At 48.3% G+C, this 144,179-nt stretch overlaps 1 protein-coding gene and 1 long non-coding RNA gene across 10 annotated transcripts; one reads left to right on the plus strand and one right to left on the minus strand.

Annotated features, from left to right (window-relative positions):
* Window positions 1-38,249: 38,249 nt before the first annotated feature.
* Window positions 38,250-95,114, plus strand: LOC140420843 (uncharacterized). 9 transcript variants are annotated; one of them, XR_011946609.1, is made up of 2 exons: window positions 38,250-38,386; window positions 56,700-57,169. XR_011946609.1 is itself a non-coding variant. In XM_072504918.1 (2 exons), exon 2 carries the CDS (start codon window positions 40,188-40,190, stop codon window positions 41,061-41,063), a length of 876 nt encoding a protein of 291 aa, XP_072361019.1. In that variant the 5' UTR covers window positions 38,256-38,351; window positions 40,097-40,187; the 3' UTR covers window positions 41,064-41,583. The 9 variants fall into 9 exon arrangements, 5 of the variants coding, with proteins under 5 accessions (XP_072361019.1, XP_072361024.1, XP_072361020.1 ...); XM_072504918.1 differs by lacking the exon at window positions 56,700-57,169 and adding an exon at window positions 40,097-41,583 and having other exon boundaries at window positions 38,256-38,351; XR_011946611.1 differs by having other exon boundaries at window positions 38,263-38,351.
* On the minus strand, window positions 60,278-62,614 carry LOC140420844 (uncharacterized). The gene is made up of 2 exons (XR_011946613.1): window positions 62,471-62,614; window positions 60,278-60,545 (listed from the first exon to the last, which is right to left on the minus strand). It is a non-coding gene; the product is annotated as an uncharacterized lncRNA (long non-coding RNA).
* Window positions 95,115-144,179: the final 49,065 nt, after the last annotated feature.

Genomic DNA, 144,179 nt, shown 5'->3' on the forward strand with positions numbered 1-144,179 from the left:
CTAGCTGAAAGAAGACAGAGGGTGGTGGTTGATGGGAAATGTTCAGAATGGAGTTCAGTTACAAGTGGCGTACCACAAGGATCTGTTCTGGGGCCGTTGCTGTTTGTCATTTTTATCAATGACCTAGAGGAGGGCGCAGAAGGGTGGGTGAGTAAATTTGCAGACGACACTAAAGTCGTGGTGTTGTCGACAGTGCGGAAGGATGTTGCAGGTTACAGAGGGACATAGATAAGCTGCAGAGCTGGGCTGAGAGGTGGCAAATGGAGTTTAATGTAGAGAAGTGTGAAGTGATTCACTTTGGAAGGAATAACAGGAATGCGGAATATTTGGCTAATGGTAAAATTCTTGGAAGTGTGGATGAGCAGAGGGATCTCGGCGTCCATGTACATAGATCCCTGAAAGTTGCCACCCAGGTTGATAGGGTTGTGAAGAAGGCCTATCGTGTGTTGGCCTTTATTGGTAGAGGGATTGAGTTCCGGAGTCATGAGGTCATGTTGCAGCTGTACAAAACTCTGGTACGGCAGCATTTGGAGTATTGCGTACAGTTCTGGTCACCTCATTATAGGAAGGACGTGGAAGCTTTGGAACGGGTGCAGAGGAGATTTACCAGGATGTTGCCTGGTATGGAGGGAAAATCTTATGATGAAAGGCTGATGGACTTGAGGTTGTTTTCGTTAGAGAGAAGAAGGTTAAGAGGAGACTTAATAGAGGCATACAAAATGATCAGAGGGTTAGATAGCGTGGACAGTGAGAGCCTTCTCCCGCGGATGGAAGTGGCTGGCATGAGGGGACATAGCCTTAAACTGAGGGATAATAGATATAGGACAGAGGTCAGAGGTAGGTTCGTTACGCAAAGAGTGGTGAGGCCGTGGAATGCCCTACCTGCAACAGTAGTGAACTCGCCAACATTGAGGGCATTTAAAAGTTTATTGCAGGACTTCCGGGTGCGGCGATGTCGCTGAGTCGCACGTTTCGGCAGCTCCCGGTGAAACGGACTTTTGGGCTCTTGATAGGAGCCCCAACGGCAATTTTGACGGCTAAAAACACTGTGCGGTAAACCAGAAGGGAATCTCCCCTGGATACGGATGGAAAAAGGAGGAGAAAGTGGCCGGATTGCAGTGGATCCTTTAGAACAGCGGCAAGGAAGGCAAGCAAAAACCAAGATGGCGTCGGAAGGTGGCAGTTTAACATGGGGCCCTGAACAACAAGAGTTCTTGAAATGCTGTGTGGAAGAGCTCAAAAAGGAAATTAAGAAAGAGCTGTTGGCCCCGATACTACAGGCGATCGAAGGGCTAAAGGAGGAACAAAAGACCCAGGAGCGGGAGCTTCGGGTCGTGAAGGCAAAGGCAGCCGAGAATGAGGACGACATACAGGGCCTGGTGGTGAAGACGGAGATGCATGAGGCACATCAGAAACGATGTGTGGAAAGGTTGGAGGCACTGGAGAACAACGCAAGGAGGAACAACCTGAGGATTCTTGGTCTTCCTGAAGGTGCGGAGGGAGCGGACGTCGGGGCATATGTGAGCACGATGCTGCACTCGTTAATGGGAGCGGAGGCCCCGGCGGGTCCGTTGGAGGTGGAGGGATCATACCGAGTGATGGCGCGAGGACCGAGAGCAGGAGAAATTCCCAGAGCCATAGTGGTGAGATTCCTCCGTTTTAAGGATAGAGAAATGGTCCTTAGATGGGCAAAGAAAACTCGGAGCAGTAAATGGGAGAACGCGGTGATCCGCGTTTATCAAGACTGGAGTGCGGAGGTGGCAAGAAGGAGGGGGAGCTTTAATCGGGCCAAGGCGGTGCTTCATAAAAAGAAGATAAAATTTGGAATGCTGCAACCGGCAAGACTGTGGGTCACATATCGAGGGAGGCACCACTACTTTGAGACGGCGGATGAAGCGTGGACTTTTATTGTGGAAGAAAAACTGGAATGAGCGGGTTATTAAAAAGAACGTTTGAACAAAGTGGTGGGGCGAATGTGGGGGGCGAAGAGGGGGGTTAAAAAGGGGGGAAAGAGGAGTTTTATGTACTAATCCTGCGATGTGGTAACTTTTCTCTCTTCCACAGGTGGTGATGGGGGGAGGAGGGGAGGTGGAGGAGATGGGGATTGGCCATTGGGGGCGGGGCCAAGGGAGAAGCGCGGGCCTGGTTCCCGCGCTATGATAATCATGGCGGGAATAGAGAAGCAGGAAGGAGGGGGCGTCGCACGGTGCGAGCCGAGGTCACGGGGGGAAGCCGAGGTCGGCCAGAGTTTGCTGACTTCTGGGAGCAACATGGGGGGAGTAATTACGCTAGCGGGGGATCTAGCGGGGGGGGGGGGGTGGGAGGGGCGAATTACTGGGTTGCAGCTGCTGGGGAGAGGGGGGAGTTGGTATGGGAGGGGATGGGCTGGGGGGCACTGCCTGGGGGAGATACAGCTGCGTGGGAACTGGGTGAGGAGCTGGAAAAAAGGGATGGCTAATCGACAAGGGGGGGGGGGGGTTAGGAAGCCCCCCAACCCGGCTGATCACGTGGAATGTGAGAGGGCTGAACGGGCCGATAAAGAGGGCACGGGTACTCGCACACCTTAAGAAACTTAAACTACAGGAAACGCACCTGAAACTGATAGACCAGGTTATGCTACGCAAAGGATGGTGTTCCATTCGGGGCTAGATGCGAAAAACAGGGGGGTGGCTATATTAGTGGGGAAGCGGGTAATGTTCGAGGCAAAGACTATAGTGGCGGATAACGGGGGCAGATACGTGATGGTGAGTGGCAAACTACAGGGGGAGACGGTGGTTTTGGTAAACGTATATGCCCCGAACTGGGATGATGCCAATTTTATGAGGCGGATGCTAGGACGCATTCCGGACCTAGAGATGGGAAAGCTGATAATGGGGGGAGATTTTAATAGGGTGTTGGAACCAGGGCTGGATAGGTCGAAGTCCAGGACTGGAAGGAGGACGGCAGCAGCCAAGGTACTTAAAGATTTTATGGAGCAGATGGGAGGTGTAGACCCGTGGAGATTTAGCAGACCTAGGAGTAAGGAGTTCTCGTTTTTCTCCTATGTCCATAAAGTCTCCTCGCGAATAGACTTTTTTGTGCTGGGAAGGGCGTTGATCCCGAAGTTGAGGGGAACGGAGTATACGGCTATAGCCATTTCGGATCACGCTCCACACTGGGTAGACTTGGAGATAGGGGAGGAAACAGGAGGGCGCCCACCCTGGAGAATGGACATGGGACTAATGGCAGATGAGGGAATGTGTCTAAGGGTGAGGGGGTGCATTGAAAAGTACTTGGAACTCAATGATAATGGGGAGGTCCAAGTGGGAGTTGTCTGGGAGGCGCTGAAGGCGGTGGTTAGAGGGGAGCTGATATCAATAAGGGCACATAAAGGGAAGCAGGAGAGTAAGGAACGGGAGCGGTTGCTGCAAGAACTTTTGAGGGTGGACAGACAATATGCGGAAGCACCGGAGGAGGGACTGTACAGGGAAAGGCAAAGGCTACATGTAGAATTTGACTTGCTGACTACGGGCACTGCAGAGGCACAATGGAGGAAGGCACAGGGTGTACAGTACGAATATGGGGAGAAGGCGAGCAGGTTGCTGGCACACCAATTGAGGAAAAGGGGAGCAGCGAGGGAAATAGGGGGAGTGAGGGATGAGGAAGGAGAGATGGAGCGGGGAGCGGAGAGAGTGAATGGAGTGTTCAAGACATTTTATAAAAAATTATATGAAGCTCAACCCCCGGATGGGAGGGAGAGAATGATGGGCTTTTTGGATCGGCTGGAGTTTCCCAAGGCGGAAGAGCAGGAAAGGGTGGGACTGGGAGCACAGATCGAGGTAGAAGAAGTGGTGAAAGGAATTAGGAGCATGCAGGCGGGAAAGGCCCCGGGACCGGATGGATTCCCAGTCGAATTCTATAGAAAATATGTGGACTTGCTCGCCCCGGTATTGACGAGGACCTTTAATGAGGCAAAGGAAAGGGGACAACTGGCCCCGACTATGTCTGAAGCAACGATATCGCTTCTCTGAAAGAAGGAAAAGGACCCGCTACAATGCGGGTCCTATAGACCTATTTCCCTCCTAAATGTAGATGCCAAGATCCTGGCCAAGGTAATGGCAATGAGAATAGAGGAATGTGTCCCGGGGGTGGTCCACGAGGACCAAACTGGGTTTGTGAAGGGGAGACAGCTGAACACGAATATACGGAGGCTGTTAGGGGTAATGATGATGCCCCCACCAGAGGGGGAAAGGGAGATAGTAGTGGCGATGGATGCCGAGAAAGCATTTGATAGAGTGGAGTGGGATTATTTGTGGGAGGTGTTGAGGAGATTTGGTTTTGGAGAGGGGTATGTTAGATGGGTGCAGCTGTTGTATAGGGCCCCGATGGCGAGCGTGGTCACGAATGGACGGGGATCTGCATATTTTCAGCTCCATAGAAGGACAAGGCAGGGATGCCCTCTGTCCCCATTATTGTTTGCACTGGCGATTGAGCCCCTGGCGATAGCGTTGAGGGGTTCCAAGAAGTGGAGGGGAGTACTTAGAGGAGGAGAAGAACACCGGGTATCTTTGTATGCGGACGATTTGTTACTATATGTGGCAGACCCGGCGGAGGGGATGCCAGAAATAATGCGGATACTTGGGGAGTTTGGGGATTTTTCAGGTTATAAATTGAACATGGGGAAAAGTGAGTTGTTTGTGGTGCATCCAGGGGAGCAGAGTAGAGAAATAGAGGACCTACCGTTGAGGAAGGTAACAAGGGACTTTCGTTACCTGGGGATCCAGATAGCCAAGAATTGGGGCACATTGCATAGGTTAAATTTAACGCGGTTGGTGGAACAAATGGAGGAGGATTTCAAGAGATGGGATATGGTATCCCTGTCACTGGCAGGGAGGGTGCAGGCGGTTAAGATGGTGGTCCTCCCGAGATTCCTCTTTGTGTTTCAGTGCCTCCCGGTGGTGATCACGAAGGCTTTTTTTAAAAGGATTGAAAAGAGCATCATGGGTTTGTGTGGGCCGGGAAGACCACGAGAGTGAGGAAGGGATTCTTACAGCGTAGCAGGGATGGGGGGGGCTGGCACTACCGAGCCTAAGTGAGTATTATTGGGCTGCTAATATTTCAATGGTGAGTAAGTGGATGGGAGAGGAGGAGGGAGCGGCGTGGAAGAGATTAGAGAGGGCGTCCTGTAGGGGGACTAGCCTACAGGCTATGGTGACAGCCCCATTGCCGTTCTCACCAAGGAACTACACCACAAGCCCGGTGGTGGTGGCTACACTGAAGATTTGGGGACAGTGGAGATGGCATAGGGGAAAGACTGGAGCCTTGGGGGGGTCCCCGATAAGAAACAACCATAGGTTTGCCCCGGGGGGAATGGATGGGGGATATGGAATGTGGCAAAGAGCAGGAATAACGCAACTGAAAGATCTGTTTGTGGATGGGAAGTTCGCGAGTCTGGGAGCGCTGACCGAGAAATATGGGTTGCCCCAAGGGAATGCATTCAGGTACATGCAACTGAGGGCTTTTGCGAGGCAACAGGTGAGGGAATTCCCGCAGCTCCCGACACAAGAGGTGCAGGACAGAGTGATCTCAAAGACATGGGTGGGGGATGGTAAGGTGTCAGATATATATAGGGAAATGAGGGACGAAGGGGAGACTATGGTAGATGAACTAAAAGGGAAATGGGAAGAAGAGCTGGGGGAGGAGATCGAGGAGGGGCTGTGGGCAGATGCCCTAAGCAGGGTAAACTCGTCGTCCTCGTGTGCCAGGCTAAGCCTGATTCAGTTTAAGGTATTACACTGGGCGCATATGACTGGAGCACGGATCAGTAAATTTTTTGGGGTGGAGGATAGGTGTGCGAGATGCTCGAGAAGCCCAGCGAATCATACCCATATGTTTTGGTCATGCCCGACACTACAGGGGTTTTGGATGGGGGTGACAAAGGTGCTTTCAAAAGTAGTGGGGGTCCGGGTCGAACCAAGCTGGGGGTTGGCTATATTTGGGGTTGCACAAGAGCCGGGAGTGCAGGAGGCGAGAGAGGCCGATGTTTTGGCCTTTGCGTCCCTAGTAGCCCGGCGCAGGATATTGCTAATGTGGAAAGAAGCCAAGCCCCCGGGGGTGGAGACCTGGATAAATGACATGGCAGGGTTTATAAAGCTAGAGCGGATTAAGTTCGTTCTAAGGGGGTCGGCTCAAGGGTTCACCAGGCGGTGGCAACCGTTCGTCGAATACCTCGCAGAAATATAGATGGAATGGAAAAAAGAAGGCAGCAGCAGCCGCCCAGGATCGGGGGGGGGGGGGGGGGGAGTGGGGGGGGAGGAGGAACCAGAAGGACTCTCAGGGTTGTTAATATATACTGTATAATATGTATAGGTCGTTGCTACAGATAATTAGATATTGGACTGTTAAATTATATTTTTGGAGAGTGTTACTTGTGATAAGGCAGTTGCCAATTAGGGTTAGTTTTCATTTGTGTTATTTATTATTTATTCACTTTCTGTTTATAAAATAGGTCATTGTTATTTGTGTTGTTATAATATTGTGTAAAGGATGCACAATGTACTGTGTTGGTTGACCAAAAATTTTCAATAAAATATTTTATTAAAAAAAAGTTTATTGGATAAGCATATGGATGATAATGGCATAGTGTAGGTTAGATGGCTTTTGTTTTTTGACTTCCCATGTCGGTGCAACATCGTGGGCCGAAGGGCCTGTACTGCGCTGTATCGTTCTATGTTCTATGTAAAATCTCCTTTGAGAACTGGAGTCAGAGGAAAATGAAGAGTGAACCAACTGCCCAGAACAGTTATGGCACCTTTCTCTTGTTTAAGATGCTGGAACATTGACTCATGTGGTCAGTGAAATAACTGATCTGCGACATTGAAAGATTCTCGTTATTGCATATCAGAAATTCATATCTGTATCAGCTGTAACCTTGCAACTAATAGACAGGTTTTAGTGAAGAGCTGAATGAAATTAATATTCACAGAGAAATTGTTTTTGGGTAATTAATGGATTGAAGGTGGATAAATCTCCAGGGCCTGATAATCTTCATCCCAGAGTACATATAGAATTTGCCCTAGAAGGAATATTAGTGGTCATTTTCCAAAATTCTTTGGACTCTGGAATGGTCCATACAGATTGGAGGGTAGCTAATACAACCTAGCTATTCAAAAAGGGAGGTAGAGAGTAAACAGGGAACTATAGACCAGTGAGCCTAGCAACAGTAGTAGGGAAGTTGCTAGAGTCCATTATCAAGGATTTCATAGCATAAAATCTGGAAAGCAGTGGTATAATCAGTCAAATCTACTAGAAATCTTTGAAGATGTAACTAGTAGAGTTGATGCCGGAGAACTGGTGAATGTGGTTTATTTAGACTTTCAGAAGGCTTTCGACAAGGTCTCATGCAGAAGAATACTATGTAACGTTAAAGTGCATGGGATTGCTAGTAGTGTCTTGAGATGGATAAAAAGCTGGTTAGCAGACAGGAAGTAAATAGTTGGACTAAATGGGTCTTTTTCTGATCAGCAGGCAGTGACTGATGGGTTACCGCAGGGATCTGTGCTGGGACCCCAAACTGTTCACATTACATATTAATGATTTGGCGAGAGAACTAAATGTATTACTGCCAAATTTGCAGATGATACAAAGTTGATTTTGAGGATGAGCTGTGAGGAGTATGCAGAGATGCTTCAGTGGGATTTCAACAGGGTGAGTGAATGGGCATATGCATGGCAGATGTTTAATGACGTGGATAAATGTGAGGTTATCCGCTTCAGTAGCAAAAATAGGAAGGCAGATTATTATTTGAATGGGTGTAAATTGAGAGAGGTGGATACTCAGCGAGACCTTGGTGTCGCCATGCATCAGTCGCTGAAAGTAAATGCGCAGGTACAGCAAGCAGTAAAGAAGACAAATGGCGGGGCGGCATGTGGCCTAGTGGTTCGCACTGCAGCTTACGGCACTGAGGACCCGGGTTCGAACCCCGGCCCTGGATCACTGTCCGTGTGGAGTTTGCACATTCTCCCCGTGTCTGCATGGGTTTCACCCCCACAACCCAAAGATGTGTAGGTTAGGTGGATTGACCACACTAAATTGCCCCTTAATTGGAAAAAAAAAATTGGGTACTCCAAATTTACTTGAATTTTTAAAAAGGCAAATGGTATTTTGGCCTTTATAACAAAGGGATTTGAGTATAGGAATGTGGATAATTCACTGCAATTGTATAAAGCATTGGTGAGGCCACAACTGGAGTATCATATACAGATTTTGTTTCCTTACCTGAGCAAGGATGATCTTGCTATTGGGGGAGTGCAGCAAAGGTTTACCAGGCTGATCCCTGGGATGGCAGGACTGTCATATGAGGAGAGGCTCTCATATTCATTGAAGTTTAAAAGAGTGAGCGCAAATCTCATTTAAATTAATAACATTCAAACAGGATTAGACAGGGTAGTTTCAGAAAGAATGTTCCCGATGGTGGGGGAGTCCAGAACTAGGGGTTATAGTTTGGGATAACATGTAAACCTTTAAGGACGGGGTTAAGGAGAAATCATTTCACCCAGAGAGTGGTGAATCTGTGGAATTCACGACAACAAAAAGTAAATGAGGCCAACACGTTGTGTAATTTCAAAGAGTTAGATATGGTTCTTGGAGATAAAGGGATATAGGGGGAAGGCTGGATCAGGGTATTGAACTTGATGATCAGCCATGATCATAATAAATGGCGGAGCAGGCTCAAAGGGCCGAATGGCCTCGTCTTACTTCTAATTTCTATCTATTTTTTTTAATGTATCTCTTAACTGCCTTCTGAAATGGCCAAGAAAATTACTCACTTCAAGGGCAAATAGGACTGGTCTTGACAGCAAAACATATATTGTATGAAATAATATTTTTTTAAATGGTCAATGAGATTGTTCAATTTCCTAGTGAATAGGACGACATATATTTGTGGCATGGTAGCACAGTGGTTAGCACTGCTACCTCACAGCGCCAGGATCCCGGGTTCGATTCCCAGCTTGGGTAACTGTCTGTGCGGAGTCTGCACATTCTCGTTGTGTCTGTGTGGGTTTCCTCCGGGAGCTCCGGTTTCCTCCCACAAATTTCGAAAGACGAGCTTGTTAGGTGAATTGGGCATTCTAAATTCCTCCTCAGTGTAGCCGAACAGGGGCATTTCACAGTAACTACATTGCAGTGTTAATGTAAGTCTACTTAAGACTTACATTGATTGCCCTCGATTAGGAGAGCTAAGAGCGGGCATGAACAATCTTTGGCGGGTAGGATCAAGGAAAACCCCAAGGCCTTTTACACATATGTGAGAAATATGAGAATGACTAGAGCGAGGGTAGGTCCGATCAAGGATAGTAGCGGGAGATTGTGTATTGAGTCTGAAGAGATAGGAGAGGTCTTGAATGAGTACTTTTCTTCTGTATTTACAAATGAGAGGGGCGGTATTGTTGGAGAGGACAGTGTGAAACAGATTGGTAAGCTCGAGGAAATACTTGTTAGGAAGGAAGATGTGTTGGGCATTTTGAAAAACTTGAGGATAGACAAGTCCCCCGGGCCTGACGGGATATATCCAAGGATTCTATGGGAAGCAAGAGATGAAATTGCAGAGCCGTTGGCAATTATCTTTTCGTGCTCACTGTCAACAGGGGTGGTACCAGGGGATTGGAGAGTGGCGAATGTCGTGCCCCTGTTCAAAAAAGGAACTAGGGATAACCCTGGGAATTACAGGCCAGTTAGTCTTACTTCGGTGGTAGGCAAAGTAATGGAAAGGGTACTGAAGGATAGGATTTCTGAGCATCTGGAAAGACACTGCTTGATTCGGGATAGTCAGCACGGATTTGTGAGGGGTAGGTCTTGCCTTACAAATCTTATTGAATTCTTTGAGGAGGTGACCAAGCATGTGGATGAAGGTAAAGCAGTGGATGTAGTGTACATGGATTTTAGTAAGGCATTTGATAAAGTTCCCCATGGTAGGCTTCTGCACAAAGTAAGGAGGCATGGGATAGTGGGAAATTTGGCCAGTTGGATAACGAACTGGCTAACCGATAGAAGTCAGAGAGTGGTGGTGGATGGCAAATATTCAGCCTGGATCCCCGTTACCAGTGGTGTACCGCAGGGATCAGTTCTGGGTCCTCTGCTGTTTGTGATTTTCATTAATGACTTGGATGAGGGAGTTGAAGGGTGGGTCAGTAAATTTGCAGACGATACGAAGATTGGTGGAGTTGTGGATAGTAAGGAGGGCTGTTGTCGGCTGCAAAGAGACATAGATAGGATGCAGAGCTGGGCTGAGAAGTGGCAGATGGAGTTTAACCCTGAAAAGTGTGAGGTTGTCCATTTTGGAAGGACAAATATGAATGTGGAATACAGGGTTAACGGTAGAGTTCTTGGCATTGTGGAGGAGCAGAGAGACCTTGGGGTCTATGTTCATACATCTTTGAAAGTTGCCACTCAAGTGGATAGAGCTGTGAAGAAGGCCTATGGTGTGCTCGCGTTCATTAACAGAGGGATTGAATTTAAGAGCCGTGAGGTGATGATGCAGCTGTACAAAACTTTGGTAAGGCCATATTTGGAGTACTGTGTACAGTTCTGGTCGCCTCATTTTAGGAAGGATGTGGAAGCTCTGGAAAAGGTTCAAAGAAGATTTACCAGGATGTTGCCTGGAATGGAGAGTAGGTCTTTCGAGGAAAGGTTGAGGGTGCTAGGCCTTTTCTCATTAGAGCGGAGAAGGATGAGGGGCGACTTGATAGAGGTTTATAAGATGATCAGGGGAATAGATAGAGTAGACAGTCAGAGACTTTTTCCCCAGGTGGAACACACCATTACAAGGGGACATAAATTTAAGGTGAAAGGTGGAAGATATAGGAGGGATATCAGAGGTAGGTTCTTTACCCAGAGAGTAGTGGGGGCATGGAATGCACTGCCTGTGGAAGTAGTTGAGTCGGAAACATTAGGGACCTTCAAGCAGCTGTTGGATAGGTACATGGATTACGGGAAAATGATATAGTGTAGATTTATTTGTTCTTAAGGGCAGCACGGTAGCATTGTGGATAGCACAATTGCTTCACAGATCCATGGTCCCAGGTTCGATTCTGGCTTGGGTCATTGTCTGTGCGGAGTCTGCACGTCCTCCCCGTGTCTGCGTGGGTTTCCTCCGGGTGCTCCGGTTTCCTCCCACAGTCCAAAGATGTGCGGGTTAGGTGAATTGGCCAATGATAAATTGCCCTTAATGTCCAAATTGCCCTTGGTGTTGGGTGGAGGTGTTGAGTTTGGGTAGGGTGCTCTTTCCAAGAGCTGGTGCAGACTCAAAGGGCCGAATGGCCTCCTTCTGCACTGTAAATTCAATGATAATCTATGATTAATCTAGGACAAAGGTTCGGCACAACATCGTGGGCCGAAGGGCCTGTTCTGTGCTGTATTTTCTATGTTCTATGTTCTATGTTAAGACATTAATAAATATTATTATTATTAAAACTGCTGTCCTTTCCATATTTAAACAGGAACCGTTAACTCAGAGAAAGCTGATCCACTGTGACCAAAACACAATATACTGCCGATGCTGGCAATCCGACAACGAAAAGAAAATGTTGGAAACATTCACTGTGACGGAGACAAGGAAAAACAGGGATATTCCATCCCCACACTCTTGAAACACTGCCAGGAGAAAGCACTTGTGAATTTGCTGAATCTCTTTATTAAGAAATGGTGAAGAGTAAAAATTCAATGTTTACATCAATACCATATTCAGTTCACCTTTAATTAACTATTTGTTACCTAAAATCGAGCCTAGGCTGTGATGGTGAAAACATTGACTCTGAACCACTAAACCACCTGGACACTACAATCACCAGCTCAATGTTGCCTTGTCCATCATTCCTTGTGTAAGTTAATCCATCCAGTCTTGCTCTCTGCCACAAACCTTCCCTTTTGTTCGTTTTACCCAGTGCTTCCTGACTTTAAAATCAGAGAGTGCTGGGAATGCTCAGCGGGTCAGAGGGTGCAGAGGGATTTAAGTGTTCTTGTGCATAGGTCTCAGAAAGGTTAGTATGGAGGTGCAGTATATAATCAAGAAGGGAAATGGAATGCTATCTTTTATTCCGAGGTGAATTGAACATAAAAGTAAGGATATTATACTTCAGTTATTCAGGGCAGTTGTAAGACCGCACCTCTCATACTGTGTGCAGTTTGGTTCTCCTCAGTTAAGGAAGGATGTAATTATGTTGGAGGTATTTCAGAGGAGCTTTATTAAATTGATACCTGGAACTAGTGTGTAGTCTCTTGAGGAAAAGTTGGAAAGGCTGGTCTTGTTTCCATTGGGGTTTAGAAGAGTGAGGGGTGACTTTATTGAAGTATATAAGATCCTGAATGGCATTGACAAAGTGGACACCGAAAGGATGTTTCCTCTTGTGGGTGGATTCAGAAATAGGGGGCACTGTTTTCAAATTATGGGAGCTCTTAGAGGACAGAGATAAGGAGTTTTATTTTGTCTCCCAGGGTTGTGCAACTCTCTGCCTCAGAAGGTGATGGAAGTGAGATCACTGAATATTTTTAAAGCAGAGGTGGTTAGATTCTTGTTCGGCAAGGGAAACAAAGTTTATTGGGGTAGTTGGGAATCTGGAACTCAACGCAAACAGCTCAGCCATGATCGTAGTGAATGATGAAGCAGACTCGAGTGGCCGAATGGTCGACTCCTGCTCCTATTCCATATGTTTGCCATTTGAAATTGAGTTGCTGTTTAACTAGGAGCCGTGTAGGTCAGTGAGAACAGGGCAATGGGTGAGTGAATTGGACTCAGTGTTGTTATGCCCCAGGGTTTCGAGAACACCAAAGTACATCATGGAGTTCACCTGACCCACAACTGTTTATAGATTTTGGCTACGAGGAGCACAAGGGCCTACTTTTCAGGTGTTATTTTACAGAGGCCTTAAGCACTTTAAATGAAAAACAAAGTTTATTCTACGAATTCAGTTAACATTTCTATAAACACACAGTAAGCATTTTTATCAACTACAAACATAAATACCCCACACAGCTACAGTTCTATATATATATAAAACCCTTAATAACTTCCCTTTCAACTGTCTCAATTTGATAACATCCACTACCAGAAAAACCCTTTTAACAAAACAGTAGGTTTGAATTCTTTACAGAAAACAGTTATCACTTTTAAATCATCAAGTGATGGGGTGCGGCGATGACCAGCTGAGTCGCACGTTTCGGCAGCTCCCGGTGGAACGGACTTTTGGGCTCTTGATAGGAGCCCCAACGGCAATTTTAACGGCTAAAAACACCGTGCGGTAAACCAGAAGGGTGTTCCCCCTGGACACGGATGGAAAAAGGAGAGGAAAGTGGCCGGATTGCAGCGGATCCTTTGGAACAACGGCAAGGAAGGCAAGCAGAAACCAAGATGGCGTCGGAAGGTGGCAGTTTCATATGGGGCCCTGAACAACAAGAGTTCTTGAAACGCTGCGTGGAGGAGATAAAAAAGGAAATGAAGAAAGAGTTGTTGGCCCCGATATTACAGGCGATTGAAGGGCTGAAAGAGGAACAAAAGACCCAGGAGCAGGAGCTTCGGGTCGTGAAGGCGAAAGCAGCAGAGAATGAGAACGATATACAGGGCCTGGTGGTGAAGTCGGAGATACAGGAGGCACACCAGAAACGATCTGTGGAGAGGTTGGAGGCACTGGAAAACAACGCAAGGAGGAACAACTTGAGGATTCTTGGCCTTCCTGAAGGTGTGGAGGGGGCGGACGTTGGGGCATATGTGAGCACGATGCTGCACTCGTTAATGGGAGCGGAGGCCCCGACGGGTCCGTTGGAGGTGGAGGGAGCATACCGAGTTATGGTGCGAGGATCGAGAGCAGGAGAAACTCCCAGAGCCATAGTGGTGAGATTCCTCCGTTTTAAGGATAGAGAAATGGTCCTTAGATGGGCGAAGAAAACTCGGTGTAGTAAATGGGAGAACGCGGTGATCCGCGTTTATCAAGATTGGAGTGCGGAGGTGGCGAGAAGGAGGGCGAGCTTTAATCGGGCCAAAGCGGTACTTCACAAAAAGAAGATAAAATTTGGAATGCTGCAACCGGCAAGACTGTGGGTCACATATCAAGGGAGGCACCACTACTTTGAAACGGCGGATGAAGCGTGGACTTATATTGTAGAAGAAAAATTGGAATGATTGGATTATGAAAATGAACGTTTGGACAAAGTAGTGGGGCGAATGGGGGGGGGGCGAAGAGGGGTTTTATGTTTTAATCCTGCGGTATGGTAACTTTTCTTTCTCCCACAGGTGGTGATGGGGGGAGGTGGGGAGGGAGAGGAGATGGGGCGTTGGCCATGGGAGGCGGGGCCGAGGGAGAGGCGCGGGCTTGGTTCCCGCGCGATGATAATTATGGCGGGAATAGAGAAGCAGGAAGGAGGGGGCGTCGCACGGTGCGAGCCGTGATCACGGGGGGAAGCCGAGGTCAGCCAGAGTTTGCTGACTTCTGGGAGCAACATGGGGGGAGTAATTACGCTAGCGGGGGGTCTAGCAGGGGGGGGGGGGGAGGGGGGAATTACTGGGTTGCTGCTGCTGGGGAAAGGGGGGAGTGGGTACGGGAAAGGATGGGCGGGGGGGCACCGTCTGGGAGAGATACAGCTGCGTGGGAACTGGGTGAGAAGCTGGAAAAAGATGATGGCTAACCGGCAAGTGGGGGGGGTGGGAAGCCCCCCAACTCGGCTGATCACGTGGAACGTGAGGGGGCTTAACGGGCCGATAAAGAGGGCACGAGTACTCGCACACCTTAAGAAACTTAAAGCAGATGTGGTTATGCTACAGGAAACGCACCTGAAACTGATAGACCAGGTTAGGTTGCGCAAAGGATGGGTGGGGCAGGTGTTCCATTCGGGGCTGGATGCGAAAAACAGGGGGGTGGCTATATTAGTGGGGAAGCGGGTAATGTTCGAGGCGAAGACTATAGTGGCGGATAACGGGGGCAGATACGTGATGGTGAGTGGCAAATTACAGGGAGAGATGGTGGTTTTGGTAAACGTGTATGCCCCGAACTGGGACGATGCCAACTTTATGAGGCGAATGCTAGGACGCATCCCAGACCTAGAGACCGGAAAGCTGATAATGGGGGGAGACTTTAACACGGTGTTGGAACCAAGGCTGGATAGGTCGAAGTCCAGGACTGGTAGGAGGCCGGCAGCAGCCAAGGTGCTTAAGGATTTTATGGAGCAGATGGGAGGGGTGGACCCGTGGAGATTCAGTAGACCTAGGAGTAAGGAGTTCTCGTTTTTATCCTATGTCCATAAAGTCTATTCACGCATAGACTTTTTTGTGTTGGGTAGGGCATTGATCCCGAGGGTGAGGGGAACGGAATATACGGCTATAGCCATTTCGGATCATGCCCCACACTGGGTAGACTTGGAGATAGGGGAGGAAACAAGAGGGCGCCCACCCTGGAGAATGGACATGGGACTAATGGCGGATGAGGGGGTGTGCCTAAGGGTGAGGGGATGCATTGAAAAGTACTTGGAACTCAATGACAATGGGGAGGTTCAGGTGGGAGTGGTCTGGGAGGCGTTGAAGGCGGTGGTTAGGGGGGAGCTGATATCAATAAGGACACATAAAGGGAAGCAGGAGAGTAAGGAACGGGAGCGGTTGCTGCAAGAACTTTTGAGGGTGGATAGACAATATGCGGAAGCACCAGAGGAGGGACTGTACAGGGAAAGGCAAAGGCTGCATGTGGAATTTGACTTGCTGACTACAGGCACTGCAGAGGCACAATGGAGGAAGGCGCAGGGTGTACAGTATGAATATGGAGAGAAGGCGAGCAGATTGCTGGCACACCAATTGAGGAAAAGGGGAGCAGCGAGGGAAATAGGGGGGGTGAGGGACGAGGAAGGAGAGACGGAGCGGGGAGCGGAGAGAGTGAACGAAGTGTTCAAGACATTTTATAAAAAATTGTATGAAGCTCAACCCCCGGATGGGAGGGAGAGAATGATGGATTTTTTGGATCGGCTGGAAATTCCCAAGGTGGAAGAGCAGGAAAGGGTGGGACTGGGAGCACAGATCACGGTAGAAGAAGTGGTGAAAGGAATTAGGAACATACAGACGGGAAAGGCCCCGGGACCGGACGGATTCCCAGTTGAATTTTACAGAAAATATTTGGACTTGCTCGCCCCGCTACTGACGAGGACCTTTAACGAGGCAAAGGAAAGGGGACAACTGCCCCCGACTATGTCAGAAGCAACGATATCGCTTCTTTTAAAGAAGGAAAAGGATCCGCTACAATGCGGGTCCTACAGACCAATTTCCCTCCTCAATGTGGATGCCAAGGTCCTGGCCAAGGTAATGGCAATGAGAATAGAGGAATGTGTCCCGGGGGTGGTTCATGAGGACCAAACTGGGTTTGTGAAGGGGAGACAGCTGAACACGAATATACGGAGGCTGTTAGGGGTAATGATGATGGCCCCACCAGAGGGTGAAACGGAGATAGTAGTGGCGATGGATGCCGAGAAAGCATTTGATAGAGTGGAATGGGATTATCTGTGGGAGGTGTTGAGGAGATTTGGGTTTGGAGAGGGGTATGTTAGATGGGTGCAGCTGTTGCATAGGGCCCCAGTGGCGAGTGTGGTCACGAATGGACGGGGATCGGCATATTTTCGGCTCCATAGAGGGACAAGGCAGGGATGTCCTCTGTCCCCATTACTGTTTGCACTGGCGATTGAGCCCCTGGCGATAGCGCTGAGAGGTTCCAAGAGATGGAGGGGAATACTTAGGGGAGGAGAAGAACACCGGGTATCTTTATATGCGGATGATCTGCTACTATATGTGGCGGATCCAGCGGAGGGGATGCCAGAAATAATGCGGATACTTGGGGAGTTTGGGGATTTTTCAGGGTATAAATTGAACATGGGGAAGAGTGAGCTGTTTGTGGTGCATCCAGGGGAGCAGAGTAGAGAAATAGAAGACCTACCGTTGAGGAAGGTAACAAGAGACTTTCGTTACCTGGGGATCCAGATAGCTAAGAATTGGGGCACATTGCACAGGCTAAATTTGACGCGGTTGGTGGAACAGATGGAGGAAGATTTCAAGAGATGGGATATGGTAGCATTGTCAATGGCAGGGAGGGTGCAGGCGGTTAAGATGGTGGTCCTCCCGAGATTCCTCTTTGTGTTTCAGTGCCTCCCGGTGGTGATCACGAAGGCTTTTTTCAAAAGGATAGAAAAGAGTATCATGGGTTTTGTTTGGGCCGGGAAGACTCCGAGAGTGAGGAAGGGATTCTTACAGCGTAGTAGGGATAGGGGGGGGCTGGCACTACCGAGCCTAAGTGAGTATTATTGGGCCGCTAATATTTCAATGGTGAGTAAGTGGATGGGAGAGGAGGAAGGAGCGGCGTGGAAGAGATTAGAGAGGGCGTCCTGTAGGGGGACCAGCCTGCAGGCTATGGTGACAGCCCCATTGCCGTTCTCACCAAGGAACTATACCACGAGTCCGGTGGTGGTAGCTACACTGAAGATTTGGGGACAGTGGAGACGACATAGGGGAAAGACCGGAGCATTGGGGGGGTCCCCGATAAGAAACAACCATAGGTTTGCCCCGGGGGGAATGGATGGGGGATATGGAATGTGGCAAAGAGCAGGTATAACGCAATTGAAAGATCTATTTGTGGATGGGAAGTTCGCGAGTCTGGGAGTGCTGACTGAGAAATATGGGTTGCCCCAAGGGAATGCATTCAGGTACATGCAATTGAGGGCTTTTGCGAGGCAACAGGTGAGGGAATTCCCGCAGCTCCCGACACAAGAGGTGCAGGACAGAGTCATCTCGAAGAAATGGGTGGGGGACGGTAAGGTGTCGGATATATATAGGGAAATGAGGGATGAAGGGGAGACTATGGTGGACGAACTAAAAGGGAAATGGGAAGAAGAGCTAGGGGAGGAGATCGAGGAGGGGCTGTGGGCAGATGCCCTAAACAGGGTAAACTCGTCGTCCTCGTGCGCCAGGCTAAGCCTGATTCAGTTTAAGGTATTACACAGGGCACATATGACTGGAACACGGCTCAGTAAATTTTTCGGGGTGGAGGATAGGTGTGCGAGGTGCTCGAGAAGCCCAGCGAATCATACCCATATGTTTTGGTCATGCCCGGCACTACAGGGATTTTGGATGGGGGTGACAAAGGTGCTTTCGAAAGTAGTAGGAGTCCGGGTCGAACCAAGCTGGGGGTTGGCTATATTTGGGGTTGCACAAGAGCCGGGAGTGCAGGAGGCGAGAGAGGCCGATGTTTTGGCCTTTGCGTCCCTAGTAGCCCGGCGCAGGATATTGCTAATGTGGAAAGAAGCCAAGCCCCCGGGGGTGGAGACCTGGATAAATGATATGGCGGGGTTCATAAAGTTAGAGCGGATTAAGTTCGTCCTAAGGGGGTCGGCTCAAGGGTTTACCAGGCGGTGGCAACCGTTCGTCGAATATCTTGCGGAAAGATAGATGGGGGAAAAAAGAAGGCAGCAGCAGCAGCCCAGGACTTGGGGGGGGGGGGTGTGGCCTGAGACAAGGCAGTTGCCAATTAGGGCTAGTTTTTATTTTTGTTATTTAATATTTATTTATTTGTTGTTGTTTTCTTTTGTTCTTGTTTAAATAAAAAAGGTCATTATTATCTGTATTGTTATAATGTTGTGTAAAGGATGCACAATGTACTGTGTTGGTTGACCAAAAATTTTCAATAAAATATTATTTAAAAAAAAAAATCATCAAGTGATCTGAACACCTTTTAACAGAGAGAGAGAGAGAGAGAGAGAAAGAGAAGCCTTCTTTGTCTGAATCCAACTTCCAACTGTGTAAACCAAAAGTAAAACTCAGAGCCACAGCCAGCTCCCAGCTCAAAACCAAAGTAAAAGCCAGATCCACAGCCCAGCTCCACCCACACAATGACATCACTGAAGCCATTTGATAAAACACACTTTTCTTGAAGGAACAATCCCATGACAGTGTAAAGGACACAAACAGCAGTGATAATAATAATCTTTATTGTCACAAGTCGGCTTACATTAACACTGCAATGAGGTTTTAAAAAAAATATTTTTATTCTCCTTTTTCCCATTTTCTCCCAAATTTACACCCACCAACAATAAACAATAATCAGTAACAAATGCAATGTCAATCCCAATATCAATGACAACAATCCCATCCTCCCACCAGACCCCCAAACAGCAGCTCTCATGTTAACATAAACAAATAACAAAAAGGAATCAGGAGTCATCCATAGTCACCATTAACACATACAATCCCCCTCCCCCAACTGATGTTCGATGTTATGCAGTTCTTGAAAGTACATGATGAATGACACCCATGAATTGTAAAACCCCCCCATCCTTCCGCTCAATTCAAATTTGACCTTGTCAAGAGTCAAGAATTCCAGAAGGTCCCCCCACTACGCCAGGGCACAGGGTGGAGAGGTTGTTCTCCATCCCAATAGGATCAGCCTTCGCGCGATCAATGAGGCGAAGGCTACAACATCTGCCTCCACAACCGTTTCCACCCCCAGCTGGTCCGACACCCTGAACATGGCCTCCCGAGGGCCCGGGTCCAGTTTCACGTGCACCACTTTAGAGATTACCCTAAAAACCTCGTTCCAGTAATCCTCCAGCTTTGGACAGGACCAAAACATATGAACGTGGTTTGCGGCCCCCCCCCCCGCCCCAAACCCCGCAATGTTCACACACATCTTCTACGCCCTCAAAGAGTCAGCTCATCGTCACCCTGGTGAGGTGCGGTCTATATACCACCTTCAGCCGTATCAGCCCCAACCTTGCGCACGAGGTGGAGGCATTCACTCTCCGGAGCACCTCACACAAGACCCCCTCCTCCATACCCTCTCCCAATTCTTCCTCCCACTTTGCTTTGATCCCTTCCAGCAGCGCCTCCTCCTCTTCCAAAATAGCCCCGTAATCCACCGATACTACCCCCTTCTCCAGGCACCCTGTCATCAGCACCTCCTCCAACAATGCGAGGAGCTGCGAGTCAGAGCGGAGATTTGAAAAGATCGCGGCCTAGTTTTGGGAGCCGTTCAGAGGAGGAGGAGCAGTCTCTGTCAGGGAGAGAACCTGAGAACATCTAAGACACTCAGAAGGTAAGAAGGTAAGTAAGTGATTTTTACTAATTTTTACTTTTCTACCTTTTTCAAATTGTGTGTGTCGGGAGGGAAACTGAAGTGACATCACAGAAAAGCTGTGACCTGAGTGGCTCGTTGGGAATCTACACTAAATTAAAAAAATTAAGCATTGGTAACTAATTAAACATAATTACTTAATTATGGGTATCTAAGCCAGAGATCGGAGAGTACTATATTTAGCTTTCGCATTTATATTAGAAATCTAGTGCTAGGAAACAGATAGTTAACAGTAACTTTTTTTAAAAAAAATTTTTTAATATTAATTTTTTTTAAATAAACTTATAATTTTAATTAATTGATGCAATGTCAGTTAGAGGGGTGCAGTGCTCTGACTGTGAGATGTGGCAGGTCCGGGAGGCTTCCAGCGTCCCGGATGGCTTCATCTGCAGAAAGTGCACCCAACTGGAGCTCCTCACAGACCGCATGGTTCGGTTAGAGCAGCAATTGGATGCACTTAGGAGCATGCAGGTGGCGGGAAGCGTCATAGATGGCAGTTAGAATATAGAACATAGAAAATACAGCACAGAACAGGCCCTTCGGCCCACAATGTTGTGCCGAACCTTTGTCCTAGATTAATCATAGATTATCATTGAATTTACAGTGCAGAACAAAGAACAACAAAGAACAAAGAAATGTACAGCACAGGAACAGGCCCTTCGGCCCTTCAAGCCCGTGCCGACCATGCTGCCCCACTAAACTACAATCTTCTACACTTCCTGGGTCCGTATCCTTCTATTCCCATCCTATTCATATATTTGTCAAGATGCCCCTTAAATGTCCCTATCGTCCCTGCTTCCACTACCTCCTCCGGTAGCGAGTTCCAGGAACCCACTACCCTCTGCGTAAAAAATTTGCCTCGTACATCTACTCTAAACCTTGCCCCTCTCACCTTAAACCTATGCCCCCTAGTAATTGACCCCTCTACCCTCGGGAAAAGCCTCTGACTATCCACTCTGTCTATGCCCCTCATAATTTTATGTACCTCTATTAGGTCTCCCCTCAACCTCCTTCGTTCCAGTGAGAACAAACTGAGTTTATTCAATCGCTCCTCATAGCTAATGCCCTCCATACCAGGCAACATTCTGGTAAATCTCTTCTGCACCCTCTCTAAAGCCTCCACATCCTTCTGGTAGTGTGGCGACCAGAATTGAACACTATACTCCAAGTGTGGCCTAACTAAGGTTCTATACAGCTGCAACATGACTTGCCAATTCTTATACTCAATGCCCCGGCCAATGAAGGCAAGCATGCCGTATGCCTTCTTGACTACCTTCTCCACCTGTGTTGCCCCTTTCAATGACCTGTGGACCTGTACTCCTAGAAGGAGGCCATTCAGCCCTTTGAGTCTGCACCGGCTCTTGGAAATAAATGTGGTCACACCCAAGGTGCAGGCAGAGAAATGGGTGACCACCAGAAAGGGCAGGCAGTCAGTGCAGGAATCCCCTGCGGTTGTCCCCCTCTTGAACAGGTATACCCCTTTGGATACTGTCGGGGGGAATAGCCTATCAGGGGAAAACAGCAGCAGCCAGAACAGTGGCACCACGGCTGGCTCTGATGTTCAGAAGGGAGGGTCAAAGTGCAGAAGAGCAATAATATGGGACTCTATAGTCAGGGGCACAGATAGGCGCTTATGTGGACGTGAAAGAGACTCCAGGATGGTATGTTGCCTCCCTGGTGCCAGGGTCCAGGATGTCTCCGAACGGGTAGAGGGCATCCTGAAGGGGGAGAGCAAACAGGCAGAGGTCGTTGTACATATTGGTACTAACGACATAGGCAGGAAGGGGCATGAGGTCCTGCAGCAGGAGTTCAGGGAGCTAGGCAGAAAGTTAAAAGACAGGACCTCTGGGGTTGTAATCTCGGGATTACTCCCTGTGCCACGTGCCAGTGAGACTAGAAATAGGAAGATAGAGCAGCTAAACACGTGGCTAAACAGCTGGTGTAGGAGGGAGGGTTTCCGTTATCTGGACCACTGGGAGCTCTTCCGGGGCAGGTGTGACCGATATAAGGACGGGTTGCATCTAAACTGGAGAGGCATAAATATCCTGGCCGCGAGGTTTGCTAGTGTCACATGGGAGGGTTTAAACGAGTATGGCAGGGGGGTGGGCACGGGAGCAATAGGTCAGAAGGTGAGAACATTGAGGGAGAACTAGGGAATAGGGACAGTGGGGCTCTGAGGCAGAGCAGACAGGGAGAAGTTGCTGAACACAGTGGGACTGGTGGCCTGAAGTGCATATGTTTTAATGCAAGAAGTATTACGGGTAAGGCAGATGAACTTAGAGCTTGGGTTAGTACTTGGAACTATGATGTTGTTGCCATTACAGAGACCTGGTTGAGGGAAGGGCAGGATTGGCAGCTAAACGTTCCAGGATTTAGATGTTTCAGGCGGGATAGAGGGGGATGTAAAAGGGGTGGCGGAGTTGCGCTACTGGTTAGGGAGAATATCCCAGCCGTACTGCAGGAGGACACCTCAGAGGGCAGTGAGGCTATATGGGTGGAGATCAGGAATAAGAAGGGTGCAGTCACAATGTTGGGGGGTTACTACAGGCCTCCCAACAGCCAGCGGGAGATAGAGGAGCAGATAGGTAGACAGATTTTGGAAAAGAGTAAAAACAACAGGGTTGTGGTGATGGGAGACTTCAACTTCCCCAATATTGACTGGGACTCACTTAGTGCCAGGGGCTTAGACGGGGCGGTGTTTGTAAGGAGCATCAAGGAGGGCTTCTTAAAACAATATGTAGACAGTCCAACTAGGGAAGGGGCGGTACTGGACCTGGTATTGGGGAATGAGCCCGGCCAGGTGGTAGATGTTTCAGTAGGGAAGCATTTCGGGAACAGTGACCACAATTCAGTAAGTTTTAAAGTGCTGGTGGACAAGGATAAGAGTGGTCCTAGGATGAATGTGCTAAATTGGGGAAAGGCTAATTATAACAATATTAGGCGGGAACTGAAGAACATAGATTGGGGGCGGATGTTTGAGGGCAAATCAACATCTGACATGTGGGAGGCTTTCAAGTGTCAGTTGAAAGGAATTCAGGACCGGCATGTTCCTGTGAGGAAGAAGGATAAATACGGCAATTTTCGGGAACCTTGGATAACGAGAGATATTGTAGGCCTCGTCAAAAAGAAAAAGGAGGCATTTGTCAGGGCTAAAAGGCTGGGAACAGACGAAGCCTGTGTGGAATATAAGGAAAGTAGGAAGGAACTTAAGCAAGGAGTCAGGAGGGCTAGAAGGGGTCACGAAAAGTCATTGGCAAATAGGGTTAAGGAAAATCCCAAGGCTTTTTACACGTACATAAAAAGCAAGAGGGTAGCCAGGGAAAGGGTTGGCCCACTGAAGGATAGGCAAGGGAATCTATGTGTGGAGCCAGAGGAAATGGGCGAGGTACTAAATGAATACTTTGCATCAGTATTCACCAAAGAGAAGGAATTGGTAGATGTTGAGTCTGGAGGAGGGTGTGGAGATAGCCTGGGTCACATTGAGATCCAAAAAGACGAGGTGCTGGGCGTCTTAAAAAATATTAAGGTAGATAAGTCCCCAGGGCCTGATGGAATCTACCCCAGAATACTGAAGGAGGCTGGAGAGGAAATTGCTGAGGCCTTGACAGAAATCTTTGGATCCTCACTGTCTTCAGGTGATGTCCCGGAGGACTGGAGAATAGCCAATGTTGTTCCTCTGTTTAAGAAGGGTAGCAAGGATAATCCAGGGAACTACAGGCCGGTGAGCCTTACTTCAGTGGTAGGGAAATTACTGGAGAGAATTCTTTGAGACAGGATCAACTCCCATTTGGAAGCAAATGGACGTATTAGTGAGAGGCAGCATGGTTTTGTGAAGGGGAGGTCGTGTCTCACTAACTTGATAGAGTTTTTCGAGGAGGTCACTAAGATGATTGATGCAGGTAGGGCAGTGGCTGTTGTCTATATGGACTTCAGTAAGGCCTTTGACAAGGTCCCTCATGGTAGACTAGTACAAAAGGTGAAGTCACACGGGATCAGGGGTGAGCTGGCAAGGTGGATACAGAACTGGCTAGGTCATAGAAGGCAGAGAGTAGCAATGGAAGGATGCTTTTCTAATTGGAGGGCTGTGACCAGTGGTGTTCCACAGGGATCAGTGCTGGGACCTTTGCTGTTTGTGGTATATATAAATGATTTGGAGGAAAATGTAACTGGTCTGATTAGTAAGTTTGCAGACGACACAAAGGTTGGTGGAATTGCGGATAGCGATGAGGGCTGTCAGAGGATACAGCAGGATTTAGATTGTTTGGAGACTTGGGCGGAGAGATGGCAGATGGAGTTTAATCCGGACAAATGTGAGGTAATGCATTTTGGAAGGGCTAATGCAGGTAGGGAATATACAGTGAATGGTAGAACCCTCAAGAGTATTGAAAGTCAAAGAGATCTAGGAGTACAGGTCCACAGGTCATTGAAAGGGGCAACACAGGTGGAGAAGGTAGTCAAGAAGGCATACGGCATGCTTGCCTTCATTGGCCGGGGCATTGAGTATAAGAATTGGCAAGTCATGTTGCAGCTGTATAGAACCTTAGTTAGGCCACACTTGGAGTACAGTGTTCAATTCTGGTCACCACACTACCAGAAGGATGTGGAGGCTTTAGAGAGGGTGCAGAAGAGATTTACCAGAATGTTGTCTGGTATGGAGGGCATTAGCTATGAGGAGCGGTTGAATAGACTCGGTTTGTTCTCACTGGAACGAAGGAGGTTGAGGGGAGACCTGATAGAGGTCTACAAAATTGTGAGGGGCATAGACAGAGTGGATAGTCAGAGGCTTTTCCCCGGGGCAGAGGGGTCAATTACTAGGGGGCATAGGTTTAAGGTGAGAGTGGCAATGTTTAGAGTAGATGTACGAGGCAAGCTTTCTACGCAGAGGGTAGTGGGTGCCTGGAACTCGCTACCGGAGGAGGTGGTGGAAGCAGGGATGATAGTGACATTTAGGGGCATCTTGACAAATACATGAATAGGATGGGAATAGAGGGATACGGACCCAGGAAGTGTAGAAGATTGTAGTTTAGTCGGGCAGCATGGTCGACATGGGCTCGGAGGGCCGAAGGGCCTGTTCCTGTGCTGTACATTTCTTTGTTCTTTGTTCAATGTGGAAGCCGGCTCTACTGGGAAGCTCTGTATCTCCTTTCTGGCAAAGTCTCGAACCTGCATATATCTAAATATTTCCCCCTGCTCCAGCCCATACTTCGCTCCCAGCTCCTTCAATCCCGCAAAACGACCCTCAAGAAATAAATCTTTTAGTGTCCTAATTCCTTTCTCCTCCCATCTCCGAAAATTACCATCCCACTTCCCTGGCTCAAATTTATGGTTCCCCCGAATCGGCATTTCCCTTGACCCTGCCCCCAACCCAAAGTGCTGTCGAAACTGCCTCCAAATTCTCAACGAAGCTATTACTGCCGGACTCCCTGAGTATCTCCCCGGGGGCATCGGGAGCGGCGCTGTCACAAGCGCCTTCAATCCCGACCCCCGACACAAACTCTCCTTCATTCTGACCCATTGGTCAGCCCCTCTGACCCAGCTCCGTACCTTCTCCATATTCGCCGCCCAGTAATAATGCATCAGGTTCGGAAGACCCAAACTCGCTGCCTGCCTTCCTCTCTGTAGTAGCACCTTTTTAATTCTGGCCACATTCCCTCTCCATATGAACGAGGAAATCATCCCTTTAATCTCGCTACAAAATGCCTTTGGCAGGAAAATCGGCAGGTATTGAAAAATAAACAGGAATCGCGGCAGCACATTCATTTTAACCGCCTGTACCCGACCCACCAATGACAGAGGGAGACCATCCCACCTTGCCAGATCAGCTTTCACCCTCCCCACCAAACTAGAAATGTTGTACCTCCAGAGCCCCCCCCAATCTCGAGCAACCTGCACCCCCAGGTATCTAAAATGAGTCCCTGCCTTACGCAATGGCAGCCCTCCCCCCCCACCCCTGGCCGAGACACCACAAAATATTCACTCTTGTCTAGATTTAATTTGTACTCTGAGAAAGACCCGAAGCAGCTCCAGTATTCCCCCTATTGACACACTTGGTTCCGACACGTATAATAACAAGTCATCGGCATATAAGGACACCCTATGCTCTACCCTCTCCCCACCCCCCCACCCCCCACCCCGCCGTACTATTCCTTTCCATACCCCTGAACTTCTTAATGCGATGGCGAATGGCTCAATCGTGAGTGCAAACAGCAGGGGGGTTACATAGGACATCCCTGCCTAGTCCCACGGTGGAGAGGAAAGTATTCTGAGCTGATGTTATTTGTGCGGACCCTGGCCCTCGGCTCCTATATAGTAGCTTTACCCAGTCCACAAATCTGGGTCCAATTCCAAAACGCCATCAAGTACCCCCATTCTACCCGGTCAAACGCTTTCTCAGCGTCCAATGCCACAACCGCCTCTGTTTCCTCTGTTTCCTTCCTCTCCGCCAATACCCTCCTAATGTTCGAAAACAGCTGCCTCCCTCTCACAAAACCCATTTGATCTTCACCTATCATCTTAGGGAGGCACTCCTCCAGGCTACTTGCCAGTACCTTGGCCAATATCTTTGCGCCCACGTTTAAAAGTGATATGGGCCCACACGACCCACAGTCCGTCGGATACTTATCTTTCTTAAGTAACAGGGAAATCAATGCCTGCCCCAAAGTTTGTGGTAACACCCCCTTCCCTATCGCCTCCTCAAACATCCCCACCAGCTTATTTTTGAATTTTTAATAATATTACACTGGAAACCAATCCGGCCCTGCCAGCTTCCCCGACTGCATCCTCCCAATCGCATCTTTTATCGCCTGCTCCATTACCGCCCCTTCTAATGTAGCCCTGTCCCCCTCCCCTAACCTCGCGTACTCCAGCCCATCTAGAAATTCCTGCATCTCCCGGCCTCTCCCAGGAGGCTCTGACCTGTACAACCTCTCAAAGAATTCCTGAAAGACCTTGTTAATCTGATCTGGAGCTACCACCTGCTTCCCTGCCCTGCCCCCACCTGGACAATTTCCCTTGCTGCAGTATCCCTATGGAGCTGACCCGCCAATATACATGCTCGTAAACTGCCCCTCTTGCTTCCACTGAACAGTTAACTGGTGTGAACCAGAGTGTGGATGTTGGGCAGAAATTGATTTAGTTCACATTTAATCAGAATATTAATCTCTAGACCAGTTTCAGGGATGATTAAGGTAAGCAGAAACAAACTCCATCTGTCAGAACATGATCCAGTCCTGGATGTGATTAACAGTAGCACTAGCAACAGAATGCAAACCCGGCAGTCAATTGTAAACTAGCTGGTGTCTCAGCAGGTCAGCTGATTGAATGAATCCCTTCCCACACTCAGAGCAGTTGAACAGCCGCTCACTGGTGTGAATTCGCTGGTGGGGCTTCAGCACCTCAGAGAATCCAGTGAATTGTTTCTCACATTCAGGGCAGGTGAACCGTCTCTCTCCAGTGTGAACCTGCTGATATGTCAGTCGGACGGCTGACTGCGTGAATCCCTTCCCACATTCGGAGCACATGAACTGTCTCTCTCCACTGTGAACTCGCTGGTGTGTCAGCAGATTGGATGACTGAGTGAATTCTTCCCACACTTTGAGCAGATGAATGGTTTCTCCCTAGTGTGTACACAATGGTGTATCAGCAGGTGTGATAGCCGAGTGAATCCCTTCCCACACTCGGTACAGGTGAATGGTTTCTCCCTGGTGTGAATTCGCTGGTGTGTCAGCAAGTGGGATGACTGTGTGAATCCCTTCCCACACTCGGAGCAGGTGATCGGTCTCTCGCCAGTGTGAATTCTCTGGTGTACAGCAAGGTTGAACGTAGACCTGCATCTCTTTCCACAGGAAGTACAGCTGAATGGCCTCTCCTCAGTGTGAATTCGCTGGTGTGTCAGCAGGTCAGAGGATCCAGTGAATCCTTTCCCACATACAAGGCAGGTGAATGGTCTATCTCCAGTGTGGACTCGCTGGTGTCTCAACAGGTAAGCAGACTGAATGAATCCCTTCCCACACTCGGAGCAGGTGAATAGCCTCTCTCCAGTATGAGTGCGCCGATGAATTTCCAGTAGTGATGGGTAATTGAATCCTTTCCCACAATCCCCACATTGCCAAGGTTTCTCCATGGTACGGTGAACTTGTATCTCTCCAGATTGGATACTGAGTAAAAGCCTTGCGCACACAACACGTGAACAGTTAAACCCCCACTGTGAATGGTGTGATTTTATTTCAGGTGGTGTAACTGGTTAAAGCTCTTCCCATGGTCAGTTCACTAAAACACTCGCACTGTGTCTTGGTGCTTTTCCAGTCACATTAGTGTTTTCAATCTTTGCACAAAAGCAGAACAAACATTTCTACTTCCAGACTCAAAGGCTGATGAAATTCAGGTCCTGACGTAACAAATGACTGTCAGGTTTTGATGTGATGTTTAGTTTGAGTTTTCCACCTGCAAATCCTCCACTTTTAACTCTCTGTAATAGGAGTTTCCAAAAGTCATGGCTGCCAGTACAGAACAGAACTTCAGAACAAGAAATTCTAGTCCCTATGCACCATTTTCTTTCCTCTCTTGTTCCCCTGAAGCTGCAAATCCCTGTCCCCACTCTCCCTGTGGTGAAATCCAAATAAAGTATTGACAATTCTTTGTGTATCTTTTTCACAATTTTGTACAACTAGAGATAACAATATGTTTGATCATTCACTTCTGACTTGAAGACAGTTTTCAGTCCCTGCTAAAATCCCCACTGACTAGATCCCAACTCCGCCCCTGTCTCAAGGAACTCTCTGAGATGAAATCACTATGATCACAATCGAGCCATTGCACCCACGAAACCGCTCACTTGCTCAGTCCCTATAAAGATGGCCGCCGCATATGCGCTCTCGCTCATTGCCCCCGATAAACATGGCTACCCCACACGCCCTCGTTTGCTCATCTGCTCTAAAGATGGCTACATTTAACTCGGGCCTGTTTCTGGGGAAAATCCTCAGTCGTCACCCCACTTTGTCAAACGGGGGACCGATTGCTTCTTATTGAGCGTTAGGGGATGACAGCGTGAGTTTATGAAGCCTCACAACCCACTCGCCCGCTTTGTATCTTTTCAGGAGTTTATTTTCGGCTCCCAGATCCGCACTTGGTCTTTTAAATCCGCACTTTGAATCCGCTCACTTCGGCTCTCACCGCCTGTATGCATGGAGTACGCATGCTTTCGCTCATAATGATAGACGGCAGCTCCGAACCAATAGGAAGAGGAGAGGGTAAGATTTAAGAGGACCGAGTGGGAGAGTCTGGTCCTCCACCCATTTGAAGTGAAAGCGGGGCAGGGCTGGTGGACCGAGTGGGCCAGTCTGGTCCTCCACCCATTTGAAGGGAACGCGGGGCGGGGCTGGAGGACCGAGTAGGCGAGTCTGGTCCTCCAACCATTTGGAGTGATCGGGGCCTAAGGACAGAGGACAGAGCGGTCGCGGCTGGTCATCCAACGAATGAGAGTGAATGAGGGGCGGGGCTGAGCCTGGATCTTCCTCACAGGCTGCATCTCTGCATCTTTCGCAAAGCTGATTGGTGTGAAACTCCTGGAGAAAAGTGGACCTTTGTGTTTGTGACTTTAAACCGATGAAACCCTGTGGATGAGGAACAAATATTTCAACATTTGTTACTGAAATGTGGCAACATGATGGAGCAATGTAAACGTAAAGTCCCATAGGCCTTTGGGGTGGGAGAAAAGCTGACTGGTGGTGATTTAATCTGAAGATCACAGGCAAGGGGCAAGGTTGAGAAGGTTGGGCCTTCATGAATAACCTCCTTCAGTCTGGAAATTGAACCCTCGCTCTGCATCACAAACCAGCAGTCTAAACGACTGAGCTAAACCGGCCGGATAGGGCAATCTGACTGGGCAGACAGGGAAAGTCCCCATTTGAACAAAGTTTCAATAAATGAACCAGCAGAAGGGTTAGGACAGGTTAGGGAGAAGGTTCATACTGTCAGCACGTTGTGCATTGTTGATCTGAGGAATCGGATGATCTCCTACAGGACTGCTTAGAGTCAGTGGACTGGTCAGTATTTTAAAACTCTGCGACCAGCCTGAACGAGTACGCCACTACAGTAACTGACTTCATTTGTAAGTGTGTAGAAGACTGTGTGCCAAAGAAGCAAATCCACGTGTTTCCCAACCGGAAACCCTGGATGAACAGGGATATCAACTGCTTGCTGAAGTCTAGGTCTGAGGTGTTCAAGTCAGGCGACCCTGACCTCTACAAGAAAGCCAGGTATAATCTAAAGAAATCCATCAAAGATGCCAAAAGACAGTACCAGACCAAGCTCGAGTCCCAGGCGAGACACACGAACCCCCGCCGTCTATGGCAAGGTCTGCAAGACATAACAGGCTACAAGGTGAAGGCTTGTAAAATCGTCGGCTCCAACGCACCCCTCCCTGATGAGCTCAACACATTCTGTGCCCGCTTTTAGCAAGAGGTCAGCGAGAGCGAGCCCTCCACCCCAGAAGCCACAGATGAATTTGTATCTGAGATCACCACTGCAGACGTCAGAGCAGCCTTCTCGAAGGTCAACCCACAGAATGCCACTGGCCCGGATGGGGTACCCGGACTCAGGTCTTGCGCGGATCAGCTGGCGGGGGTATTCGCAGACATCTTCAACCTCTCTTGACAACAATCCGAGGTTCCTATCTGCTTCAAGAAGACGACCATCATCCCTGTACCAAAAAAAAGTCAAGCAGCGTACCTTAATGACTATCGTCCAGTGGCTCGGACATCCATCTTCATGAAGTGCTTCGAAAGGTTAGTCATGGCACGAATCTACTCCAGCCTCCCAGATTGCCTTGATCCACTACAGTTTGCCTCCCGCTGCAACAGGTCCACAGCAGACGCCATCTCCATGGCCCTGCACTCTGCCCTGGAACACCTAGATAACAAAGACACCTATGTCAGACTCCTATTTATCGACTACAGCTCAGCCTGCAACACCATCATTCCTACGAAACTCATCTCCAAACTCCGTGGCCTTGGCCTCGGCTCCTCCCTCTGTGACTGGATCCTGAACTTTCTAACCCACAGACCACAATCAGTAAAGATAGGCAACAACACCTCCTCCACGATCATCCTCAACACCGGTGCCCCACAAGGCTGTGTCCTCAGCCCCCTACTATACTCCTTATACACCTATGACTGTGTGGCCAAATTCCCCTCCAACTCGATCTTCAAATTTGCTGATGACACCACCGGAGTGGGTCGGATTTCGAACAATGACGAGACAGAGTACAGGAATGAGATAGAGAATCTGGTGAACTCGTGCGACGACAATAATCTCTCCCTCAATGTCAACAAAACGAAGGAGATTATCATCGACTTTAGGAAGCGTAGTGGAGAACATGCCCCTGTCTACATCAATGGGAATGAAGTAGAAAGGGTCGAGAGCTTCAAGTTTTTAGGTGTACAGATCACCAGCAGCCTGACCTGGACCCCCATGCCGACACTATAGTTAAGAAAGCCCACCAACGACTCTACTTTCTCAGAAGACTGAGGAAATTTGGCATGTCAGCTACGACCCTCACCAACTTCTACAGGTGCACCATAGAAAGCATTCTTTCTGGTTGTATCACAGCTTGGTATGATTCCTGCTCCACCCAAGACCGCAGGAAACTACAAAAGGTCGAGAATGTAGCCCAGTCCATCATGCAAACCAGCCTCCCATCCATTGACTCTATCTATAATTCCCGCTGCCTCAGAAAGGCAGCCAGCATAATTAAGGACCCCACTCACCCCAGACATACTCTCTTCCACCTCCTTCCGTCAGGAAAAAGATACCAAAGTTTGAGGTCACGTACCAACCGACTCAAGAACAGCTTCTTCCCTACTGCCATCAGACTTTTGAATGGACCTACCTCGAATTAAGTTGGTCCTTTCTCTACACCTTGCTATAACTGTAACATTATATTCTGCAGTCTCTCCTTCCTTCCTTATGTACGGTATGCCTTGTTTGTACAGCATGCAAGAAACAATACTTTTCACTGTATACTAATACATGTGACAATAATAAATCAAATCAAATCAAAGCATTCAGTACAACAGATGAAACCCAGAGGCTGAGAATGGGGGGTCCACCACAGACAGCTTGAGAAGGGTAAGTTTACCATGTCTCAGTCACTGAGAATGTCATTTGTGCCTGTGATCAGAGCAGTGACAGAAACCTGATGGTGGCATGGGGGAATACAAACATGGAGATCTGTAAAAATGTTTGGGAAGTGAGATTAGAGATGTGACGCTACTTTTCAATACTAGGGTAATGAAAGGCTGGTTTATTTGAGGACAGAGTTAAAGTAGAGAGGGAGAGTACCTGAAGGGAGAAATCATTAACAATATCAGCAAACATGGGGAAATTGGCTGAGCAGCTTAGTTGGAATAGGGTTAAGGGAGCAGATGATGCATGCAGGCATGAGGAGAGATGGGAAAAAACTGGAGAAAGTTCAGGTTTCAGATAAAGCAGAATGTTAGAAACAGTTTTTCCCGGTTGGTAGTGGAAGAGGGGGAACCAGGAGAGGCAGCTGATTGGATTGTCTCAATCTTAGTGACAAGAAGCTCCATGAGCTCCTCACACTTGTTAGATGTGACGATGGAGGAAACCGAGGAGACCTCTTCAAAAGGAACTAATTAGTGTCCGAGATATTGAAAACATTTAACACACTTTGTTCCACACTGGTTCATTTGGCATTTGTCCAAAATATACAACCGAGCTGGAGTGTATTCACATAATCAGGAACAAGTCCAATGAACATGGTCCAGATATCAATGTTATCAGCAACAATATCAAACCCCTGCTGTTACGTGTGACTTGCTGGTGTTTAACAGGTTTAATGAGTCAGTCAATCCCTTCTCACAAGGTGCGGTGAACAGTCTGTTCAGAGTATGAATCCATTGGTATCTCCGTCGGACAGATGAATCAGTAAATCTCTTGTCATACTGAGTAATTGAACAGGCTCTCCCCAGTGTGAATGCCTTGGTGTGTCAGCAGAGGATATAATGGTGTAAATCCCTTCCCATTCTCCGAGTAGGTCAACAGCCTCTCCGTGTGAACCTGCTGGTGTCGGAAAGTGGCGACTGGGACTTTTCACAGTAATGTCATTGCAGTGTTAATGTAAGCCTACTTGTGACAATAAAGATTATTATTATTATAAATCACAAAGGCAGGTTGGGAGATTGACCTGAATGTAACCACAAAGGAAATTTGTGGGTACCTTCAGAACCATCCTGTTATATCACTACAAACCTGGTGTCTCTTTTTAATTCATACGGTAACCCCAACATCAGCAGCTATCATTCCAAAGATCCCGAACCCGGTTACGGCACCCTCGGCTCAAGAGTGATCAATTCCAGTCCCCTTGACCCAGAGTCACAACACCATTGAATCAACCAATAATTCTTAGTGGCTGCCCAATAACTACAGTGACCAGGTTTGTAAATTTAAACACAATTACTCTTTTATTGATAACAAGAACTATAATGAAATATGCAGCAAAAACAACTGGTTAACTATTATCTAATTCCTAATCCCCACTTTAACTATGTACGCATATGATATTCAAACACAAAGGGGACAAAAGGAGTGTAAAAATAATAAAGAAAGGGATAACATTTGTTTCAGATGGTTGTCTTACAGCACACCTTCCTTGAATTTAGGCTTTCAGTTAGGGGTGATCTCTGTAGATTCAGCAATACAGCAGCTCATGGCATTTCTAGAGAGAAGAGAAGGAAAGCAGGCACTCGCAGCTCCTTCTTCCTTGAGCGTCCAGGACCAACTCTGCTTTCCTTGGTCTCTGCAAATCATCCCACTCTGGCAGGATCCAAACACCACCTGTTACAGGGCAGAATATGGCCTTGAACTATGTTGTGAAAAACTTTGGGTTTTTGTTGTTTGGGCTTCTTTCTTCTTTTCCGTTTGGGGTTAGGCAAGTTTACAGTGCTTTGTTCAGCAATGAGGGGTGGGTCTCTGTGTTCAGACCTTTGGAGGGATTGTTTGTTTGTTTTTACTTTTTGCCTTTGTTTTGACTGCATGGGGAGAGGGGAATCAGTGGGGGGCTAGGATGCGAGGCGCCATGGGCGGGGGCTGCCAGGCTAGCTGGGCAAGCTATTCACGGAAGCAAAGTGGGTGGTGAGCTGAAGATCGATGTGGGGGGGAGGGGGATGGGAGGGGGAGTGGGGATGGGGGGGGGTTATACTGCTGACAGGGAGGGGACTTTCAAAGTGGAGGTGGAGGAGGATTGATGACGGTAATTGCCCGAAGTTGGGCCTGGAGAGGTGCGGGTCATGGGCCGTAGACTGGCCAAGGAGAAGTTATGGTTGATCAGCAGGGGAGGGGGGCAGGGTTCCCGCCGATCAGGATGTTCACGTGGAACGTTCGGGGACTGAATGGGCCAGTCAAAAGGGCCCGTGTGTTGCGCGCTGGAGGCAACTGAAGGGGGACATGGCTATGTTGCAGGAGACACATCTGAAGGTGGTGGATCAGATTAGGTTAAGGAAGGGATGGGTTGGACAGGTGTTCCATTAGGGGTTAGACTTTAAAACGAACGGGGTGGCGATCTTGGTTAATCGGCGGGTGGCCCCGAGGGTGAAGAAGGTCCTACTTGAGCAGGGGCGCGGGGAGGGAGGCTTGGCTCTTCCGAACATTTATTAATTACTACTGGGCGGCTAATATATCGATGGTTAGCAAACGGGTAGTGGAGGAGGGGTCAGTGTGGGAGCGAGTGGAGGCGGCATCTTGCAAGGGCATGAGTCTGAAGGCTTTGTTAGCTGCACCTCTGTTGTTCTCGCCGGCTCGGTACTCCACACGCCCAGTGGTAGTGGCAGAGAGTGTGGGGGCAATGGAGGCAGCACATGAGACTGGAAGGGGTGTGTCGGTGTGACAATCACCAGTTCATTCCAGGGGGGCTGGACGGGGGCTTCAGGGGGTGGCAGCGGGCAAGGATTGAGAGATTTAGGAATCTCTTCATTGAGGAGGGTTTCCTGAGCCTGGAGGAGCTAGAGGAGGAGTTTGAGCTGCCAGGTGGGAATGGGTTCCGATACCTGCAGGTATGGGATTTTGTTCGGAGGCAGGTCCCGAGCTTCACTCGCCTCCCACTAGGGGGGCTACAGGATAAGGTGGTGTCAAAAGCAGGGGCTCGGGAGGGTGTCGGAAATATATAAGGAACTGATGGAGTGGGACGGGGTTCCAATTGGGGAGGTGAAGAGGAAGTGGGAGTAAGATTTGGGAGGCTTGTTGAGTGTTCGGCAGGTGGGGATGGGAGCGCTGCCGTAGCGAGGGCCTGGAGCGTCATCCCTGTATAGGAGCTGTCCTCCATCTTTCCCCATTCTATTTATGGTTCTCTCACCCATCCTCTCAAACCTTTTGCAGTGGCTACGCAGTCAGTGGTAGCTCACATAGGTTTGCGAGGGCGTTTCTTTTTGTTTGTAGGACCATTTTTGGCATCCTTGGTTCTTTCCCCTCTACACAAACGCCATAATTATTTTGTTGACAGAGTTAAAGAAGGCCTTGGGGATGCAGACCAGGGAAAGCAGGAGTGTGTCCCATCTCTGAAGGTCCTTTGTAACTTCCTCCACCAGACTGGCCAGGTTCCACTTGTGGTCGTGGGCAATCTGGATCCCCAGATAGAAGAATTTGCTTTGGGCTAGTTTGAATGGTAGTCCTGCCAGCTCTGCCCCTCCACCTTTCAGATTCACAGAGAAGGCTTCACTCTTGCTCAGGTTGATCTTGTAGCCCAAGAAGGTTCCAAACACTCTCAGGAGTTTCATAATCCTTTCCATGCCGCATTGCGGGTCTGAGATGAAGAGTAGGTCATCCGCGTAGAGTGAGACTCTGTGTTCTCTGTCGCCTCTTCAGATTCCTTTCCAGCATCTCACCACTCTGAGGGCTCAATGAAGTAATTGAGGGCTGAAGTAAGGTGCTCTTTCCAAGGGCTGGTGCAGATTTGATGGGCCGAATGGTCTCCTTCTGCACTGTAGGCATTCTATGAATTGTCTGGGCGAATAGGAGGGGGGACAGCAGGTCATTGGGTGGGGCTGCTTCCCTCACATTGGAAACTCTGACCAAGGTGATGTTGGGGAGTTAGAGAGGCTGTTTGCCAACATAAGGAGGTGTTGCAGAGGGAGATGATGACTGCGATGAAAGAGTGTGTGGAGGAGATGATTGCCCTAGTAAAGGCAGCCGTGATGAAGACGTTGTTTGAGGTGCAGGATCAAGGAGGGGAGTGGCAGGGGATGGAGGAGGCATTGTCGCAATATAGTGACCAGTTCACCTTGATGGGTGAGGAGCTGCGGAGGGTGGCAGAAGCCAACAAAGGCTCAGAGCTAAGGTGGAGGACCTCGAGAACAGGTCAGAGGCAAAATCTGTGGATCGTGGGCCTGCCCAAGTGATGGAGGGCCCTCGGCCGACCGAGTACTTTGCAAAGGTGTTGGCGGAGTTGACGGGAGAGGGGGTAGAACCCTCCCACTACAAGTTGGGCAAGGCACATAGGCCATGAGCCACCAAGGGCGGTTATAATCTGCTTTCATAAGTTCCACGTGAAGGAGAAGCTCTTGAGCTGGGTGAAGCAGAGACAAGAGATAACGTGGGAAGAGGTTAGTATACGAATATCTGATCGCGGAGCAGGCAGAAGGTGGGCGGCCTTTGGAAGGGTGAAGATAGCATTGTCTATCAGCGGAGTGAGTGCATAGCTCGGGGGATTTTTGTTTTGAGATGGTGGAGGCGGCGGAGGCGTTCGAGAAGGCAGAAGGACTGGGATTGAGATGAGAGTTGGGACTTGGACTTGGTTTGTGGGGACGGGGATGGTGGTTTTTCTTATGGAGGGTTTTCTATTTAACTGGGGTTTTGTGTCTCTTGAATGAGGGAGGGTTGTTTACATTTGTTGACATGAATTGGTTGTTAATTTTATTTCTTTTTTCTGTGGGCACGATTTTGTATTGTTCTTTAATATGAGGGAGGTGGGGAATTGTTGGGGTATGTGGGATCGGATTACGGAGGAGGGGGATGGGAGGAGGGGGTAGCTGGCAGGGCTTATCGCACAAGCAGACAATGGTCACAGAATGTGGTGAGGGACCAACAAGAGGGAAAAACATACTTGACCTCGTCCTCAACAATCTGCCTGCTGCAGATGCATCTGGCCAGCAGCACGGTTGAATTCCCGCACCAGCCTCCCTGAACAGGCGCCGGAATGTGGTGACTAGGGGCTTTTCACAGTAACTTCATTTGAAACCTACTTGTGACAATAAGCGATTTTCATTTCATTTCATTTCAAAAGGTGTGCAGGGTAGGTGAATTGGCCACGCTAGATTGCCCCTTAATTGGAACAAAATTGGGTACTCTAAATCTTTTATTTTTTAAAGGCTCCAATTGACCCTCTGCATCCACAGCCTTTTGGGGGAAAAGGGTTCCACATTTCTACTCCATTTTGTGTGAGTGTTAAAGCTCTAACTTTAAGATGATGCCACTTTGTTCTCGATTCCCCACGAGAGGAACTAGTTTCGCTGTGTCTATCCAGTTGGCACATCAAACAATTTTTTGTTGATTCTCTTTAATCCAGACACCAGAAATGGGCGGGCTGTTTTATGATGTCAATTTGGGGTTGTATGCCCTGGAACTCAGAAGAATAAGAGTAATAATGTCAGAGTTTTACATTACTCCGCCCATCATGTCTCTGCCGGCCCTCAAACACCTATCTATTCTACTCCCATTTTCCAGCACCTGGCCCAATGTTATGGCATTAATCATGCTGAAAGGCCTTGACAAGATGGAAGTAGAGAGGCTAGTTCCTCTTGTTGGAGAATCAAGAACGAGGGTCACCGTTTAAAAATAAAGTGTCGTCCGTTTAAGGCAGAGAAGAGGACATTATTTTTCTCTCAGGAGTCATTGAAACTCTTCAAAAGCCACTTAATTCGGATATTTGTATGGGTTCCCCTACCATAAACTTTACTTCTTCATAAATAGTCTAAATAATTTTATATCTTTAGCGCCAACCGTAATCGGATCACAGAATAAGATATTGAATTCATCAATGGCGGTGCGGTTATCCAGCATTCATGGAGTCCAGAAATATGCTCTGTCCTCACTGCAGGAGATCCTCGGGCATGCGCAGTGCCAGGCAGCCATTGGGGCAGACGCGGTCCGGATGCTAGAAGAATAGATAGGGTCGTTTCGGATCAGCGGGAGCAGAAAAGGAACCAAGGCAGCGTGTGGGTGAGAGAGATTGGAACCTGACAGTGGGCGGGAAGGTATCGTAAACATTTTCTGTCAGGTTAAAAATACGAATACGAAGATTCTGCTCCATATTTGAATCGAGTTGGCGGCTGCGGCCTTTTCGCGCTTGAAAACGAAAATTAATGACCGCCATCTTTATAGGGGTCAGTAAACGGCAGTGCGCATGTGCATCCGCCACCTTTATGGGGGCAATGTGCAGCAATTGTGACCAAAGGTGGCAAAATTAAAATTGGGAATTGTCAGAAATCCGGAATTAGAGGAAGTGATATCTCAGAGGATTGTGAGGCAGGAGGAGATTACAGAGATAGGGAGGACAGAATGATTTGAAAGTCTGAGAAATGTAAAAAAATATGCTTCTTTACCTGCAGGTCAGTGAGCACAAGGGTGATGGATCAAGACTAGTGATGCACTAAGCGTAGTACAATACACAGTATTACAGGGCCACGTTACACACAACTATTATATACTATGTACAATGGTAGGGGAGTACATAAGAACATACATAAGAACTAGGAGCAGGAGTAGGCCATCTGGCCCCTCGAGCCTGCTCCACCATTCAATGAGATCATGGCTGATCTTTTGCGGAGTCAGCTCCACTTTCCGGCCCGAACACCATAACCCTTAATCCCTTTATTCTTCAAAAAACTATCTATCTTTATCTTAAAAACATTTAATGAAGGAGCCTCTACTGCTTCACTGGGCAAGGAATTCCATAGATTCACAACCCTTTGGGTGAAGAAGTTCCTCTTAAACTCAGTCCTAAATCTACTTCCCCTTATTTTGAGGCTACAGTGGTGTATCACCACAACTAGGGAGTGAGTAAACACACGGGCAGCAGAGTTTTGGATAACCTCAAGATTACTGGGTGGTTGAAAGTGGGATGCCAGCTGTGAATATGTTAGAATAGTTAAGTCTATAGGTAACAAAAGAATGGTTATGGGGATAGGGTGGTGTGGGCTTGGGTAGGGTGCTCTTTCCAGGGGCCAGTGCAGACTCGATGGGCCGAATGGCCTCCTTCTGCACTGTAAATTCTATGATCTATGAGAGTTTCAGCAATAGATGAGCTAAGACTGGGGTGGAGTCAGGTGATATTACTGAGGTAGAAATCGATGTTGATATGTGGTTGGAAGATGATTGGGTGAAATATTTCACCATGATTGTGAACAGTCTGGTTCAAGGTCACAGATCTGTCAGGGAGAAGAATTGATTCAGTGTCTCGGAGTAGAGTTTGTAGTGGGGACTTTATGAACAATGGCTTCAATCTTCAAAATATTTAAATGAAGGACATTTCTGTTCATCCAGTACTGGATGTCAGACAAATCAGGAGTGTGTGACTTGGAGGGGATGGTGTTCACATACATCTGCTACCTTAGTCATTGTAGCTTGTGGATGCTGAGAACTTGTGAGAATCTTGTAAAATTCTGGTCAGTTGAAGGGAGATAAATTCCCTCTACTTCTCCATCTCTCCCTACTATGAGAGAGGCAGCATCGTGTCTAGGTCTGGAGAGGACAGAGTCATGCCTAGGCCTGGACTGGGTGGCAGGTTCCCTTTCCTGAAGGACATTTGTAAACCAGTTGGTTTTTTACGACAATCCAGCAGCTTTCATCGTTACTTTTTCCAGTGCCGGCCCCCACAAATTATCAGATTCATTCAGCTCAATTTCACAACCATCTTTGTGGGTTCTCTCTCACTTCCTTTATTCTCTTTTAAATAAATTTTACAGGCTTTTCAAAGGGGAGGATTTGTAGTCGGGAAACTGACATCAAACATGACATCAGGATTTATCGGAACCTGAATATCATCGGATTTTGAACATGGAAGGAAAAAGCACCATACGCAGTGGGGAGAAACCGTACACGTGTTCTTTGTGTGGACGAGGCTTCAGCCAATCATCTGGCCTGTCAAAACACAAGCGGAGCCACTCTGGGGAGAAACCATGGGAATGTGCGGACTGTGGGAAGGGGTTCAGTTATCCATCTGAACTGGAAACTCATCGGCGCCGTCATGCTGGGGAGAGGCCATTCACCTGCTCCACTTGTGGGAAAGGATTTACTGATTCCTCAAATCTCCTGAAACACCAGCGGGTTCACACTGGGGAGAGACCATTTTCCTGCTCTGTGTGTACGAAAAGATTTACACAACTATCCCACCTGCTGACGCACCAGCGAGTTCACACTGGGGAACGGCCGTTCAACTGCTGTGTGTGTGGTTTGAGATTCGCTGATTCATCCACACTGCTCAAACACCAGCGGATTCACAGTGGGGAGAGATCTTATAAATGCCCAGAATGTGGGAAGTGCTTTAAAAGCTCTTGGGAACTGATGTCCCATCAACGTGTTCACACTGAAGAGAGACCGTTCAGGTGCTCTCACTGTGGGACTGGGTTCAGGTGGTCATCTCAACTCACTGCACACCAGAGAGTTCACACTGGGGAGAGGCCATTCACCTGCTCAGAGTGTGGGAAAGGATTCACTCAGTTATCCCATCTGCTGACACACCAGCGAGTTCACACTGGAGAGAGGCCATTCACCTGCTCCAAGTGTGGGAAGGGATTTACCACCTCCTCGAACCTGCTGACACACCAGCGAGTTCACACTGGGGAGAGGCCGTTCAACTGCTCCAAGTGTGGGAAGGGATTCACTACCTCCTCCAACCTGTGGACACACCAGAGACTGCACAAGAAACTATAGTGATTGGGTTTTGCGGTTAATCACATCCATCCACGACGACTTCCGGGTGCGGCTATGCAGAGCTAGGTCGCATATTCGGCAGCTCCTGCTTGGAACGGACTTTTGGGCTCTTTTACAGGGCCCCCACGGCATTTGTTTGACATTTCCCGGTGTGGGAAGAAGGCGGCAATATTCCCCCGACAGTGTCCCCCAGGAAGGGTATGTCTCTTGGTTGCCAGACACACGCAGAAACAGTGAAAGATTTGGCTGCAACTACAGGATAAACAGGGCCTCTTCCAGCATGCAGGCGGGGGAAGGGCAAGCTTAAAGCTGCAAGCTGACCTGAGGGCCTGTATCAAAGGTGAATTCTAGCAGCAGAGGGAACAACTGTGAAAAGACCTCATCAAGGCCACTGAAGGGACTTCCGGTTGCGGTGATGCCTAGCTAGCCGCACGCTTCGGCGGCTCCAGCTCCGACGGACCTTCGGGCTCTTTTAAGAGCCTCAACGGGGAATTTTTCGACGACGCAACCCGGTGTGGGGCGTGTGAGAAGGGAGTCCCCCCCAAACGAAGGAGGAAAAAACCGGCGGCGGCGGCTGCAGCGCGAGGAATCGTCGACCAAAGGGTCAGAAAGAGAGAAGTACAAGATGGCGGCGGAGAAAGCGCAGGCGACATGGGGGCCTGAGCATGAAATTGTGAGACGGTGCGTGGAGCTGCTGAAGAGGGAGGTGCTGACCCCGTTGCTACAGGCAATTGAGGGGCTCAAGGAGACATTAAAGACCCAGGAGACTGAGCTCCGTGTGGTGGAGCAGAAGGTGACAGATATTGAGGACGAGATCCTGGGCCTGGCGGTTAAGACACAGACGCACGAGGCACTTCATAAAAAGTGTACTGAAAGGATCGAAGCCCTAGAAAATGGAGCGCGAAGGAAGAACCTTCGGATACTGGGTCTCCCTGAGGGTGTGGAAGGAGTGGACTGTGGAGCGTACGCAAGTACGATGCTGAGCTCACTGATGGGTGCTGAGGCCCCTACGGGCCCCTTGGAGGTGGAGTGGGCAAATCGGATTCCGGCGAGAAGACCAAAAGCGGGAGAACCACCCAGGGCGATAATCGTGCGATTTTACCGCCTTAAGGATAGAGAAGAGGTCCTGAGATGGGCTAAAAAGGTGCGGAGTAGCAGATGGGAGAATGCAGTGGTACGGGTATACCAGGATTGGAGTGCGGAGGTGGCGAGAAGGAGGGCGAGCTTCAACCGAGCCAAAGAGGTGTTGCATAAAAGGAAGGTGAAGTTCGGGATGCTGCAGCCGGCAAGACTATGGGTCACGTATCAGGAGAGACACCATTATTTCGAGACGGCGGAGGAAGCATGGACCTTCATCAAAGAAGAGAAATTGGATCGGAACTGAGGGACTGATGCTGCAGGAAATGTTATTGTTAATGTTACGGTGGAAGTTAATTGAGAAGTAAACAGGGAAGGGGGGAGACATTGGGGAAATGTGGGCGCCGGTGAGGGGGGAAAGACGGGACATAGTTGGAGAATGGGGAAGGGGAGGGGGAGGGGAAAGGGAGCTGCGCCATAAGAGGCGGGTCAGGTAAAGGGATGTTCCCGCACCAGAAAGAATAAGGCGGGAAGACAGGCGCAAGGCGGATGGGAGTTCCCCACATGGGGGGGGTCGAGGAGTGAGCAGGAGTAGCCGGGGTCAGTTGAAGTCAGCTGACTTACGGAAGTAATATGGGGGGAGCAATCAAGCTAGAAAGAGATCTAGCGGGGAGGGGAGGAGGGAGGGAGAAGGGGGGGGGGGACAACTGGGTTGCTGCTGCGGAAATCCAAAAGGAAATGGCTAAAGAGTGGGTGGGCGGGGATGGTGTGCGACGCTGGGGGAGCGAGCGAGAGCGTGGAGGCGGGATATGGGACTGGCCTAGAGAAGGTAATGGCTAGTCGACACGGGAGGGGGGCAGGTAGCCCCCTAGTGAGGCTGATCACGTGGAACGTGAGAGGCCTGAACGGACCGATAAAAAGGGCCCGAGTGCTCGCGCATTTGAAAGGACTAAGGGCAGACGTGGTTATGCTCCAAGAGACGCACCTAAAGGTGGCGGACCAAGTTAGGCTAAGGAAAGGATGGGTGGGACAGGTGTTCCACTCAGGACTGGACGCAAAGAATAGAGGGGTGGCCATTTTGGTGGGGAAACAGGTCGCATTTGAAGCAAAGAACATCGTAGCAGATAGCGGAGGTAGATATGTAATGGTGAGTGGCAGGCTGGAGGGAATGGAGGTCGTGTTGGTTAACGTGTATGCCCCAAACTGGGACGATGCGGGATTTATGAGACGGATGCTGGGGCGTATACCGGACCTGGAGGTAGGAAACTTGATTTTAGGAGGGGACTTTAATACGGTGCTGGACCCGGGGCTAGATAGATCCAGCTCAAGGGCCGGAAGAAGGCCGGCAGCGGCCAAGGTACTTAAGGGGTTTATGGACCAAATGGGGGGAGTGGATCCATGGCGATTTCTTAGACCTAGGGCTAGGGAGTATTCCTTCTTCTCCCATGTCCATAAAGTGTACTCCCGGATAGATTTTTTTGTTTTGGGAAGGTCGTTGATCTCTAGGGTGGAAGAAGCTGAGTACTCAGCCATAGCGGTTTCGGATCATGCCCCACATTGGGTGGACCTGGAATTAGGAGAGGAAAGGGAGCAGAGAACACTCTGGCGATTAGATGTGGGACTGATGGCGGATGAGGGAGTGTGTGCAAGAGTGCGGGGGTGTATTGAGAGATACCTGGAGGTCAATGACGACGGCGAGGTCCCTGTGGGAGTGGTATGGGAAGCACTAAAAGCGGTGGTCAGAGGAGAGCTGATCTCCATTGGGGCCCACAAAAGGAAAACAGAGGCCAAGGAAAGGGAAAGATTACTGGGGGAGATTTTAAGGGTGGATAGGGAATTTGCAGAGACCCCGGAGGAGGAATTGTACAGGGAGAGGAGACGACTCCAGACGGAATTTGACCTTCTGACCACCAGAAAGGCGGAGGTACTGTGGAGGAAGGCACAGGGGAGGAGGTATGAATATGGGGAAAAGGCGAGTCGCCTGTTGGCTCATCAATTGCGAAAGAGGGCAGCAGCGAGGGAAATAGGAGGAATTAGAGACGAAAGGGGAGACACGGTGCGAAGGGCAGGAAAGATAAATGAGGTGTTCAAGACCTTCTATGAGGAACTGTATAGGTCTCAACCCCCAGAGGGAGAGGAGGGGATGCGGCAGTTCCTGGACCAATTGAGGTTCCCGAAAGTGGAGGAGCGGGGGGTGGTAGGCCTGGGGGCACCGATTGGGGTGGACGAGGTTATTAAGGGACTGGGAAGCATGCAAGCAGGGAAGGCCCCAGGACCAGACGGGTTCCCGGTGGAGTATTACAGAAAATATGTGGACTTGTTGGCCCCGTTGATGGTGAGGACGTTCAATGAGGCCAGGAAAGGGGGGACTCTACCCCCGACGATGTCGGAGGCGACGATATCGTTAATTTTGAAGAGGGACAAAGATCCGTTGCAGTGCGGGTCCTATAGACCTATTTCACTATTGAACGTGGACGCCAAATTGCTGGCAAAGGTACTGGCATCGAGGATAGAGGACTGTGTCCCGGGGGTGGTGCACGAAGACCAGACAGGGTTCGTAAAAGGGAGACAACTGAATGTTAACGTGCGACGACTATTAGGGGTGATAATGATGCCCCCAGTGGAGGGGGAGGCAGAGATAGTGGCGGCAATGGACGCAGAGAAGGCATTTGATAGGGTGGAGTGGGAGTATTTATGGGAAGTGTTAAGGAGGTTTGGGTTTGGGAACGGGTTTATTAGCTGGGTTAGACTTCTTTATGGGGCTCCAACGGCAAGCGTAGTTACAGGTCGACATAGATCGGAGTATTTCCGACTATATAGGGGAACAAGACAGGGATGCCCGCTGTCTCCATTGTTGTTCGCGTTGGCAATTGAACCTCTGGCCATGGCGTTGAGAGACTCCAGGAAATGGAGAGGGGTGATTAGAGGGGGAGAAGAACACCGAGTCTCGTTATATGCGGATGACCTATTGTTATACGTGTCGGACCCAGCGGGGGGAATGATAGAGGTTATGCGAATTTTGAGGGGGTTCGGGGATTTCTCGGGGTATAGGCTAAACATGGGGAAGAGTGAATTATTTGTGATACATCCAGGGGACCAGAGTAGAGAGATAGAAGGCTTGCCTCTAAGGAAAGTGGAAAGAAACTTCCGATACCTGGGGATTCAGATCGCTAGGAGCTGGGGAACCTTGCACAGACTTAATCTGACACGGTTGGTAGAACAAATGGAGGAGGACTTCAAGAGGTGGGACATGCAGCCTCTATCGCTGGCGGGCAGGGTGCAAGCAATTAAGATGATGGTCCTCCCGAGGTTCTTATTTGTATTTCAATGTCTCCCTATACTAATCACTAAGACCTTTTTTAATAAAATAGACAGGAGCATCACGAGCTTCGTGTGGGCAGGGAAAGTTCCGAGAGTAAGGAGGGGGTTCCTTCAGCGTAGTAGGGACAGAGGAGGATTGGCACTACCGAACTTGGGCGATTACTATTGGGCCGCCAATGTGGCAATGATACGTAAATGGATGATGGAGGGTGAGGGAGCGGCGTGGGAAAGACTGGAGAGAAAGTCCTGTAAAGGGACGAGTTTAGAGGCGCTGGTGACGGCGCCGCTACCGATCTCACCTAAAAAGTTTACCACGAACCCGGTGGTGGCGGCAACATTGAATATCTGGGGACAGTGGAGGCGACAGAGAGGGGTGCGGGGAGCCCTGGTGGGGTCCCCAATCAGGAACAACCATAGGTTCGCCCCAGGAAGAATGGATGGAGGATTTCAGAGCTGGTTCCAGTTGGGAATTAGGAGGGTGGGAGATTTATTTATAGATGGGACTTTTGCGAGCTTGGGAGCATTGGAGGAAAAGTATAAGTTGCCCCGGGGAAATTTCTTGAGATATATGCAGGTGAGGGCATTTACTAGACAACAGGTGAGGGAATTTCCATTGCTCCCGACACAGGGGATACAGGACAGGGTGCTTTCAGGGGTGTGGGTCGGAGAGGGCAAGGTGTCAGAGATTTACCGAGAGATGAGGGAAGAGGGGGAGGAGTCGGTGGGCGAACTAAAAGGAAAGTGGGAAGAAGAACTAGGGGAGGAGATAGAGGAGGGTATGTGGGCTGATGCCCTAAGCAGGGTAAATTCCTCTTCCTCATGCGCCAGGCTTAGCCTGATTCAATTTAAGGTGCTACATAGAGCACACATAACGGGAGCAAGATTGAGCAGGTTCTTTGGAGTGGAGGACAAATGTGGGAGGTGTGGCGGGAGCCCGGCAAACCACGCACATATGTTTTGGGCATGCCCGGCACTGGAAGGGTATTGGAAGGGAGTGACGGGAGTGATTTCGCGGGTGGTGAGGGCCCGGGTCAAACCAGGCTGGGGGTTAGCTCTATTTGGAGTTGCGGAAGAGTCGGGAGTGCAGGAGGCGAAAGAGGCCGACGTTGTGGCCTTTGCGTCCCTAGTAGCCCGGCGCAGGATCCTACTCATGTGGAAGGAGGCGAAACCCCCCGGACTGGAGGCCTGGGTAAATGATATGGCGGGGTTCATTAAACTGGAGCAGATAAAGTTTGCCCTGAGAGGATCGGCTCAAGGGTTCATCAGGCGGTGGCAGCCATTTCTCGACTACCTAGGGGAACGTTAGAGGGAAGACAGATGACCAGCAGCAGCAACCCAGGGGGAGGGGGGGGGGCGGGGGGAGGGGGGGTTTAGTTTAGGTCAAAGATAAAGGGGTTTTGTTACTTGTGTATTGTTTAAAATTTCTGTATTGTTATTGTTGCGTTTGCTTTGTAAGAGGGGAAAAATTGTTGTTTGGGAAAAAATTTTCAATAAAACATTTATAAAAAAAAAAAAAAAAAAAAAAAAAAAATCACATCCATCCACGATTCAACCATGTTTGTTTGATCTGTTTGTGTGATGTTAATAAGTTCCAGCTCAAAATAGGTTTTAATATTATGGATAAAGTCAAATAAATCAGCCTTCTCTTAAAAGTAGTGTGTTGAGTATTTTTAATAATAATAAGCTTTAGTGTCACAAGTAGGCTTATATTAACACTGCAATGAAGTTACTGTGAAAATCCCCGAGTTGCCACATTCCGGCGCCTGTTCGGCTACACAGAGGGAGAATTCAGAATGTCCAATTAACCTAACATACACGTCTTGCGGGAGGAAACCAGAGTGCCTGGAAGAAACCCACGCAGACAGGGGGGGAACGTGCAGACTCTGCACAGACAATGACCCAATCCGGGAATCGAACCTGGGTCCCTGCCGCTGTGAAGCAACAGTGCTAACCACCTCAAACACAAGTTACCTCCTATTGAAGGGCTGTCCTTCTCCCCTGCCTCCTCCATCCTCACCTCCAAGAAGTGTGATGAGCTCATGGAGCTTCTTTTTCACTAAGATTGAGACAATGTGATCAGCTGCCTCTGCTGCTTCCATCCCTTCCACTGGCACACCGGGACCATCTGTTTCTAAAATTCCTCTTTGTCCGAGCTTTGAACTCATATCTTTGTCCAATTTCTCTCCCATCACCCCTCATGCTCTCTGTGCTCTTCTTATCCATCAGACCCACTTGCTCCTTTGATCCTATTCCTACTAAATTACTTACTCCCCCCCGCCCCCTGTTCACTGACATTGATAGGGACTCTCTCTTCAGGCACTGTACCTCTCTCAATCATCATTTCTTCCTCAATAAACAAACCCTTGAACCAACCATCACTGGAAACTACAGTCCGATCTCCAGCCTCCTTTTCCTCTCAAAACTCCTGGAACATGTGACCTCCCAAATCCATGCCATAATTCCCAGAACACCAAGTTTTAATCCCTCCAATCAGGTTTCTGCCCTGTCGCAGTACTGAAACAGCTCTTATCAGACTCTCCAATGACATCCTCTGTGAGTGTGACAAAGGTAAAGTATCCCTCCTTGTCCTCTAGCTGTCTACAGCCTTTGACAAGGTTGACCACCCCATTCTGTTCCAACACAGTGCCACCCACTGTTGTAAAAACACATCTGTTTCACTAATGTCCTCTGGGGAAGGAAACCTGCCATCCTTACCTGGTATGGCCTATACGTAACTCCAGACCCACAGCAATATGGTTGACTCTTAAATGCCCTCTGAAATGGCCTGGCAAGCCACTCAGTTGTATTCAACCACTACAAACACATAAAAGGAATGAAACTGGACGGACCACCCAGACCCAACCCAGGCACCGGAAACGACATCGGCAAACCCAGCCCTGTTAACCCTGCAAAGTCTTACTTACTAACATCTGGGGGCTTGGGCCAAAGTTTGGCGAGCCATCTCACAGATTGGTCATGCAACAGCCTGACATGGCAATACTTAAAGAATCATACCTTGCAGACAATGTCCCAGACACCACTATCACCATTCCTGGGTATGTCCTGTCTCACCTGCAGGACAGACCCAGCAGAGGTGGTGGCACAGCTGGGAGGACATTGACCTTGGAGTCCTCGACATCGATTCTGGACCCCATGAAGTTAAGCATGGGCAAGGAAACCTACTGATTACCACATACCATCCACAATCAGCTGATGAATCAGTATTCCTCTGGGGGTAGCAAGGTGGAGCAGTGGTTAGCACTATGCCTCACGGCACCAAGGACCCGGGTTCGATCCCCAGGTCACTGTCCGTGTGGAATTTGCACATTTTCACCCCCACAACTCAAAAATGTGCAGGGTAGGGGGATTGGCCACTAAAGTGCCCCCCCCAAAAAAATCAGTATTCCTCCATGTTGAACAACACTTGGAGGAAGCACTGAGGGAGGCAAAGGCACGGAATATACTCTGGGTGGGGGACTTCAATATCATCACGAAGAGTGATTCGGTAGTACCATCACAGATTGAGCTGGCCTGGTCCTAAAAGACATAGCTGCTAGACTGGGACTGCAGCAGATGGTGAGGGAACCAATAAGAGGGAAAAACATACTTGACCTCATCCTCACCAACCTGCCTGCTGCAGTTGCATCTATCCATGACAGTATCAGTAGAAGTTACCACTGCACAGTCCTTGTGGATACCCTCCGTCGTGTTGTGTGTCACTACCACCGTGCTAAATGGGATAAATTCTGAACAGATTGAGCAACTTAAGACTGGACATCCATGAGGCGCTGTTTGCCATCAGCAACAGTATTGTAATCAACCACAATCTACAACCTCGTGGCCCAGGATATCCCACACTCTACCACTACCACCAAGCCAGGGAATCAACCCTGGTTCAACAAAAAGTGCAGGAGGGCATGCCAGGAGTAACATCAGGCATATCTAAAAATGAGGTGTCAACCTGTGAAGTTACAACACAGGACTATTTATGTGCCAAACAGCATAATCAGCAAGTCATAGACAGCTAAGCGATTCCACAACAAATGCACCAGATCTAAGCTCTGCAGTCCTGCTACATCCAGCCGTGAATGCTGGCAGACAATTAAAAAACTTACTGGAGGAGGAGACTCCATAAATATCCCCATCCTCAAAGATGGAGGAACTGACCATAACTTGTGCAAAAGACAAGGCTGAAGCATTCACAACAATCTTCAGCCCAGCCAGAAGTGCTGAGTGGATGATCCATCTCAATCTCCTCCAGAGGTCTCCAGTATCACAGATGTCAGTCTTCAGCCAGGACAATTCACTCCACTTGATATTTGGAAGTGTGTGTATGCATGCGTAACTAACAGGGCTATAAGGTAAAACTGATAGATTTTTGTTGCGTCAAAACTGTCGGAAGTTTGTATATCGGAAAGTAGCGAAAGCCGTACCCGTGTTTACAGCACCGCCTTAGCTCCCCTGGTCCAAATTTAAAAGAAGCATTCGGATAGGAAAGATGGCAATGCAGCACCTAATGAACCCTGAGGAATTTGCGGTCGCAACGACCAGCAGCAGTAGAGTGGGACAATGTCCCATTTGGGAGGAAGAGATCAGGAAATATCTCAAAGGGAAAGGATGGCCCCTTTGGAATGATTTCTGTGATAACGAGGAATCAGGTCCCGGGAGTATAGGACATACTTGGTGGGAGAACCTGAGCGAGATCCACAAAAAGAGCTTAGGGAAAGCTCGCAAGCCGATCGCAATCGTGTCCTGCTTGGCACAATTGCAAGGCACAGAGGAGGTTGTTAGGACGCTCCGGAAAGAAGTAGAAGGCATACATCGGATGAGTAAGGTCGATGTATGCGAGGTAGAAAAGGAGAATTTAGACTTGAGAAGGAAACTGGCAGCAAAAGATGCCAGTGGATGACGCCAAATGGGCTCACCAGTCTTGTCTGGCGCACCTAAGCAGCTTCCAGTCTCAATACGAAAAGGCCTATCAGGACACGCAACGTGCAGTCCTGATAGGAAACAGAAATACAGGTTACAGAGTCCAACGAGAGGAAACAGAAAAACAGGTTACAGAGACAGTGTAGCGATCTAAAGGCAGCATTAAGAGCACTCCATGCTGCCACCACAGAACAAAGACAAAGCACATTAGATCACGCAAAGTGCCGGAAGCAGATTGCAGAGCTGCAATCACTGCTTTCTGTTCAAAAAGGTTTTCAGGAAACCTTTGGAGAAAGATTAGATCAGGAAGACGGCCCTGATTGGGAAGAGTTGAATGAAACAGCGCAGAGATATGTTCAGGGAACATGTGAGCAGGGAAAGCCACAAAAGAGAAAAGCACCCCAACCCCCAACACAGCAGATAGTTCAAGCTCCAATGAACCCTGTAACCACCCGCCGCACAGCCATAGTGGATGATGCGGAATTTCTATACTACACCCCCCTAACAGTGACCCAATTACGGGACGTGTGCGATAAAATCACACCGTTCCTCCCCACCTCAGACCCCCACCATTTCTTTGCCACAGTTAAACATCAGGCGGCCATGTACGGCCTGGATGAGCGAGAGCATGTAAAGCTCACTGTTTTAAGTTTAGACCCTTCGGTAGCAGCAGCCCTTCCCGACCCACAGAATGTAGGAGGAGGCACCCTTGCAGAAATGCATACCGCGATCCTGGATTCGATCGGGTATAACCGGGGTGACCCCGTAGATGGCCTCAACAAATGTAGGCAAAAGAAATCCGAGCACCCCACAGCGTTTGCTGGACGCCTGTGGATTCACTTTGCAGCAGTCTTTGGAGACTTAGACTGTGCCCATTTGTCCCCAGACAACATGGCCAAATGGACCCGCACCCTTATCTCCCATGCCACAGAAAGAGGACAGAAAGCCTGCGTGAGTTATGATCCCTCAGAGGAGGCCCATAACGAGAAGTGGGGAGTGAAAAGATTGTCCCGCGCTTGGGAGCAATCTGTTCAAAGTAAACCCACAGTTAAGAATAGCGAGGAAAAGCAGGCTGGCGCAGATATGCAGGCAGTAAAAACCCACCAGAACCCCGCATGGGTGAATGAGGGAAAGAACAGCCCCCCACCCAAGTCACAAGAGTGTTACACCTGCGGACAGTTGGGAGACTTCGCAAGAGAGTGCAATGCCCCTAAAAAGCCACAGAGAGCCCAGCAGACGGGCACTCTGATTAAGAAAAAGACAGAGCCCATTCATAGCGTTAGCACCCATTCAGATCAGACGGACTTGACCAGAACGGACTGACGGTGTACGGGCTCCCCCAGTTGGGTCTGCGACACCCTTTGGGATAGGTCTGGACGACCGGTAGTTGCAGCGAAAATTCGGGGTCAGCCCATTGAATTTCTCTGGGACACAGGAGGGTCCCGCACCACAATAAATTCCTCCACACTGTTTCAAAAAGACACGTGGCCCACTACAGCCACTATCACCCTCAGTGGCTTTACAGGCCACTCACAGCAGGGACACATCACAGCCCCTGTACCCATTCAAATCGACACCATTACCACCAAGCACCCCGTGGTTTTAGTTGACCTGCCCCACACAGCAGAACACATTCTGGGAATCGATTTCATGAATTCCCACCACCTTTCATTTGATCCAGTCAACCAGTGTGTCTGGAAGATGGTAAAATCTGCAAGAGCCCCCGCAACGCTCAACATACGAGAGTACATGAACAAAATTAGTGCAGTAGACAAATTTTGGTTCAACCCGACCACGCTTAGTACGGAGAAGCAGGTTAGGGCAATACTGCAAAAGAACAGGGCAGCATTCGCGACCCACAAGCACGACTGTGGACGGATGACTGGCTCCGTACAAGTAACAGGACCTGACCCTAGATCCCAAAAACAGTATGGATTTCCCCAAGAGGCAGAGGGAGAAATCTCCAAGGTAATAGAAAGTTTATTAGAGCAGGGCGTACTTAGATCAGTAGCCTCCACTAATAATGCCCCGATTTGGCCAGTGAGAAAGCCCAATGGATCATGGCGACTGACCATCGATTACCGGGAACTCAACGAAGTCACCCCCGCAGCAGCCCCCACAGTAGCAACAAGTCCCGAGACCATGCTCAAGCAGGGACTCAATTCCCGATACTTTACGGTTTTGGACATCAGTAATGGATTCTGGTCCATTCCATTGGCAACGGCGTGCCAGTATAAATTTGCCTTCACCTTCAAAGCACAGCAGTACACGTGGACATGCCTGCCACAAGGATTCCACAACTCCCCCTCCATTTTCCACCGACAGCTGGCAAATGGTTTAGCCAAATTCTCTCGCCCCGAATGTCTGGTACAGTATGTAGACGACCTACTACTGCAGACAGACACCAAGGAAGAGCACATTGAGCTTCTGTCCGAACTCCTGGAACTATTACACTCAATCAGATGTAAAGTCAACCCCAAAAAGGCCCAGATTTTGGAAGAAAAAGTGATATATTTGGGAACAATTATCACGCACGGTAAACGCGAGATCGAGCATAAAAGGATTGACTCGATTGCTAAATTGCCCCTTCCCCAGAACGTTTCAGCCCCCCGGTCGTTTTTAGGACTGGTTGGCTACTGCCGAAACCACATTGACGGTTTCGCCAGCAAGGCAGCACCCCTCTCAGACCTCCTAAAGAAAGGAGCCCCCTGGGAATGGCTTCCGCAGCATACGGATGCTGTGGACTCTTTAAAACAGGCACTCATAGCCGCCCCCGCACTACAAGTTCCAGACCTACTTTCCCCTTACGCCATAGAGGTAGCGACCACAGACCGCACCCTTTCGGCCGTGCTCCTCCAGGAACGGCACGACCAGTTAAGGCCTGTAGCTTATGCCTCCAGACTCTTAGATGCTGTGGAGCAGGGATTTTCAGACTGTGAGAGGCACCTGCTCGCAGTATTCTGGGCAGTCCAGTATTTTTCGTACATTACCGGACTGAACCCCATCACAATTCTCACCGAACACACCCCCACCCAACTTTTACTGGACGGACGACTCAAGGACAGTACAGTAAGCCAGATTAGAGCAGCTAGATGGACCCTTCTCTTGCAGGGACGGGACATCACTGTGAAAAGGACAAAGTCACAAACCTATTTAGCTGACAATTTACAGTACCCCGGAACCCCTCATGAATGTGAGATTATCTCTCCACACCACAACACAGGCCCCTTTATCGCTAAAACACCCCCAAGAAAGATAGATAGTTCAACCCAGAGCCCCCCGCACACGGACACGTGTGAGCCCATAAAGATCTATGTGGATGGATCTTCCACAGTCTTGGATGGGAAGCGCATAACAGATTGCGGTATCTATGTCGAGGACGCGCAGGGACGCGCCCTCGAGGAAATATCGTTAAAACTACCCGGACACTTAGGCGCGCAGGCAGCAGAGCTTGCGGCCATCGCATATATAGTGGAACACCCAGATTCCTTCCCCAGCCCAGCAGACATATACTCGGACAGCCTCAATGTCTGCAACAGCCTCACGGAATTTCTGCCCCTGTGGAAAGCAAGATGATTTGTTTCCGCATAAGGAAAACCCCTCCCCTCAGCCCCATTGCTCCGTCATATTTTAGAGCGAGCCCAGAACAGGACTTATGGGATAATCAAAGTCCGCAGTCACCATCGTTCCTCCCCCCCCCTGGAAATGTGAAAGCTGACGCACTGTCTAAAGCAGGTTCCTGGCACGGATATTGTTGGGCACCCCCCGAAAGCACCCCAGAGAGAGCAGTTCAGGTCTCACAGACAAAGATCGAGGATCTAGTGGAGGCCCAGAAGCAGGACACCAACCTCAAGGAGATTGTAAAGGGAAACTATCCAGCTCCCTATGAGAGATTTAGAAATGCACTGACCACACATGATGGTGTGATGTTAAAAGACACCCTTTATGTGGTTCCTGAACAGGACAGGAATCAATTGATTTGCTTGTTCCATGACGGTCATGGACATCAGGGAATCGATCCCACTACAGCCCATCTCAAGCAGCTTCGTTGGTGGCCGAATTTAAAGGATGATGTAAACCATTACATCGAGAATTGTCTTATCAATGCCCAGAATAATCCGGACAGATAGGCCAAAAAGGCTCAACTCAGCCACACCCGACCCGTTAATGGCCCCTGGACTAACCTCCAGATCGATTTTATAGGACCATTGCCCCCTTGCAGGAATGGCTATAAATATGTATTTGTGGTAATTGACACATTTACAAAATGGGTGGAAGCATTCCCAGCCTGCACAAACACTGCAAAAACCACAGCCAAGATTTTGACCCACCACATCTTTACAAGATGGGGACACCCCCGCAGCATTGAATCCGACCAAGGTTCCCATTTTACGGGACGTGTCATGCAGAATGTCCTCACGATATTTGGCATCACCCAAAAAACCCACATAGCATACCACCCACAGTCGAGTGGTATCATGGAGCGCATGAATTGGACCCTAAAATCCACCCTCAGAAAAATGGTCCAGCAGAACAACACCACTTGGGACTCAGTTCTCCCTTTTGCGCTGATGTTTATACGTAACACAATTTCTACTTCCACAGGTTACACCCCACACACTCTCATGACCGGACGCCCCATGAAAGGCACAGAATATTTGTTAGGTTTGGACTTGACCAGCCACAAAGTGATGGCCCTCACACACGGGAAAGCCGTGGAGCAATTAATTGACAATGTAAAAACGGCTCAGCTAGCAGCCGCAGTAAAATTGGGCACAAGAAAGAAACAGAGCAAAGTTTCGACAAGACAGTGCATGCGACTGAGTATAGTATCGGACAGCAAGTGATGCTCTCTGTATATAACCCTAGCACATTCCTGTCACCAAAATACTTGGGTCCGTATTCCATTACGGACAAAGTAAGCCCTTCCGTTTTTAAAATAAAGTACCCCAATGGCAAGACTGCGTGGTTTCATATAAACCGGCTGAAGGCATATGGAACAGTCGAACCACACACACGTCATGCTCGACGCAGCACACCACACCCTGCCCACAGCCAACGTAACCCTACCAACCCCCACCACGTCCAGCCCAGCCACGGACTCGACCTCAACTCCACCCCCGAAATATACACTCCGCCCCGGAACGCCCACAGACTGCAGCAGCAGAGACAGCGACTGTGACTCGGACGATAGCCACAGCACGCCTCCCTACTATCCCCATGCAACAGGACCCACACCCAGCGATTCCGACTACGATCCAAGTGATCCCTTCATGATCACTTTCCTGAAGAAACCCCACCACCGAACCACACGGACGACCCCGATTTTGTCCCCACACAGCTAGACACCAATTACTGGCACCGAGATAACTCGTTCCGACTCGTCCGCAACGACGAGAGCGACCCCACCTCACACCATGCAGCCCTTTCAGCCCTGATACACTCAAGAGTTTGGCACCCGGGAGAAGAAGACGACCTTGGGTCTGACTCCCAAACCGAGAACCCCTTTGCGACCCTGTTCGCAACCGAGAACTGAGGTGTCCAGATGATGTTTTAAAAGGAACCACTTGGGAGAAGTGTTGTCCTTTCTGATGGAACCTGCAGAATGTTTTATGTTGTTTGTAAGTTTGTTAAATGTTGTATGTCCGACAGGAGAATTTTTTCTCACTGCCCCACGCCTATTCGGCCGAAACCTCTGAGGACTTGCCTACAAAGACTCACCATTGCCAGACAGCGGTTCAGCAGAAACCTCTGAGAGCTTGTCTGCAGAGACTGGTTACGGAACCAGACGCCCGTTCGTAACTGCCCTTCTTGTTCGAAGGATAGAACCACTACGGCAGCCCCACCACGATGACATTTTTGCCCATTCTTGTCGGTTGCTCAGGCAGTGGGGAAACGGCTTGGGACCTGCCCTGCCTGGGAACCCCCCCTCTGGTCAACTACGCTTGGGTAGGAGAGACACCGCATTGGTAGCCATCCTACCCGGAGACTCCATCCAATTCTTACCCGTCACGGCCCATACGCACCTCATTTTGGCATTTTTTTGTTCAAAAGGTTTTGTTTTGTTTTGGTAACCTTTAGGTTGCCGGCCATCTGCTATTTACATCCTGGAACATTTGGATGCTAAATCAGCACTGGTTCATCATTGGGAAGTGTGTCTTCTCCTAAAATTTGTTTTTGTTTTTTAAAAATGAGGGAGTCACACATAGTGACCAATTATAAAGGGAATAATTGGCACCAAAGGACAGACACACTAGCGTACGAGATATTAAACCAAGATAGTTACAGACACTATGCTTGTTTCTACAGAACTCCAGAAGCTCCAGGACCGGACAAGACAAAGAAAGAAAAGGAAAGAGAAGAGCCATGAGGACTTCCTTCAAGTGGATCACCCTTGTGCTTTTGGACATTTGGTTGCGCGTGACTGCGAACCCCATGACTTCAAGACCCCCAGCCGTTAATGTTTCACTATCCCGCAGTACCCAGAGCCCAGTCACCAGCGACACTACAGCATCTTGGTGTGCCAGGTTTATAACCTGGTACTCTCGGTCCTATGTAATTGAAACATTACTAGCAATAGCGATACTCTGCTGCATTGTGCAGACTATGCGTCTACGGAAATGGAGAATGAGAGCCTACGGTATATAGGATCGAACCCCGGTATATAGGATCAGATCCCCTATGTTCGGTTACGACCAGACCCCCGACCCCCGCGATCTATAATAAAGTACATTCACTTGCGTTTATTGTTATTATAAATAAAGAACTGTAAAGAACTTTTTCATGAGCAAATTGTATGATCCTGAGCTTGACTGCCAAGCCAGGAAAGACTGTATGAAATGCTATGATTTTGTTGTATGATTGAGGAAGGTAGGGTAATGGAATGTTTAAGTGAGAGTAGTATATTAAGAATAAGTTAGAGGTTCCCAGTTTATTGTTTTGTAATGCATGTCGCTGTCTGACATAGCGCCCTTAGAATTGTTAGTTGAAAAATCTTTTGCATAGCTATGGTCAGTGCAGAGGCCATGAAGGAAGTGTCCCCCCCCAGGTCAGGGAATGGAAAGCAACATAGTGATGTGATCCTTCACGCTTCGCGTTAGGATCACAAGGAGGGAATGTAGCCAGTTAAAATGGCTAACTCTCGATTTAGAATGGCTAACCCCGATTTAAAATGGCAAATGGCAAAGTCTGATGGGAAAATCAGCCAACAGGACTAAAACAAGCAGCTGCGGGTTGAGTGTGTATTTACCTCTGGAAAGGCCAGACAAGATCGATACCAGCAACCATCAGCATAACAAAACACCAGCCATTTGCATATTAATGAGCAATCCCCGGGAACAATGAGCAACATTTAGATACATAAAGCCAACCCAGACTCGTCGGCGCCAGCAGAAGCCTACACAAAGGGAGGTGAACGACCACCTCAAGACCGCCCATCGATCAAGGAATCGCTCCAGCATTGGAGAATATCGAACCAAGTGATTGGGACAAAGTCCAATCACTTGGAACCAGGTACAGGGTCCACCCCGAAAGGCGGGAAGCCCCTGGGGACTATAAGAATAGAGTCCAAGTTCAAATCGGCCCTTCTGCTACCCCTTCTGCATCCTCCTGCACCTTTCTGCTTCTTCTTCTTGACCGGGTCACTCAGCAACGCGAACCAACCCTTGACAGTGACCGGTCCAGCCATCGCTGAAATCGAGTAAATCTTGCTTCAACGCTCACTACGAGATAGGCGCTCCTAGCTACCAATCTGTACCAACTTCGAATCCTGCAGGCTCAGAACCCGAACCAAAGGCCATTTGTTTCCCTGACCTGGTGGGCCAGTTCAGAGTTAAGTATTGGCCTGTTAGTCGTAGAAGTAGCTTAGACGTAGAATTTATGCATGAGCAGTGATTACTGTGTATAATAAATGTGCTTCTACAGGTCAGTCAGTCTGACCTCAGTGGTGGGGAAACTATTGGAAGCAATTCGGAGAGGCAGGGATTAATCAAGAACCGTCAGCATTGTTTTGTTAGGGGATGTCATGTCTGACCAACTTGATTGAATTTTTCGAATAGATGACCAGATGTGTAGATGAGAGCAAAGTTGGACTTCAGCAAGTATTTTGATGAAAGGCATAGAGTTTAAAACCAGGCAGGTTATGCTGCATCTGTATAAAATGTTGGTTAGGCCATAGCTAGAGTCTGTGTATCATTCTGGAATCCACAATAAAAGGGAGGTGTGATTCCACTGAACAGGGTGCAGAGGAGATTTCCCAGGATGTTGCCTTGGCTGGAGAAGAAAGACAGCTATGAAGATAGATTGTGGTTGTTTTTTGAGATGCATAAAATTATGAGGGGCAGAGGTAGAGTAGACAGAGAGAACCGTTTCCCCTTGATGGAAGGATCAATGATCAGGGGGCATAGATTTCAGGTAAGGGGCAGAAGGTTTACAGGGAATGTGAGGAAATAATTTTTAACCCAGAGAGGGATGTGAGTCTGGAACTCACTGCCTGAAAGAGTGGTGGAGACAGAGACCCTTGTAACATTTGAGAAGTATTTGGATGTGCACTTGTGATGCCAGGGCATTCAAAGCTTATGTGGGAGGGGAGGTGGAGGCCAGGACATGGGCAGAGGGTGCGGAGGTTAATGCATCCTCATCATGTGTGAGGTTAAGTCTCATTCAGTTTAAAGTAGTCCATAGGGCGCAGATGATGGTATCAAGGATGAGTAGATTCTTTGCGGGGGTAGAAGATAGGTGTGGGTGGTGCGTGGAGAGGCCCGTGAATCATGTCCACATGTTTTGGGCATGTCCAAAGCTGAACGGGTTCCTGGACGTAATGTCTGAGGTGCTGGGGGTGGAGGTGGTGGCAATATTCGGGGTGTCGGATGACCCAGGAGCGAGAATAGCCAATGTTTTGGCCTTTGCCTCACTGATTGCACGGAGACAGATCTTGCTCACAGGGGAAGAGAAAATGCTGGAAAATCTCAGCCGGTCTGGCAGCATCTGTAGGGAGAGAAAAGAGTTAACGTTTCGAGTCCAGATGACCCTTTGCCCAAGCTTTATCTCTTGAGCTTTGACAAAGAGTCATTGGACTCGAAACGTTAGCTCTTTTCTCTCCCTACAGATGCTGCCAGACCTGCTGAGATTTTCCAGCATTTTCTTTTTTGTTTCAGATTCCAACATGCGCAGTAATTTGCCTTTATCTTGCTCAGAGGGACTCTGAGCCTCCGAAAGCGGGTGAGCGACTTGGCAGAATTCCTGAGGCTTGGGAAGATCAAGTTCGTCTTGAGGGGGTCGGTCAATGGGTTCCCTCGGAGGTGGAAGCCATTTACTGATTTTTTAAGGAAGTTTGAGGGGTCAGCAAAGCGGATGGGGGGTGGTAATGGGGGGGTAAGGGGATTAAATGCGGATGGCAGGATGGGAGAGGGGAGCATAGTTAGGGGAGCAGGGGTTTGGCTGTTTATAATGTTGGTTAGTTGTTTTTCTGCTTCTGTTTCTTTTTATGAAAATGCCTTGAATAAAATATATTTTTTACGTACTTATTTAAAGAGTTCTATTCTGCAGAGCCTGGGTGTTTCTAGCAGCCTGCAGGTTAGATTGACAAAGGAATGTGTGCTTCAGTCTGGGCTAATGCATAGTGGTTTGCCTGGGGAAGTCCCTGGAGAGCTAATGTGCCTTTTAAGTCCCTGAAAAGTTGATTTGTTTTTAGTCTGGGGTGATGAGGTCGTTGCTGGGAGGAGCCAAGGAAGGCAGAGTGATATTTTGAGAAGCTGTGGGGAGAGGCAGTTTTGGAGAAAGCTGTTAGAGAGACAGAGTTTGGCGAAGCATTGAGAGAAGAGCTGAGTTCAAATCTGCCTGACTCGAAGTCCACAATTCTTTCCAATAGGATAGTTAAAAGCTGTACGTTTTGGGTGTGAAGTTAAAAGTTTAATATTGTATTTATAATATTTTGTTCTAGAAATACCAAAGGCCTATCTTTTCCTGCAATCACTACTGGGGCGAATCATTCTTTCTGCACAGTCCTGGGGGCGGCATGGTAGCACAGTGGTTAGCACTGTTGCTTCACAGCACCAGGGTCCCCGGTTCGATTCCCGGCTTGGGTCACTGGCTGTGCGGAGTCTGCACATTCTCCACGTGTCTGCATGGGTTTCCTCCGGGTGCTCAGGTTTCCTCCTATAAGTCATGAAAGACGTGCAGTTAGGTAATTTGGACATTCAAAATTCTCCCTCTGTGTATGCAAACAGGTGTCAGAGTGTGGTGACAAGGAGATTTTCACAGTAACTTCATTGCAGTAAGCCTACTTGTGACAATAATAAAGATTATTATTATAAGTGACTGCTTACGGTGCCATCTTGTTCCTTCAACCTGAACCTAACCTGCTGAAGCTAATTTAATATCCTTCCATCTCATTGTTTCCCCCCACCATGGTCGCCCTCTGTCCCCTTTCTATTCTTCCCCTGAACCCACCCCTGCCAGATGCTCCCTCCCCGCAGGGAGATGCACCACGGCCCCCTTGCTTTCATACGTTCTGGCGCTAGCTTTCCTCGCTGTGTGGTGGCCCCCTCCCAGGGTTGATCTTACCTCCTCCCTGTGCCCGATTGTCACCCCCTCTGTCTCCACTTCCCTGTTTCCTGCACTCTGTTACCTTTGGCCCTTCCTTCCTGTGAGTTGATTCCCTTGCTCAAAGCGGGGCAGTACCGTCCCGCACAACCAATGTCCATTATTTTTCTTTCTCTTTTCTCTCCCTGCATCTTACTCATCGCTGACTTGTCTGCCTTTTCTCAAGGCCATTCGACCGCACCAACCCACCCACCTCTACTGGGTTGATAAAATAATATTCTTTGTTTTAAAATGTCACCCAGAGCCTGGCTGGGAAGAACATCCCAAATTTTATTCCGTTTTTGTACAGGGCCGAATTCACTTGGTTGAACTCGGTCCTGCGCTTTGCCAGGTCTGCCCCATCTCTTAGTACACCCGTATTCTGTGTCCTTCCCAACTGCTCGCTTTTGTCTGCCGAGCACCACGCAGGATCCTCTCCCGATCCTGGTACCTGTGTAGTTTGGCAATTATCTCCCTAGGCTGCTCCCCGGCCTTGGATCAGAGTGACTTCTGTGCCCTGTTGATCTCCGGCAGCTTGGGGCATCTGGGCCAATTAGTTTGTCGGGTCCCTGCCCTCAATCCCCTCTGGCAGGCCCACTATTTGGATGTTTTGGTGCCAAGACCGGTTCTCCTGATCCTCGACGTTTCCCTTCAGGCTCCCTTCACCACCAACCTTTCGGCCATTACTTTTCTTTCGGCCTTCAGAGCAACAATCCTGTCGCTCTGGTTAGCCGATGCCTTTTCAAGCTCCTGAAACATCTTCCCCAGAGACATAGAACATACAGTGCAGAAGGAGGCCATTTGGCCCATCGAGTCTGCACCGACCCACTTATACCCTCACTTCCACCCAATCCCACAACCCAATAATCCTTAACTTTTTATGGACACTAAGGGCAATTTAGCGTGGCCAATCCACCTAACCTGCACGTCTTTGGACTGCGGGAGGAAACCAGAGCACCCGGAGGAAACCCACGCAGACATGGAGAGAACGTGCAGACTCCGCAGACAAGTGACCCAGCAGGGAATCGAACCTGGGACTCTGGTGCTGTGAAGCCACAGTGCTAACCACTATGCTGCCCAAAGAGCTTCAGCTTCTTCCCCATTCAGTTGATAGCCGGCTGCATGGCGACCAGCGCCTCCGTCACCTTATTTCCACTTTGATTGCCTCCCTCATCGCGGTCAATTCCTTAGTCAAGAATATCTTCAATCCATTTCCAGGTTGGAAGAGGGGGGGGGGGGGGGGGGGGGTGCCTATTGTTTGGGTCACTTGTCTCCCTCTCGGGGTGGCCCAGGAACCCCTCGCCTCGTGGGTCCGCCGACTCGATCGCTCACTGTTCCTGTCCCTTTCCACTGCTTCTATCCTCTCTGCGGCCTCTTGAACTCCCACTTGCTGCATCTAGCATCTTTGCTCTTCCTTTCCTGTTTACGTGAATGAGTCCGAATTTTCGGTCTAAATTCATCAAGAAAGCCTATTTTATTGTGTTCTGGAGCAGAATCACCTGATGTGCCACTGCTGAGCACATCCCCGACACCGGAAGTCTCGAGTCCAAGGTATTCTGATTACAAGACTGATTTCTGTTTTGCAATACCGACTGTCAACAGAGCTCTGGTCTCCCAGGATTCATTGCGGGACCTACTGCACCCGATCCCATTGAGCTTGCTTCCTGCGCATGTGTATTGCAGAGTCCGCCTGGAGCATGCGCGTTGTGGTCTTTCCCTTGAGAGCATGCGCAGTGCTGAGCTGTGACTGAAGCTGCTCAGCGGGTGAGTGAATTTCGAGTGGGGAAAATTAACAGAGTTAGTGGGTGGGCGAGGAGGAATGGAGCCAGCGGAGTGGGCAGGGAGGCTTCATCAAGACATAGTGCAGGCCGCAAACTCCAAAGAGCAAAGTCCCGGTCTTGTGTTTGCAGAGCACGGGCCAGAAACGTCTGGATTTCTCCCTTCGCCAGATCCGGTGAAAGGCCGCCATCTTTAAATGGCGCATGCGCAGTCATCCTGCTCCAGGCAGCAGGAGTGAATCATAGAATTTACAGTGCAGAAGGAGGCCATTCGGCCCATCGAGTCTGCACCGGCTCTTGGAAAGAGCACCCTACCCAAGGTCAACACCGCCACCCTATCCCCATAACCCAGTACCCCACCCAACACAAAGAGCAATTTTGGACAGTAAGGGCAATTTATCATGGCCAATCCACCTAACCTGCACATCTTTGGACTGTGGGAGGAAACCGGAGCACCCGGAGGAAAACCACGCATACACGGGGAGGATGTGCAGACTCCGCACAGACAGTGACCCAAGCCGGAATCGAACCTGGGACCCTGGAGCTGTGAAGCAATTGTGCTATCCACAAGGCTACTGTTCTGCCCTACCGTGAACGTTGTGAATTTCTTCTGGATTGACACTCCGGATTGAAGAGGGCAGCGGCGGCGGCGCCCGGGGAGGAGGAGGAGGAGGGGGGGGGGGGCGGGTCTGGGGAGAGGATGTGGATCTACACAAATGTTCGTATCAATTTCTACCCAGACTAACACTAATAGATTTTGCAAATTTCTCTTAGAAGAGAATGGAAAGAAGGGAATTCACAGATGGGAAACTGAAACACCTCCAATTTTCCCTCTTCCATCCCTCCCCCTTACTTTCTCCCTCTCTCCCACACAGGATCATTCACTATCTCTAACTCACTCTTTCGCTCACCCACACTCGCTCTCTTTTCACTTGCTCACATTCTCTCTCTTTCACTTGCTTACTATCATTTTTAAATGTACTTTATTCCAAACATATGTATAAAACAAAAGGCAACATAGAAAATCCATAAAATCACAGCCCACAGTTTGTACAATTTTCCCCCTTTTTGTGCAATGAACAGTTCCTCAAACATATACATGAACAGCCCCCAAGGCATTTTGAAACCCTCCACTGACCCCCCTCAACTCAAACTTAATCTTCTCCAACCAGAGAAATCTGTACAAGACCGCAGCCAGGCCGCCGTTCCCCGGCGGCATATCCGACCTCCAATATAGCAGGGTCCTTTGCCAGGCAATGAGAGGCGAAGCCCACAACATCGGCCCCTGCCCCTCCAGCAGCTCCAGCACTACCGATACCCCCAAAATCGCCGCCATTGGATATGGCCTGACTGCCACCCCGACAATTTTAAATAGCATCCCGAACACCTCTTCCCAGTATCTATCCAGCTTCTCAGAACCCCAACATATGTGCGTGTGGTTTGCTGGCGTCCCACACTTAGCGGTCACCAAGGAACCCCCTCGTCCTCCCCCAAGTCATATGTACAAAGAACAAAGAAAAGTACAGCACAGGAACAGGCCCTTCGGCCCACCAAGCCTGTGCCGACCATGCTGCCCGTCTGAACTAAAATCTGCACTTCCAGGGTCCGTATCCCTCTATTCCCATCCTATTCATGTATTTGTCAAGATGCCCCTTAAAGGTCACTATCGTCTCTGTTTCCACCACCTCCTCCGGTAGCGAGTTCCAGGCACCCACTACCGTTTATGTAAAAAAACTTGCTCCTCTAAACCTTGCCCCTCTCACCTTAAACCTATTAATTGACCCCTCTACTCTGGGAAAAAGCCTCTGAATATCCACTCTGTCTATGCCCCTCAATTTTGTTGACCTTTATCAGGTCGCCCCTCAACCTCCTTCGTTCCAGTGAGAACAAACAAAGTTTATTCAACCTCTCCTCATAGCTAATGCCCTCCATACAAGGCAACATCTCTGGTAAATCTCTTCTGCACCCAAAGCCGCCACATCCTTCTGGTAGTGTGGCAACCCGAATTGAACATTATACTCCAAGTGTGGCCTAACTAAGATTCTATACAGCTGTACCCTATGTGCCACTTTAAAGTGGATCAAACTCGTCCTCATGCAGGATGATGTTGAGTTCGCCCGCCGCATCGCCTCACAACACAGTACCCAGCCTATTTCCTCTATTCTCATCACCTGCCCCCCGCTCCTCCAACCAGCATTATTTATCCCCGATCCTGCCTTCCCAACTCATAAGGGAGCAGCAGCTGCTCCAGTAAGGTGTACTCGGCCAACCTGGGAAACGACCTCCACTCTTTTCACGCAAAGTCTCTCGCCTGCATATATCTAAATTCACTCCTGTTGCTAACTTTTGGCTGGTTCATTTGGCTCTGATTTATAACCGTTGCTCTCGAGTCGCCAGGCATCTTTATGATACCGCCATGAGGTTCAAGTTCAAGTAATGATCAATAACAACAAGATTCAAATCAAAGCACATTTATTATACACAGTAAATCGCTACTCATGCATAAATTCTACTTCTAAGCTACTTCTACAACTAACAGGCCTATACTTAGCTTCGGACTGGCCCACCAGGTCAGGGGAACAAATGGCCTTTTGTTCGGGTTCTGAGTCTGCGGGATTTGAAGTTGGTACGGATTGGTAGCTAGGAGCGCCTATCTCGTAGCGAGCGCCGACTTGAGACCTACTTCAGTGATGCGGCAGCTTGGACAGTTCACTCTCAAGGGTTGGTTCGTGTTGCTGAGTGACCCTGTCAAGAAGAACGATTTGAACTTGGGGGCTTAACTTTATAGTCCCCAGGGGCTTCCCGCCTTTCGGGGCGGACCCCGTACCTGGTTCCAGGTGATTGGACTTCGTTCCAATCGCTTGGTTTGATTTCTCCAATACTGGAGCGGTTCCCTGATCGATGGGCGGTCTTTTTGAGGTGTCCGTTCACCTCTTTTGTGTTGGCTCCTGCTGGCGCCGGGGAGTCTGGCTTAGCTTTGGTTGTCCCAAATGTTGCGATTGTTCCCGGGGATCGCTCATCAGTATGTAGATGGCTACTACATTATTATGCAGATGGCTGCTTGTATCGATGCTGTCTAGGCTTTTGCCGAGTTTAACACACAGTAACTTGCACCTGCTGGTTTCTGCCTGTGTTGGCTGAATTTCCCTGCAGCCTTTGCTGATCTCCATTTTACGTCGGGAGTTGGCCAACCCAGGTGGCAACACACCCTCCTTGTGATCCTAACGCGAAGCGTGAAGGATCACATAACTGCGTTGCTTTCCATTCCCTGACCCGGCGAGCACTCTTCTGTGGCCTCTACACTGACCATAACTATGCAAAAAATTTTAACTGACAATTCTGAGGGGTGCTATGTCAAACAGGGGCATGCATTACAAAACAAAAAAATGGGAACCTGTAACTATCCTTAATATACTACACTCACTCAAACATTTCATCACACTAACTTCCTAAACCATACAAACAAAATCATAGCAGTTTTATACACATTTTCCTGGCTTGGCAGTCAAGCTCAGGATTGTACAATTGCTCATGAACATTTCTTTATTTACAACAAATCGCAAACGAATGCTCTTTATTAAATGTCGCGGGGGTCTGGTCGTATCCGAAAATTGGGGATTTTATTCTAGATACCGGGGTGCGAGCGTGGTAGGCTCTCCTCCATTTTCTCAGACGAATAGCCTGCACGTTGCAGCAGAGTATCGCCAATATCAATAGGGATTCTATCACGTAGGACAGGGAGTACCAGGTTATAAACCCGTCACACCAAGATGGTGTAGTGTCGCTTGTGACTGGGCTCTGGGTACTGCGGGGAAGTGAATCATTAACGGCTGGGGGAGTTGAGGTCAGGGGGTTCGCGTTCACGCGCAACCAAATGTCCATTATAACGATGAGCCACGTGGAGGATGTCCTCATGGTTCTCTCTTCTCTTCTCTTCTGGAGCTTCTGGAGTTCTGTGTGATAAAGCATAGTGTCTGTTACTACCTTGTTTTAATATCTTGTACGATAGCCTGTCTGTCCTTTAGTGCCAATTACTTCCTTTATAATTGGTCACTATGTGTGACTACCTCATTTTTTTTTTTTCAAAAACCGAATTTCAGGACAAGACACACTTACAAATACTGAACCAGTGCGAGCCGTCTCGCAGACTGTGCGATTTACCATCCAAATGTTTGAGGATGTAAATAGCTGAAGGTTGGCAACCTAAGGGTTACCTGAAAACAAAGCAAAACATTTTTTTGAACTAAACTTGCCGAAATGAGGTGCGTATGGTCCGCGACGGGTAAGATTTGGATGGAGTCCCCAGGTAGGACGGCGACCAATGCCGTGTGTGCCCTACCCGAGCGTAGCTGACCAGAGGGGGGGTTCCCAGGCAGGGCGGGTCCCAAGCCGTTTCTCCACTGCCTGAGCAACCGACAAGAACGGGCAAGAAATATAGTCATCGTGGGGGGGCTGCCGTATTGGTTCTTCCTTCGAACCAGAAGAGCAGTTACGAACGGGGGTCTGTGTTTCCGTCGACAGACGAGTTCCTCTGAACTGGCGTCTGGGACATTAACAGGTCTCTGTGGACAAACTAGTTCCGCTGAGCTAGCGTCTGGCCAAACTAGTTTCTCTGACTGTCAGTGGGCATCAGAAAGGTGGTGTCGTGGGGCCGTGGAAAAAAAAATTTCCGGTCTGACATACAGCATTTAACAAAACACTACAAACAACATAAAACATGCTGCAGGTTCCATCAGAAAGGACACTGTTTCTCCCAAGCGGTTCCTTTTAAAACATCATCTGGACACCTCAGTTGTCGGTTGCGAACAGGGTCGCAAAGGGGTTCTCGTTTTGGGAGTCAGACTCAAAGTCGTCATCTTCTCCCAGATGCCAAACTCTCGAGTGTATCAGGGCTGATAGGGCTGCATCATGTGATTTTGGATCGCTCTCGTCGTTCCGGACGAGTCTGTACGAATTATCTCGGTGTCAAAAGGTGGTGTCTAGTTCTGTGGGGACGGAGTCGGGGTCATCATTGGAGGTCGGTGGTGGGGTTTGTTTAGGAAAGTGATCGTGAAGGTGTCACTCGAATCGTGGTCAGATTTGCTGGGTGTGGGGCCTGTTGCATGGGGATAGTAGGGAGGTGTGCTGTGGCTATTTTCTGAGTCACAGTCGCTGCTGCTGCAGTCTGTGGGCGTTCCGGGGCGGATTCTATATTTCGGGGGTGGAGTCGAGGTTGAGTCCATGGCTGGGCTGGACGTGTTGGGGGAGGGTAGGGTTACGTTGGCTGTGGGTGGGGCGTGGTATGCTGCGTCGAGCATGACGTGGACTGTTTTCCATATGCCTTCAGCTGGTTGTTATGGAACCACGCAGTCTTTCCATTGGGGTACTTTATTTTGTAGACGGAAGGGCTTACTTTGTCCGCAATGGAGTACGGACCCGAGTACTTTGGTGACAGGAATGTGCTGGGGTTGTATACAGAGAGCATGACTTGCTGTCCTACACAGAACTCAGTCGCATGCACTGTCTTATCGAAACAGGCCTTGCTCTGTTTCTTTCTTGTGCCCAATTTCACTGCGGGTGCTAGCTGAGCCGTTTTAACATTCACCACTAATTGTTTGACTGCGTTCTCGTGTGTGAGGGCCGTCACTTCGGGGCTGGTCAAGTCTAGGCCTAATAAAAATTCTATGCCTTTCATGGGGCGTCCGGTCATGAGGGTGTGTGGGGTGTAACCTGTGGATGTGGAAACCGTGTTTCGCAAAAACATCAGCGCAAAAGGGAGAACTGAGTCCCAAGTGATGTTGTTTTGCTGGACCATTTTTCTGAGGGTGGATTTTAGGGTCCGATTCATGCGCTCCACGATACCACTCGACTGGGGGTGGTATGCAATGTGGAATTTTTGGGTAATGCCAAATATCGTGAGGACGTTCTTCATGACACGTCCCGTAAAATGGGAACCTTGGTTGGATTCAATGCTGCGGGGGAGTCCCCATCTCGTAAAGATGTGGTGGGTTAAAATCTTGGCTGTGGCCTTTGCCGTGTTTGTTCTGGATGGGAATGCTTCCACCCATTTTGTAAACGTGTCTATCACCACAAGTACATATTGATAATCATTCCTGCAAGGGGGCAATGGTCCTATATAATCAATCTGAAGGTTAGTCCAGGGGCCATTAACGGGTCGGGTGTGACTGAGCTGAGCCTTTTTGGCGTATCTGTCTGGGTTGTTCTGGGCACAGATAAGGCAATTCTCAATGTAGTGATTTACATCGTCCTTTAAACACGGCCACCAGCAGAGCTGCCTGAGGTGGGCTGTCGTGGGATAGATTCCCTGATGTCCATGACCATCATGGGACAAACAAATCAGTTGATTCATGTCCTGTTCAGGAACCACATAAAGGGAGTCCTTTAACACCACACCGTCATGTGTGGTCAGAGCATTTTTAAACCTCATAGGGGGCTGGATAGTTTCCTTTCAAAATCTCCCTGAGATTGCTGTCCTGCTTCTGCGCCTGCACTAAATCCTCGATCTCAGTCTGCGAGACCTGAACTGCATTCACTGGTGCGCTTTCGGGGGGGGGGGTCCAAAAATATCCATGCCTGGAACCTGCTTTAGCCAGTGCGTCGGCTTTTACATTTCCGGGGGAGAGGAACGATGGTGACTACGAACTTTGACTATCCCGAAAGTCCTGTTCTGTGCTCTCTCTAAAATGTGACGGAGCAATGGGGCTGAAGGGAGGGGTTTTCTGTCTGCGGAAACATCCTCTTGCTTTCCACAGGGGTAGGAATTCCGTAAGGCTGTTGCAGACATAGAGGCTGTCCGAGTATATGTCTGCTGGGCTGGGGAAGGAATCTGGGTGTTCCACTATGTATGCGATGGCCGCAAATTCTGCCACCTGCGCGCCTAAGTGTCCTGGAAGTTTTATTGCTATTTCTTCTAGGGCGCGTCCCTGCGCGTCCTCGACATAAATACCGCATCCTGTTATGCGCTTCCCTTCTAATATTGTGGAAGATCCATCCACATATATCTTTTATGGGTTCGCCCGTGTCTGTGTGCTTGGGGCTCTGGGGTGAACTACCTATCTTTCTGGGGGGTATTTTAGCAATAAAGGGGCCTGTGTTGTGGTGTGGAGAGATAATTTCACATTCACGGGGGGTTCCTGGATACTGTAAGTTGTCGGCTAAAAAAGTGTGGGTCCTTGTCCTTTTAACAGTGATGTCCCGTCCCTGCAAAAGATGGGTCCATCTAGCTGCTCTAATCTGACTAACTGTACCGTCCTTGCGTCGTCCGTCCAGTAAAAGTTGGGTGGGGGTGTGTTCTGTGAGGATTGTGATGGGGTTCAGTCCAGTAATGTACGAAAAATACTGTACTGCCCAGAATATTGCGAGCAGGTGCCTTTCACAGGCCGAAAATCCCTGCTCCACAGCATCTAAAACTCTGGAGGCGTAAGCCACGGGCCTTAACTGTTCGTGCCGTTCCTGAAGGAGCACGGCCGAAAGGGTGCGGTCTGTGCTTGCTACCTCTATAGCGTAGGGGAAAAGCGGGTCTGGAACTTGTAGTGCGGGGGCTGCTATGAGTGCTTGTTTCAACGCATCCACAGCATCCGTATGCTGCGGAAGCCATTCCCAGGGGGCTCCTTTCTTTAGGAGGTCTGAGAGGTGTGCTGCCTTGCTGGCGAAACTGTCAATGTGGTTTCGGCAGTAGCCAACCAGTCCTAGAAACGACCGGAGGGCTGAAACGTTCTGGGGAAGGGGCAATTTAGCAATCGAGTCAATCCTTTTATGCTCAATCTCGCGTTTACCGTGTGTGATAATTGTACCCAAATATATCACCTTATAAGACCATAAGACATAGGAGTGGAAGTAAGGCCATTCGGCCCATCGAGTCCACTCCACCATTCAATCATGGCTGATTTCAACTCCATTTACCTGCTCTCTCTCCATAGCCCTTAATTCCTTATCTTCCAAAACCTGGGCCTTTTGGGGGTTAACTTTACAACCAATTGAATGTAAGAGTTCCAGGAGTTCGGACAGAAGATCAATGTGCTCTTCCTTGGTGTCTGTCTGCAGTAGTAGGTCGTCTACGTACTGGACCAGACATTCGGGGCGAGAAAATTTCGACAATTCATTTGCCAACTGTCGGTGGAAAATGGAGGGGGAGTTGTGGAATCCTTGTGGAAGGCATGTCCACGTGTCCTGTTGATTTTTAACGGTGAAGGCAAATTTGTACTGGCACGCCTTTGCCAATGGAATGGACCAGAATCCATTACTGATGTCCAAAACCGTAAAGTATCGGGAATTGAGTCCCTGCTTGAGCATGGTCTCGGGACTTGTGGCTACTGTGGGGGCTGCTGCGGGGGTGATTTTGTTGAGTTCCCGGTAATCGATGGTCAGTCGCCATTATCCATCGGGCTTTCACACTGGCCAAATCGGGGCATTATTAGTGGAGGCTACTGATCTAAGTACGCCCTGCTCTAATACGCTTTCGATTAATTTTGCGATTTCTCCCTCTGCCTCTTGGGGAAATCCATACTGTTTTTGGGATCTAGGGTCAGGTCCTGTGATTTGTACTGAACCAGTCATCCGGCCACAGTCGTGTTTGTGGGTCGCGAATGCTGTCCTGTTCTTTTGCAGAACTGCCCTAACCTGCTTGTCCGTGCTAAGTGTCGTCGGGTTAAACCAAAATTCACCTACTGCGCTGATTTTGTTGGCGTATTCACCTATTGTGTGCGTTGCGGGGGCTCTTGCAGATTTTGCCATTTTCCAGACACACTGGTTGACTGGATCAAATGATAGGTTGTGGGAATTCATAAAATCGATTCCCAGAATGTGTTCTGCTGTGTGGGGCAGGTCAACTAAAACTACGGGGTGCTTGGTGGTGATGTTGCCGATTTGAATGGGTACAGGGGCTGTGATGTGTCCCTGCTGTGAGTGGCCTGTAAAGCCGCTGAGGGTGATAGTGGCTGTAGTGGGCCACGTGTCCTTTTGGAACATGGTGGAGGAATTTATTGTGGTGCGGCACCCTCCTGTGTCCCAGAGAAACTCGATGGGCTGTCCCCGTATTTTCGCTGCAACTACCGGTCGTCCGGACCTATCCCAAAGGGTGTCGCAGACCCAACTGGGGGAGCCCGAACACCGTCAGTTCGTTCCGTTCAGGTCCGTCTGATCTGAACGGGTGCTCACACTATGTATGGGCTCTGTCTTCTTCTTACTCAGAGTGCCCGTCTGCTGGGCTCTCTGTGGCTTTCGTGGGGCATTGCATTCCCTTGCAAAGTGTCCCAACTGTCCACAGTTGTAACACTCCTGTGACTTTTGTAGGGGGGCTGTTCTTTCCTTCATTTACCCATGCGGGGTTCTGGTGTGTTTTAACTGCCTGTATGTCTGCGTCGGCCTGCTTTTCTTCGGGATTTTTAACTGCGGGTTTGTTTTGTACAGACTGCTCCCAGGCGCGGGACAATCTTTTTACGACCCATTTCTCGTTATGAGCCTCCTCTTGAGAGATCATAATTCGCGCAAGCTTTTTGTCCTGTTTCTGTGGCATGGGAGGTAAGGGTGCGGGTCCATTTGGCCATGTTTTCTGGGGACAAATGGGCGCGGTCTAAGTCTCCAAAAACTGCTGCAAAGTGGATCCACAGGCGTCCAGCAAACGCTGTGGGGTGCTCGGTTTTCTTTTGCCTGCATTTATTGAGGCCATCTACGGGTTCACCCCGGTTATACCCGATCAAGTCTAGGACCGCGGTATACATTTCTGCAAGGGTGCCTCCTCCTACATTCTGTGGGTCGGGAAGGGCTGCTACAACCAAAGGGTCTAAACTCAAAACTGTGAGCTTTACATGCTCTCGCTCATCCAGGCCATACATGGTCGCCTGCTGCTTTACTCTGGCAAAGAAATGGTGAGGGTCTGAGATGGGGAGGAACGGTGTGATCATCTCGCACGCGTCCCGTAATTGGGTCACTGTTAAGGGGGTGGTGTACAGAAATTCCGTATCGTCCGATGTGGCTGTGCGGTGGGTGGTTACAGGGTTCATTGGAGCCTGAACTATCTGCTCTGTGGGGGGTTGGGGCGCTTTTCTCTTTTGGGGCTTTTCCTGCGCACATGTTCCCTGAGCATATTTCTGCGCAGTGTCATTTAACTCTTCCCAATCAGGGCCGTCTTCCTCATCTAATTTTGCTCCAAAGGTTTCCTGGAATCCTTTTTGAACTGAAAGCAGCGATTGCAGCTCTGCAATCTGCTTCCGGCACTTTGCTTCCAGCACTAGTGGTCTAATGAGCTTTGTCTTTGCTCCCTGGTGGCAGCATGGAGTGCTCTTAATGCTGCCTTCAGGTGACTACACTGCCTCTGCAATGCTTCTCGGTTTCTTCACGTACCAGGACTGCACGTTGCATGTCCTGATAGGCCTTTTCATACTGGGACTGGAAGCTGCTTAAGTGCGCCTGACAAGACTGGTGTGCCCCGCTTGGCATCACCCACCTCTCCGTCTTTTGCTGCCAACTTCCTCCTTAACTGTAAGTTCTCTCTTTCTACCTCACTTACATCGACCGTGCTCATTCATTGTATGCCTTCTATCTCTTTCCAGAGTGTCCTAACGACCTCCTCTGTGCCTCGCAATTGTGCCAAGCAGGACACGATTGCCATCGGCTTGCGAGCTTTCCCTAAGCTCTTCTTGTGAATCTCGCTCAGATTCTCCCACCAAGTATGTCCTATACTCCCGGGACCTGTTTCCTCATTGTTACAGAATTCGCTCCAAAGAGGCCATCCTTTCCCTTTGAGGTACTTCCTGATTTTTTCCTCCCACACGGGACACTGTCCTACTCTACTGCTGCTGGTCGCTGTGACCGCATATTCTTCTGGGTTCATGAGGCGTTGCATTGCCTGCATTGCCATCTTTCTTGTCTGGATGCTTCTTTTAAATTTGGAACAGGGGAACTAAAGTGGTGCTGTAAATACGGGTATGGCTTTCGCTAATTTCCAAAATACAAACTCCCGATAGTTTTGTCGCAACAAAAAATCTATCAGTTTACCTTATAGCCCTGTTAGTTACGCATGCATACACACACTTCCGAATTATGAGGATTGATCGGAACTCCTTGAACACTTGTGGTTTTCTGGTCCCAATTGGCTCTCTGATTCAAATTTTTGGGTTCTCCCGGAGTGGTTAAGCCACTTCTAGTTCGGGTCCCACCAGAGTCGCCAGTAATATGTTGCTAACTTTTGGCTGGTTCAATTAGTCTGTTTTATAGGAAAGGGGGAAGGGAAAGTCAGGGAACCAAGAGGTGAAGTAATCAGTGGGAAGCGTAGCTGCTTAGGTATACAAAAAAGCACGAAAAGACAAAACTCAGGAGAGGTTACGATAGTCCCCATCCCACAAAATATGACACAGTGTATGGAAAGGCTCAGTAAACCAAGGTCCACCACACTAAGAAAACAAAAAGGGACGGTCAATAGAGAATTAAAGGTGCTATATTTAAATGCACGCAGTGTACGGAACAAGGTAGATGAGCTTGTGGCCCAGATTGTGACTGGCAGGTATGATGTGGTAGGCATCACAGAGACATGGTTGCAGGGGGTTCAGGACTGGCATTTAAACATCCAGGGATTCACAACCTATCGAAAAGACAGGGAGGTGGGCAGAGGGGGCGGGGTTGCCTTGTTAATTAGGAATGAAATTAAATCAATAGCACTAAATGACATAGGGTCAGATGATGTGGAGTCTGTGTGGGTAGAGTTGAGGAACCACAAAGGCAAAAAAACCATAATGGGAGTTATGTACAGGCCTCCTAACAGTGGCCAGGACCGGGGGCACAAAATGCACCACGAAATAGAAAGTGCATGTCAGAAAGGCAAGGTCACAGTGATCATGGGGGACTTCAATATGCAGGTGGACTGGGTAAATAATGCTGCCATTGGACCCAAGGAAAGGGAATTAATTGAATGTTTACAGGAGGGCTTTTTGGAACAGCTTGTGATGGAGCCCACGAGGGAACAGGCCATTCTGGACTTAGTGTTATGTAATGAGCCAGACTTGATTAAAGATGTTAAAGTAAGGGAGCACTTAGGAGGCAGTGATCATAATATGGTCGAATTCAATCTCCAATTTGAAAGAAAGAAGGTAGAATCAGATGTAAAGGTGTTACAGTTAAATAAAGGTAACTACAGGGGCATGAGGGAGGAACTGACGAAAATCGACTGGGAGCAGAGCTTAGTGGGAAAGACAGTAGAACAGCAATGGCAGGAGTTTCTGGGAGTAATTGAGGACACAGTACAGAGGTTCATCCCAAAGAAAAGAAAGGTTATCAGAGGGGGGATTAGGCAGCCATGGCTGACAAAGGAAGTTAGGGAATGCATCAAAGCAAAAGAGAAAGCCTATAATGTGGCAAAGAGTAGTGGGAAGTCAGAAGATTGGGAAGACGACAAAAACAAACAGAGGATAACAAAGAGAGAGATAAGGAAAGGGAGGATCAAATTTGAAGGTAGGCTAGCCAGTAACATTAGGAATGATAGTAAAAGTTTCTTTAAATACATTAAAAACAAACGGGAGGCAAAAGTTGACATTGGGCCGCTCCAAAATGACGCTGGTAATTTTGTGATGGGAGACAAGGAAATAGCTGAGGAACTAAATAAGTACTTTGCGTCAGTCTTCACAGTAGAAGACATGAGTAATATCCCAACAATTCCGGAGAGTCAGGGGGCAGAGTTGAATATGGCAGCCATCACAAAGGAGAAAGTGCTAGAGAAACTAAGAGGTCTAAAAATTGATAAATCTCTGGGCCCAGATGGACTACATCCTAGAGTTCTAAAGGAGCTAGCTGAAGAAATAGTGGAGGCGTTAGTTATGATCTTTCAAAAGTCACTGGAGTCAGGGAAAGTCCCAGAGGATTGTAACCCCCCTGTTCAAGAAGGGAACAAGGAAAAAGATGGAAAATTATAGGCCAATTAGCCTAACCTCGGTTGTTGGCAAGATTCTAGAATCCATTGTTAAGGATGAGATTTCTAAATTCTTGGAAGTGCAGGGTCAGATTAGGACAAGTCAGCATGGATTTAGTAAGGGGAGGTCGTGCTTGACAAACCTGTTAGAGTTCTTTGAAGAGATAACAAATAGGTTAGACCAAGGAGAGCCAATGGATGTTACCTATCTTGACTTCCAAAAGGCCTTTGATAAGGTGCCTCACGGGAGACTGCTGAGTAAAATAAGGGCCCATGGTATTCGAGGCAAGGTACTAACATGGATTGACGATTGGCTGTCAGGCAGAAGGCAGAGAGTTGGGATAAAAGGTTCTTTTTCGGAATGGCAACCGGTGACGAGTGTTGTCCCGCAGGGTTCAGTGTTGGGGCCACAGCTGTTCTCTTTATATATTAACGATCTAGATGACGGGACTGGGGGCATTCTGGCTAAGTTTGTCGATGATACAAAGATAGGTGGAGGGGCAGGTAGTATGGAGGAGGTGAGGAGGCTGCAGAAAGATTTAGACAGTTTAGGAGAGTGGTCCAAGAAATGGCTGATGAAATTCAACGTGGGCAAGTGCGAGATCTTGCACTTTGGAAAAAAGAATAGAGGCATGGACTATTTTCTAAACGGTGACAAAATTCATAATGCTGAAGTGCAAAGGGACTTGGGAGTCCTAGTCCAGGATTCTCTAAAGGTAAACTTGCAGGTTGAGTCCGTAATTAAGAAAGCAAATGCAATGTTGTCATTCATCTCAAGAGGCTTGGAATATAAAAGCAGGGATGTACTTCTGAAGCTTTATAAAGCATTAGTTAGGCCCCATTTAGAATACTGTGAGCAATTTTGGGCCCCACATCTCAGGAAGGACATACTGGCACTGGAGTGGGTCCAGCGGAGATTCACACGGATGATCCCAGAAATGGTAGGCCTAACATACGATGAACGTCTGAGGATCCTGGGATTATATTCATTGGAGTTTAGGAGGTTGAGGGGAGATCTAATTGAAACTTACAAGATAATGAATGGCTTAGATAGGGTGAATGTAGGGAAGTTGTTTCCATTAGCAGGGGAGACTAGGACCCGGGGGCACAGCCTTAGAATAAAAGGGAGTCACTTTAGAACAGAGATGAGGAGAAATTTCTTCAGCCAGAGAGTGGTGAGTCTGTGGAATTCATTGCCACAGAGGGCGGTGGAGGCCAGGACGTTGAGTGTCTTTAAGACAGAAGTTGATAAATTCTTGATTTCTCGAGGAATTAAGGGCTATGGAGAGAGGGCGGGTAAATGGAGTTGGAATCAGCCATGATTGAATGGTGGAGTGGACTCGATGGGCCGAATGGCCTTACTTCCGCTCCTATGTCTTTTGGTCTTATAACCGTTGCTCTTGAGTCGCCAGGTTTCTTTATGATACCATCCTCCCTGACAACAACTTACCCAGCACTTTCACGTCCATATTCAACAACGAAATGGGCCTACATGACTTGCACTTAACGGATCCTTTCCTTTCTTTGGGATTAGTGTAATCGACGCCTGTATCAACACCTCTGGCAACTCTTCCTCCCCCGTTCTCCAACGCCTCCCTAAACATCCCTAACAAATGCGGTGCCAACACTGCCACAAATGCCTGATAAAACTCCGGGAAGCCGTCCGGTCCTGGGGCCTTCCCCGACTTCATCCCCCTAATACTGTCAGTCACTTCCCTCAGCCCCAGCGGCCCCTCTAACGTCCACCTCCTCTCTTCCTCCAAACTTTGAAACTCCAATCCATCCAAAAAACATCCTATATCCCCTTCCTCTCTGCCCAGCTTGGTTTTGTACAGCTTCTCATAATGCCCCCTGAACACCCTGTTTATGCTCCACGGCTCTGACACTACCTCCCCCTTCTCTGTCCACACCCTTAGAATTTTCCTAAGCGAGGGCAGCACGGTGGCACAGTGGTTAGCACTGCTGCCTCGGTCCTGGATCACTGTCTGTGTGGAATTTGCACATTCTCCCGTGTCTGCGAGGGTTTCGCCCCCACAACCCAAAAATGTGCAGGGTAGGTGAATGGGCCACGCTAAATTGTCCCTTAATTGGAAAAATTGAATTGGGTACTCTAAATTTTCCCAAGTGCCGCCTGCCTCCACAGCTGGTCGGCCAGCATACGGCCCACCTTCTCTCCATATTTATATTGCACCCACCTTGCCTTCCGTAACTGCCGCAACGGCCTTTCTGTCGTCAACCTATCAAACTGCCCTGCAACCTCTTCCCCTCCGCCAGCAATTCCTTAGTAGGAGCCCCCAAGTATCTACTATCCACCTCGTATATCCCATCCACAGCCGTGCATGCTCCTTCCCCCTCCTATCCCTGTGCATCTTGAATGAGATAATCTCCCCTTGGACCACCGCCTTCAACGCCTCCCAGAACGTGGCTGCCAACACCTCCCCATTCTGATTAACCTCCACGTGATAATATTAATAATCTTTATTGTCACAAGTAGGCTTACATTAAAACTGCAATGAAGTTACCGTGAAAAGCCCCTGCTCGCCACATTCCGGCGCCTGTTCGGGTACACAGAGGGAGATTCAGAATGTCCAAATTACCTAACAGCGTGTCTTTTGGGACTTGTGGGAGGAAACTGAAGCCCCTGGAGGAAACCCACGCAGACATGGGGAGAACGTGCAGACTCCACACAGACAGTATCCCAAGCTGGGAATCGAACCTGGGAACCCGGCGCTGTGAAGCCATAGTGATAACCTCGATGTTACCTTGCTGCCCACTTAATTCCCCAATCGCCTACCTCACCTTTTCGCAAAACCCCATATCTGCCAAAAGACCCAAATCTCGACTCTATCCTGGCATCTGCACCTACTCCAAGCTAAGCCTCAACTCCAGCCAATGCAGCGCATGATCTGAAATTACAATTCCCGCATACTCTGCCCCATCAACACTGCTTGACTCACCACAAAAAAAATCAATTCTAGAGTACACCTTATACACGTATGAGAAGGAGTACTTCCCCCACCCCCCTTCCTGTATCTCCATGGATCAATCATTTCCACACGTCCCATAAACCCTCACTCCTTCGCCATCCTCAGCCTTCCCATTGACTTGGGGCTTGACCTGTCCACCTTCGGTTCCATCATGCAACTCAAATTTCCACCCATAATCAGCTGGTGCGTGTCTACATAGAACATACAGTGCAGAAGGAGGCCATTCGGCCCATCGAGTCTGCACCGGCCCACTTAAGCCTCACTTCCACCCTATCCCCGTAACCCAATAACCCCTCCTAACCTTTTTGGTCACTAAGGGCAATTTATCATGGCCTATCCACCTAACCTGCACATCTTTGGACTGTGGGAAGAAACCGGAGTACCCGGAGGAAACCCACGCAGATACGGGGAGAACATGCAGACTCCGCACAGACAGTGACCCAGCAGGGAATCGAACCTGGGATCCTGGCGCTGTGAAGCCACAGTGCTATCCACTTGTGCTACCGTGCTACATATGTGGTTGCTCCAAATAAACCCTTTACAAACCCTACATTATTCCAATTTGGTGCAAATATGTTGATGAGCACCATCACCATCCTCCCCTCCGACACCTGTCTCAGTATCCCATAGAATCCTAAAATTTAGAGTGCAGAAGGAAGCCATTCGGCCCATCGAGTCTGTACTGGCCCTTGGAAAGAGCACCCCACCCAAGCCCATGTCTCCACCGTATCCTCGTAACCCAGTAACCCCATCTAACTTTTTGTTTGAACACGAAGGTCAAATTTATTATGGCCAATCCACTTAACCTGCACATCTCACATCTCCCCACCCCGGGTCCCGCAGTTCCGTGGCCCCATAAATCCCGTGTCCTTTCATTCAACAAAATGGCCAACCCATCAGGTGCGCAAAACCCTGGGCCCCTTAATCTGCCCGTTTAACCCTTGAATGTTCCACATCACAACTCTTACCTGCGACTTACGCCTCCATTCCCCTCTACCGTCCGCCATCATCCCCACCGATTCTACCTCCTTTAATACCGCCCTGAACCAGGGCCCATCTAAGATGCTCCTCCTCTTCGCCCATGACCATGGTCAGTCGGCAACTCTGCCACGTCTCAAACTCCCCCAATCCCCCTCTCCAACTCGACCACCTCTCATGACCTCCTCCCCCCCCTTCACTAGTATTACCTGCTCATGTGGCAATTCCCGCTCATAGGTCCTCCTACACCCACCCCCCCCACACTGGTCCCGCCTTGGCCTGTGCAGACTCATCTCTATATTCCTCAGCTGATGACCCCCACCCCCAATGGGCCCTACCATACACACCCAATACCCGTTTTAAAAAAAACTCAATCACAAATCACCTGCCAAAAAGAAAAACACCTCGAATGGCAGGATGGGGATTAATCACCCCTTTACAAACTTGCAACTCTCCAAAGAATTCCCACACTCCGAATACACAAAGCAGCCATAACATCCAACTTTTGCAGATTGAACTCCTCTATCTCACACCAACTCTCAGTTCTCCCCCAGTTCCTGGTCCCTTATAAAGTCATTGGCCTCTTTTTTGGAGTTTAGAAATAGTACACCCAGCCTTCAAATGTGACCCAAAGTTTTGTGGGTACAACACCGCAAACCAAATCTTTCTTTGGTCCAGCACCGCCTTGGACCTATTGACTCGCCAGCTCCACGCCAATGTCCTGGTATATTCTGAGACTGTTCCTTTCACATTCGCAGTCTCTCTTTCCCTTGCCCACCTCCAGGATCTTGCGCAACCACACAAAAACCACCCACGGCGGATCCTGCGGCCTCTGCCTTAAGGACCTGCAGTCCTGGTCCACATCTGGGGCCCTGTCCAGCACCCTCTCCTCCACCAACCTAGCCAGCATCCTCGAAGCATACTTCGTGGTGCTCATTCCTTCCATACCCTCTGGCAGGCCCACAATTCCCAAGTTCTTCCGCCTGTTTTCCTGCTCCTCCACTTTCACTCGCAGCGACTTGCATGGATCCCCCCATAATCTCCACCTCCGCCTCCAAGGACACAGTCCAATTGCTCTGGTCGGACACTACCTTCTCCACCTCCCGTATCGTTGCTCCTTGCGCCTCGAGGCACTTCTCTGCCCGGTCCATCGATCATCGTAGAGGTGTTATTGCTCCCTCAATGGCCTTTGACCAGTCGCCATACATCTCCTTTGCTGGCGATACTTCTCTTTGATGAAGCTCATCAACTGCTGCATCTTGGGCTTTCCCACCAGTGACGTTCCTTCCTAAATTGTTGCTGGAGCACAAATCCCCTCCAAATCCTTAGTCAGGTCTTAACTGTTTTTTGCCAGATCTGGTAGCCAGTACACATGCCAATCTTGGGGAGAATCTCTCCCTCTACACGTTCCACACCACTTTCAAAGAACAGCACAAGAACAGGCCCTTCGGTCCTCCAAGCCTGCGCCAATCAAGTGTCCTATCTAGATCAACCACCTGTATCCTTCTATACCCCGTCTGTTCATGTGTCTATCTAGATAAGTCTTAAAGGTCGCTAACGTATCTGGCTCAACCACCTCACTTGGCAGTGCATTCCAGGCCACCACCACCCTCTGTGTAAAAAAAAAACTTTCCCGTGCATCTTCACTGAACCTATTTCTCTCCACCACCCCCACCTTGAACTTGTGCCCCCTTGTACTTGTAATTTCCACCCTGGGAAAAAACCTCCAACTGCTCACCCTATCTATACCCCTCATAAACTTCTATCAGGTCACCCATCAGGCTCTGTCTTTCTCGGGATCAAGTTTAAACAATCCTAGTTTATTCAATCTTTCCTCACAGCTAATACCCTCCATACCAGGAAACATCCTGGTAAACCTTTTTTGTACCGTCTCCAAAGCCTCCACGTCCTTCTGGTAGTGTGGTGACCAGAATTGGACACAGAATTCCAAATGTGGCCCAATCAATATTCTATATAACTAACATAATTTGTAAACTTTTATACTCAGTGCCCCGTCCGATATGCTTTCTTTACCATTTTCACCTGCGCTGCCACTTTTAAGGATCTGTGGACTTGCACCGCCAGATCTTTGTGTCTATGCTCCTGATGGTTATGCCATTTATTTTACAGCTTCCACCTGAATTGGATCCACCAAAATTCATCACCTCTCACTTGTCCGGGTTAAATTCCATCTGTCATTTCTCTCCAATTTTGCAGCCTATTTATATCCTGCTGTATTCTCTGACAATCTTCATCACGATCCGCAACTTCTGGAATCTTCGTATCATCCGCAAACGTGCTAATCAGACCGGCTACGCTTTCTTCCAAGTCATTTATATATATTACAAACAGCAGAGGTCCCAGTACTGATCCCTGCGGAATACCACTAGTTACACACCTCCATTTGGAAAATTACCCTTCCACTGCTACCCTCTCTTCTATGGCCAAGCCCGTTCTGAATCCATCTAGCTAGTTCATCCCTTACCGCGTGTGGTTTAATCTTTCCCAGCCTGCCATGAGGGACCTTGTCAAATGCATTACGTAGTCCACGTAGACAACATCCACAGCCCTTCCCTCATCAATCATTTTGTCACCTCCTCAAAAAACTAAATTAAATCAGTGAGACATGATCTCCCTCATACGAAACCATGTTGTCTGTCGCTAATAAGACCATTAACTTCCAAATGTACATATATCCTATCTCTGAGAATCTTTTGCAACAATTTCACTATCACTGACGTCAGGCTCACTGGCCTATAATTACCCAGGTTATCCTTGCTACTCTTCTTAAATAACGGGAAACATTGGCTATCCTCCAATCCTCTGGGATCTCACCTGTGGCCAACGATGAAACAAGATTTCTGTTAGAGGCCCAGCGATTTCATCTCTTATCTCCCTCAGTAATCTGGGGTAGATGCCATTTGGCCCTGGGAATTTGTCTACTTTAATGCTTTTTAACACACCTAACACTTCTTCCTGCTGGAGTTACCCCGTTGACGGGTATAAAAGCCCAAATCAAGCTGTCGATCCGGAGTTGCCCTGTGTACGACCATTCACTGCTTGGCAGTCACGGAAGTGATGCTTACTATTTTTTAACCCACGCTCTCTCTCGCTCTTTCATTCACCCACTTGTCACTAGCTCACAGTCTCAGGTGCTCTCCTCCCACAAAGGCCAGAGCCTTGACTAGGTCCAGACAAGGTGACAGGTTCCCTTCCCTGAAGGACATTAGTGAACCGATTTTTATAACCACTCAGCAGCTTTCATGGTCACTTTTTTCTAGTGCCGGCCCCACAAATTACCATTTTTATACAGCTCATGTTTCACAACCTGCCTTTGTGTTTTTGTGGGTGTTCTCTCGATGTTTATTTATCTGATTTAAATTAATTTCATAGGGTATTAGAAGGAGGGGATTGGCAGTCAGAAAACTCAAACTAAACATCCGATCAAGAGCAGACAGACACTTTGGATTTATCAGGACATGGATATCATCGGAATTTGAACATGGAAGGGAAAAGCTCCGTCAGTAGTGGGGAGAAACAGTACATGTGTTTTGTGTGTGGACGAGGCTTCTGCTTGTCGAGACACACATGCACTCACAACGGGGATAAACCGTGGAAATGTGTGGACTGTGGGAAAGGATTCAGTTACCCATCCCAGCTGGAAACTCATCGACGCACTCACACTGGGGAGAGGCCGTTCACCTGCTCCACATGTGGAAAGGGATTCAGTCGGTCAGCGAACCTGCTGACACACCAGCAGGTTCACACTGAGAAGAGACCTTTTAAATGCCCAGACTGCGGGAAGTGCTATAAACGTTCTGGGCATCTGATGTCCCATCAACGTGTTCACACTGACGAGAGACCATTCAGGTGCTATCAGTGTGGGACTGGGTTCAGGTGGCCATCTCAACTCACTGTACACCAGCGACTTCACACTGGGGAGAGACCGTTCACCTGCTCCCATTGTGGGAAGAGATTCAATCAGTCAGGCCACCTGCTGAGACACCAGCGAGTTCACAAGTAACAACAGTGAATGGATTTTGCTGCACATCCAAGACTGAACTATGTTCATTATAACAAAGAACAAAGAACAAAGAAATGTACAGCACAGGAACAGGCCCTTCGGCCCTCCAAGCCCGTGCCGACCATACTGCCCGACTAAACTACAATCTTCTACACTTCCTGGGTCCGTATCCTTCTATTCCCATCCTATTCATATATTTGTCAAGATGCCCCTTAAATGTCCCTATCGTCCCTGCTTCCACTACCTCCTCCGGTAGTGAGTTCCAGGCACCCACTACCCTCTGCGTAAAAAACTTGCCTCGTACATCTACTCTAAACCTTGCCCCTCTCACCTTAAACCTATGCCCCCTAGTAATTGACCCCTCTACCCTGGGGAAAAGCCTCTGACTATCCACTCTGTCTATGCCCCTCATAATTTTGTATACCTCTATCAGGTCGCCCCTCAACCTCCTTCGTTCCAGTGAGAACAAACCGAGTTTATTCAATCGCTCCTCATAACTTATGCCCTCCATACCAGGCAACATTCTGGTAAATCTCTTCTGCACCCTCTCTAAAGCCTCCACATCCTTCTGGTAGTGTGGCGACCAGAATTGAACACTATACTCCAAGTGTGGCCTAACTAAGGTTCTATACAGCTGCAACATGACTTGCCAATTCTTATACTCAATGCCCCGGCCAATGAAGGCAAGCATGCCGTATGCCTTCTTGACTACCTTCTCCACCTGTGTTGCCCCTTTCAATGACCTGTGGACCTGTACTCCTAGATCTCTTTGACTTTCAATACTCTTGAGGGTTCTACCATTCACTGTATATTCCCTACCTGCATTAGCCCTTCCAAAATGCATTACCTCACATTTGTCCGGATTAAACTCCATCTGCCATCTCTCCGCCCAAGTCTCCAGACAATCTAAATCCTGCTGTATCCTCAGACAGTCCTCATCGCTATCCGCAATTCCACCAACCTTTGTGTCGTCTGCAAACTTACTAATCAGACCAGTTACATTTTCCTCCAAATCATTTATATATACTACAAACAGCAAATATTTCTATGGTCTATTTCTGCCAATGTTAATAATCTCCAGCCCAGTTATAGGTGTCAACATTCTCGATAAAAATCAAATAAATCCATTTATTGTTGAATACAGTTTGTGGAATCTTTGTAATATCCCAAACACAAGTTAGTTCCTTTTTGCTGTGAAAGAAATTACTCAAGTCAAGAGTGATCTGACATTTTATTACAAGCCTGCAGAGGAATGCTTCAGTGAACCCAAACTTCTCAAAGAGCAGTTATTGTGACGTTTGTACACCACACAGCTTCAGCTGCCTGCACACCCGAGGGAGTTTTGTCTGTTTACGGCCTTCACATGCCCCTGTTAAATATGTCCTATCATTCTCACAGGCCAGCAAGATAGTAGGTCAGTGAAAAATGTAAGAAAAACAGAAAACAGTTTCGGCTAATCAGCTACAGTAACTTAAAACAACAGATGTCTAGGGCAAGGGTTATGGTGGAAAAATACAGCAATGGAGACAGTTCTCATGAATATAACCCACTTTATACTAATAGTAATTATATTATCCCTTATTCCTCATATCCATCCCTTCTGTTATCCCCTGGACAGATTATATCTGACCCTGGTGGACACAATGGCCTCAGTTGATAGGGCTGCCCAAGGATCTTACTGGACACCTGTGGGTATCAAGTCCTTGGTGCTATTTACATCCCTGGTCAATCTACAGTTTCATTACAGATTTGCTGCTCAGCCTAGTGATGTCCACCCAGGACTGCATCATGAAGAGTCAGATTAAACTATATAAATATCATCTTGACATCCCTCTCTAGAGGTGGTGTTCAAACAGCAACTGGGACCTATCCCCTGTTTGACATCATTACAATTTGTCATCATTGAAAACATGCAAGTCAGTAAAAATTGTCAACGGGGATTAATCAGCACTTTCCAATTGAAGATGTTAATCAGTGAAACCTTTTAGACACCCAATTATAGATTTTGCATCAAAGATCAATTAAAGTTTGATGTAAAAGTTCATAATTTTATTGAAATTGAGTTCCAGTCAATAGTTCTTGAATGATCTTAAGGTCACAGATGGTGCTTTTAAAAACAAAAAGTACACTACAGCCCTGAAAATCAGTGACAGATCCAGAATATTAAACCAGCTAGCTATAGGGTTGTTAATATTAGCAGAAACAAACCTAATGTATCAGATTCTAAGTACTGGATGTGTTTAACAACAGTAGTAAAAGCAGCATCCAACACTCTTCATGAGTCACTTATGAATTAGTTGGTGAATGTACAGGTTTGAGAACTATGTGAATCCCTTTCCACACACAGCAGGTGAATGGTATCTATTCAGTTTGAATTTGCTGGTGTGTAGTGAGCTTGGATGGCAGCCTGAATCTTTTTACACAGGAAGTACAGTGGAGTCTCCTGGGTGTGAATCCGGTGGAGACCGGATAGTCAAACAAATCTCTTCCCACACATGGAGCAGGTGAACAGTCTGTCTCCTGTGTGAATTTGATGTCAAATGATTGCGAATCCTTTCCCACACTCAGAGCAGGTGAATGGTCTCTCTTCGGTCTGAGGCCATTGGTGTTCGCTGAGGGCAGAAGAATGTCTGAACCTCTTTCCACAGGAAGTGCAGCCGAACACTTTCTCCCAAGTGTGAATTTGCTAGTGTCCAATGAGCACAGACTACTGATGCTGAATGGATTCTCCTCACAGAATTCGCTGGTGTAACTGGAGGCTTTGTAACAAAGGAAATTCCTTCCCATCCCACACACACTGAGCAGGTGAACGGTTCTCACCAGTGTGAGGGCGCTGGTGTCTCGGCAGGTCAGATGAGTGAGTAAATTTGTCCCCACACTCAGCAGGTGAACGGTATCTCCCCACTGAATGCGTTGCTGTACAGTGAGGGTGGATGACTGTCTGAAACTTTTCCACAGTAAGTACAGCTGAATGGCTTTTCAATGTAAATTTATTGGTGTTCAATGAGATTATATGACTGCCTGAATCTCTTTCCACAGCAAGTACAGCTGCATAGCTTCTCCTCAGCATCAATTCACTGGTGTAGCATCAGGGAGTTTTGCTGGGCGAATCTCTTCCCACTGAGAAAACAAATGAATAGTTTCTCCCCAGTGTGACTGGGTCAATGGTATTCCAGCTGTGATGGTTAATTGAATCCTTTGCCACAGTCCTCACATTTCCACATTTTTTCTATGGTGTTGATGTCTTTGTGTATTTTCAGATTTGGGTGATCAATTGAAGCCTCTTTCAGGGTTAAAACTCTGCACAGTGGGGCTATTTATTTGAGGTCTTGGGTAGGCCTATCCTGGATCCAGCTTTGTATAGAGCCCCCACTGCGAGCATCCATACAAATGCTTTAAATTCAAAATACTTCTGACTGGGAAGAGGGACGATCTCCGCACTATTGTTTGTCCTAGCTATGAGTCTCCGGCTGTTGCACTGAGGTCATCCACAAAGTGGAGGAGCATAGTTCGAGGGAGGAAGGAGCATTAGGGTATCCTGACATGCTCCTGTTATTGTATGTGACGGATCCTTTTGGGTTTGTGGGGGGTGGATGAAAGGCTTGAAATATTGTTAACTGTTATACACATATGGTTGTAAAGATGTAGTTCTGAAAAATTGTGAACAAAATATGTATTAAACGATGGGGGTGGGGAGGGGTTGGGTGGTGCAGGATATTTTTGTATTTAGTATGGATGTGGTTGAATAATTGAACACTTTTTCTTTGAATAAAAATATTTTTAAAGTTCTGGGAACCTGATGTTGCATCAACATCTTCACACTGACGATAGACCATTCAGGTGCTCTCACTGTGGGACTACTGGGTTCATGCAATCATCTGATCTCACTGTACACCAGCGAACTCCCAATGAGGAGAAGCCATTCATCTGTTCTCTGTGGGAAGGGATTGGACATATTTTCTCCGGTGAACAGAGTGAAGATGACATGATCATTTGAGATTTGACAGGATAGACATGTGCCAACAGATGAGAATAAACATTAGTCAGCTGCAAATCTAAACTGGAAATCGGGAGCAATGTGTTTTGACCAGAAATTAAACCAGAGAAGACTGGAAACACTCATAACTGTGGATGGAGAAAGAAAGTTAAATGTTTCAGATATTTAAAATTCATTCATGGGATGCAGACATCACTGACTGGGCCAGCATTTGTTGCCCACTCTTGAATTGTGTGGCTTGTTTGGCCATTTCAGAGAGCATTTTGATAGTCAACCACATTTATGTGAATCTGAAGTCACATACGCCAGACCAGTTAAGGGTGGCAGATTTACTTCCTTCCCTGAAGGGAATTTGTGAACCAGGTGGATGTTTACAACAATTGACAATGTAGTCGTCATTTTAATTCCATATATATGAACCCAGTAGTCCCAGAGCGGGAGCCCCACAGCGGAGGGCCCCACAGCGGGAGCCCCACAGCGAGAGCCCCACAGCGAGAGCCCCTGAATGGTCTATCGTCAGTGTGAAGACGTTGATGCAACATCAGGTTCCCAGAACTTTAAAAATATTGAATTTAAATTTCACCAACTGCCATGGTGGGATATCCAGCATTCACAATGTTTTGCTTTTCTTGAAAGTACAGGGCATGTGTAAATCATATCGGAACAATCTAACTTCATGAAATCAGCACATCTGTGCTGGAAACGCGTGGTGTAATTCCATCATAAAAAGTTAATTTACCAGCTGAATTTGGAAATGGATTCACGTGATCATCCCATTCACTGTCAGAACTGTCCAGTCACACCAGAGAGAGACCATTCAGATATTCCACATAAGAGGTTTTCCCGTGGTTAACGTTGCAGCTTTCAAAGCCCCAAATATTTGACCCAATATCAGCATTCATATTGACAAGGGATAGTTGAACTGTTCTGCCCATGGGAAAAATATTAAATGACTTGTTCATTCCACCTCTGCATTCACATCTAACTACAGGGGTTTCTACTGTTGTTAGGTTCACTTAGGACCGAACGGTGGTGGAGGAGCATGCTGGTTAGCTGCTGTATCAATTGATTTAATAATATCAAATTCAACTGTGCGGTGGGAGGAGTCAGCCAAAATTGTAACAGTTGCTTCTTTTAAAATATTGACACAGAGCCGAGAGAATTCAGTTAGTTGGTGGGCAAGCAAGAAGTGAAGACAACCTGGGGACTGACAGAAAACACCAGCAATCAACCAATGTCAACTGCTCCAAACAACTGAAAATATTTTAAAATTAACTCGACCCCAGGATTGGTGCCGAAATCCCCAATTAGCTACGTGTTGAGAATTGTGTAAATCTCTGTAAATTTAAACTTGTTGGGCGCTATACTCTTTTTTTCCCCCATATTTGGTAGCTGGTTGTGTCTCTGTATATTGACTGGTCTGGTTGACTTCTTCCCTTCCTGAATAAAATTAATAAAATTTGGTCTTTTTGGTCACCCACTCATCTCTCTTTTCGTTCTGGTGAATCACAGACTCTGAAGTCTAGAACCGTAAGGCTCCGGGTGCCTTGAAAACGCTCACTCAAGGGCTTCATGAGTCGAGCATAAACAGTGACCCACCCACTCTCTCTCCTGTGAAGTCGTCCCAGTGTGACACTTCCACAGTTTACCACCACCTGCACGAGAGAGACAAATACGTCCAAGAGTGGTAGCCAAGACCACTGCATGTGGCGTAAACAAACCCTTATACTCCGCATGTCCCCAGAGTTCAGTTTACAGGGGCAGCAGAACTGGAATGGTGAGGCCGACTCTGATGCAGTTTTGCAGCTCGTTTGGGGAAAGCAATCGCACCGGCAATAAGGTAGATAATTGGGGTCGGGTGGTGGAGTGTGGAATCACTGGCTGGGCCGGCATTTATTGGCTGCCAGAGGATGTGGTGGAAGCAGGCACATTAGCAACATTTAACAGGCATCTGGATGGGTCCATGAATAGAGAGAAATAGAGGGATACGGACAGAGTAAGGGCAGGTTTTATTTTAGTTCGGGCATCATGATCAGCACAGACTTGAAGGGCCTGTTCCTGTGCTGTACTTTTAACCTGGTGTTGTAAGACATCTTACTGTACTTGTCTTCTGTAGCCATCTGGGATGGCCACTTACAACTAGGGACAGAGAAACTCGCAAAGCCTAGCAAGTAAAATGGACAAAGCAAGATTCAGGCAGGCTCAGAGCCTGAAATGTATATTTGCAAGCAAGAAGTCCAGACGGTATCTAAACTCCGACCAATTAGCATTGTGATGGGCAGATTAGCATTTGATGGCCCATCTCCACCAAGACAAAGGACTGGTACTTGAGCGACCAGTACAGTCCCAGACATTTCAGCGCCACTCCCTGTTCTAGGGAAGCATAAACAAGAGGGTCAGTGACCACTTGGGACACGCCCAGCCATCCAGGCACCCACCCATTTATTGGTTAGAAATCGAACACCGTGATCAGGGAACTTCCAATTAGTGGGGTCCAAACTGAAGGACCGCCAAAAAGAGCGCGAAAACCCCCAAGTATAAGAAGAGAGTTCGTCCTCTCTTGGACCTGGCGCCCTGGCTACGACCATTTCCAAATGCAGCACCACCAGAAGAAGTCCAAGTTCAATGTTCGCTACCAGACGAATGAGTCTAGCTGAGCAGCAGTTACTTCTCCAGACTCGATAGATCCAGAATCGGACAGCGGCCACTGTTCCTCTGACCTAAGCTGGGTGCCTGAAGTTAAGTACAGGTTGTCTTAGTTGATAGGTGTAGTTAACTAGCAGTGTTTATGTTGCATGACTAATTGTGTGTAAATAAAGTACCCTTGAACTAACTAACTGGTGTTTGGCTCTTTGATTGATAGCTGGTTGAACCTTGTGGTGGCATCATTTGATACCTGGCGACTCTGAGCATTAGAATATAGATACCAAAAGAAAGGAGGGCAAACCCACTGATTGCCATAGTTAGAGCAGAGCCACAGAAAAGGCAACAGTTCTATTACTTTGTACTTTGGTCAATAGCTACAATTGTAATAGTATGCCAATAGGGTGGTACGGAGGCACAGTGGGTAACACCCCTGCCTCATGAGGAACTGGGTTCGATCCCGGCCTCAGTCACTTCTCCCTGTGTTTGTGTGGGTCTCATCCTCAAGACCAAAGAACACTTCAGCAGTCAACGGCATTCAGCCTCTGATCTTCGGGTAAGCGTTCTCCAAGGCGGCCTTCTGGACACGCGACAACGCAGAATCACCGAGCAGAAACTTATAGCCAAGTTCCACACATGTGAGTACAGCCTCAACCGGGACCTTGGATTCATGTTGCATTACATTTACCCCCCACCATCTGGCCTGGGCTTGTGAAATCCTACCAACTGTCCTGGCTGGAGACAATTCACACCTCTTTAACCTGTGATTATCCCTCTCTCTAGTTGCTCTGTCTGGACCTGTAGACTTAATTACCTGCAAAGATTTGCATTCAAAGTATCGTATCGCATTGACTTTGTCTATATTTATGTTTCTGGAACCCGCCTCTTCATTCACCTGAGGAAGGGGCAGTGCTCCGAAAGCTAGTGATTCGAAACAAACCTGTTGGACTTTAACCTGGTGTTTTGTAAGACTTCTTACTGTGCTCACCCCAGTCCAACAGCGGCATCTCCACATCAAGATCAAAGATGTGTAGGAAAGGTGGATTGCCCCTTAATTGGAAAAATTAAAAAAATAGGATGACAATTATTAATTTATATGAAACGTGAGTTGCAGCGGCGTACTGTTTACCTAGCATTCCCCGCGGGTCAAACTGGACCCTGTTCTCACCACATGAGCTCCTTGCGCAGGCGTAGTATTTTGTTGTGAGTGCCGCATGCGTCGTGTGGCTTGTCCTTGGCGCTGCAAGGAGCGGACAAGAAACAATGGAGAACAGTTGAGTAATGGAGCCGGTGGGGGAGTGATGGTGCCAGCGGACTGGGCGGATAGGCTTCATAAATATACCGTGGAGATTTATAACTCGTATTTAAAAAAATAACCGGTCCCGCTTTCGCAGCATATGGGGAATAAAATTCGGAACCACGTCTCTGGTCACCGAAAACAGGCCTGAATTAATGGTCGCCAGCTTTATGGGGGGCATTGAGCGGGAGAGCGCATGTGTGGTAGCCATCTTTATGGGGGGCAATGAGATCCATGGGGCATGCGTGGCCGCCATCTTTGCAGAGGCTGCAAACCTGGATGAATATGCGGCGCGGGGGGGGGGGGGGGGGGGCAATGAATCAGAGACGGAGTATAGTGTGAAATCAATGGGTTGTAAAAACAGGAGGTCGGTGTTACAGTCAGAAACAACAACAACTCATTAACTTGATCAATCATTCCAGTGAATTCTAACAAAGTCTGTCTTCCAGTGAATTCGAACAAAGTATGTCACTCAGACAGATGAGATATTAGGGCAGGTGACCAAAAGCTTTGGACAGACAGTCTGAAGGAGAGTCTGAAATAGTTGCTTGTTTGTTACAGAACTTGAGAATCACTGACAATAAAGACGGACAAGCTGTTGAAGCTTTTTGACTGGCACTCAACAGGACAGGCACAAACAGGAGAACTTAGTGAAGACTCAGAAATGAGGTCAGCAACTCATCCTGAGATATATGTGACACTGAAATTGTGAACATACTGACTTCATTTCAGAGTGTTCTCAGGGAGAGGGATGGAGCTGGTGTGTAGTGAATGAAGATTGGTGCAAGGCTGAAAACTCCCTTCAGTTTTCTCAGTGTTTAATTAGAGTTAATTAGTCATCAGGAAGAGAACCAGAAATCAGAATGGGCCATGAGACTGATTCCAGGTTTAATTTAGTTAGAGAGAGAGAGAGAGAAAAAAAGGAAACCCTGGGAGGTTTGGAGAAATCACCTTCACCATCCTTCATTGAATCGCCACACAGTAAATTTTGGACACTGGTTGGTTGGGGGTTTCAGATTTTGTTACGAGGAATGACTGAAGTAAATGATCAAACGTATGGTTATCTCTAGTTGTACAAATTTGTTAAACAGATACAAAAAAAATTGTTCAAAACTTTGTGTTGGAATTCAGCATGGGGAAGGGACAGAGTGTGGGACGTGGATTTGGAACCTTGGGGGAACAAGAGAGGAAGAAATGTTTCACAGAAAATTGTGCTGACAGTGTCAAAGTCAATATTTTCCCGCTTCTGTAGTAGAAAGATACCACACACTCGTTAAGACAGAATAACAAGCTTTATTTTCGAAAACAACTGCATGCAGTAATGGCTGAAACTTGAAGTCAGAGCAGTCAACAAAACTGCTGAGCCTTTCACAAGTTCCACGCTTTCGCAGAGAATTAGCTCAATATTTATACATTATCTTTATCAAGATTATGTGACAACAGTATGGTCAGGAGTTTGATCGGAAATACAAACGGAAGCAAAGACCAGACCATGTTTGGTCATATCACTCATACCATATATTGAGGGCAGCACGGTAGCATTGTGGATAGCACAATTGCTTCACAGCTCCAGGGTCCCAGGTTCGATTCCGGCTTGGGTCACTGTCTGTGCGGAGTCTGCACATCCTCCCCGTGTGTGCTTGGTTTCCTCCGGGTGCTCTGGTTTCCTCCCACAGTCCAGAGTTGTGCAGGTTAGGTAGATCGGCCATGATAAATTGCCCTTAGTGTCCAAAATTGCCCTTAGTGTTGGGTTGGGTTATGGGGATAGGGTGGAGGTGTGGGCTAGGGTAGGGTGCTCTTTCCAAGAGCTGGTGCAGACTCGATGGGCCGAATGGCCCCCTTCTGCACTGTAAATTCTATGATTATTTAGTCCTCGGAGGGAACATTGAAAGGTCGGAATAGACTTGTTTCTTCCTGAACTGATCTTGTTTTAAATTCCTACTGCCCTGGGTTATGACGAGTTAGTTTTATCAGGAGTTGCCGAGGTCCGATGTTTTGGAATGGCTTGACCTTCGCTGATCTTTTCAGACTTCAAGTTATGCAGAGTTGGCCTACGGCCATACTAGTCTGAAAATGTTTAGGGCAGCATTCTTTACATGGGCCTGGTGAGCTGGAATGAGTAGTTTCAGCCTTTCTTATATTGTATCAAACCTTTTGACCAGTCTTCCCATTGACCAGTTTTCCCATCATGCCATTACTTAATTCATACCATATCACATACCATATGATTTTTTAAAACTCTGTTTTGTAGCAGATTAGAAGGGGAGGATTTGAAGACGTGGTCAACTGGGAGAAACACAAAGGCACCAGCACCATGGACAAACCCTGGAAATGTAAGGAATGTGGGAAAAGATTCAGTTACCCATCCCTGCTTGAAAATCACCGGCGCAGTCACACTGGGGAAAGACCATTTACCTGCTCCACATGTGGGAAGGGATTCACACTGTTAACTCACCTGCTGACACACCAGCGAGTTCACACTGGAGAGAAACCGTTCACTTGCTCCGTGTGCGGGAAGGGATTCACTCAGTCATCTAATCTGCTGGCACACCAGCGAATTCACACTGGGGAGAGGCCGTTCACCTGCTCCATTTGTCGGAAGGGATTCACACAGCTATCCCATCTGCTTACACACCAGAGATTTCACACTGGGGAGAGGCCGTTCACCTGCTCCATGTGTGGGAAAGGATTTGCTGAGTCATCCAGCCTGCTGAGACACCAGCGGATTCACACTGGGGAGAAACCGTTTACCTGCTCCGAGTGCGGGAAGAGATTCACTGAGTCATCTTACCTGTTGTCACACCAGCGAGTTCACACTGGGGAGAGGCCATTTACCTGCTCTGAGTGTGGGAAAGGATTCACTGAATCTTCCAGCCTGCTGATGCACCAACGGATTCACACTGGAGAGAAATCGTTCACCTGCCCTGTATGTGGGAAAGGATTCACTGGGTCCTCTGATGTGCTCCGTCATCAGCAAATTCATACTGAGGAGAGGCCATTCAGCTGTACTTCCTGTGGAAAGAGATTCAGGTCTTCTTCCAACCTCACTGCACACCAGCGAACTCATACTGGAGAGAGACCGTTCAGCTGCACCCAGTGTGGGAAGAAATTCACTCGGTCATCACATCTGCTGACACACCAGCGAGTTCACATGTAACTGCAGGGATTGGATTCTTCTGTTATTTCTGCTGTTAGTCACATCCAGGACTGAGCCAAGTTCATTTTGACAGTTGGGATTTGTTTCTGCCGATGTTAATAATCCGCGTAGCTGGGCTGGAGTTTAATATTCTGAGATAGTAAGAGATTTTGAAGTGATCCATACTGGCTTCAGCCCAACACCCATACTCTGGTTCGCAACAGTTAACCGTTCAGAGGAGACTGCGACCACCAGTGATGGAGCCCAGCTCTCACTCTGCGTCATCCATCTTGTTTGTCCTCCTGGATCAGTAAACCATTCTTACCTGTCACGGCCTTGTGTTTTTCTGTGTGTTTATCATATTTAAACTGTTGCATCTCAATAAACTATTTTTTTAAAAAAGTTATTTTTATTCAGGTTTTTATCAAAACATAATTTTTGCATAACCATGAACAACATTTAACAAAACAAGGTGAACGTTAACATCATATAAAGAAAAAAGAACAAGAATGCACAACATTCCCCCCCCCCCACGGATTGCTGCTGCTGCTGACATTTTAGTGCTCTCCTAGAAAGTCGAGGAACGGCTGCCACCTCCGAGAGAACCCTGTCATGGACCCTCTCACGGCAAACTTTATTTCTCGAGACTGAGAAACCCAGCCATGTCACCAATCCAGGTCTCCACACTCGGGGGTTTCGAGTCCCTCCACATTAAAAGGATCCGTCTCCGGGCTACCAGGGAGGAAAAGGCCAAGACCTCGGCCTCTTTCGCTTCCTAAACTCCCGGATCGTCTGACACACCAAAGATCGCTATCTCTGGATATGGCACCACCCGCGTGTCTAAGATCTTGGACATTGCCTTAGCGAATCCTTGCCAGAATCCTTTAAGAGCCGGACATGTCCAGAACATATGGACATGGTTCGCTGGGCTTCCCGCACACCTCGCACATCTATCCTCAACCCCAAAGAACTTGCTCATTCTCGTTGCCGTCATGTGTGCCCGGTGGACCACCTTAAACTGGATTAAGCTAAGCCTGGCACATGATGGAGAGGAATTAACCCTGTTTAGGGAATCCGCCCACAGGCCCGCATCCAGCTCCCCGCCTAGCTCCTCCTCCCACTTACCCTTAAGTTCCACCACTGGGGCTTCCTCCGCCTCCTGCAGTTCTTGGTAGATGTCCGACACGTTCCCCTCCCCTACCCAGGTGCCAGAGACCACCCTATCTTGTATCCTATGTGGGGGTAGCAACTGAAATGTCACCACCAGGTCCCCCATCCTTTTAATACCTGCCCTATTCCAGCTTTGAAACCCTCCGTGTATCTTGCCCGGGACAAATCTGTGATTGTTGCGTATCGGGGTCCAAACTGAGGCTCCCTCAACCTCCCCGTGTCTTCTCCACTGACCCCAGATCCTTAGTGCCGCATCCACCACCGGACTTGAAGAGTAGCGCGCCGGCGAGAATGGCAGAGGTGCCGTTACGAGTGCCCCTAAGCTGGTGCCTTTACATGAGGCCGCCTCTAATCGTTCCCAGGTTGACCCCTCCCCCAATACCCATGTCCTAATCATGGCTATATTAGCCGCCCAGTAGTAGCTGCAAAAATCCGGCAGCGCCAGCCCCACCACCCCCACCCCCCGACTGCGCTCTAGATACAGTCTCTTTACTCGCGGGGTCTTATTTGCCCATACAAATCCCGAAATGATCTTGTTCACCCGCTCAAAGAAGGACTTAGGGATGAAGATGGAAAGGCACTGGAAGACAAACAAAAATCTGGGGAGGACTGTCATCTTAACAGTCTGCACTCTCCCCTCCAGATAAAGCGGGAGCATGTCCCACCTTTTAAAGTCCCCCTCCATCTGCTCTACCAGCCGGGATAAGTTAAGTTTGTGGAGGGCATCCCAGTTCCGAGCCACCTGTATACCTAGGTACCGAAAGCTCTTCTCCACCATCTTAAGCGGAGGTTCTCCCAGTCTCTTCTGCCCCGTAGCTTGGATCACGAACATCTCGCTTTTCTTCTCGTTTAATTTGTACCCCGATAAATTGCTGAAGTCCCTCAAAATCTGCATGACCTCCCCCATCCCCTCTAGTGGGTCCGAAATATACAGGAGCAGATCATCCGCATAGAGCGAGACCCGATGCTCCTCCCTCCCCCCGAACCAACCCCTGCCAGTTCTTTGAAGCCAGCAGCACTATGGCCAATGGCTCTATTGCAAGGGCGAATAGTAACGGGGAGAGGGCCTCGGTGAAGCCTAAAATACTCCGGCCTCACCGTGTTTGTGCACACACTTGCTACGGGGGTCTGATAAAGTAGTTGGACCCACCCTATGAATCCCTCACCGAATCCAAACCTTCTTAGCGTTTCCCACAGGGACTCCCATTCCACCCGGTCAAAGGCTTTCTCTGCATCCATCGCAGCCACTACTTCTGCATCCCCTCCTTCTGAGGGCATCATAATAATGTTTAGGAGCCTCTGTACATTGGAGTTCAGTTGCCTGCCCTTAACAAAGCCTGTCTGATCCTCCCCTATCACCCCTGGGACACAGCCCTCAATTCTAGCAGCCAAAACTTGGCCAGCAATTTGGCATCTACGTTCAAGAGCGATATCGGTCTGTAGGACCCACATTGTAGCGGATCTTTCTCCCGTTTGAGAATGAGTTAAATCGAAGCCTGTGACATTGTTGCGGGTGGGTCCCTCTTTCTTTAGCCTCGTTAAAGGTCCTTAGCAGGAGTGGGACTCAACAGTTCTGAAAATTTCTTGTAGAATTCTACAGGATAGCCGTCCGGCCCCGGGGCCTTGCCCGACTGCATACTAACAATCTCCTCCAACTCTATCGGGGCCGCCAGTCCCTCCACCAGATCCTCTTCCACCTTTGGAAACCTCAATTGGTTCATGAATTGCTTCATTCCTTTCCCTCCCGCCGGGGGTTCTGACTTGTACAGTTTACCATAAAACACCCTAAAGCATTTGTTCACCCCCTCTGGGTCCAAGACTGTGTTACCATCCTTATCCCTAACTTCCCCAATTTCCCTGGCCGCCTCCCTCCTATGAAGTTGGTGCGCCAGCATTCTACTCGCTTTCTCCACATATTCATAGACTGCCCCTTTTACCTTCCTCAACTGTGCTACAACTTTCCCTGTGGTCAGCAGATCAAACTCCGCCTGCAGTCTCCAGCGCTCCTTCAGTAACCGCGTCTCGGGTGGTCTCCGCGAAACTCCTGTCTAATCTCAACTAGTGTCTCTCTCCGCTCTTTCTTCTCCCTATGGGATCTGATAGAAATTAACTCCCCTCTAATAACTGCCTTCAGAGCCTCCTAAACCATGGTCGCCGTTACCTCTCCCATAGCGTTTGTTTCCAAGTAGTTTTGAATGTTCCTCTTTATCCGCCCACAAACCTCGTCATCCGCTCGCAGTCCCACATCTAGCCTCCAGAATGGGCACTGCCCCCTCTCTTCACCAAGTCGCAAGTCCACCCAGTGCGGAGCATGGTCAGAGACTGCAATGGCCAAATATTCCGTCCCCTCCACCCTTGGGATTAACGTCCTGCTCACAAAAAAAATCTATACGAGAATAAACTTTGTGGACGTGGGAGAAAAAAAGAACTCCTTCGCCCTCGGTTGAGCGAACCTCCATGGGTCTACGCCCCCCCCCCCCCCCCACCTGTTCCGTGAAACCCCTCAGTTCCTTAGCCGCTGCTGGTGGCTTTCCTGACCTGGACTTTGACCGGTCCAATACAGGGTCAATGACTGTGTTGAAGTCACCCCCATGATCAAATTATGTGAGTCTAAGTCCGGAATTTTACCCAGCATGTGTCTCATGAATTCCACGTCATCCCAGTTCGATGCGTAGACATTCACTAGCACCACCCGGGTCCCCTGCAGCTTCCCACTCACCATTATGTATCTGCCCCCTTCATCAGCCACAATACTCCCTGCCTCGAATGCCACCCGTTTACTGACCAGAATTGCTACCCCTCTGGTCTTTGAATCCAGCCCCGAATGGAACACCTGGCCCCTTTCTCAATCTTGTTTGATCTGCGAGTTTTAGATGCGTCTCCTGTAGCATGGCTACGTCTGCCTTTAACCCCTTTAGGTGCGAGAACACGCAAGCTCTCTTGACCGGCCCATTCAGACCCCTCACATTCCACATGATCAGCTTGGACGGGGGGTTAACCCCCCCCGCCCTCCCTGCGGCCGTCTAGCCATCAACCTTTTTCGGCCAGCCACGAGCCCGCGTCCCCCACTTACTTGAGCCCTCCGACTCTCCATCTGTTTCCCAAAGTTGGTTCCTCTTCTGTCAGCAAAGCAGCACCCCCCCCCCCCCCCCCCCCCAACAGCACCACGATCCCAATCCCCCAAGTCAAGAACCAGCTTAACAATAACTCTCCCCCCATTATGCTTCCGTGAGTCAGCTGACCCCGGATGCTCCCGCCTCTGCCTCCGATCATCCTGTTGCCTCGTTATTCGGGCCCCTCTCTTCCTATGAAAGGCCAATTTAACTGCCTTTACAGTTCCCAAAGAATATTTCCCCCCCCCCTTCCCCAGTGAAACAAAAAAAACAAAACCCCGGGCGTTAACCCGGCCCCACAAAAGAAATGGCTCCAGATGCCTGAAGAGCAGCCCTAAGTATAGAGACCCTCTCTCCCCTTTGTGGCCGAACTCCAGAAACGCCGAGAGCATGGCCAGAGAAACAAGGAACGCAAAAAAGGAAAACACCATAACATAGCTCCCACCGGCTATCAAACAATTAACATTACTCCCAATCTTATGTTAGGACAGCATCATGTTACCCATCCCCACCAGAGCGTTTCATCCCAGTGTGGCTATCCTTTAGCTCGAGTCCAACTTTTCCTGTTTGATAAATGTCCACGCCTCGTCCGGTATATCAAAGTAGTGATGACGATCTTGATACGTGACCCAAAGCCTCGCCGGATGCTGCAGTCCGAACTTCACCCCTTTGTTGTGGAAGACTGTCTTAGCACGGTTGAATCCAGCGCACCTCTTGGCCAGTTCTGCTCCCAGGTCCTGGTATATGCAAATTACGCTGTTCTCCCACCTGCTGCTCCGCTCCTTTTCAGCCCATCTCAAGATATGTTCCTTGTCTGAGAAGCGGTGGAATTGTACCACCATAGCCCTCGGCGGTTCGTTAGTCTTGGGCTTCCTTGCGAGGACTCTGTGCGCCCCGTCCAGTTCCAGAGGCCGGGGAAATGCTCCCGTCCCCATCAGAATCCCCAGCAACATGGTCACAAATGCACTCACATCCGACCCCTCCGCATCCTCAGGGTGGCCTAGAATTTGCAGGTTTTGTCTCCTGGACCTGTTTTCAAGATCTTCCAATCTCTCCTGCCATCTCTTACGCAAGTGAGAAAGTGGTGTTAGGAATGGCGCCTCCACCCTGACGGCCAGACCAAGTATCTCGTCTTCGTTATCCGAGACCTTTTTCTCGATCTCCTTGATCGCCTTCTCCTGCATCTTCTGGGTCTCAACCATCTTCTCAATTGAGGCCTTCATCGGGGCCAACATCTCCGTTGTTAGGTCAGCAAAACAACTTCTGAGGAACTCCTGCTGTTCCCGCAACCACTGCCTGATCCGAGCCGGCCGCCATTTTATGTTCCCGCGCCCGTTCCACCCGCTTCTCGATACTCGCTTGTTTCGGCGTCCTACTCCTGGTCCCCTCCATAAACCGATGCGGGGAGCCTTCCAGCGTTGTTTGCCCGCGAATTTCGCTGAGGAGGAGCCGCTGAAACTCATTAACAGTCCGTTCGCGGAGGGAGCTGTTGATTTCGCGACCTAGCCTCACATGGCCGCCACCGGAAGTCCCCTCAATAAAGTATTTTAATAACCATAATAATCTTTATTATTGTCACAAGTAGGCTTTCATTAACACTGCAATGAATTGCTTTAAAAATCCCCTTATCGCCAGACTCCTGCGCCTGTTCAAGTACACAGAGGGAGAATTCAGAATGCCCAATTCACCTAACAAGCACGTCTTTCAGGACTTGTGGGAGGAAACCGGAGCACACGGATGAAACCCACGCAGACACGGGGAGCATGTGCATACTCTGCACAAACAGTGACCCAAGCGGGAATTGAACCCAAGACTCTGGCGCTGTGAAGCAACAGTGCTAACCACTGTGTTACCGTGCCGCCAAATCACTTCTGAGCTCAACTCCCTTTTTTGGAGTAATCTTTGACTCTCAGACCTAAATCTCTAGGACCTAAAAAGTGATGTTAGGAATGGGATTGTAGTGTCAGTTAAACATTAATGAAAAAGTTCCAACGTGAAGATGCGGGCAGATTGTTTCCACTGGTGGGTGAAAGCAGAACTAGGGGGCATAGCCTCAAAATAAGGGGAAGTAGATTTAGGACTGAGTTTAGGAGGAACTTCTTCACCCAAAGTGTTGTGAATCTATGGAATTCCTTGCCCAGTGAAGCAGTAGAGGCTCCTTCATTAAATGTTTTTAAGATAAAGATAGATAGTTTTTGAAGAATAAAGGGATTAAGGGTTCGGATGTTCGGGCCGGAAAGTGGAGCTGAGTCCACAAAAGATCAGCCATGATCTCATTGAATGGTGGAGCAGGCTCGAGGGGCCAGATGGCCTACTCCTGCTCCTAGTTCTTATGAAGCCAGGAGTGTACAATGGCACTGACATATTACAGGGAATGACTGATAGATAATCTGATAGAAGAAACGGGCAGGTCTGGGTTGAGCGATATCTTGGGTATTGGAAAAGAGAGTGACGAGAATTATGAGACTACCCTCAATAGGTTTTCTAAAGAGGTTCAGAAAGGACAAATTAAATTGAAGATCGTCCAAAATCATAAAAATGCCAACATGGTGGCTCGAAGCGAACAGAGAGCTGGAGAATCTTTAAAGTCCGTGCATGAACTTTTGTTTGAACCAGATGTATTTATGTCATGCCAATAATTTAGAATTGTGTGAGATGATTTGCAGGTGGGGAGGATGAATCTAAGTCAATGATTATCACATTTTAGTGCAAAAGCTTTGACATTTATTCTTGGTGGCATCTCAAGGATTTGTGTTGCTGATTCTGATAATTCCTTAGCTTCACTATGATATCTACCATCTGTCATCAAGAAATTAGGAAAACAAGTTTGTAGCTCAGAAATAGTGAATTTAGTTAGAAAATCAGTTGTGAAAAGTCAATAAAGTATTTGTCAAGATGCCCCTTAAACGTCACTATCGTCCCTGCTTCCACCACATCCTCCGGCAGCGAGTTCCAGGCACCCACTACTCTCTGTAAAAAAACTTACCTCGTACATCTCCTCTAAACCTTGCCCCTTGCACCTTTTCAATGTGAGAGATCTGTAAAGAAATCACTGTCTAGGAACATTATAAAATTGTCAGAAATACTTTGAATATTATAGAAATAGCTCTCTTTCTCTCCTGAAGGAAGCTTCCTGATTGACAAACACCGGACAGTGTGGGCCTCTTATCTCTGCTAAGGACATGTTTCTAGCAGAGACACTGAAACAAGACAAACTCAATCGGGTGGTGGGATCTCTTGACCCAAATGTAAACCAACTGTGAGTAAAGGTTTAATGGGATTTCCCAACAAGGGACGAGCCACACGGACTCAGAGCTGAACTAACTTTAGTGCAACACTAAATGTGAACATGTGTGGTATTAGAACTGATTTTCCTGCCCGTTGTTTAATGTCGCAAATATATTACACCTGATCAACCAATCACTTTGAAAGCAGCACTCTGGGTTGAATGGCCACTTGTGCTGTAAGTTTCCATAATTTCCTGTTTCCAAACACCATGGAGGCTACTGAACAGTCATTCTGACAGGAGAATGGGAGTTTATTTGTTTAATACAGAACCTGGTGATTGCTGAAAAAAGACACACATTGTTGAAACGTTTGTACTCAGCTGGGCAATTCACAAGAATACCAAATGTAAAGGGAACAACAACTGATACTGCCTGTGAACCAATTTCCATTTCAGCTGTTGAACAATTTGTTTCCAGTGTGAACAAATAAAAGTACAGCACAGGAACAGGCCCTTCGACCCTCCAAGCCTGCACCGACCATGCTGCCCATCTAAACTAAAATCTTCTACACTTCCGGGGTCCGTATCCCTCTATTCCCAATCCTATTCATGTATTTGTCAAGATGCCCCTTAAACGTCACTACCGTCCCTGCTTCCACCACCTCCTCCAGCAGCGAGTTCCAGGCACCCACTACTCTCTGTGTAAAAAACTTACCTCGTACATCTCCTCTAACTAAACCTTGCCCCTTGCACCTTAAACCTATGTCCCCTAGTAATTGACCCCTCTACCCTGGGGAAAAACCTCTGACTATCCACTCTGTCTATGCCCCTCATAATTTTGTAGACCTCTTAACAGGTCGCCCCTCAACCTCCGCCGTTCCAGTGAGAACAAACCAAATTTATTCAACCTCCTCATAGCTAATGCCCTCCATACCAGGCAACATCCTGAAAATCTCTTTTCACCCTCTCTAAAGCCTCCACATCCTTCTGGTAGTGTGGCGACCAGAATTGAACACTATATTCCAAGTGTGGCCTAACTAAGGTTCTATACAGCTGCAACATGACTTGCCAATTTTTATAATCAATGCCCCGGCCAATGAAGGCAAGCATGCCGTATGCCTTCTTGACTACCTTCTCCAGCTGTGTTGCCCCTTTCAGTGACCTGTGGACCTGTACACCAAGATCTCTCTGACTGCCAATACTCTTGAGGGTTCTACCATTCACTGTATATTCCCTACCTGTATTAGACCTTCCAAAATGTATTACCTCACATTTGTCCGGATTAAACTCCATTTGCCATCTCGTCGCCCAAGTCTCCAAACGATCTAAATCCTGCTGTTTCCTCTGACAGTCCTCATCGCTATCCACAATTCCACCAACCTTTGTGTCGTCTGCAAACGTACTAATCAGACCAGTTACATTTTCCTACAAATCATTTATATATACTACGAACAGCAACGGTCCCAGCACTGATCACAGCCCTCCAATCAGAAAAGCACCTTTCCATTGCTACTCTCTGCCTTCTATGACATAGCCAGTTCTGTGTCCATCTTGTCAGCTCACCTCTGATCCCGTGTGACTTCACCTTTTGTCCCAGTCTATCATGAGGGACCTTGTCAAAGACCTTACTGAAGTCCATATAGACAACATCCACTGCCCTACCTACATCAATCATCTTTGTGACCTCCTCAAAAAACTCTATCAAGTTAGTGAGATACGACCTCCCTTCACAAAACCGTGCTGTCTTGCGCTAATACGACCACTTGCTTCCGAATGGGAGTAGATCCTGTCTCGAAGAATTCTCTCCAATAATTTCCCTATCACTGACGTAAGGCTCACCGGCCTGTAGTTCCCTGGATTATCCTTGCTACCCTTCTTAAACAAAGGAACAACATTGGCTATTTTTAAATAGTGATTTTTTAATTGAGTTTCCGTATACGTTTTCAGCAAAGACATTAAGGTCTTCTTCCAATCTTTGTGCACACCGGTGAGTTCACACTGGAGAGAGACTGTTCATCTCCTCAGAGTGTGGAAAGAAATTCACTGCGTTATCTCACTTCGGGTTCACACTGGTGAGAGTCTATTCATCTGCCCTGAATATGGGAAAGGGTTCACTCGGTCATCCAACATGCTAATGCACACACAAGTTCGCAATGGAGAGAAATTGTTCACTGCCTTGTATGTGGGAAACTATTCCCTGGGTTCTCTTTAAAAAAAATGTTTTAATTGGATTTTCATATTTTATATTCAACAATTCATAAGTTACAAATTACAAAACCGCACCAAAAAGGAAAAGAAAAACAGAAAAAAACACATTTGTTTTGATTTAGATTTATTGTCACTTGTACCGAGGTACAGTGAAATGTATTATTCTGCGTGCAGTCCAGACAGATCATTCCATACATGGAAAAACATAGGACATATGATAAATACACAATGTAAATACATAGATATTGGGTGAAGCATACCGAGTATGGTGCTACAAAAGTAAACAACAGGAGTCTGGTAACTATGGAGAAGAAGCTGTTTTTGTATCTGTTAGTGCGTGTTCTCAGACTTTTCTGCCCAATGGAAAAGGTTAGAGGAGAGAATAACCCGGGTGGGAGGGGTCTTTGATTACGCTGCCCGCTTTCCCAAGGCAGCGGGAGGTGTAGACAGAGTCAATGGATGGGAGGTGGTTCGCGTGATGGACTACGCTGTGTTCACGACTGTAGTTTCTTAGTCTTGGGCTGCACATGGCGTTTGTGTGGGGGAGGGTGGCAGGCACGAGGTTCCAAAAGAAGGCCCTCACCTGTACTTCCCTGTGTTAGCTCACCCGCTAGCGTGGTGGCCCCCTGGGAGCGATCTTTACCTTTCTCTCCCTCCCGTCCCCCTCCTCACCCCTTTCTGTGTCCAAGCGCTCTCTTCCCCTCCTTCCTGAGACTCAATGTCAGATCAGAGGTGAGGCAGACCTATCCCATGCAATTAGTCTCTTTTTAAACCGGTGCAACAAGAGTTCTGGTTCACTGATGGTGTCGCTGCCGTCCCAGCCTGTGCTTGCCAGGAATTCATTTGCTTCTGTTGGTGTGGTGAAGTAGCACTCCTTACCCTGGAAAATCACCCAGAGTTTGGCAGGGTACAGCATCCCAAACCGCACTTGGCTTTTGTATAGGGCTGCCTTGGCGGCATTGAATTCCGCCCGGTGCATGGCCAGGTCGACCCAATCTCCTGGTACACACAAATCGAGTGTACCTCCCACTTACAAGACTGTGAGTACCTTGCCCAATTTCAAGATCTTTTCCTGGTCATGGCACCGGTGCAATTTTGCCATGATTGCCTGTGGCTGCTCCCTGGATTTGGACTTTGGCCGGAGTGCCTGTGGGCTGTGTCCAATTCCGGGAGCTTGGGAAAGCTATCCCCTTAAATAAGCTTGCCTAGCATCTGGGCCACGTACTCGGTAAGATTCCTGCCCTCGGTACCTTCCGGTAGGCCCTCAATGCGGAGGTTTTGACGGCATTGATCAAATCTCTTGATCTTCAACCTTACCGTTCAGCGTCCCTTATGTTCCACCAACCTTGCCATCTCCATCTCCAGTGAGGCGCACTGGTCGTTCGCAGCCTTCTCCAGCTCTCTGATCGTCACCTCCAGTGTCGCCAGTTGCCGCTCCGCCCTTTCCAGTGCCTCTTAAAAGTGAGGCAGTTCCTCCGCTACTGCCGCCTTCACCGTCGCCATAATTTCTGATTTGATGCCGTCCAGTGCATTTGGAGCTCCTGTGTTAAGACTTCCATCCATCTATTGATCGGAGGGTAGCCCGGCCTATGTCCTGGCGGTCCATCTTGTTCAGGCCAATTCCTCGCCACCCCACGTGTTTGTCATCGCCTCAATATTCCTCTCCAGGCTTCTGCTGATTCTTCATCTGCTTGGCTCCTCAAATTGTTGGCTGGCATGCCTCATTCATTGAGGTGATATTGGAGGAGGGTTGGAGTTTTTCCCCAGATTTAGCGGTCTATTTGTGGGCTAAAAGTGGCTAATTTCAAGTTTCCAGGAGGAGAGCCACCTTTCACGCATCCGCTCAGTACACCCTGTCACCGGAAGTGCCCTGAGTTCTCTGGTGGGTGCTAAGACATCAGTGAATTCACACTGAGGAACGCCCATTCAGCAGTACTGCCTGTGGAAAGAGGTCTGGGTCTGCACCCCACCTTCTGACTTGTCAGCAATTCGCAAGTGGGACTGCAGGGATTAGATTCTGCTATTATTGCTGCTGTTAATTACATCCAGGTCTGAACCATGTTCATTCTGACAGTTGTGGTTTGTTTCTGCTGATGTTAATAATCCCTGTGACTAGGCTGCAGTTTAATATCCTGGATCAATAGCTGATTGTGTTCTCAGGGATTGCAGTTTAAGAACTGCTGTCTGTGATCTTTCCTCATAATTCAGGAGCTTTCATCAGAAGTTAGTTTACAACAAGATTCTGAACTTTTACTTCAACCTTACATTGATCTGTGATATGAACTTTACAATTCAGTGTCTGAGAGTTTCCAATGGTTAACATTTCTAATTAGAATGTGCTGATTAATGCTTGCTGACAATTCTTTCTGACTTGCACAATACACAGACTGATACCGCCATTATCCAGAAGAGAGAATGAGAATTGCTGGAGAATTGAGAGCTCCCAAATGTGAACCCTCCCACCTGGTGCAGTACAGGAATTGAGACAAGTTCAATCGCAGGAACGGACTGTCAGAAATTGCTAAAGAATAGACTTCTAAAATCTTCAGATGTTTATGGAATATTACAGAAATAGCTCCCCTTTCTGCCTTGTGAAGAAGGCTTCCTTAGCAGCTTGCTGGCTGACAATCACAGGGCACACTTGTTATATGGGTGGCACAGTGGTTAGCACTGCTGTCTAACAGCGCCAGGGTTCAATTACGGCCTTGGCTGACTGTGTGGAGGTTGTATGTTCTCCTGTGACAATATGGGCTTCCTCCAGGTGCTCCGGTTTCCTCCCACAGCCCAAAGATGTGCAGGTCAGATGGATTGGCTATGATAAAATTGCCCCTTAGTGTTCAGTGATGGTTCAATATAGATATAGAACATACAATGCAGAAGGAGGCCATTCGGCCCATCGAGTCTGCACCGACCCACTTCCATCCTATCCCCGTAATTCAATAACCCTTCCTAACCTTTCTGGTCACTAAGGGCAATTTATCATGGCCAATCCACCTAACCTGCATGTCTTTGGACTCTGGGAGGAAACCGGAACACCCGGAGAAAACCCACGCAGACACAGAGAGAACATGCAGACTCCGCACAGACAGTGACCCAGCAGGGAATCGAACCTGGGACCTGGCACTGTGAAGCCACAGTGCCAATCACTTGTGCTACCGTGCTTCCCTGTTAGGTCACAGGGTTACGGGTACATGGCGGAATGGATCGGTGCAGACCTGATGGGCCGAATGGCCTCCTTTTGCACTGTAGAGATTCTATGATCAGCCCCTGCTAAGGGCATGTCTCTAGCACAGGCTCTGAAACAAGATATTTCTAACCCTGATATGATTTGATCTCATGATCCATATTTAAAGCAAAATAGAAAGTACATATCACCACAGTGCTATAGGCTGCTCTCCCCTTTAAGAGCTGACCTGAGGGTCACTACACCTCAGGCAAGGGGCAAGGTTGAGAAGGTAGGCCTTCATGAACAAGCTCTCGAGCAAAAAGATTTTGAAGCTTCAGCCCAACACTCACACTCGGACTCACACCAATAAACTGTTCAGAGGAATCTGGCTTCACGATTTACAGAGATCAGCATCCTCCTGATCTGGGACCAGTAAACCATTCAAAAGCATGGCAACAGCAGTATAATATGGATAAATGTGAGGCTATCCACTTTAGTAGAAAAACAGGAAGACAGATTATCTGAATGGCTATAGATTTGGAGAGGGGAATCTGCAATGAGACCTGCATGTCCTTGTGCTCCAGTCGCTGAAGGTATGCAGGTGCAGCAGGCAGTGAAAGAGGCAAATGGTATATTGACCTTCATAGCGAGAGGATTAGCGTACAGTACCAGAGATGTCAAACTGCAATTATACAGGGCCTTGGTGAGGCCAAACCTGGAATATTATGTGCAGTTTTGGTGTCCTCATCTGAGGAAAGATGTTGTTGCAATAGTGCAGCGAAGGTTTACCAGACTGATTCCTGAGGTGGCGGGACTCAAGTTTGAGGAGAGATTGAGTCGGTTAGGATTGTATTTGCTGGACTTTAGAAGAGTGGGCGGGGGGGGTCCTCATAGAAACCTATAAAATTCTAAGAGGACTAAACTGGTAGGTGCAGGATGGATGTTTTCAATGGTGAAGAAGTCTACAACCATGGGTCGCAGTTTACGTCTAGGGGATAAGTCATTTAGGACTGAGCTGGTGAGAAATATCTTCATCCAAAGAATGGCGAACCTGTGGAATTCACTACCAAAGGATGCAGTTGACGCCAAATCATTTTTGTTTTCAATAAGGAGTTCTTGAGCGAGAGGGATCAAAGGAGATGGGGAGTAAGTGGGAACAGGCTACTGGGTTTGATAATCAGCTGTCATCATAATGAAAGGCGGAGAGGGTCAGCACGGTGGTGCAATGGTTAACACTGCGGCCTCACGGCGCCGAGGTCCCAGGTTCGATCCCGGCTCTGGGTCACTGTCCATGTGGAGTTTGCACATTCTCCCCGTGTTTGGATGGGTTTCGCCCCCACAACACAAATATGTGCAGGGTAGGTGGATTGGCCACACTAAATTGCCCCTTAATTGGAAAAAATGAATTGGGGACTCTAAAATTTTTTTTTTAAGTAATGAATGGTAGAGCAGGCTCGAAGGGCTGAATGGTTCCTATTTTTTTGTTTTTATTCTGAGGTGACTGACACCACCAGCCCCGGAGATCAGTATTCCCCTGATCCGGGACAAGTAAATCATTCCAAGGAGACTGTCACCTCCAGCCCCAGAGATCAGCATCCCCCTGATCCGGGACCAGTGAACCATTCCCAAAAGTCCCAAAAGACATGCTGTTAGGTGAATTGGACATTCTGTATTCTCCCTCTGTGTACCCAAATGTGGCGACTAGGGGCTTTTCACAGTAACTTCATTGCAGTGTTAATGTAAGCCTACTTGTGACAATAAAGATTATTATTATCACTATCATTCCGAAGAGACTGTCACCTCCAGCCACAGAGATCAGCACCCCCTGATCAGGCACCAGTAACCCGTTCTCACACGTTTTGGGTCATATATCTTTTCTGCCTTATGTATCTCACCTAAACTGTTGCTTCTGAATAAAATGTTTGAAAATCACCAATGAATTCAACTCCCTTTCTGGGCAATCTGAGAGTCCCTTATTAAAATCTTGCACTTATCCTTGAGAGTAACTAAAGATGTGAGAATTGCAATCGCCTACCGTAATGATGAAGTACTAATTGTGGCTCTGTAGTTACATTTTCATCTCTGATTCAGGAGGTTGTTGGTTCAAATACAAATCCAGCAACATCAGCATCAAATCCAGATGCATATTCTGATCCTGCACCGAGAGGACCCCGTGCTGAGGGAGTCTCAAGCCAAGTGAAAATGGTATCGAAAGAGCGAAAGATTCCTGCCCTGAGTGAGCCCTGTGCTAATAGAGGCCCCCGCCAAGGGAGTCCTGCGGCCAGGGAGCCCACTCTGATGGAGCCACGCCCTAATGGAGCCCCCGCCTAAGGGAGTCCCACACCCAGGGAGTCCTGTGTCGAAGAAACCTGGGATCCAGGAGACCTTCCCTGAAGGAGCCCTGAACTTTCAGATGTGACGTTCAACTATGACGACATTTGCACTCTCCATTGGGTGTAACAGTTCCCATAATGTTATTCTGAACAACAGGGGGATTTCCCCTGACTTTACTGTTTAATATTTATAACTCCATAAGCATCACTGAACAGATTATCAGCTCAGAATCACATCACTCTTTGTGGGATCTTGCTGTGCATAATTGGCAACTGCATTTCCAACATTCCAACAGTGACTGCACTTCCAAAGAATATAATTTTCTGTAAAGCACTTTGGGACGTCCTCAAGTTGGAAAAGGTGCTATATAAATACAAACCTTCCAATCTCGGTCCCCTCAATCTGCTGAGTGAGTTAAGTTTTTCTTCACAAATCACCAAGACACCACACTGCAAGTTGTATCATAAACATTGTTTATTGGTTATAAATCACAACTTATAGTTAAATATAGACACGGATTCTCCCTAGACATCTCTAAATATAATTAGAGTTCTCTAGCAGTTCAGCATTGATGGGGAGAGGTATTTCACTGAACAAGGAACACAGGTCCCACAGTCTATTCTCTGATTCACTGTAGATCAGCACTAATGGATACTGAGTATTCATTACAGCACAAACCAGAGTCTGAGGTTAGAAATGGGTGAGTTTACTTTCACAGGAATTCCTTCAATATCTGACAAGTTAATAGCTTTGAATAGCCCTCCCATCAAATAGCTCAAGTCCACTTGTGATGACAAAGATTCAGAGCTCACACAGCCCCATCCTCGTTACAGAGCAGACGTTCTCCTCTCAATATAGAGCAGCGGGATTGGACAGTGATCTGTCTTCATCTTCAGTTCAGCACAGTTTCTGGGTGTACTTACTGATGTGTTGGGTGTTCTGGATCACACACAGGTGACCAACACTTGAAGTAGTGCAACACTATTTTATTAAAATGTTAACTATTTAAACATACTTGAACTGTGGGTAAATACGATACCAGCTTTAACTAAAGACCTTTGCCTTGTCCTAACCAGTTGATGCACTCAGCACATGGTGAATGTCTGTGTTGCAGGTTGTACAGGTTGTGAGCTCTGCTCCTAGCTAGCTGCTACTCGAATGAGCGGGAACTCTGATGCCCCCTGTCTTTATAGTGCGTGTGCTCTCACTGGTGATTGGCTGCGGTGTTGTGTATGTTGATTGGTCCCACTGTGTGTCCATCAGTGTGTGTCTGCACCATGATATACTGGTGTATATTATGACACTTACATTTAAAATGAGGCCTGTAAACACGATGATCGATTGTCACATGATTGAGAGATGGTGTAGGGAACACACTGAGCCCAGTCGGGGTTTTTGGCATCAGGAATAAAATCTAGCTGTCAGAATGAACATGCTTCAGTCATGGGTATGATTAACAGCAGCAACTGTAATTGCTTGTGAACCCGCTGGCTGGATGACTGATTGAATCTCTTCCCACAGGTAAAGCAGAGGAATGGCTTCTGCCCTGTGTGAGCTCTCCGGTGTCTCAGAAGAATGGATGACTGAGTAAATCTTTTCCCATAGGCAGTGCAGGGGAACGGCCTCTCCCTTGTTTTGCTGATGTGTCATCAGAACGTGGCTGTTTTTAAAACTCTTCCCAGTTGGAACATTGAAAGAGTCTCTTACCTGTGTGAATGAGTTGATGTGAAGTGAGGTGGGATAAACGAGTGAGACCCTTCCCACACTCGGAGCAGGTGAACAGCCCCTCTCCACTGTGAACTTGCTGGTGTGTAGTGAGGTGGACTGATCGCCGGAAGCCAGTCCCGAATGGTCCCTGGTCAGTGTGAACATTTTGATGGGACATTAGTTCACTGGAACCTTTAAAACACTTATACATAGAAACATACATAGCAAATAGAAGCAGGAGGAGGCCATTCACCCTTTGATACCTACTCCACCATTCATCATGGCTGATCATCAAGTTCAATACCCTGATCTCGCCTCCCTCCCTCTCCCTTGATTCCTTTAGCCCAAGGTTTTTCAAAGTGTGGGTCTCGGATGGGTGTCGGGAGTGTCGATGAGCGATCTGATCCCGGGAGAAGCGCCAAATGTCCGCTGCCAGCATATTTATTAATATAGCCTGAGCCGCACTGTTCAAGCCAGGTTGGTCTTCAGTCTCATCACTCTCCTGTTCCTGAGCAGAGGTGCACTAACAAACCTTCATGCTGTGAAGCAATTACTGTTCTTTTCCATGCTGAATTCAGAAGATGGCTCGTGATGGAAGCTCAATTCAGCATGTACCAGAGCAGGACAGTTTTCTGGCATCGCTAAAGCAAGGGACAGATGAGCCTCCGGACTGTGCAGCATGTTGTCAATGTCAGACACCTGACAAAGCTCTGCAGCGCCAGGTCGAGTTAGCCATTGGGACTCTAAAATTCAAACGCTCGAGCAAGTGTTATTGAAAGGACTAAACCTATCATTTATGCCGGAGGCAGCTCACATTGAGCGTAGCACAACTGAAGAGCATGGCCCAGACTGCAACAGATGATGGCCCAGAAGATCATGAACATCGGTCACAGGAGAACAGCCTAATTCCCAATAGCGATGAGAGGTCAAAGTCACAAGCAGGATTCTCAGGAGGTGGAGTTGGAATATTCCAGTCAGCAGATCCTGGAGTCACCCAACACTAAGGGCAATTTTGGACACTAAGGGCAATTTATCATGGCCAATCCACCTAACCTGCACATCTTTGGACTGTGGGAGGAAACCGGAGCACCCGGAGGAAACCCACGCACACACGGGGAGGATGTGCAGACTCCGCACAGACAGTGACCCAAGCCGGAATCGAACCTGGGACCCTGGAGCTGTGAAGCAATTGTGCTATCCACAAGGCTACCGTGCTGCCTTGTATCTGGATGCTTGAATCTGATCCCTCAAAGCTCCAGCTAACTCTATATTCTGGAGATACTTGTGGAGCCAATTGTTGATTCTGTAAATGCCACTGGGTTCTGTGTCATTTTTGGGATGGTCTTGCTGGTTACCGGGGAGGCCTGGTTACCAATGAGTCTGCTGGTGCTCAGTGTATTCTGGAACAGTTGTGTCCATGCACATCTCTCCAGATTATAAAACTGATCTCATTCATCACATCTCGAAAAACAAAATGTACAAAAAATTGACAGAAAATCAGCTTGAAGAAATTGAGATGTATTTATTTCTATCCACTTGCAATGATAAATGAAATCCTTTTGTCATAATTATTATTTTCGCAGTCTGTACTGAGCTGATTTGCAGACAAAGATTGAGATCTAGGGCGGGATTCGATGTCCGCCGACCGGCGCCAAAACCGGCGCGAATCAGTCCATCATCGCGCCGCCCCAAAGGTGTGGAATCCTCCGCATCTTGAGCGGCCGAGCCCTAACCTTGAGGGGCTAGGCCCATGCCGGACAGATTTCCACCACGCCAGCTGGCGGGAAAGGCCTTTGGTGCCCCGCCAGCTGGCGCGAAACTGACTTTGCCGTGCGGTGCATGCGCGGGAGCGTCAGCGGCCGCTCACGGCATCCCGCGCATACGCAGTGGAGGGGGTCTCTTCCACCTCCGCCATAGTGGGGACCATGGCGAAGGCGGAAGGAAAAGAGTGCCTCCATGGCACAGGCCCACCCGCGGATCGGTGGGCCCTGATCGCGGGCCAGGCCACCGTGGGGGCACCCCCTGGGGCCAGATTGCCCCCAGGACCCCGGAGCCCGCCCGCGCCGCCTTGTCCCACCGTTCAAAAGGTGGTTTAATCCACGCCGACGGGACAGGCATTCCAGCAGCGGGACTTTGGCCCATCGCGGGCCAGAGAATCGCCGGGGGGGGGGGCCACCAACCGGCGCGGCGCGATTCCCACCCCCGCCGAATATCCGGTGCCGGAGAATTCGGCAACCGGCGGGGACGGGATTCACGCCAGCCCCCGGCGATTCTCCGACCCGGCGGGGGGTCGGAGAATCCCGCCCCTGGTCATTGTATGGAATTCGTGCACTGGTTCCAACACTAGGAGGTGGGGAGCAGTGGAATAGATGGAATAGGTGTGTAAGAGAGTTACTACACAGTTTTTGTGTCTGGGTGTGTGTGAGAGAGAGGGAGTTATGGCACAAGGTCGGCCGGCGTGGGTCCCGTAGGTCAGCAATTTGGCAAAAGTGGGTCCCGGGAAAAGAAATTTCAAAAACACTGCTTTAGCCCCAAGAGCTATAATTCCTTCTTGGAATTACACAACGTTTTTGGCTTCAACTACTTTCCGTGGCAGCGAATTCCACAGATTCACCACTCTCTGGGTGAAGGAATTTCTCCTCGCCCCCTTTATCCTCAAACTATGACCCCTAATTCTGGACTCCCCACCATCAGGAACATTCTATCTGAATCTACCCTGTCTAATCCTGTAAGAATTTTTCTATTTTTAAAAAATATTTAAATTTTTTTTAAAAATCCAACTAAAGGGGCTATTTAGCGTGGCCAATCTGAAGCAGGCACTCACCTCACAGTGCAGACTTTGGAGTTGTGGAGTTGTTGCAGTGGTGGAGAGTGGCTGCTGCTGCTGCTCTCTCCTGGCTGCTGCCACTGCTCATCTGTTTGCTGCCTGTTCCCAGTGCTTGTTTGCTGCTGAGCCGACTGGCTGACTTGAGATAGGGGGGGGGGGGGGTGGGGGAGGGAAAGAAGGAAGGACAGAGGACAGAAGGCGAGGAGGCCGACTTTCAAGACCAGGATGGGAGTGGAGCCCTCTGGACTGCTTATTTGCTGGGCCGCTGCTGGTCTGAGGGCCCTGCCTGGCTGGGTCCTCCCACCCATTAACAACTGCCTTTCAGCAAGGATGAAGCCTTTTTTGTCATTAGGTGTGCTTGTCCCAAGATGGGTAACTGGTTGACAGTGTGTTTGCTGAGGCCCTCCCAAGCTGAAGACCTCACACACCAGCGGCTTCTTTCGGCAGGAGGACCCCTGCTTTCCATCAGTGTGGTCATCCCAGGTGGGAATACGTATTTGCTGGGCCCCTTCCGGCCTGAAGACCACACATAAGCACCTGCTTTCCATCGGTATGCTTGTCCCAGATGGGCGTACAGGCTGTGTATTTGCTGGGTCCCTTCTGGGCTGAAGACCTAATTTTGCTCCCCTATCCTCACACCCACCAGCTACACAGGAGTCTCCCATCACAGGCACAAGCCCATCCACAGTGCTCTCCCCTCTTGTGCCGCCATCCTCCTCCTCCTCCCACTGTGTCCCTTGCTCCATCTCCCCTTAGTTTCCTCGCCCATCCGCTTACCTTTCTGGGGAGAGAACAAGTTCTACCACCTCACTCTTCCCAACCCCCCTCCCATCTCATTACGATTGCTGACACGACAAAGTCCACACCGGGGTGTGCACGGCCACTCCACTAAGCCGGTGGCGGGGCTGTCAAAAGCCACATATACGGAGTGATGGCCTCCTTGGCCTCCACTGCTCCTGCAGCCCCACCGCCATTCTAGTTGCTACCCCGGAAGCTGGGAGTCAAGTATTAAGCTCACCACACCATGACCATTGGGGCATGCATTTGCGCAATATCCAGGTCGTCGCCCCCTCGGCCACTGTGGCTGCCTCTCACATGTACAGCAAGGTTGTGTTTTTTCTGAGGGCAAGGCATCCGGTCCGCCTAGCCCGTGAAAAGGTGCTCACAGAGGGCTGGAGCTACGTGGTGGTGGATTGTCTTGAGGCCACCGCCGAGAGGGTCATGCTATCGAATGTCTTGCCCTACCTCCCTAGCGAGCTCCTCCTCCATCTACTGGGGCGGTGGTTCCGAGATGGCACTGCTCCCACTCGGCTTGAAGAATGCCTCCTTCACGCACATCTACTTCCTGCCGCCAGGCCCCCCTCAGGCACATCTACGTCCTGCTGCCAGGCCCCCCTCAGGCACATCTACGTCCTGCTGCCAGGCCCCCCTCAGGCACATCTCCTCCTTCCAGCTGCCAGGCCCCCCTCAGGCACAGCTACTCCTTCCTGTGGCAGGCCCCCATCAGTAACATCTACTCCTTCCTGCGCCATATCCTCCTCAAGCACATCTACTCCTTCCTGTGGCAGGCCTCCCTCAGGCACAATTACTCCTTCCTGTGGCAGGCGCCCCTCAGGCACATCTACTCGTTCCTGCGCCATATACCCCAGAAGCACATTTACTCCTTCCTGCGCCATATCCTCCTCAGGCACATCTACTCCTTCCTGTGGCAGGCGCCCCTTAGGCACAACTGCTCCTTCCTGTGGCAGGCGCCCCTCAGGCACATCTACTCCTTCCTGCGCCATATCCTCCTCAGGCACATCTACTCCTTCCTGTGGCAGGCCCCCCTCAGGAACATCTACTCCTTCCTGCACCAGGCCCCCATCAGGCACATCTACTCCTTCCTGCGCAATATCCCGCTCATGCACATCTACCCCTTCCTGTGGAAGGCACATCTACTCCTTCCTGCGCCATATCCTCCTCAAGCACATCTACTCCTTCCTGTGGCAGGCGCCCCTCAGGCACATCTACTCGTTCCTGCGCCATATCCTCCTCAGGCACATCTACCCCTTCCTGTGGCAGGCCCCCATCAGGCACATCTACTCCTTCCTGCGCCACATCCCGCTCATGCACATCTATCCCTTCCTGTGGAAGGCACATCTACTCCTTCCTGCGCCAGGCCCACCTCAGGCACATCTACTCCTTCCTACGCCACGCCCTCCTCAGGCACATCTACTCCTTCCTGCGGCAGTCCCCCTCAGGCACATCTACTCCTTCCTACGCCACGTCCTCCTCAGGCACATCTACTCCTTCCTGCGGCATGCTCCCTCCCTCAGGCACATCTACTCCTTCCTACGCCACGCCCTCCTCAGGCACATCTACTCCTTCCTGTGGCAGGCTCCCCCTCAGGCACATCTACTCCTTCCTACGCCACGCCCTCCTCAGGCACATCTACTCCTTCCTGCGGCATGCCCCCTCCCTCAGGCACATCTACTCCTTCCTGCGGCATGCCCCCTCCCTCAGGCACATCTACTCCTTCCTGCGGCAGGCCCCCCTCAGGCACATCTACTCCTTCCAACGCCACGCCCTCCTCAAGCACATCTACTCCTTCCTGCGGCATGCCCCCTCTCTCAGGCACATCTACTCCTTCCTGCGCCAGGCCCCCCTCAGGCACATCTACTCCTTCCTGCGGCAGGCCCCCCTCAGGCACATCTACTCCTTCCTGCGCCAGGCCCCCCTCAAGCACATCTATTCCTTCCTGCGCCAGGCCCCCCTCAGGCACATCTACTCTTTCCTGCGTTAGGCCCCCCTCAAGCACATCTATTCCTTCCTGCGCCAGGCCCCCCTCAAGCACATCTACTCCTTCCTGCGCCAGGCCCCCCTCAGGCACATCTACTCCTTCCTGCGCCAGGCCCCCCTCAGGCACATCTATTCCTTCCTGCGTCAGGCCCCTTCAAGCACATCTACTCCTTCCTGCGCCAGGCCCCCCTCAAGCACATCTACTCCTTCCTGCGCCAGGCCCCCTTCAAGCACATCTACTCCTTCCTGCGGCAGGCCCCCTCAAGCACATCTACTCCTTCCTGTGGCAGGCCTCCCTCAGGCACATCTACTCCTTCCTGTGGCAGGCCCCCCTCAGGCACATCTACTTCCTGTGGCAGGCCTCCCTCAGGCACATCTACTCCTTCCTGTGGCAGGCGCCCCTCAGGCACATCCACTCCTTCCTGCGCCATATACCCCTCAAGCACATTTACTCCTTCCTGTGCCATATCCTCCTCAGGCACATCTACTCCTTCCTGTGGCAGGCCCCCCTCAGGCACATCTACCCCTTCCTGTGGCAGGCCCCCATCAGGCACATCTACTCCTTCCTGCGCCATATCCCGCTCATGCACATCTACCCCTTCCTGTGGCAGGCCCCCCTAAGGCACATCTACTCCTTCCTGCGCCAGGCCCCGCTCAGGCACATCTACTCCTTCCTGCGCCATATACCCCTCAGGCACATCAACTCCTTCCTACGCCACGCCCCCCTCAGGCACATCTACTCCTTCCTACGCCACGCCCTCTTCAGGCACATCTACTCCTTCCTACACCACGCCCTCCTCAGGCACATCTACTCCTTCCTGTGGCAGGCCCCCCTCAGGCACATCTACTCCTTCCTACGCCACGCCCTCCTCAGGCACATCTAATCCTTCCTGCAGCATGCCCCCTCCCTCAGGCACATCTACTCCTTCCTGCGCCAGGCCCCCATCAGGCACATCTACTCCTTCCTGAAGCAGGCCCCCCTCAGGCACATCTACTCCTTCCTACGCCACGCCCTCCTCAGGCACATCTACTCCTTCCTGCGGCATGCCCCCTCTCTCAGGCACATCTACTCCTTCCTACGCCACGCCCTCCTCAGGCACATCTACTCCTTCCTGCGGCAAGCCCCCCTAGGCACATCTACTCTTTCCTGCGCCAAGCCCTCCTGAGGCACATCTACTCCTTCCTACGTCAGGCCCCCTCAAGCACATCTACTCCTTCCTACGCCAGGCCCCCTCCCTCAGGCACATCTACTCCTTCTTGCGGCAGGCCCCCTCAGATACATCTACTCCTTCCTGCAGCAGGCCCCCCTCAGGCACATCTACTCCTTCCTGCGGCATGCCCCCTAAAGCACATCTACTCCTTCCTGCGGCAGGCCCCCCTCAGGCTCATCTACATCTTCCTGCGCCAGGCCCCCCTTCAGACACATCTACTCCTTCCTACGTCAGGCCCCCTCAAGCACATCTACTCCTTCCTGCGGCAGGCCCCCCTCAAGCACATCTACTCCTTCCTACGCCAGGCCCCCTCGCTCTGTCACATCTACTCCTTCCTACGTCAGGCCCCCTCAAGCACATCTACTCCTTCCTGCGGCAAGCCTCCCTCAGGCACATCTACTCCTTCCTGCGGCATGCCTCCCTCAGGCACATCTACTCCTTCCTGCGGCAGGCTTTTGTTCGCTTGGCCCAGGAGGAGATATTAAAGGGAGATTCAAAGTCTCCCATCAAGGGGAGACCTTCAATTTCAGCAGCAGAGAGGAGAACAGTTGATAAGTGAATAAACAGAGAGCAGCTCGGGAAGGTCAGACAGTACTTTCCCTCTCTCTCACTCTCTGATTTAGTAAAACTGACAACAGTTCCGTCTACGGGGAAAAAACCAAGTAAAATCACAGGAAAGCTGTGATTTGATTGGCTAATAGGGAAACTGTGTTAACTTTGAAATCTCACTTTATTATCATTCATAAATTGCATAAATCGTTCATAAATCCCATTGCGAGCTGCAGCGACCACATCTGCAGTAAGTGTTGGCTGCTCGAAGAACTCCGGCTCAGAGTTGATGAGCTGGAGTCTGAGCTTCAAACACTGAGGCACATCCGGGAGGGGGAGACTTACCTGGACACTGTGTTTCAGGAGGCAGTCACACCTGTCAAAGTAAGTAGTTTAAATCCTGCCAGTGGCCAGGGACTGCAGGGTGTGACTGCAAGTCAGGCAGGTAAAGGGAACCAGCAGTCAGGAGCTCAGGAGCCTCAGCCCTTGACCCTGTCCAACAGGTATGAGGCACTTGCTCCCTGTGTGGATGGCGAACAGGGCTGCAGGAAGGATGAGTCAGCTGACCAAGGCACCATGGTTCAGCAGGCCATTCAAGGTGAGGGAGTAAATAGGCAAGTTGTAGTTGTAGGGGATTCTATTATCAGGGGGATAGATAGTATCCTTTGTGAGCAGGATAAAGAGTCCCGCATGGTATGTTGCCTGCCCGGTGCTAGGGTGCGGGACATCTCTGACCGGCTTGAAAGGATACTGGAGAGGGAGGGGGAGGATCCAGTTGTTGTGGTCCATGTCGGTACCAACAACATAGGCAAGTCTAGGAAAGAGGACCTGTTTAGAGATTATAAAGAGCTAGGATTCAAATTAAGGGTCATAATCTCCGGATTACTGCCCGAGCCACGTGCAAATTGGCATAGGGAGGCAAGAATAAGGGAAGTTAACATGTGGCTGAAAGAGTGGTGTGGGAAAGAGGGGTTCCTTTTCATGGGACACTGGCATCAGTTTTGGGACAGGGGGGACCTATACCGTTGGGATGGTCTCCACCTGAACCGAGCAGGGACCAGTGTTCTGGCGAAAAGAGTAAATAGGGTGGTCAATAGGACTTTAAACTAAAGATTGGGGGGGGAGGGAAAGTCAGGGAACCAAGAGGTGAAGTAATCAGTGGGAAGCGTAGCTGCTTAGGAATACAAAAAAGCACGAAAAGACAAACCTCAGGAGAGGTTACGATAGTCCCCATCCCACAAAATATGACACAGTGTCTGGAAAGGCTCAGTAAACCAAGGTCCACCACACTAAGAAAACAAAAAGGGACGGTCAATAGTGAATTAAAGGTGCTATATTTAAATGCGCGCAGTGTACGGAACAAGGTAGATGAGCTTGTGGCACAGTGTGACTGGCAGGTATGATGTGGTAGGCATCACAGAGACATGGTTGCAGGGGGTTCAGGACTGGCATTTAAACATCCAGGGATTCACAACCTATCGAAAAGACAGAGAGGTGGGCAGAGGGTGCGGGGTTGACTTGTTAAATAGTAATGAAATTAAATCAATAGCACTAAACGACATAGGGTCAGATGATGTGGAGTCTGTGTGGGTAGAGTTGAGGAACCACAAATGCAAAAAAACCATAATGGCAGTTATGTACAGGCCTCCTAACAGTGGTCAGGACCGGGGGCACAAAATGCACCACGAAATAGAAAGTGCATGTCAGAAAGGCAAGGTCACAGTGATCATGGGGGACTTCAATATGCAGGTGGACTAGGTAAATAATGCTGCCAGTGGACCCAAGGAAAGGGAATTCATTGAATGTTTACAGGAGGGCTTTTTGGAACAGCTTGTGATGGAGCCCACGAGGGGACAGGCCATTCTGGACTTAGTGTTATGTAATGAGCCAGACTTGATTAAAGATCTTAAAGTAAGGGAGCACTTAGGAGGCAGTGATCATAATATGGTCGAATTCAATCTCCAATTTGAAAGAAAGAAGGTAGAATCAGATGTAAAGGTGTTACAGTTAAATAAAGGTAACTACAGGGGCATGAGGGAGGAACTGACGAAAATCGACTGGGAGCAGAGCCTAGTGGGAAAGACAGTAGAACAGCAATGGCAGGAGTTTCTGGGAGTAATTGAGGAAACAGTACAGAGGTTCATCCCAAAGAAAAGAAAGGTTATCAGAGGGGGGATTAGGCAGCCATGGCTGACAAAGGAAGTTAGGGAATGCATCAAAGCAAAAGAGAAAGCCTATAATGTGGCAAAGAGTAGTGGGAAGTCAGAAGATTGGGAAGGCTATAAAAACAAACAGAGGATAACAAAGAGAGAAATAAGGAAAGAGAGGATCAAATATGAAGGTAGGCTAGCCAGTAACATTAGGAATGATAGTAAAAGTTTCTTTAAATACATTAAAAACAAACGGGAGGCAAAAGTTGACATTGGGCCGCTCCAAAATGACGCTGGTAATCTAGTGATGGGAGACAAGGAAATAGCTGAGGAACTAAATAAGTACTTTGAGTCAGTCTTCACAGTCAAAGACATGAGTAATATCCCAACAATTCCGGAGAGTCAGGGGGCAGAATTGAATATGGTAGCCATCACAAAGGAGAAAGTGCTAGAGAAACTAAGAGGTCTAAAAATTGATACATCTCCTGGCCCAGATGGGCTACATCCTAGAGTTCTAAAGGAGATAGCTGAAGAAATAGTGGAGGCGTTAGTTATGATCTTTCAAAAGTCACTGGAGTCAGGGAAAGTCCCAGAGGATTGGAAAATCGCTGTTGTAACCCCCCCTGTTCAAGAAGGGAACAAGGAAAAAGATGGAAAATTATAGACCAATTAGCCTAACCTCGGTTGTTGGCAAGATTCTAGAATCCATTGTTAAGGATGAGATTTCTAAATTCTTGGAAGTGCAGGGTCGGATTAGGACAAGTCAGCATGGATTTAGTAAGGGGAGGTCGTGCCTGACAAACCTGCTAGAGTTCTTTGAAGAGATAACAAATAGGTTAGACCAAGGAGAGCCAATGGATGTTATCTATCTTGACTTCCAAAAGGCCTTTGATAAGGTGCCTCACGGGAGACTGCTGAGTAAAATAAGGGCCCATGGTATTCGAGGCAAGGTACTAACATGGATTGACGATTGGCTGTCAGGCAGAAGGCAGAGATTTGGGATAAAAGGTTCTTTTTCGGAATGGCAACCGGTGTCGAGTGGTGTCCCGCAGGGTTCAGTGTTGGGGCCACAGCTGTTCTCTTTATATATTAACGATCTAGATGATGGGACTGGGGGCATTCTGGCTAAGTTTGTCGATGATACAAAGATAGGTGGAGGGGCAGGTAGTATGGAGGAGGTGGGGAGGCTGCAGAAAGATTTAGACAGTTTAGGAGAGTGGTCCAAGAAATGGCTGATGAAATTCAACGTGGGCAAGTGCGAGGTCTTGCACTTTGGAAAAAAGAATAGAGGCATGGACTATTTTCTGAACAGTGACAAAATTCATAATGCTGAAGTGCAAAGGGACTTGGGAGTCCTAGTCCAGGATTCTCTAAAGGTAAACTTGCAGGTTGAGTCCGTAATTAAGAAAGCAAATGCAATGTTGTCATTCATCTCAAGAGGCTTGGAATATAAAAGCAGGGATGTACTTCTGAAGCTTTATAAAGCATTAGTTAGGCCCCATTTAGAATACTGTGAGCAATTTTGGGCCCCACACCTCAGGAAGGACATACTGGCACTGGAGTGGGTCCAGCGGAGATTCACACGGATGATCCCAGGAATGGTAGGCCTAACATACGATGAACGTCTGAGGATCCTGGGATTATATTCATTGGAGTTTAGGAGGTTGAGGGGAGATCTAATAGAAACTTACAAGATAATGAATGGCTTAGATAGGGTGGATGTAGGGAAGTTGTTTCCATTTGAAGGGAAGACGGACCCGGGGGCACAGCCTTAGAATAAAAGGGAGTCACTTTAGAACAGAGAGGAGGAGAAATTTCTTCAGCCAGAGAGTGGTGGGTCTGTGGAATTCATTGCCACAGAGGGCGGTGGAGGCCAGGACGTTGAGCGTCTTTAAGACAGAAGTTGATAAATTCTTGATTTCTCGAGGAATTAAGGGCTATGGAGAGAGAGCGGGTAAATGGAGTTGAAATCAGCCATGATTGAATGGTGGAGTGGACTCGATGGGCCGAATGGCCTTACTTCCGCTCCTATGTCTTATGGTCTTATAAATTGTTTCAGACCGAGGTAATAAAAAGAGATTATTTAAAAAGTTAATAAAATTAAAAATTAAGAGTTTAAAATCCATATTAAAAATTAATTAAATAAAATAAAGATGAGGGCCAGCGATGTGGGAGCTGGGTTAGGTGACCACATCTGTAGTAAGTGTTTGTGCTCAAAGGAACTCTGGCTCAGACTTGATGAGCTGGATTCTGAGCTTCGGACGCTGCGACACAACAGGGAGGCGGAGAGGTACCTGGACACTGTGTTCCAGGAGGCAGTCACGCCCCTTAAGCTAACTAACTTGAATTCGGCCAGTGGTCAGGAACAGGAGGGTGTGGCTGCAAGTGAGGCAGATAGAGAGATCCAGGAGTTAGGGTTGCAGGAGCCTCAGCCTTTTTCCCTGTCCAACAGATTTGAGATTCTTGCTCCCTTTGTGGACGGAAACAGAGACTGCAGGGAGGATGAGCAAACTAACTGTAGCATCATGGTATCGGGAGCCATTCAAGTGGGGGGAGAGAAAATAAATGAATTCTAATTGGGGATAGTATAGTTAGGGGCATTGACAGATTCTGTGACCAGAATCGAGAATCCTGAAGGTGTGTTGCCTGCCTGGTGCTCGGGTTCAAGACATCTCATCTGGGCTGCAGAGGAACTTGGGATGGGAGGGTAAAGATCCAGTTGTTGAGGTCCATGTAGGTACCAATGACATAGGTAGAACATGGACTGAGGTTCGCTATGGGAGTATGAACAGCTAGGAACTAAATTAAAAAGCAGAACAAAAAGTTAATAATCTCTGGATTTCTACGCCACGAGCTAATTGGCACAAGGTCAATAAGATTAACGAGGCAAGTGCGTGGGTCAAAGATTGGTGTGGAAGTGGACAGCACGGTGGCGCAGTGGTTAGCACTGCAGCCTCACGGCACCGAGGTCCCAGGTTCGATCCCAGCCCTGGGTCACTGTCCGTGTGGAGTTTGCACATTCTCCCCGTGTTTGCGTGGGTTTCGCCCCCACAACCCAAAGTTGTGCCGGTTAGGTGGATTGGCCACGCTAAATTACACCTTAATTGGAAAAAATGAATTGGGTACTCTAAATTTATTTTTAAAAAGATTGGTGTGGAAGCAATGGGTTTGAATTCATGGGACTGTCCCAATGGGACGGTATTCATCTGAATCATGCTGGGACCAGAGTCTGAGCGAATCGCATATCTAGAACTATAGATAGCGCTTTAAACTGAATGGGGGTGGAGGGGAGGGGGTTCAGTGGTAGGGGAAACTAGAAAACCCAATTTAAAGGAGGAGGTAAGAGGGCAGGTTACCAATGTGGTGGATGCTTACCAGAAAATAAAAGTGAGGGACAGAAAAGGTGCATGTTTTTATGCACCAAGGAAGTATAGAAGAGTAGGGAAATTTAACATTAAAACAAATTTAAAAGCTTTGTATCTAAATACAAGAAACATTCATGACAAACTTAATGAGCTAACGACACAAACAGAAACAAAGGGCTATGATTTGGTGGGGATTACTGAAACGTGGTCTGGGAATTGAATATCCAAGGATACACAGTATTTCGGAAAGATAGGCTAAAAGGAAAATGAGGTGGCATAGCCCTGCTGGTGAGGAAAGGGATCAGTGCTGTAATGAGAAATGACGTAAGCATTGGAGATCAAGATGTGGAGTCTGTCTGAGGAGAAATAAGAAATAACAAAGGGAAGAAGTCCTTGATAGGTGTAATCTGTAGGTTCCCAGACAGTAGTTCTACAGTGGGGCACAGTATAAACCAGGAAAAACTGGGGACTCAGTTAGTGAGCCAATCTCATATGGCTTCAATCCCAGTAGCCCACCGCACAGCTCTGCCACCTAGACAGGCACCTCCCCCTGTCCCAAGTTTCTCCCAGATTCATTGATACTCGACCAATCACTTTCAGACAGGCTTACTGCACTAAGTACATGTGGTAATTAAAATACTCACCCTTTTTGCAGTTCTGACGTTCAGATGATTTGTTACAAGTATCCTGTTTGTGATGCCAATTGTTGTGGAGTATATTATTATGAAAGATAATCTCAGGATCCCTCAAGGACAGAATGAATGTTTATTAGCCAATGCGCTGGGAGCGCACTGCTGCAGAGAAAGGTCTCGGAAGCAGACCCTACCCAACTGAAAAACAATGAGAGATCCATATAGTGAAGCAAGCAGTTCATTGCTTAAATTCCAACATTGCCTGTTTAGGTTCCAATAAACAATTTGCAGATTTTCACGAGACAGGTTATCTATTGTTCCAAGAGTTTTCTGTCTTCCCTATCTCTTTGAGGCTCCTTAGAAGAAGAATCCATAGACTTTCTACAATGCAGGTGGCCATTTGGCCCATCGAGTCTGAAAGAATATCCTATTTAGGCCCACTCACCCACCCTATCCCCATAACCCCACCTAACTTGCCTATCTTTAGACACTAAGGGGCAATATTTCAAGTATAGCCGATCTACTGTCTGTGTGGAGTTTGCACGTCTCCCCATGTGTGCCTAGGTTTCACCCCCACCCAAAGATGTGCAGGGTTGGTGAATTGGCAATGCAAAATTGCCCCTCAATTAGAAAAAAATAATTGGGTACTCTAAATTTATTTTTTAAAAAGCATGGCCAATCTAACTAATCTGCACATCTTTGGACTGTGGGAGGGAACCCGTGCAAACTCCACACGGTCAGTCACCCAGTCGAACCGAGGTCCCTTCTGCTGTGAGGTAGCAGTGCTAACCACTATGCCACTAATCTCTTGTTCGTACCGGGATTGGTCTTGCACTGCCAGCTTTGTCAGCTTTGAGGCACTGCAGAGGTCACCAGGCATTCAAGCTACTGATACTAACTGGCTGTTTAACTATGTAAGCAGTATGTGCCACATCAGCATGTTCTTTAACCTGAGTGTGGAATTTTGCTTAACCTTGCGAACACGTAAATCATATAGTTTTCAAAAGACCTTCAAAGCCCCTTTATTAAGTTACATAAATGCTGTAGTCCGTTTAAAAAAATATATTTTTACTAGGATATTTGCAATTTCATAATAATAACAATAACAGCGACATAAACATGGTATAATAAACATTTCCAACCCCATCACAATCTTCACACACCCCAACCATAAAATAACAGTCTGGCCCTCCTCCCCCCCCCAAGAAAGTCGACGAACAGCTGCCACCTCCGGGTGAACCCTAACATTTACCCTCTTAAGGCAAACTTTATTTTCTCGAGACTGAGAAACCCAGCCATGTCACTAACCCAGGTCTCCGCACTCGGGGGCTTCAAGTCCCTCGACATTAATAAGATCCATCTCCGGGCTACCAGGGAGGCAAAGGCCAAAACATTGGCCTCTTTTGCCCCCTGGACTCCCGGCTCTTCCGACACTCCAAACATCGCCACCTCTGGACTTGGCTCCACCCATGTTTTGAGTACCATGGACATCACCCTAGCGAAACCTTGCCAAACCCTCTGAGCTTCGGGCATGCCCAAAAGATGTGGACATGATTTGCTAGGCTTCCTGTGCACCTTGGGCACCTGTCCTCTACCCCAGAAAACTTGCTCATCCAGGCCACCGTCATGTGTGCCCGGTGGACTATCTTGAACTGTATCAGGCTAAGCCGGCACATGATGAGGATGTGTTAACCCTGCTTAGGCCATCCGCCCAGCTGTAGTCCATTTTGGTGTGATCATTTAACCCCTATAAAGATTCCTTAATGCACCATACCTGCTACCTGCCCTGATAAATTGTTGTAATAAACTATATTCATTATTACCCGCCTACAATCTTTAACCTTCTTGAACTGCTGCAGTCCATGTGGTGAAGGTGCTCCCACAGTGCTTTCAGGTAAGGTGTTAGGTTATTCACCCAGTAATTATGAAGGAACAGTGATCTATGTCAAAATCAACAATAACAATTTGTATTTATACAGCACCTTTTCTGGAATAGAACATTCCAAGTTATTTCACAGGAGTGTTGGAAAGCAACATTTGACACGGAGCCACCTGAAGAGCTATCAGGGCAGGTGAATAAATATTTAGTAAAACAGATCATTTTAAGGGGCATCCAAAAGGAGAAAAGAGAGGGAGGGAGGATTATGAGGAAATTGACAGAATGGCCAACAGTGTTGGAGCAATTAAAATACAAAATGCGAAAGAAGGTGGAATTAGAGGAACGCAGATATCTCGGAGGGCTGTGAGACTAAAGGAAATTAAAGAGATAGAGAGGAGCGAGACGGTGGAGGAATTTGAAAATAAGACTGAGAAACTTAAAATTTTGGTTTGTACCCTGGAGCCTTTGTGAGCACGGGTGATGGGTGAACAAGACATGGTGCGAGTCAGCACATGAGCACCAGAGTTTTGGATGACCTCAAATTACAGAGGTTGTATGTGGGAGGGCGGCCGCAAGTGCTTTAGCATAGTGACGTCGAGAGGTAACTAAAGGAATGGATGAAGGAGTGGAACGGACTGGAACCAATGTCCTTGGGGGTGCTTTTGCTAACGCTGTTGGGGAAGGTTTAAACTAATGTGGCAGGGAGATGGGAACCAAATGAGGAGATTAGTGAACAGTAAGGAGGTAGAAACTAAAGCCTGCAAGGAACTAGATCATGAAGCCAGCGTGACTGAGGGGAAGAGTAGGCAGGGAGCAGATGATTAACGCAAAGGGACTGGTGGTCTGAGGTGCATTTGTTTTAATGCAAGAGGTGTAGTAGGTAAGGCAGATGAACTTAGGGCTTGGATTAGTACCTGGGAGAATGATATTATTGCTATTACTGAGACTTGGTTGAGGGAAGGGCATAATTGGCAACTAAATATCCCAGGATAGCGATGCTTTAGGCGTGATAGAAAGGGAGGGTAAAAGGGGTGGAGGAGTTGCATTACTGGTCAGAGAGGATATCACAGCTGTGCTGAAGGAGGGCACAATGGAGGACTCGAGCAGTGAGACAATATGGGCAGAGCTCAGAAATAGGAAGGGTGCGGTAACAATGTTGGGGCTGTACTACAGACCTCCCAACAGCGAGCATGAGATAGAGGTACAAATATGTAAACAGATTATGGAAAGATGTAAGAGCAACAGGGTGCTGGTGATAGGAGATTTTAATTTTCCCAACATTGACTGAGTATCAGAGGTCTAGATGGAGCAGAATTTGTAAGGAGCATCCAGGAGGGTTTTCTAGAGCAGTATGTAAATCGTCCAACTCGGGAAGGGGCCATACTGGACCTGGTGTTGGGGAATGAGCCTGGCCAGGTGGTTGAAGTTTCAGTCGGGGATTACTTTGGGAATAGTGATCACAATTCTGTAAGTTTTAGAATACTCATGGACAAAGATGAGAGTGGTCCTAAAGGAAGAGTGCTAAATTGGGGGAAGGCCAACTATACCAAAATTCGGCAGGAGCTGGGGAATGTGGATTGGGAGCAGCTGTTTGAAGGTAAATACACATTTGATATGTGGGAGGCTTTTAAAGAGAGGTTGATTAAAGTGCAGGACAGACATATCCCTGTGAAAATGAGGGATAGAAATGGCAAGATTAGGGAACCATGGATGACAGGTGAAATTGTGAGACTAGCTAAGAGGAAAAAGGAAGCATACATCAGGTCTAGGCGACTGAAGACAGACAAAGCTTTGGAAGAATATCGGGAATGGAGGACCAATCTGAAACGAGGAATCAAGAGGGCTAAAATGCGTGGAGTCAGAGAAAATGGGTGAGATTCTTAACGAGTACTTTGCATCGGTATTCACCGAGGAGAGGGACATGACGGATGTTGAGGTTAGGGATAGATGTTTGATTACTCTAGGTGAAGACGGCATAAGGAGGGAGGATGTGTTGGGTATTCTAAAAGGCATTAAGGTGGACAAGTCCCCAGGTCCGGATGGGATCTATCCCAGGTTACTGGGGGAAGTGAGAGAGGAAATAGCTGGGGCCTTAACAGATATCTTTGCAGCATCCTTGAACATAGGTGAAGTACCGGAGGACTGGAGAATTGCTAATGTTGTCCCTTTGTTTAAGAAGGGTAGCAGGGATAATCCAGGTAATTATAGACCGGTGTGCCTGATTTCAGTGGTAGGGAAGCTGCTGGAGAAGATACTGAGGGATAGGTTCTATTCCCATTTGGAAGAAAATGTGCATTTCAGTGATAGGCAACATGGTTTTGTGCAGGGAAGGTCACGTCTTACCAACTTAATAAAATTCTTTGAGGAAGTGACAAAGTTGATTGATGAGGGAAGGACTGTAGATGTCATATACATGGACTTCAGTAAGGCATTTGATAAGGTTCCCCATGGTGGGCTGATGGAGAAAGTGAAGTCTCATGGGGTCCAGGGTGTATTAGCTAGATGGATAAAGAACTGGCTGGGCAACATGAGACAGAGAGTAGTAGTGGAAGGGAGTTTCTCAAAATGGTGAGCTGTGACGAGTGGTGCTCCACAGGGATCCATGCTGGGACCACTGTTGTTTGTGATATACATAAATGATCTGGAGGAAGGTATAGGTGGTCTGATTAGCAAGTTTGTAGATGACACTTAAGATTGGTGGAGTAGCAGATAGTGAAGGGGACTGTCAGAGAATACAGCAGAATATAGATAGATTGGAGAGTTGGGCGGAGAAATGGCAGATGGAGTTCAATCCGGGCAAATGCGAGGTGATGCATTTTGGAAGATCCAATTCAAAAGCGAACTATATGGTAAATGAAAAAGCCCTGGGGAAAATTGATGTACAGAGAGATCTGGGTGCTCAGGTCCATTGTACCTTGAAGGTGGCTGCGCAGGTCGATAGAGTGGTCAAGAAGGCATACGGCATGCTTTGCTTCATCGGAAGGGGTATTGAATACAAGTTTTGGCAGATCATGTTACAGTTGTATAAGACTTTGGTTCGGCCACATTTGGAATACTGCGTACAGTTCTGGTCGCCACATTACCAAAAGGATGTGGATGCTTTGGAGAAGGTGCAGAGGAGGTTCACCAGGATGTTCCCTGGTATGGAGGGCTCTAGCTCTGAAGAGACGTTGAGTAGCTTCGGATTATTTTCATTAAAAAGACGGAGGCTGAGGGGGGACCACATTGAGGTCTACAAAATCATGAGAGGTACAGACAGGGTGGATAGCAAGAAGCTTTTTCCCCAGAGTGGGGGACTCAATTACTAGGGGTCACGAGTTCAAGGCGAGAGGGGAAAAGTTTAAGGGAGATATGCGTGGAAAGTTCTTTACGTACGCAGAGGGTGGTGGGTGCCTGGAACGCCTTGCCGGTGGAGGTGGTAGAGGCGGGCAGGATAGCGTCATTTAAGATGTATCTAGACAGATACATGAATGGGCAGGGAGCAGAGGGATACAGATCCTTAGAAAATAGGCGACGGTTTTCGATAGAGGATCTGGCACAAGCTTGGAGGGCCAAAGGGACTGTTCCTGGGCTGTAATTGTTCTATGTTCTTTCTTCTTTGAATTGTTTCAGCAGCAGATGAGCTGAGACTGGGGTGGATTCAGGTGATGTTACTGTGATGGAAATAGGCGGTCTTAGTGATGATGTGGTTCATGTGGTGTACATGGACTTTCAAAAGGCCAGAGCACAGACTTGAAATAAAATGGACAGTCGGAACTTGGGTTCAGAATTGACTTAATAATAGGAAGAAGAAAGTAATGATCAATGTATTTTTTTTGCGGGCTGGAGGAAGGTTTGTAGTAGTGTTCCCCAAAGGTCTGCTTTGACTGATGTATATTAATAAGCTCGATTTTGGTGTGCAGGAGACAATTTCAAAGCTTTTGGATGACACAAACCTCGGGCGTATTGTAAACTGTGAAGAAGACAGCGTAGGACTTCAAAAGGACATAGATAAGTTGGTAGAGTGTGCAGATAGGTGACAGATGAAGTTCAATACGGAGAAGTTTGAGGTGATGCATTTTGGGACAAAGAACATGGAGAGACAATATAAAATAGGGGGTAAAAGTCTAAAAGGGGTGCTGGAGCAAAGGGACCTAGATGTATACGTGCATTGGTCATTGAAGGTGGCAGGACAGGTGGAGAGAGCAGTTAATAAAGCATCCAGCTTTCTGGGCTTTAGTAATGGGGCATAAGATTACAAGAGCAATGAGGATATGCTGAACTTAGACAAGGTACTAGTTAGACCTCAGCTGGAATATTGTGTACACTTCTGGTTGCCACTGTAAAAGGATGTAAACACATTTGAAAGAGTGGAAAAGAGGTTCACAAAAATGGTTACAGGGATGATAAACTTCAGTTATGAGGATAGAACAAACAAAGAACAAAGAACAAAGAAATGTACAGCACAGGAACAGGCCCTTCGGCCCTCCAAGCCCGTGCCGACCATGCTGCCCGACTAAACTACAATCTTCTACACTTCCTGGGTCCATATCCCTCTATTCCCATCCTATTCATGTATTTGTCAAGATGCCCCTTAAATGTCACTATCGTCCCTGCTCCCACCACCTCCTCCGGTAGCGAGTTCCAGGCACCCACTACCCTCTGCGTAAAAAACTTGCTTCGTACATCTACTCTAAACCTTGCCCCTCTCACCTTAAACCTATGCCCCCTAGTAATTGACCCCTCTACCCTGGGGAAAAGCCTCTGACTATCCACTCTGTCTATGCCCCTCATAATTTTGTAGACCTCTATCAGGTCGCCCCTCAAACTCCTTCGTTCCAGTGAGAACAAACCCAGTTTATTCAACCGCTCCTCATAGCTAATGCCCTCCATACAAGGCAACATTCTGGTAAATCTCTTCTGCACCCTCTCTAAAGCCTCCACATCCTTCTGGTAGTGTGGCGACCAGAATTGAACACTATACTCCAAGTGGCCTAACTAAGGTTCTATACAGCTGCAACATGACTTGCCAATTCTTATACTCAATGCCCCGGCCAATGAAGGCAATGAAGGCAAACATGCCATATGCCTTCTTGACTACCTTCTCCACCTGTGTTGCCCCTTTCAGTGACCTGTGGACCTGTACTCCTCATCTCTCTGACTTTCAATACTCTTGAGGGTTCTACCATTCACTGTATATTCCCTACCTGCATTAGACCTTCCAAAATGCATTACCTCACATTTGTCCGGATTAAACTCCATCTGCCATCTCTCCGCCCAAGTCTCCAAACAATCTAAATCCTGCTGTATCCTCTGACTGTCCTCATCGCTCTCCGCAATTCCACCAACCTTTGTGTCGTCTGCAAACTTACTAATCAGACCAGTTACATTTTCCTCCAAATCATTTATATATAATACAAACAGCAAAGGTCCCAGCACTGATCCCTGTGGAACACCACTGGTCACAGCCCTCCAATTAGAAAAGCATCCTTCCATTGCTACTCTCTGCCTTCTATGACCTAGCTAATTCTGTATCCACCTTGCCAGCTCACCCCTGATCCCGTGTGACTTCACCTTTTGTACTAGTCTACCATGAGGGACCTTGTCAAAGGCCTTACTGAAGTCCATATAGACAACATCCACTGCCCTACCTGCATCAATCATCTTAGTGACCTCCTCGAAAAACTCTATCAAGTTAGTGGGACACGACCTCCCCTTCACAAAACCATGCTGCCTCTCACTAATACGTCCATTTGCTTCCAAATGGGAGTCGACCCTGTCTCGAAGAATTCTCTCCAGTAATTTCCCTCCCACTGAAGTAAGGCTCACCGGCCTGTAGTTCCCTGGATTATCCTTGCTACCCTTCTTAAACAGAGGAACAACATTGGCTATTCTCCAGTCCTCCGGGACATCACCTGAAGACAGTGAGCATCCAAAAATTTCTGTCAAGGCCTCAGCAATTTCCTCTCCAGCCTCCTTCAGTATTCTGGGGTAGATCCCATCAGGCCCTGGGGACTTATCTACCTTAATATTTAAGACACCCAACACCTCGTCTTTTTGGATGTCAATGTGACCCAGGCTATCTACACACCCTTCTCCAGACTCAACATCTACCAATTGCACTGAGTGCTGAATTTGGTGCATTTTGAGTGCGATAGTAAGAGTTTGGTGACCAAGGGAGTTAGGTGAGGAGGGAGTAAGATGCTCCTTTCATTTTGTTTCCGACATTTCCGCAAAGAGTGAGAAGAGAGCCAGGAGTTTACAGAAAGTGTAGCTGACTGGGAGCAGAGTCGGAGGGCGGAGATCTAGTTAGTCCACAGGGCAGCTATATTTTGTCAGGTAAGAGGGGTGGAGGCTAGGCCAGTTGCATGCTCCTCCTGTAGGATGTGGGTGGTGAGGGATACCACCGGTGTCCCCGCTGACTATACCTGCGGGAAGTGCACCCGACTCCTGCTCCTCAAAGACCGTGTTAGGGAACTGGAGGTGAAGATGGATGAACTTCGGATCATCCGGGAGGCAGAGGGGGTGATAGAGAAGAGTTACAGGGAGGTAACCATACCCAAGGTACAGGACAAGAATAGCTGGGTTACAGTCAGGGGGAAAAAAACAAACAGGCAGACAGTGGAGGGATCCCTCGTGGCCGCTCCCCTTCAAAACAAGTATACCGTTTTGGATGCTGTTAGGGGGGATGACCTACCGGGGGAAGGCCCTAGCGGCCAGGTATCTGGCACTGAGTCTGGCTCTGGGGCTCAGAAGGGAAGGGGAGAGAATAGAAAAGCAATAGTTGCAGGAGATTCAATGGTTAGGGGAATAGATAGGAGATTCTGTGGTCGCGAGCGAGACTCCCGTAAGGTATGTTGCCTCCTGGGTTGCAGGGCCAGGGATGTCTCGGATCGTGTCTTCAGGATCCTTAAGGGGGAGGGTGAGCAGCCAGAAGTCGTGGTGCACATTGGTACCAACGACATAGGTAGGAAAAGGGGTGTGGAGGTAATAAACAAGTTTAGGGAGTTAGGCTGGAAGTTAAAAGCCAGGACAGACAGAGTTGTCATCTCTGGTTTGTTGCCGGTGCCCCGTGATAGCGAGGCTAGGAATAGGGAGAGAGTGCAGTTGAACACGTGGCTGCAGGAATGGTGGAGGAGGGAGGGCTTCAGGTATTTGGATAATTGGAGCGCATTCTGGGGAAGGTGGGACCTGTACAAGCAGGACGGGTTGCATCTGAACCAGAGGGGCACCAATATCCTGGGAGGGAGGTTTTCTAGTACTCTTCGGGAGGGTTTAAACTAATTTGGCAGGGGAATGGGAACCGGATTTGTAGTCCAGCAACTAAGGTAGCCGATATTCAGGACGCCAAAGCGTGTAATGAGGCTGTGGGGAAGGGAAAACTGACAAAGGAGAGTACTTGCAGGCACGGAGATGGGTTGAAGTGTGTATACTTCAACGCAAGAAGCATCAGGAATAAGGTGGGTGAACTTAAGGCATGGATCGGTACTTGGGACTACGATGTGGTGGCCATCACGGAAACTTGGAAAAAAGAGGGGCAGAAATGGTTGTTGGAGGTCCCTGGTTATAGATGTTTCAATAAGATTAGGGAGGGTGGTAAAAGAGGTGGGGGGGGGGGGGGGGGGGGTGGTGGCATTATTAATTAGAGATAGTATAACAGCTGCAGAAAGGCAGTTCGAGGAGTATCACCCTATTGAGGTAGTATGGGTTGAAGTCAGAAATAGGAAAGGAGCAGTCACCTTGTTAGGAGTTTTCTATAGGCCCCCCAATAGTAGCAGAGATGTGGAGGAACAGATTGGGAAACCGATTTTGGAAAGGTGCAGAAGTCATAGGGCAGTAGTCATGGGCGACTTTAACTTCCCAAATATTGAGTGGAAACTCTTTAGATCAAATAGTTTGGATGGGGTGGTGTTTGTGCAGTGTGTCCAGGAAGCTTTTCTAACACAGTATGTAGATTGTCCGACCAGAGGAGGGGCAATATTGGATTTAGTACTGGGTAATGAACCAGGGCAAGTGATAGATTTGTTAGTGGGGGAGCATTTTGGAGATAGTGACCACAATTCTGTGACTTTCACTTTAGTAATGGAGAGGGATAGGTACGTGCAACAGGGCAAGGTTTACAATTGGGGGAAGGGTAAATACGATGTTGTCAGACAAGAATTGAAGTGCATAAGTTGGGAACATAGGCTGGCAGGGAAGGACACAAGTGAAATGTGGAACTTGTTCAAGGAACAGGTGCTACATGTCCTTGATATGTATGTCCCTGTCAGGCAGGGAAGAGATGGTCGAGTGAGGGAACCATGGTTGACAAGAGAGGTTGAATGTCTTGTTAAGAGGAAAAAGGTGACTTATGTAAGGCTGAGGAAACAAGGTTCAGACAGGGCTTTGGAGGGATACAAGATAGCCAGGAGGGAACTGAAGAAAGGGATTAGGAGAGCTAAGAGAGGGCATGAACAATCTTTGGCGGGTAGGATCAAGGAAAACCCCAAGGCCTTTTACACATATGTGAGAAATATGAGAATGACTAGAGCGAGGGTAGGTCCGATCAAGGACAGTAGCGGGAGATTGTGTATTGAGTCTGAAGAGATAGGAGAGGTCTTGAACGAGTACTTTTCTTCTGAATTTACAAATGAGAGGGGCGATATTGTTGGAGAGGACAGTGTGAAACAGATTGGTAAGCTCGAGGAAATACTTGTTAGGAAGGAAGATGTGTTGGGCATTTTGAAAAACTTGAGGATAGACAAGTCCCCCGGGCCTGACGGGATATATCCAAGGATTCTATGGGAAGCAAGAGATGAAATTGCAGAGCCGTTGGCAATGATGTTTCCGTCCTCACTGTCAACAGGGGTGGTACCAGGGTATTGGAGAGTGGCGAATGTCGTGCCCCTGTTCAAAAAAGGGACTAGGGATAACCCTGGGAATTACAGGCCAGTTAGCCTTACTTCGGTGGTAGGCAAAGTAATGGAAAGGGTACTGAAGGATAGGATTTCTGAGCATCTGGAAAGACACTGCTTGATTAGGAATAGTCAGCACGGATTTGTGAGGGGTAGGTCTTGCCTTACAAGTCTTATTGAATTCTTTGAGGAGGTGACCAAGCATGTGGATGAAGGTAAAGCAGTGGATGTAGCGTACATGGATTTTAGGAAGGCATTTGAGAAGGTTCCCCATGGTAGGCTTATGCAGAAAGTAAGGAGGCATGGGATAGTGGGAAATTTGGCCAGTTGGCTAACGAACTGGCAAACCGATAGAAGTCAGAGTGGTGGTGGATGGCAAATATTCAGCCTGGATCCCAGTTACCAGTGGCATACAGCAGGGATCAGTTCTGGGTCCTCTGCTGTTTGTGATTTTCATTAATGACTTGGATGAGGGAGTTGAAGGGTGGGTCAGTAAATTTGCAGACGATACGAAGATTGGTGGAGTTGTGGATAGTACGGAGGGCTGTTGTCGGCTGCAAAGAGACATAGATAGGATGCAGAGCTGGGCTGAGAAGTGGCAGATGGAGTTTAACCCTGAAAAGTGTGAGGTTGTCCATTTTGGAAGGACAAATATGAATGCGGAATACAGGGTTAACGTTAGAGTTCTTGGCAATGTGGAGGAGCAGAGAGATCTTGGGGTCTATGTTCATACATCTTTGAAAGTTGCCACTCAAGTGGATAGAGCTGTGAAGAAGGCCTATGGTGTGCTCGCGTTCATTAACAGAGGGATTGAATTTAAGAGCCGTGAGGTGATGATGCAGTTATACAAAACTTTGCTAAGGCCACATTTGGAGTACTGTGTACAGTTCTGGTCGCCTCATTTTAGGAAGGATGTGGAAGCTTTGGAAAAGGTGCAAAGAAGATTACCAGGATGTTGCCTGGAATGGAGAGTAGGTCTTACGAGGAAAGGTTGAGGGTGCTAGGCCTTTTCTCATTAGAACGGAGAAGGATGAGGGGTGACTTGATAGAGGTTTATAAGATGATCAGGGGAATAGATAGAGTAGACAGTCAGAGACTTTTCCCCCGGGCGGAACAATCCATTACAAGGCAACATAAATTTAAGGTGAAAGGTGGAAGATATAGGAGGGATATCAGAGGTAGGTTCTTTACCCAGAGAGTAGTGGGGGCATGGAATGCACTGCCTGTGGAAGTAGTTGAGTCGGAAACATTAGGGACCTTCAAGCAGCTATTGGATCGGTACATGGATTACGGTAAAATGATATAGTGTAAATGTATTTGTTCTTAAGGGCAGCACGGTAGCATTGTGGATAGCACAATTGCTTCACAGCTCCAGGGTCCCAGGTTCGATTCCGGCTTGGGTCACTGTCTGTGCGGAGTCTGCACGTCCTCCCCGTGTCTGCGTGGGTTTCCTCCGGGTGCTCCGGTTTCCTCCCACAGTCCAAAGTTGTGAAGGTTAGGTGTATTGGCCATGATAAATTGCCCTTAGTGTCCAAAATTGCCCTTGGTGTTGGATGGAGGTGTTGAGTTTGGGTAGGGTGCTCTTTCCAAGAGCCGGTGCAGACTCAAAGGGCCGAATGGCCTCCTTCTGCACTGTAAATTCAATGATAATCTATGATTAATCTAGGACAACATCGTGGGCCGAATGGCCTGTTCTGTGCTGTATTTTCTATGTCTTATGTTCATCTCTTTGGTGAATACTGATGCAAAGTATTCATTTAGTACCTCGCCCCTTTCCTCTGGCTCCACACATTGATTCCCTTGCCTATCCTTCAGTGGGCCAACCCTTTCCCTGGCTACCCTCTTGCTTTTTATGTACGTGTAAAAAGCCTTGGGATTTTCCTTAACCCTATTTGCCAATGACGTTTCGTGACCCCTTCTAGTTCCTCCTGACTCCTTGCTTAAGTTCCTTCGTACTTTCCTTATATTCCACACAGGCTTCGTCTGTTCCCAGCCTTTTAGCCCTGCCAAATGCCTCCTTTTTCTTTTTGACGAGGCCTACAATATCTCTCGTTATCCAAGGTTCCCGAAAATTGCCGTATTTATCCTTCTTCCTCACAGGAACATGCCGTCCTGAATTCCTTTCAACTGACACTTGAAAGCCTCCCACATGTCAGATGTTGATTTGCCCTCAAACATCCAATCTATGTTCTTCAGTTCCCGCCTAATATTGTTATAATTAGCCTTCCCCCAATTTAGCACATTCATCCTAGGACCACTCTTATCCTTGTCCACCAGCACTTTAAAACTTACTGAATTGAGCTCACTGTTCCTGAAATGTTCCCCTACTGAAACTTCTACCACCTGGCCGGGCTCATTCCCCAATACCAGGTCCAGTACCGCCCCTTCCCTCGTTGGACTGTCCACATATTGTTTTAAGAAGCCCTCCTGGATGCTCCTTACAAACTCCGCCCCGTCTAAGCCCCTGGCCCTAAGTGAGTCCCAGTCAATATTGGGGAAGTTGAAGTCTCCCATCACCACAACCCTGTTGTTTTTACTCTTTTCCAAAATCTGTCTACCTATCTGCTCCTCTACCTCCCGCTGGCTGTTGGGAGGCCTGTAGTAAACCCCCAACATTGTGACTGCACCCTTCTTATTCCTGATCTCTACCCATATAGCCTCACTGCCCTCTGAGGTGTCCTCCCGCAGTACAGCTGTGATATTCTCCCGAACCAGTAGCGCAACTCCGCCACCCCTTTTACATCCCCCTCTATCCCGCCTGAAACATCTAAATCCTGGAACGTTTAGCTGCCAATCCTGCCCTTCCCTCAACCAGGTCTCTGTAATGGCAACAACATCATAGTTCCAAGTACTAATCCAAGCTCTAAGTTCATCTGCCCTACCCGTAATACTTCTTGCATTAAAACATATGCACTTCAGGCCACCAGACCCGCTGTGTTCAGCAACTTCTCCCTGTCTGCTCTGCCTCAGAGCCCCACTGTCCCTATTCCCTAGTTCTCCCTCAATGCTCTCACCTTCTGACCTATTGCTTCCGTGCCCACCCCCCTGCCATACTAGTTTAAACCCTCCCGTGTGACACTAGCAAACCTCGCGGCCAGGATATTTGTGCCTCTCCAGTTTAGATGCAACCCGTCCTTCTTATATAGGTCACACCTGCCCCTGAAGAGTTCCCAGTGGTCCAGATAACGGAAACCCTCCCTCCTACACCAGCTGTTTAGCCACGTGTTTAGCTGCTCTATCTTCCTATTTCTAGCCTCACTGGCACGTGGCACAGGGAGTAATCCCGAGATTACAACCCTAGAGGTCCTGTCTTTTAACTTTCTGCCTAGCTCCCTGAACTCCTGCTGCAGGACCTCATGCCCCTTCCTGCCTATGTCATTAGTACCAATATGTACAACGACCTCTGCCTGTTTGCCTTTCCCCTTCAGGATGCCCTCTACCCGTTCGGAGACATCCTGGACCCTGGCACCAGGGAGGCAACATACCATCCTGGAGTCTCTTTCACGTCCACAGAAGCGCCTATCTGTGCCCCTGACTATAGAGTCCCCTATTACTATTGCTCTTCTGCGCTTTGACCCTCCCTTCTGAACATCAGAGCCAGCCGTGGTGCCACTGCTCTGGCTGCTGCTGTTTTTTTCCCCTGATAGGCTATCCCCCCCGACAGTATCCAAAGGGGTATACCTGTTCGAGAGGGGGACAACCACAGGGGATTCCTGCACTGACTGCCTGCTCTTTCTGGTGGCCACCCATTTCTCTGCCTGTACCTTGGGTGTGACCACATTTATATAACTGCGATCTATGACGCTTTCCGCCACCTGCATGCTCCTAAGTGCTCCAATTGCTGCTCCAACCGAACCATTCGGTCTGTGAGGAGCTGCAGTTGGGTGCACTTTCTGCAGATGAAGCCATCCGGGACGCTGGAAGCCTCCCGGACCTGCCACATCTCACAGTCAGAGCACTGCACCCCTCTAACTGACATTGCGTCAATTAATTAAAATTAAAAGTTTTTTAAAAAAAATGTATATATATATTTTTTTAAGTTACTGTTAACTATTTGTTTCCTAGCACTAGATTTCTAATATAAATGCGAAAGCTAAATATAGTACTCTCCGATATTTGGCTTAGATACCCCTCTCAATTATAATGAAGTAATTATGTTTAATTAGTTATCAATGCTTATTTTTTTTATTTAGTGTAGATTGGAGAGGCTGGCACTGTTTTCATTGAAAAGAAGGTTAAGAAGGGATTTGATAGAGATGTTCAAGATCATGAGGGGGCTGGGCAGAGTAGATAGGGAGAAACTGTTCACCCTCGTAAAAGGCTCAAAAATGAGAGGGCATCAATTTAAGGTGATTTACAAAAGAAGCAAATGTGTGACAAAAAAACTTTTTCCAGGAATGAAGGGCTTGTCTTATGAAGAGAGACTGAGCAGTTTAGGCCTATATTCATTGGAGTTGAGAAGAATGAGAGGAGATCTAATTCAGGTACGTAAGATGCTAAAGGGGATAGACATAGAGCGGATGTTTCCCCTTGTTGAACATTCTGGAACACGAGGCCATAGTTTTAAGATAGGGATGGCAGATTTAAAACAGAAATAAGAAGGAATTGCTTCACTCAAATGGACGTGAATCTGTGGAATTTTCTACCCTAGAATGCAGTGGACATTGGAACATGAAACAAATTTAAGGAGCCATGATGTGGATCACAAATTTAAGGAGGAGATAGATAGGTTTTTAATTAGTAGGGTGATGAATGGTGATGGGGAGCGAGCAGGAAGTTGAAGATGATATCAGCCATGATCGTATTGAATGGTGGTGCCGGCTTGAATGACTGAACTGTCCACTCCTGCTCCTAGCTCCTATGTCCTTATCTCTGTATTTCTCTTTCCGTGTCCTCTCATGGAGTCAGAATCTTGCATAGGTGCAAATTGTGTGTGAGGTTCCCTTCTCTGAAGATATTAGTGAACCAGTTGGATTTTTACAACAATCCAGGAGCTTTTATGCTCACTTTTTCCGAGTGCCGGCCCCACAAATTACCAGATTCATTCAGCTCAATTTCACAACCTGCTTTTGTGTTTTAGTGGGTTCTCTCTCACGCCCATTTGTTCTGTTTTAAATTAATTTCACAGGGTGTGAGGTCAGGATTTACAGTCAGGAAATTGAAGCCAAACCATATCAAGATCTGACAGACTCGCCCATTTATCATAGTCTGAATATCATCAGATTTTTAACATAGAAGGAAACAGCACCATTCATAGTGGGGAGAGACCGTGGAATGTGGGAACTGTGGAAAGGAATTCAATTACCCATCCCAGCTGGAAACCCATCACCACAGCCATACTGGGAGATATGGTTCACCTACTCCACGTGTGGGAAGGATTAACTGATTCACCTACCTTGCCTGCACACCAGCGAGTTCACACTGATGCAAGATCTTTTACATGTCCAATCTGTGGGAAGTGCTTAAAAACGTTCTGGGTCCGGCAGCACAGTGGCGCAGTGGTTAGCATTGCTGCCTCACCGCGCTGCGGTCCCAGGTTCGATCCCAGCTCTGGGTCACTGTCCGTGTGGAGTTTGCACATTCTCCCAGTGTTTGCATGGGTTTCGCCTCCTGTGCAAGGTAGGTGGATTGGCCATGCTAAAGTGCCCTTTAATTGTAAAAAATGAATTGGGTACTCTAAATTTGAAAAAAAAACGTTCTGGGAATCTGACCATCAATGTGTTCATACTGATGATAAACAGTTCAGTTGCTCTCACTGTGGCACTGGGTTCAGGCACTCATATAATCTCACTGTGCACTAGCGACTGCACACTGGGAGGGACCATTGAACTGCTCTGCGTGTGGGAAAGGATTCACTCAATCATCTGCACTGCACACATATCAGCGCTTCACTCTGGGGAGAGACTGTTACCTGTTCCGAGTGTAAGAAAGGAATCACTCAATCATCTGCAATGCGCACACACTAGCGTCTTCACTGGGGAGAGGCTATTCACCTGTTCTGAATGTGGGAAGGGATTCAATGATTCATCTAACTTGCTGGCACACCAGCGAGTTCACAGTGATGAAAAGCCATTAATATCCAGACTGTGGGAAGAGCTATAAATATTCTGTGGATGCATTATCAACATGGTAGCTGATGAGAGACTATTCAGGTGCTGTTACTGTGGGACTGGGTACAAGCGATCATCTCAACTTATTGTTCACATTGGGGAGAGACTGTTCACCTGCTTCAATTTTGGAAGGGATTCAGTTGCTTATCCAATCTGCTCGAACACTAGCGAGTTCACAAGCAACTGAAGTGATTGGATTTTGATGTTAAATTACACCCAGGACTGAACCATGTTCATTGGGGTTTGTTTCTGCTGATGTTCATGAACTCCAGATCAATCAGATGGATTTAAATTTTGTGTATAAGTCAAATAAATAAGCTTTGTATTCAACATAGTGTGTTGAATCTTTTTAATATCTCTTACACAAGTTAGTCCCTTTTGAAGGACTCTCCCTCATGTCTCCTCCATCCTTACCTCCAATAACAGCTGTGAGGAGCTCTTGGAGCTTCTTTGTCACTAAGATTGAGACAACCTGATCAGCTGCCTCTGATGTTCCCTCCCTTCCACTAGCCCACTGTGACAAATTGTCTCTGAAGTTCCCAGGTGTCCAAGCCCTTGATCTCACATCTTTTCAGTTTCTCTCCTAGCTCTCCTCATGTCCTCTCAGTGTTCCTCTTGGCAATGAGACCCACCTCCTGCTGTATTGATGCAACAACTTGATGTTCAGTGAGGCTGGGTGTACCAGTGAATCATTTCCTACATAGAACAACATCCCCCTGGGTGTGAACTTGTTGGCTGTAGGAATTGGAGCCCTTACAACAGAATCAGAATTACAATACTGTTCAGCTTTGACAAAGAGTCATCTGGACTCAAAACGTTAGTTCTTTTCTCTCCCTACCTGCTGAGATTCTACCTTCTCTGCCAGACCTGCTGAGATTTTCCAGCATTTTTTCTTTTGGTTTCAGATTCCAGCATCCACAGTAATTTGCTTTTATCCAATTATGGAGCAGCCCTTAGTGTTGGGTGGGGTTGCTGGGTTGTGGGGATAGGGTGGAGGTGTTGACCTTGGGTAGGGTGCTCTCTCCAGGAGCCGGTGCGGACTCGATGGGCCGAATGGCCTCCTTCTGCACTGTAAATTCTATGATTTATGAGCTTTAGTGAGAGAAACTGTGGACAAACCGATAGAGCGAAGATAAAGTTCTGGCAGTGATTTACAGAACAACGTAAGCTCTATAATTCTCATGTTTTGTTGGGACAGCAGAACATACTTCTTTCCTTCATAACCTCTGGTATGCTTGTGGAGTTTCAAATCACTTGCTAGTTTAAAAGTGATAACTGCTCTCAGTAGTGAATTTAAACCTGATGTCTTTCTGTAAAAAGGGTTCTTTTTGTCTTATAGATGTTGCAAGGAAAGATTAAGAGTTACTTAGAGAGTACTGTATTCTTTGGGGGATTTTTTGGTGTTGATAGTTATTAAGGTGTTTACTGTGGGTTTATAAAGTGTTAACTGGTTTCATAAAAAAAGTGTTTTAATTTAAAAGTACTGTAGATTTCTGTTGCATCACACCTGCAGAGTGGGCCCGTGTGCTTCCCATAACCACAATCTATTCAAAGTTGTGGGTCAGGTTAACTCCGTGATACACTTTGGGGTTCTCTAAACCCTGGCCCATAACAATTGTGTGTTCATAGTCTGTAGTTGTGTCTTTCATTGTGTGGATATCAGTAGTCTGTAGGAGTTGTGTCCTTTCATTGTGTGTATTAATATAGTCTGTCGGAGTTGTTTCATTGTATTAATATAGTCTGTAGGAGTTGGGTTCTTTCATTTTTATTCCTTTCTTATTTCTTTCCTTTGTTCTTTTCTCCAACCCCATGAGGGGCAGCACGGTAGCATCATGGTTAGCACAATTGCTTCACAGCTCCAGGGTCCCAGGTTCGATTCCCGGCTTGGGTCACTGTCTGTGCGGAGTCTGCACGTTCTCCCCGTGTGTGCATGGGTTTTCTCCGGGTGCTCCGGTTTCCTCCCCCAGTCCAAAAATGTGCAGGTTAGGTGGATTGGCCATGCTAAATTGCCATTAGTGTTGGATGGGTTTACTGAGATAGGGTGGAGGTGTGGGCTTGGGTAGGGTGTTCTTTCAAAGAGCCGGTGCAGACTCGATGGGCCGAATGTTCTCCTTCTGCACTGTAAATTCTATGATCTCTATGACTGTTCTTAGACTGGAAACTCCCCCAACT

The sequence above is a fragment of the Scyliorhinus torazame genome, chromosome 5 (assembly GCF_047496885.1).
Source record: "Scyliorhinus torazame isolate Kashiwa2021f chromosome 5, sScyTor2.1, whole genome shotgun sequence".
In the NCBI taxonomy this organism is placed as follows: Eukaryota; Metazoa; Chordata; class Chondrichthyes; order Carcharhiniformes; family Scyliorhinidae; genus Scyliorhinus; species Scyliorhinus torazame.

Excerpts from the sequence above, each read along its gene's own strand:
- LOC140420843 (XM_072504918.1), top strand. The coding sequence starts at position 40,188 with ATGGAAGGAAAAAGCACCATACGCAGTGGGGAGAAACCGTACACGTGT.